Source organism: Tinamus guttatus, unplaced genomic scaffold, assembly GCF_059628265.1.
Source record: "Tinamus guttatus ecotype Peru unplaced genomic scaffold, ASM5962826v1 Tinamus_guttatus_pri_ptg000110l, whole genome shotgun sequence".
Classification (NCBI taxonomy): domain Eukaryota; kingdom Metazoa; phylum Chordata; class Aves; order Tinamiformes; family Tinamidae; genus Tinamus; species Tinamus guttatus.
In genome coordinates, this window is record NW_028288644.1 from 482,502 (window position 1) to 626,680 (window position 144,179).

General features: G+C 40.5%; 5 protein-coding genes across 5 annotated transcripts in view; 3 read left to right on the plus strand and 2 right to left on the minus strand.

Annotated features, from left to right (window-relative positions):
* The first annotated feature begins 10,594 nt into the window (after window positions 1–10,594).
* On the plus strand, window positions 10,595–57,064 carry SLC1A1 (solute carrier family 1 member 1). The gene is made up of 12 exons (XM_088521011.1): window positions 10,595–10,689; window positions 25,092–25,232; window positions 41,686–41,778; window positions 42,466–42,580; window positions 43,581–43,623; window positions 44,878–44,985; window positions 46,269–46,453; window positions 47,500–47,607; window positions 51,813–51,935; window positions 52,501–52,695; window positions 53,259–53,393; window positions 56,560–57,064. Exons 1-12 carry the CDS (start codon window positions 10,599–10,601, stop codon window positions 56,804–56,806), a joined length of 1,584 nt encoding a protein of 527 aa, XP_088377137.1. The 5' UTR covers window positions 10,595–10,598; the 3' UTR covers window positions 56,807–57,064.
* A 19,693-nt stretch (window positions 57,065–76,757) lies between these two features.
* Window positions 76,758–99,206, minus strand: SPATA6L (spermatogenesis associated 6 like). The gene is made up of 13 exons (XM_088521012.1): window positions 99,162–99,206; window positions 98,033–98,170; window positions 96,193–96,241; window positions 95,258–95,299; window positions 92,525–92,649; window positions 90,649–90,726; window positions 90,057–90,326; window positions 86,671–86,779; window positions 85,876–85,919; window positions 83,622–83,815; window positions 80,669–80,762; window positions 79,353–79,468; window positions 76,758–77,101 (listed from the first exon to the last, which is right to left on the minus strand). The coding sequence occupies exons 1-13, from the start codon at window positions 99,198–99,200 to the stop codon at window positions 77,071–77,073; spliced, it is 1,329 nt and encodes a 442-aa protein (XP_088377138.1). The 5' UTR covers window positions 99,201–99,206; the 3' UTR covers window positions 76,758–77,070.
* Window positions 99,207–99,599: 393 nt separating this feature from the next.
* On the plus strand, window positions 99,600–106,914 carry CDC37L1 (cell division cycle 37 like 1, HSP90 cochaperone). Its single transcript, XM_088521009.1, has 7 exons — window positions 99,600–99,692; window positions 100,544–100,825; window positions 101,607–101,697; window positions 103,997–104,112; window positions 104,459–104,581; window positions 105,330–105,485; window positions 106,195–106,914. Exons 1-7 carry the CDS (start codon window positions 99,603–99,605, stop codon window positions 106,294–106,296), a joined length of 960 nt encoding a protein of 319 aa, XP_088377135.1. The 5' UTR covers window positions 99,600–99,602; the 3' UTR covers window positions 106,297–106,914.
* Window positions 106,915–109,212: 2,298 nt separating this feature from the next.
* Window positions 109,213–119,647, minus strand: AK3 (adenylate kinase 3). The gene is made up of 5 exons (XM_088521010.1): window positions 119,489–119,647; window positions 115,473–115,592; window positions 112,391–112,563; window positions 110,383–110,501; window positions 109,213–109,411 (listed from the first exon to the last, which is right to left on the minus strand). Exons 1-5 carry the CDS (start codon window positions 119,634–119,636, stop codon window positions 109,288–109,290), a joined length of 684 nt encoding a protein of 227 aa, XP_088377136.1. The 5' UTR covers window positions 119,637–119,647; the 3' UTR covers window positions 109,213–109,287.
* A 14,608-nt stretch (window positions 119,648–134,255) lies between these two features.
* Window positions 134,256–144,179, plus strand: part of RCL1 (RNA terminal phosphate cyclase like 1) — a 25,647-nt gene continuing 15,723 nt past the window's right edge. The window contains exons 1-5 of the mRNA XM_088521013.1: window positions 134,256–134,391; window positions 136,667–136,738; window positions 137,532–137,707; window positions 142,905–142,979; window positions 143,452–143,576. Of these exons, the coding sequence (XP_088377139.1) occupies window positions 134,256–134,391; window positions 136,667–136,738; window positions 137,532–137,707; window positions 142,905–142,979; window positions 143,452–143,576 (584 nt within the window). The remainder of the gene's footprint in view (window positions 134,392–136,666; window positions 136,739–137,531; window positions 137,708–142,904; window positions 142,980–143,451; window positions 143,577–144,179) is intronic.

Below are 144,179 nucleotides of genomic sequence, written 5' to 3' on the forward strand. Positions count from 1 at the left end.
AGCTATTTTTGTTGCCTACATATTCTTTTGTTTTGCTGGCTTAAATCTGAAATACAAAAACCACTACACTAAGCACAAATTCCTTTAGCAAAATTTCAGTACAGTCTCACTGAAAGCAATGAAATTATCCCTTTGATAGAATATAGGATTGGCTCCCAAGCACACACAAACAGAATGAAAGTAAATAAATTAGAACTAAACAGACAGCAATATATATTCATACAGACCTTGTAAAAACACATAACAATGCATAGGTAATTGATCTTATTAGAAATATTTTATATGTTCGGTAAGTCTGCCCTCTCACTGAAAAAAAAAACAATAGAGGAAAAAGCAGCCCTAGCTTGCCTGCAGCTCAGGAAAAAAAAATCTTCTTTTGTCCTTAGTCTTTCTGTTAAAACACTGGATAATTTTTAAACTTTCTTCTTCCTCAGCAGATTCCCTACTGGCCTTTAGCACCACCTGGTTAAGGACCACATTGCTTCGCTGAAGCCTATTAGATGTGCAGAAGGGGCAAACTTGCAAAAGGCACCGAGATCATGGCACACGTGATGGCAGGATGCCAGCTGAACACAGAGCCTGGAGGCACAGAAGCGCTGCCAAACTCGCCCAGCACCCCATTGACAGCCCTATGCCGTTCCAGCTCTGACATGGACGTGTCAGTCTGCAGCAGAAAAAGTTTAATGATAAGGTGCTCTATAGACCACCCATCTAAGGACTCTTTGTGATGCCAGCACTACTGCTGTTACCCATAACACAACTTCAAACAAAAATTACATACTCAGCTATACACAACAGTTTCACAGATAAAAATAATGACACTGGCATGGTTTTAGATTTTCAATCTGCTGTATTAGCACATCCAAAATGGTTCCTTATTCCACTAGTAGATAACACAGTATCTCAAATAGAGGAAAATCATGCTTTACATATAAATATGAACAACAGACAGTGTCATTTGTCAAGGCCTTTTTAAAGAAGAGATGAGGAGGCCAGGTTGAGGGAGGCTGTCGTTTTTCTAAATAGCATATAGGGGAACTCCTGAGCAGTTATAACCAGCCAGTCTAGGGAAGAGCTCTTCAGAATGAGTCTTCTCGCACTATTATGTCTACGCCAGAATGAGTCCCCAGTCATCAGACATGATCTTCCCAAAATTTTGAGGAAATGATTACTTGACTTCACTTGTCAAGTTTAAGTATCCCTTTCACGCTTCCCCTGTTTCCAGCCATGCACTATGACAAGCATCTGTAGGATGCTGCAATTTTCCTATGGCTTCATCTCCCACCAGAGAAGATCCCATTGTGCATCTTCTTTCTCTCTTGACACATTTCCCACCCAAAACATTTGTCTTGCCTTTTACATGTAGTGAAGGAGTAGAATAGCATAGCTTGACATTGGGCTACCATGGATCAGTCTGCCTGCATGGATGATATATTGACACTGTATGCTCCCAAACCCCAGCTGCTACCACAGCTGTTAGATTTACAGGAATGCATCAGATTGCCCCAGTTTTCTCTATTATATGCTTAGACTCTTTCTCTTCCAGAATCCCAAAAAAAACCTGTAATAACAAACACCCAGAATCATACAGCTAGCACAACCTGTAACAGCAGTCAGAAAAACTCTTCCAACACTGCATTTAAAGCCTTCTTGCCAAGCAATGGCAGCTAATAGATATTTACTGATTCTGTTTTTCAAAATGAGAAAAACACAGGCAACCAAATAAAAAAGTTCTGTTTACTTCATTCATAGAATCATAGAATGCTTAAGGTTGGAAGGGACCTCTCGAGATCATCTAGTCCAACCCCCCTGCACACGCAGGGTCACCTAGAGCACATGGCACAGGACTGCGTCCAAGTGGGTTTTGAAGATCTCCAGAGAAGGAGACTCCACAACCTCTCTGGGCAGCCTGTTCCAGTGCTCTGTCACCCTCACTGCTAAGAATTTTTTCCTTAAGTTCCTGTGGAACTTTTGATGCTTTAGTTTGTGGCCGTTTCCTCTAGTTCTGTCAGTGGCCACCAGTGAAAAGAGGCCAGCACCATCCTCCTCACGGCCTCCCTTGAGGTACTTCTAGACACTGCTCAGGTCCCCTCTCAGCCTTCTCTTCTCCAGGCTGAACAGGCCCAGCTCCCTCAGCCTCTCCTTGTAGGGCAGATGTTCCAGGCCCCTGATCATCCTTGTGGCCCTGCGCTGGACTCTCTCCAGCAGCTCCACATCCCTCTTGTACTGTGGAGCCCAGAACTGGACACAATACTCCAGATGTGGCCTCACCAGGGCTGAGTAGAGGGGCAGGATCACCTCCCTCGACCTGCTGGAGACGCTCTTCTTAATGCACCCCAGGATCCCATTGGCCTTCTTGGCCACGAGGGCACACTGCTGCCTCATGGTCAACTTCTTGTCCACGATTCAAGTTGATGTCAAAATTTCATTAAGAGAAAAGTTCCCTAAAACTGCCAAGATAGGATTATTTCAATAGCAATAAAGACATACAGATCTTCAGAGCCCAATCAATTCTTTCAGCTCAATGTGGTTCACCCTTTCACCATGCAGAAACCCCATATTCTGCATTTTTCTGCTTATTTGTCTCTTCTGTGAACTCTTTGCTGTTTCTCACAGCTTGCAATCTCTTGTAGTGCCTTTGGATCTGTAAACTAAGTGACCAGTGCACTGATGAAAGCATTTTACTCAGAGTCTTTTCCCACAGACATCCGAAAATAGACACACATGTATCCAACTGGATAATATCCAATGTTATTTTCCAGCAAAATACTGAGGTGACATACTAAGCCAGTAAAAGAGAATCAGTCCCAGATTATGCACATATTCGTTCATCACAAAATAAGATGTTAGATGATAATCCTCAATTTACAGCCTTTTTCCTCTTCCAAATAAAGCTATATTGTTGGGATGTGTCACAACTGGCTTGTTTTTGGGATGGTGTCACATCCCAGAGGTGCTAACTCTATTTGAAGACTTTACTGTTGACCTTCACATTCACAAAATCCCCCAACCACTTCAGTGCCCTGATTGTCACCATCTCCAACATTCAAATGTCATTTGCAATGTAAAATATGTTTTTAGTTTCAAGAAACCAAGTGGTCTCAATTTGAAATAAAAACCATTAAGGATAACCAGAATTTCTCCAAACTGATGCAACTTGACTATTCTCCAGAAACATTAGATAGGAAAGATTTCTCACATACCATCTTACCTTTGGGAGCCGTATACAACAATGTCATTCCTGCAGCTTGACCCCTACTTTGACAAAGGACATGTTTTACTCCTTCCTGATGGTGGATCACATGAGAATATGAGAGACTACGGCACTGGTCATATCGTCATTTGGCAGCCAGATCCAGGCAACCACTGTCTGCAAGCTGGATACTCCTTCTTATCTCTATGGGTTTTCCAAAACCCTGATGCAAAGCAAACTCGTTGGCTCAAAACATGATTTTCTACTACATGTTTGCTTCCAGGTCTTCAGTAGCTGACAAAGGAAACACAGGAATGATGTCTTCACAAACCTGGTGGGATATAGAATTCAATCTCCCCTAGGGCCTAAACATTTATATAATTTTCAATATATGTAAAGGTATATTAAGAGACAGCTGGAAACTTAGCAAGAACTGGTTTGTGGGCAATTCCCAACATGCTGCTGTCCCGGGAAAGACCTGCCTCAGCTTCTGAGCTGGCCTCACGGACACTAAGGAGAAGCGCAGGGTCACTTTCACACAGTCCTTCTCCTGGCTCAATACAAAATCAACTGCTCACTTTTTAAAATGCTTTTGCATTTCAGTCAGTTGAAAACCTTACCATGCAAATTTGCTGTACTGAAGCAAGCCCTGATGCATGCAGGGACTTTATGTCCTCTCAGATGACAAAGAACCGCATGCTGCTACTTTTCAGAAATGTCTCTATAAAGGCTATTTTCAGAAAGAATTGTTTGCTCTGAGAGGACAGTTCTGTCAGAACTGTGAAAATATGCTTAACCTGCAGTGAATAAACTTAATTATAAACCTTGCCGAACACACAGGTTGAAGTCCTACTAGTTGCTGGTGAGCACAAGTTTCTGTCTGTCTGCAAAAGTCAGTTGCTTCCAGTCCAGGAGTGTTTCCATGACAACGTGGTGTTATAAAACACATATTTAAAAACCTCAGCAAATGAAAAGGTCATTTTTTTCTCTTTTTTTTCCTGTTTCATATCTTATATTTTAATGATCGCTAGCTAAAGCATTTCCCAGAAGTTAGAAACCAGGTGGACTAAGGCCCTGAAGCAAAGCCTGCAGACTTCTTCTTTGGCCGTAAATACATAACTAATAAACTAGAAATCCTTACCTCCTGTATTGCAGAGCTCCTTTACTGGTCTTTGAGGGACCACTGGTGAGGAGTGAGCACCACCACCCTCCTTTCACAGCGCTAAGAACAGAAGCACTAGAAAGAGCCACAGACAGGACTGCAATAGTCACAAGGTAGAAATGAAGATGATAACAGTCACAGTAAGTCTCACATGTCATGTAAAAGGATAAAAGCAGTAACTTCTACATGCTCTACTGAAATAATGACTATATCATCATGTAAACTCCTTCCATAATTTGCACTAAAATATACTCTTCTGTATGCTAACAGTTGTGTGTAAAATTCACTTACTACATTGACTGAGGATTCACCTGGCTGCTCTGTGTTGTACTGCATTTATTTCTTCAGTTCGCTCCTAACAGACGTTTTTCTGCAGCTGTGTGACAATAGAACTCAGTAGGGGTCAAATCTGTCTTTCATCAGAATTCCTTCATAGCTTGGACAGGGTAGATGGAAAATACTCTCTTACGCCTCAAAAGTCATCACAGGAGGGCAGTCGTCTTTCTCTACGACAGAGAAATTGACTTGTTTCTGCTTTTCATCAGCCTCCCATGTTCTGCTACACGTGGTTCTCCATCACTTCCAGAACCACAGCTTTGCTATGAAGCCCCAGTGCAACTGCATATTGAGTGAATGGCAATCATAAGAAAGTATTTAGTCACAAGAATATTTTTCATCAGGAAGCACCAAAGCAAACAAAACTTGTTTCAGATGCCTGATGCAAGATGCCTTTTATTATTTCTGAATATCAAAAGAAGAGAAAGACAGTTTCTTCTTTTGGTACTCTTACAGTTCTACTATGTAGGGAGGCTGTTTTTATTTTCTCACTGCCCTGAACTCCCAGGCAACATTTTAAACTTTTGCACTGTTTTACTAATTCATCTAGGCATACCATATTTCCCTTTTTCAAAAAGCTAAACAAATATGACTCAAAGGGACAATTTCCATGTAACATTTCATATTCAGCTAATGCTTATGACAAATTTCAGAGATCCGTCACATCTCTTGCACAGCACTGTATGTGCTGCAGAATTTCAGTGTTAGAGCCTAATTGCATTAATATTCCCAAATCTCCTAATTTTATATCGGTTGTGATCAGGCCATTTCAAGTGTGTGGTCACAGACAACAGAAATAAATCTGTGTCCTGCACTGCAATGTGATTTTGCAGTACAGTCTAGAATCTTTGTAATCCCAGATAAATTCAGCATCATTTTTCTTTTTTTTCTGGTCCCCACGTCTTCTCAAAATCCACTTTTATGTTCTGATTTCCTACCTCCGCCATTAGTCAGTGTTTGGTTGTCTCAGTAGCAATACAAGCTGCATACTTTCCTCCAGCACAGCAGTCCAAACTCCCCAACAGAAAATCGAATTATCACCTCCTTCAGAAACCCAACAGCCAGCTTTGGTCAAAGAAAAAAAAAAAAGTTTTGTCTTTGCAACAGCTGCCCATGGGAAACATTAGCAACAAATAAAATAACACCTGCCAAACCATTGCAGCATTTCTTATCCTCCCCTTAAATGTCTTATGCTAGTAACTTTGCATGAAGGATAGGGTACCTGCGGCACAGAGGCCACTGCAGTTTGCCTTCCCATTATTATTGATTAGAGATAGATGTTATCTTTATTATGTAGGTGCTGACAGTGCGCCCAGACGCAGCTGTGTAGCAGGACTATTAGAATAATCAGTATTTATACACTGTGCAAAGTGATGTCGCTATCCCAAGGTCTACTAAATAAGACTGTTAGAAAATAGTATAATTCCCCAGTTGTGTACATAACAGGACTGCCAACCAAAAGCAGCCCTCAGTTGAGATGGAAGCAAATTAAGTTTTTGAAAAGAAAACCTATTCAGCGTTCAACGGCTTTGTACAAGCCATTAAGAAAAATATCTTCACTAGAGTCAAATTCTTCCCTGCTATCATCCCACTGGTTCCAATGAAGTTAAACAAGAAAGAACAAGAAAAGATTCAGCTTTTTTTTCCTTAATTTTTTTTCTTATCTTTTGTTAACATGCCACGAATTTGGCACACAAATTATTAAAAAAAAAATCTCTTATGTTTGTTGACTTTAAGATAGATCTGGACCATATCCCTACAGTGAACATACTTTGACCAATAATTCAGCAATTCTAAAAATTTCTGTGGAAAGTACAGATAGGAAGGACAAAATCAATAAAGTGTCTTCGGTAATACAGTAGAAAAGCTTATGCAAACAGAAGATAAAGTAGATTCTGGCAATCTTACTGTAAGTTTTATGTATATAGAAGCATATAATAGTATATTATATATTTGTGTGTGTGTGAATATATATATACACATTAGTATATACTATTATATATACGTATGTGTACATACAATTGTATATGATAGCATCTAATAAGGGGCCCTCCTTGTATTCACAGGTAGCTTCTGCAATAAACATGAATTTGCCTTTACAAGTCAAAGAATGGATGTAAGGGAACCTGGGAGTGCAACCTGGCGTGTATTGGCTGAAACTGGAACTATGGACTGAACTGTTATTGCCATGAGAACTATCTTGACAAAAACAACAACATCAGTTCTGCCCCAAAGATAGTCAAAACATCTGCCAAAAAGGTATTTTTTTTGTTTGTTTATTTTACAGTAAATTCAGCAGGCTGAATAACAGAACTTATATGGCAGTTCAGTCTTGAGGCCAGGCGCCAGAGGCACAGGTCATAAGATATACGAAAAGATCCTGCAATTTTGGGTGCAGAGTTGCAGGAGAGTATTTTTCACACATGTGCAAGACCATCATGCATTTCCTTAAACAATATTTATTCCTTTCTTGAACTGCATCCTGGATCGAACTTTTCATTTTTATCCCTAATTTCAGCCTTTAAGTATGTCTGAAAAGCTCAAGAGTAGAACGAAAATAAGACAACTTTGCTAATAGCACAATTCTGTAACTTGGAGATAAAAATGTTGTGCCTAATGGCTCATGCTTAGTTAACCCCATAAAGAATACACCCTTCAGCTTATCATATGTCAAAACCAAAAGAATTTCAGTTACTTTAATGATAAAAGTAGCCAGTACAGCAAGCTGGACCAATGCCAGAAGATGACACCTAGGAATGTTTACATTACATACTCTATCATTTTTATTGGATTACTTTCTCTTGAAGATGAGATCTATTTAACAGGAGACAATTACTCTGTATCATCAAACTTTCCACATGTTCTCTGCCTTAATGCTATGAAAAAAAGTACAACTCAAACAAATAAAGGAAAGCATATTTAGTTATTCCCCCTGCATTCTAGGTAGAATATTAGATCTGGGTTTTTTTTTTTGAGAGAGAGAGATTATTGCCGAATTCTTTTGTCATATCAATGCATTTCAAGAAATTTTGTATCCACAGTGAAAGAATTCTCCTTAAATTCAGTACTTCTGTGGGATAAAATTCCGTATCTATAGTGATCAGAAACTAGCAGGGAGAGGAACTTCACTAGCTTTCGGTGGATTGAGTTGGTTATTACCAAGGCTTATGCAGGTGATAATAACTGAGTGACTTATCAGCAAAGGCTGAGGGCCTGAAACTCAGGGGCTGCTTCTCTCTCAACTATAACCTCTGGAGCCATTTTTGAAGAGTAGGAGGAGGCAAGCTTCCACTGTGCTGTATTTGACTGCACTGAACTAATGAGCTTAAAATGTTAAGGCAGTTGTACAGATTGGGAAGAAATGTTGAGATAAAGGGCTAAATGCACTGTAAATCTCCATGTGGTAATAAAATATCAGTATAACCATATGCATGATCCTATGCCTGCACCAGGGTACTCTGGATTAGTTTAGTCTTCAAGAGGTAATCATACAGAGTGTATATAAAAGAACTAAAAAAAAATGCTTGTCACTGTTGTAGGTAAATTTCATGAATTTTGGGAGTGAATTCTCTACACCTTTAATATGCATTACAGGTAATTTTCAGAACTCATCAAAGTGTATCATCATTTACACAACCTGGCCCATGATATTTCTTATAGCTTTACAACAGTGAGCAGTATGGCTAGAGAGCATGCCCCCATCTGCACACTATGGCTAGAGAGTATGTCCCCGTCTGCGCACGTTAAGTGTACTGCCATTTCTTCATAGGTGCATCCTATTCATTTCATCCTGATTCCAGGATGTCTCAAGATCCCACAATACTAAAAAAAAAAAAATGCTGTTTAAACAAAATTCAGACTCTTCTTTGCTCAGCAAGTGTTTTTGGTGCCTCTATTGGCTGCTAGCCTCCTAACGTATTAGTTCTTCTGGTGTTTTTCCATAGCTACGTTCATTTTTAAAATACCTTCAACATCTCAAGAGTGATCCATGGGCTTGAGCTATCTTTCATTCTTTTCCATTTCATCGGGACACTTTTATTACAGGTTTTTTTTTAGCTCCCCATAAAGAAACTGCCAGTTTGAATCTGCTTCCAGGAGCAAAGCCAATGTGTCATTCTGCAATAGGGAGATCAGATTAAAAAGAGCTTGCTCACCAGAACACTTAAAAGACCTCTTGTTTCACCTGCCTAAGACTTTTTTTTTTGTAAATGCCTCTCTAATTTTCTAGGGACACTATTAGTTACCAACTGCACTTTTTCAGGTACATGTCCCTAGAAGTACATTAACTAAGTGGAAAAAAAAAAAAGAAGAAAAACATATTAAGAGTTCAGAATTTTGGCTTTTTTAAAAATAATATTCAAGACAAAACACTAATGGGAAAGAACAGAACACAGTGTACTCTGATCATAAGCTAAAAGGACATACATGTCTTTGACATGAATCATTCTGCTGTCCCAAAACGTGGGAATACGGTGACTGAGAACATGACTTCACTTTTTCTCCTATGTTTGCACAACTCTAAGATGTTGCTACCCCAAAACAGCAAATACCAGCCACAAGCACAATCCCATGTACATGTAGCCGGGAGGCTTTTCATGCTTGAAGTACTGTAGTTAATTCTAGCTCTTGTAAAAATGAAACAAAACTACCATTAAATCCTCAATGTAAAAAGGACTCTTAAAGCATTTAGAGAAACATGCAGACCATCAAAACTTTGTGAGGAAGAAATCAACTCTAAGAAAATTCATCCCATTTTCACAGAGCCTTTGGATTGTGGCTGTTGTTCACACCAGCGTGGCTCCAAGGTTCCTGGTGCACAGAGGAAGTAGGTGTCACCCTGCAGGTTAGCAGGATGGTGCTAGGGTTCCTCTGCCCTTCCAGGCCAGGCTGTGTCCGCTCACCCCAAAACCCCTGGGTCCTTTCCTTCTTCCACCACAAGGCCATTCACATTTTGCTGCATTCCCGTGCCAAGCCATAGAAGGGGCCATGATGTTTCCCAAATGCTTCTTTGCACCTATTTTTGTTTTCTCTTTGGCTCTCTAATAAAAACCGCAAGTTCTCCTTGCAAACAGTCTCCAACCTTTTATGATTTAATTTAACTAAAGTGATACCTACTCATCTACTTGCTTTTCACCACTAGATTTCCCTTATTTAGTTAATTGATTAATTTAATTTGCCTGATGGCAACAGAAACAGGTGCTCAACACATTTGAGAAATACAGCCACTCTTATTTAGGAGCTTCTGTCAATTTAGAGAGTTGATGGCTCTTGCTCCTCACCTGGTGGCCTCAGGGCTGGTCTCCATCCCACCAGGTTGAGGAGCCCACCTGGGAGCCACCAGAACCAAACATTACTACACCAGCCTTGATTTTATTTTTTTTCTGGTTTTGGTGTTGCATTTCCCAGGCTGGCCTTGCCTGAGCACCACTGCCCAGGCAAGCGGTGGATATCCCTCAGGGGTCCAAGGGAAGCCCAAAGACACCAGCGCTCCCTCACGCTTCCCCCATTCAACCCTAATAATAATAATGTTTAAATTTTTAATGAAAAAACAGTGGGGGAACCTGCAGCCTCACACCGACACCAGTGCCCCAGGCCACAGCATGGCAGGGAGGCGGCATGGGGCTGGGGGTCGGGGCAGGGCCCGGACCAGCTCGGCCCGGGGAACCAGGCGGTGGGGGCGGAACCGGGCCGGGGGCGGGGAGGGTTGCGGGGCCGCTGGGGCCCGGGCCGGGCGGGTTCCGCCGCGGGCCGCGCTGCTGCCGCCCGCCCCCGCCCCGCCCCGCCGCCTCCTCCGCCCCTAAGTGAAGGCGCCGCAGCGCGCAGCAACAGAGCCCGCGGCGAGCCGAGCCCAGCCAAACCGAACCGAACGGCGGCGAGCCGAGCCGAGCCGCGCTTGGCGCCGCCGCCATGGCGAAGGTGGGCAGGAAGGGCTGGGTCTGCCCGGCCATGGTGAAGAACAACTGCCTGCTGCTCAGCACGGTCACCTCCATGGTGCTGGGTGAGTGCGGCGCGGACCCCTGCCCTGCTCCCGCCCTCCTCCTTCCCCCGGCGGCCGCCGACGCCCCGGCCTCGCTCCCGCCGCGGAGCCGTTGCGGCCGTTAACGGGCGGCGCGGGCCGCTCCGGGGCGGCGGGAAGCGGCTCTGCGGCAGCGCGGCCCCGTGCGGCGCTTCGGCGGGGGCTCGGGGGCCGCATCGCTGCCGTGGACGTGGCCCCGGGGCCGCGCGTGCCTGGCCGGGGTCTGAGCGGGCCCTCGGGCGCAGCGTTGGCCCCGTCGCGCCTGCTCGTGACCGTTGCGATGCGGGGAGAGCATCCTTGGCGGGGAGATACCTCCGTTGGGTATGCACTCGAACCAGGCCACCAGCAGCCTTTGCTGCTTGGCGCTCTTCTTTCCCAGCAATTTACCCGTCCTGATGCTTTTTGGGTGGGTTGTAGCCATTTCTGTGCATGTCTGTTCCGCTGAGTACGGCTCCTGCTGTGGGGGCTCCCCACAACTGGTTATCAGCTGCGATCGGAGGGGTCCACGAGTGTGCTCCGCACAAGCGTGTGCTGCCTGCCGGGCACTCAGCACCTGAAGGAGCTTCACCCCTTCAATAAGGGGAGAGATTCTTTTGTGATTACAAATCACAGGTGCCAAGGGCTTTCGTTGAAAATCTCCTGTAGCAGCTGGAGGTGCTAAATGCCAGCCTCGTCTGGAAATCTGGTCTTCTGGGATATATGTGGACGTGCACATCTGCACAGTGACTTTTCCAAGTGTTGCCTTTGGGTGCACTTTTATGAGCTGTTGACTTATTTCCCAGTGGCTGAGATGGATAAAGCCTACTTACTTCTCATTGCCTTCAAGCATATGCAGGAAGAACTGCAGTGTGTGACGTGATCCTGCAGGCTGGTAGTTCTGAAATGAGGTTTCCTCAAGTCGCACTGAGCCTGGCAAATTTGTCAAAATGCTGAGACCTAGCTGCCCATGTCCTGGCACCCAAGCATCTCCTGTGTTTTTAGCCTCTCTCCTTGATACACTAGCATTAACAGCGCTCCATGATGCTCCGTGAAATGGCAGAGTAAGTCCTTAGACAGATTCCCTGCATTTTGTAGCAAATTCCTTTTTGCAACAAGCTGTGTGTCTGTCACATTTTCAATATTTTCGGGAGGTGAAAGAACTTATACTAGAACAAAGAAATCCTTGTAAAAATGGCTGTAGTTATGGTGCCTGTCACCGTTAAATGTCATCTCCTTTTTATAGCCTGAGGAATGTTTGCAACAGACCAGCTGTGCTTAAACCCTTTGTAATTAAACTTACATGGTTCTTTTTTCTTAGTGCACCCTAGGTGACGACTTTCTGGTTTATTCCCTCAAACTAAGATAATTAATAATGTGACACTTGCAAGCAGAAGAGAGTATCATCCTTTTGAAGGCAGATATACATTAGGACTTTTCAGAAGAGTATGTGTGAATGGTACTAATTAAGGCAGAAAGTTAGTGAAATATATTGTGAAGGCTATTCCACTTTGCTGGAAAGTGGATTACCAGACCCTATTGAATGGAATCATGTTTATCTGTATTAGACTTTTGTTCAGAAATGTAAGAGGATGAAATGATTATTTTTTCCCTGCTACATTTTCCTTCATCATGATACTAAGTAAATTCAGCCTTGACCTAAAGCCCCTCAGAGCGCATCATTATCAGAGCCATGTTCAGCCTTTTGAAGCAGTATGCTTATCTTTACTAATATCCTGACTCTGCTGAAAATTTTTGGTGGTTACTGGTTGCACCTGTGTCAGAAACTGAAACCTCTCCAGACTTGGAGCACTTTCCCCTTCCAAAGACTTTTCTTATTGGGAGCTTTGCTCTGTTTGTCACTCATATATCCAAAGCATTGGGGTTTCTTTCAAAAGAGTCTGAGGAAAAAAATCTGTTTTAAATATAGCTTAGCAACATCAAATCAGATATGGCTGAATTATTCAAAGAAAATAATGCTTGGAAAAATATTTGACATTCAGTTACTTTCTTGACTTGCCTAACATAGGTTCCAATTAAGAGAGATCTATGAACTCATATTTGGAGCGTGAAAATTGCAGACTCTCAGATTTAGGGCTAATTCTGAGACTTGTTAGTCTCATCTCTGGGTGAGATTTGCCTGAATTCTGGGCCTCAGAAGTTTGTTGTCCCATAGCTCTTAAGGCATTTGAAGAAATAGGAGGCATGATACTTTGTCCTGAAAGTCACCAGAACTGTCTGAAAAGCTTTACTCCAACCGTATGCCAAATGACCTTTGTGCTGTAAGCTGTCAGAGGGAGGCAAAGGGGCAGGAAATATCAATGAACTGTCTGGAAAACATATGGACAGGGGTGGCTGCGTCTTCCCAAGTTAACGTGAGCAGTGGCCTGTTGCTGTGGTATGCCAAGAGCACAGCAGTGATGCTACAGTAGTGCAGGATTGCTGCTCGGTTGTGTTTCCTTTGCACTGCAAGGAAGCAGTGAATGCTCAGGTGACTTCTTCCCTGGACTTGCCTGGGTTGCCTATAGGAGGCAGAGGGAGGTGGGGAGTTAGCCCCAGGTCAGGAGTTTGGGTTGCAAAAGAAGGGATGTCTTACATCCCTCTCCTCTGCTGGCCTTCCTGAGTCCAAAGCAATCGATCTAAACAAAGCAATTTAAGTCATCTTACTTAAAGTGAATCCGCTGCCTTTCATATAGAAGTCAACAGAAACCCAAAATATCCTGGAAATGTACTCACCCTGAAGCAGATGTCTAGCAGAGCTGGTACAAAGCACAGCTGGGAAGGGAGAGCTCGTTCACACTTTGTAAGATTCCTGGCTTCTCCCTTTTACCCGCACATTTTCTGTCAGGGATCACTGCTGCAAGGCCATCAAAGCAGTGATCAAGATAGAAGGCTGAAGAGAAAGGTAAATGATTATTCATTCAGTAAGCTGTGGGACCTAGCCTAATACCACATATTCCAGTATATGGCAGTGTCTAGTGCCATATTCGTCAGAAAGTTGTGAGTTACGATATTTAAATGGAAATAGCCATCCATCAGGAAAGATGGCAATGAGCAGGTTTTCCTTCTTCAGACAGAATGTCTGTAGAAGGGGTTTAAAGTTATTTCTGTGTAGATCAGGTGAAAACACTCTTACATATTGCGCTTTCTCCCTTCTTCCTCTTTCTTCCTCTCTTCATGAATATTCATATATATCAGCCCTCAGGCTTAGGATCTTAAAAGCAGGGCTTTCTTGTGGTAGATCGCCCTGTGACAGGAGGCATGGAGCAATGCTCGGAGAATCAGGAAAGGAAGTTGGAAGAGGCTGAGGCAGGAGCCGGGAGCTGTCCAAGGTGTTCAGACAGCAGGAGCTGATGAAGCACAGGACTGCTGGAGCCCTGACAGGGAGAGGAAGGTGGGGAGCGAGCATCGCACCTCTCTGGCATCTCCAGCATGCCTGAGCACCTGCTTTTGCACCTTGGAAATCAGGAAGTTTTCTTAGCCTCATTGTAAGATCAGACACCCAACTTGTCCCATTCCCTCTCTGGAAGATAGTCACAAGCATCTCGGCTCCCTTTCTGCCTACTCTCTTGATGTAGTGGTTACATTATACATAGTTCTTATCTGTAGCACAAGCATTGCAGAAACTTTGAATCATAGAGCTGTAGTTTCTTTTCAGGGTCACTCCAGTCGTTCCAATAGTCCATCTGTCAAAACTTCATTCTTTGTGATTTTAACAAGAATAGCTGTATTATCTTAGAATACTGAGTAGTAATATCTCAGTATAATAATATGATTACTATGTGAGTGTCTGATTTAGAAGGAAACAAATGATCAGGTGTATTCAAGAGCTGCCAGCTGTAGCTAGGAGGGCTAGGTACCCTCTCTAATCACATACCAGGAGGTTGGACAGCTGCTTTTAAAGGCACGAGCACCTGTCAGTGCAGTGTCCACACATGGTAGCCTTACTGGAAGCCCACCAGTGTGTTCCTGCGAGAATGGATGTTTCACAGGCCGAAGGAGCAGCAGGGCAGTTAACAACATCCCCCGCAATTGATGGCTTCTTGCCACAAGAGAGACCATTCACAAGCCAGGGAGCGCATTGTGGTGCTGAGGCCAGGCAGGCTCACTTGCAAAGGTAGCCTGGAAACGCTGAAACAGAGAGCCCTGTAAGATTGTCCAGGTTTTCGCAATAAGGTGTTCGGATTTCTGGCAGCCATGGTTTAAAAATGAAAAGCTTGCTGTGCAAGCTTCACAGCAAGGATTCAATATTCTTCAGTTCCTTTTCCTCATACTTTTACCAAGAAGTAATCTAGCAGTTTAGATTAAGCTGCTTTCTTCTGGGCCAGTTCGCTTACACAAGGCAATGTGATCATTACACAGAGTGAAGACAATTGGTTGCTCTGGGAAATATATTAGCAAACCAGAGCTGTTTTCTTCCTAGCAGGGAAAAAATGAAGGGAATATAGTAAAGCAAGTAAGTTATTACCCTCTAGGTTTCTGACAAGGGCAGTTGAACAGCAAACATCTGATCTTGTTCATGAGTTCTGAAACGTAATGTTTTAATTACTTGAAATGTATGCTAAATGCAGATGAGACAGCCTGAATTGAATGTAGTCACCTCGAAACATAACAGAAGACTCTGATGTTCCTACTGCAATTTGGATTTTTCATGTATTCCTTATGACTTTTTCGGTCTTCCCAAGCCATTGTGGTACTCTGCCTGTTCTTCTCTATCATGCTCCAGACAATTTGATGCAGGCCAGATTTGGTTCAGAAAGCTGTGTAGCACTGCAATTGTAAAAGAGTCTCTGGTTGTTTCTATAGACAAAAAGTGCAATGCAGATGGCCAATATTGTCTGTTGAGAGTCTCATATCCTGCTGAGGCTCAAAAATGCCCAGCAATCAGAAAACCGCATAACAAATGAAAAGAAAGATAACTGAAGTTAAGCACACTTCCGTATGCTAACAATTCTAAGGCGGTTTTTCAACAAAGGGAAACCAACTTTTATTTGCTCCTCTGACATAAAGGATTTCCCTGTTCTCCATGTAATATGTGTTCTATTTTAACACAAACCTTGGATTTTACTTCATATGCACAGATCACACCAGTATGACTAAAAGCTGAGCACAGAGATCAAGAATACTTTGCAAAGCTTTATCTATAAAAAAAGAAAAAAACACCTTTGGAAGGAATGAACCTCAGGTCAGTTCACACTTTTATAAATTCCCGAAGCTAGAAGAGATACTGAAGTTGGTGAAACATTCTTGAGACTAACATTCATTAGACTAACAAGCCTAATGAAAACACCAGAACATTGTTTCCAATTTCTCAGAATTATTTAAGGGAAAATTGTAAAATATTCTTTAGATCCAAAGACAATTTACAGACCCAGGAATCAGCTAATGCTCAAGTGACAGTTGGGCTATTTGAAAATCTACCTATTCTTTTACAAGAATAATCACAGCAGGATTTGTGAGCATATTTACTAGCCTGCCTGTAATGTTTACACATGCCTCCAAAGATTCCATGTAGCACATGGTGACAGTTTCCATGGATTATAAATGATCTAACCCTAAATATTTTCACAATATCTTGCAAAACAGGCCTTTCTTGTTCTTTGAATGCTTTTGGAACCACGGACAACTTGGCCTTGCTTAATCTGAACCAATTTTCCAGGTCATCTGTCTGGTTTCTCAACACTTTAGTGTGTTCATTAGTTTCAGAAGAATGGGGTTTCTGCAAGTCACTATCAGTCTGTCTTTGCCTTCCACTGAATTGCTTTTCCAGCTGCTTATCTCAATTTATTGCAGTCAGAATCATTTGTCTTACAGCAGAGGGATGGCTAGAACAGTCTGTGCTGCTTACTGTCCATTCCTGTCATGTCCATTTAAGACCGAAGATATGACAGGAGTCACGATTTGGCAAATATAGCCAGTTACTACCCTTTCACCTCTCTCATTTCCTTGCCAACCATTTAGTTTCCTCTATGTTTCTGAGATCTGAAATGAAGATGCGCATTTCTAGAAGCGTGCTGTTGAGCTAAGAAGTTGTCCACTCGGGGCTCTGGGAGAGCAGCAATTGCTATGGAACAGTACATATACGAAGAGGATATTAGTGGGTCTTTAAAAAGAGAAACAAGGAGTGTTAACTTTGTGGCTGGCACTGGAAGGGTGTTATTGGCAGGGTAGTTTGATAGGCCACATGAGCAAAGTGTTTAGATTGTTAGCAAGTGTCCCAGCAATCAGGAACACCAGAACTAGAGACATGGCAGTATCTCAGATACGTGACAGAAGGTGTCCAAGGGAAGTATGCAGCCCATTTAGCTAAAATGGGGTGGATGTGGAGATACGGAGGAAGCAACAAGATGTATACGTGCCTAGCTGACTGCAGAGAAGAGGCTTCCAAATTACCTATGGGTGGGGTGGAGAGTGGCAGTGTTTTTAGAAGTAACAGATAAAAAGGGCCCTGGCAAAAGTTTGCAAATGAAGAAGACCAAATGAGCACTGTCACCTTACATTTCAATTTTATCGTGAACCCCAGGAAGGTGAGATGGAAAGGTACCTGCTGAGTCATCATGTCTGGCTTATTGCTGCTTCAGGCTACACCATGTCATATATGTTTCTGTAATGGATCATCCTCAGCTGCTAGAACCTGGGTGGCTTTCCATGCTGCTGCGTGGCTATACTCACCAGTCAGCCATCTGATACTTGAGAACCTTCTTACAGATTCAAGCCTAAATGTGTTCAGGTTCAGTCTGCGCCAGTTTGTTCTCAGATCATATAATGCTGCTCATTATAGTATTCAGCCATCTGCTATATTTCTAGAGAATCCTCCTGTGTGTTGGACTAAACAAGGTCTAATCTCCTTTCATAAAGCAGACCCTTCACTGCCTTCAACCCCTTCTAGTGCTTCTTTGCATGTGTTCCAATGTGAGGTCGCTCTGAGAAGCCTTGCTGAGTTTCACACAACACAGGACACATCAGAACAGTTGCCTGCATTAAGACACTTCCAAACTCTTGAGGAATATTGGCTGTACAATTACAATTACAATTAGTACAGTTTCTGGGAGGCAATTGTCCTTTTCATAGATTATTTAGTTTATGACATCATCTTTATGATATGGCATTATTTATTGAGGGAATTACATTTTTTTCTGTAATACAGAAATGACTGTAATAAAAGATAAAGCAGCATCATAACTTTTTTTTTCTTTTAGTATACACTGGCTGTCTAGCTTTATTATTTTATCGTGACTTCCTCAGCTAGAAATTACATCTGTATTCTGAAAATATTTGGCAGATGAATGGACATGAAAAACACCTACAGCATATTCACATAAATGGAAGGAAAACTGAGACTGAGGCTACTGGAGGAGATTTAGGGATTATCTTACTGCTTTGTCACTTGGAAACTGCAATTTTGGGATAACAGCATATCTGCAGAGTAATTGTTACTCATAATCATAGGACACTGCCTATTATTTTCCTTTTCCTAGGTGAATGGCATATCGTCTTAACATAGCCATGCTTGGTTTGGCTCAGAGTAGCGTGACTGGTGTGCAGGGCTGTGCTATAGAGAGGGAGTAGTGACTCTGCTACAGGCTCTGGTGGCACAGAAAGCTGTGGGGATAGGGGGCTTTGCCAGTGGCAGAGGCCTGCACGCCTGCTCTGAAAGGCTGGCTTTTTCTGTTTTTGATGGCTTTTGCTCTCTGGCCAGTACTGAACATTTCCTTCATTCCCAAAGGTTCATTTTAGGGAGCCTCTGTGCACTGCACCTTTCCTCATGCTGTAATCAGATGATGGCATCATTTATGTGAAGGAATTTACAACTGCTGCACCCACAGCAGGCTTATCAGAGGAGGGATGCAGAAGGTCTCGCCACAACAAGGGTACTAACACACCTTCCTTAATGCATTCCAGAAGGATGTTTTCCAGAAGACCGGGATGTGACTTTGAGCCTTTCTTCTTCTGCAGTATTTCTCAGAGGACTTTTCTCTACAAATTCTTGTAAACAAACTGTCAGCCTGGAAAACAACAGCATCCAGAGAATTAAGATGTGCTGGTATACGACTGAATGCTAGCAAGTCTGAATCCCAGCTCTGTGGTTGCGTGCAGTTTTCTAACAATCTTGGTTTTCATTCAGTGTAGGTGCTTATTAGAAAGAATGCTAACTTACAAGTTTACATGTTTAACAGCAAATGTATAAAACTAGGAAAGGGTAAAAGTAAAGATAAACATGGCTGAATTAATAAGTGTAATAATTTCTTCTACATCCTCCATTTTAGAATTGTGTAGTTGGCACTCCCTTGTAGTTAAAAGACAGCCAAATATAGTGTAAAACCTCTAGGCAGAGTAGAAACAAAATTGATTTTATACAGTATTGCTAAAGGACTGGAGCTGTATGGTAGACTGAAAAAAAAAAAAAAATCCCTGTCTGTGTCGCAATCTGACATAGTGTACATTTTATACTTCAGAATGAATTCAGTGAACTTTGTCATCCAGCTTTTCAATCCAATTAATCTACTATAAAGATAGTCCAATTAATACCCATCATTTTGATAAAGTAATTACATTGTTTGGTCTGTCGCGTGTATGACATCAGAAACAACAATATGAAAAGATTAATTACTTTATTAATACTATAGTCTTGATTACTATAGTACAATAAAAAATACCAGCCTTGAACCATGAGACATACCCACATTTTTTTTTTCAGTGCTGTATCAAAGAAGAAAATCCCAGAATTTCTCCATTTTTTCCATCAGAATCAGCAAAAATCACCAATTCAACTCTGCAGAAAGAGTGTTTCAATGTTCTAGGATTACATGAAACTAAGAAAAAATCAGTTCCGTATTGTTTTGTTTTTCCACATAGGATGTGATGTATTTTCAAACGCACCATTTTATAAAACTAATAAATTTTTCTCCAGTAATATTCCCTGCATTTCTTTTTTCATGTGAGCAGTTCACTGCCAAGAGTCCTTCCTATTATGAAGTCCTTTCTATAATGAAGATGTTTTGCCTTTTCTACTGTGCTGTGCACATGTATGGAGTCCTTCACAATTAACAGCACAAGGCCCCTTGTTGGTGTTGTCATCCATAAGCACAAATACACAACAGAAAATCCTACCTGTTAGATAGGTATTTTGTCTGAATTAGATTCTCTTTCACTCAGACATAAAACCAGGAATGCCCATATGTGGACCTCAGTTGCTTGCCTCTAACTCTTGCATTGATTTGCTTGTGAAAGAGGGAAGTAAAGAAGGTAAAAACATGATGTGTCATGTCATCTTCTGAAAGATTGAAAGTTCTGAAGAGCATCAAACTCAAGATGTTAAGGATGTAAACAAAGAGAGTCTCTTCACACTGTTGTCCTGGTTAGACGAAGATACCTTGTGTTCTCAGATTTTAAATTCAAAACTGATTTGAGTCGACCCCACATAACTGCATAAAAGTGCCTTCAGGACTTAGCTGTGCCTCCATGCCCATGAAAAAAGTAAACAGTTCTTGCATTTGTTTGCTCGGACTGGTTGATAAGAGGAGTCAGCATCCTGCTCCCAACACATTTTTAGGTTACAATAGCTGTAGTAAAATTTCTGACACTCTCCATGTATGATAATACAAATGAGTTGTGAAATGATGGGAGGTGACCAGGGTGCCTGTTTCTTTTTTCACTTGTTTCTAAATTTGCAGCTCGAACTTTACAATAGTTGAAGGAAGGTGCAGTAGTATCATACCTGTTCCCCTGCAGATAATTTGCCTTTTCCTAAAAGAACCTGCACTCTGGTTATAGGTCAAGTGCTTGTGAACAGGGATTCACCAAGTACTGAAATGTCACAGAGTTAGGAATTTGGCTTGCAAATATGTAGACTTTCCAACTTAGTGGCCTCCAAGGACAAAATCTGCTTAATATATGTGGCTTACAACATACGCACACACAGGGTAGACTGGTTCTGCTACCTTCTTGGTAGCGCTCCCAGGCCCTGCAAAGCCTCAGGCTTTGCACATGTGACGGAGTGAGTGCTATGTGTAGCACAGACCCTTGCAGTCCTTCCCTTTCACCAGGCATCACAACAGAAGAAACAGGTCATCCCGTGGAAGGGAATTACATGTTCTCCCTAGCTTTTTGTGCTGGAACTCTTGGGATTGCCTGAAAGATGGGTGCTAACAGATTTTGCTTCACAACGTTTTTCTTCAACTCTGTTGTTCTCTCTGTTCTTTGGCATATGAGACACCCACCTTAAAAAGTTAAAGACATAGTTGTGCTGGGTTTTCACCTTCATCCTTCCCTCCTGCTCAGTACTGTAGAAGTCTTGACCCTCTGTAGCACATGCCACTGAGAAATAAATAGAAGATTGTTCTCACAGTAAAAACATTAGCTAACTTAACTGTGTGGCAGGAAGGGAAAACAAGCAGAGGAGTTCGGAACGGAAGAAAATGGTTTAGAATGGAGTGATAGGAGGAGTGAGTGAAACTAAGTGAGGAAGAGGGCAAGAAGGAAAAAAAAGCATGCTATGCTGTCTTTTAAAAAGCAAAAGTAAGGTTCTCCATAAATTAAAAAAAAAAAAAAGAGAGGAAGGAAAAACCTTAACAAATAAGAGAGTCCCTGCATCCTCTAGAGAGCTTTGTGATTGTTGGAGGTAATTCTGTGTTAGAGTGAAGCGCACAGATGGTGGAGTATGGTTCACACAGACAAAATGGCATTGTAATAAAATAATTACAAGAGAGTGTAATAAGCTTTCTTCTAAACTTGCTCAGGATTTATTTAACCAAAGTAATGTTAAATATCCCAGCAACTATGTGAAATATGTGCATGCTAAACCGCACTTCTTTCTGTGTGTTAGAATTTCCAGGGACAACATTCCAGTGATTTGGTTATTGAAATTGAGATGAAAAAGTTCTATATGAAGAAGTTCTATATTGGTCCCATTTCAGTATGAAAGTAAATTCATTCTGCGTACTAACCTTTTCTGTTGTTGCTGTTATGCTTATTCTTACATTTCAGAGCCAATTTCTAGCACCAGAGAGCATATGCTAACTCCATTTAAACGGTAGCCATATCTTACTTATTTTTGCATACTGAAAAAGTCAGTATAATGATATAATTACCACATTCTGTTAAAGGAATAGCAGAAATAAGGAAGTGAGAGCGGCAATATCATTTCAAAAGATTGTTTGAATGAGGAAAACTTTTATGGTAGTGCCTTTAGACAAAATAGCATCCTTTCCAAAATGAAACAAATGCACATGTGCGAAAGAAAATGTGTAAACTCTTTAAAATTTTTGAGAGAGCATGGGAAATGTTCATAGTGAAATCCAAGGAAGTGGAAAAGAAAATTCTGAAGAACAAAAATGATGGTGAATCATCTGACCTGCTTGTGATCCTGCTAAATATAAAACAAACAAGAGAAGAAAACTTGCCAGCTGTGCAAACATGAGAGTCATCACCTGGAATGAAGGCATGCACTTAGAAAATGTCCTAGATGTTTAGCAGTTCACACCTTCTGAACGTAGCACCCCTGGATGACAGAAGGAAACAAAATATGCACTGATCTTTTTAACTTCTTTGTGAAGTGCAGTGGATCAGAATTTGTCCTCTTCCTTCTTTGCTGTCTGGAAACCACCTGGGCTCTCCCCTGACCATGCACTACAGTGGGAGTCGTTTCAGTGATCTGTAGTCCTATCCCATGCATGCATCTACAGCTGTGCTGGTCATACTGCACTTGTAGCCTTTCTCTCTAAGTGCCAACACTCCCTTCTAGACCATGGTTCTTCTGACTATCTGGGGCAAGATTGGTGTTTTTCTGGCAGAGATAACACCTATTGGATGTCTGTGCTTGTTAGGATTCTTGAGGCCCTTGAAGAATTGGGGTTCAAGGGCCACTTGAACTGTTATCTTTGCAGGATCAGAATAGGAATGGGTAGGACTCTGATGTGATAAGGAGCTTACTACAGGTATATGGCTGTGATTGTGTCATGTAGGGCTACGGTTAAGTTTGTGCCAAAGCATGCGAAGGGGGAAAATCTCTTCCACTGTATGGTACAATGGGCAGAGAGCTGGGCCTGGGACACCTCACCGCTGTGAATATCTTGCATACTTCAGAAACATGGGCTGATGGCTCTATCTAGTATGTGAAGTTTAATACTATGCACTCTATCATAAAATGGCATTGCACTGCTTGTGGTAAACATACAATCCAGTCTTGCAGCAATTTAAGCATAGGCCTTTCCTTAGGCATGCGAATAAACCAAAGCTAAGACAATACATATATTCTCAAGTTCAGCTCTCCACAGCGGCATTTGCAGGATCTAAACTTTATCAATTTACCTAGATAAATGTAACTATTTTACAAGTAGAGTTTTATCAGTCTTATCTCAAAGTGCAGACTAATTCCTTTCAATCCATTTGGTTCAGCCTCTAGATTAAGAGTAGAGGTCTTTGTGTGTCTTCTTTCTCTGTTTAAGGGTGTTTACATAATGTTTTGAATGTTTTTGAAGCCATTAAGATTCAAGGTATTGCAAGGAGGTTAAACTGTTCACTGGCACAGATGACAAATTTTCAGATATCTTCTTTGTTGCTTAAAACAGTCTATTTGCCTGAAATGTTATCTTGTTTTGTTTTGTTTTTTTCCATCTTACTAACAATAAAGACTAGACAGGAGTTTATAATTTGCCCCTCTATTCCTTCACATTGTTCTTCAACTGTAGGGAGAGTGCAAGAAAAGATGGTTCATTATCTTTTTGTGCTATCAGAGCTGAGAGAGAGATTCTGTTAAAATAGCTTAGTCATTCACATTTCGTTTCATCTAACACCCACATGGCATATAGGCTAGTAGAAACCATGGCACAGATGAATGTTTTGGGAGGACTTTTGCAGAAAATTCTTCCTTTCTAGAATGAAGATATGTGAGTTTCTTCTCTAGGACAGATTTCTGGTGCTGTCTGCCCCCACAATATCAGTCAATTAGAAAAGGGGCTGTCTTGTAAGCCCGTTTAATTAAACAGTGCAGCAGCATCTTGGCCACCATCTTTACTGTAGGTGTTTTCCCTGGATATCCCTTTGCAGAGCCTCACTTATCTGTCCTGTGCACCAACAAAAATAAAACTCAGAGGGAAGAGGAGATTCTGTTGTAAGCTCCATAGTATTCTTGGGAGCTCAAGAGTCTACATGAGCCAATGAGGCTGATAAAGTAGACTAGAAGCACCTTCATGTGCTGTTGTAACAATTCTGCTGCAATACACACTGAAATACAGAGGGATATAAATAATTTCATTAATTTCAGGGAAGCTATTAATGTGAATAAGACCTTTCATCACTCTGTGGCTAATGAAAGACCCAAAATGCTCTTGCCTCTCTTTGAATCCAGTAAGAAATTGGGTCTCTTGGTACTCAGGTAAGTTGGAATTGAAACATTACATAACTATTTCCTCTAAAACAGTGATGTTTGTAGTAGAAATAGGTTATAAGGCACTGAAAAGAAAAACATGCGTAATGCATTTTTCATTTCTGTGAACCCAGAGTAGGAATATGAAAAAAAAGGATAAATAGTAAGCAAACAAAATGCACTTCATTAAATTTCGGTTTGAGAGCTTCATGAATTCAAAAATATGTGCAAATTATGAATCTACAAAATTCTGTAATCACGTAAGGAAACAACAGCCATAATCCCCTCTAAATAATAAGGACCAGATTTCTTGTACCAATGATTTCCATTTCCTCCCTCACATTGAAATAGAAAATAAAGGAATTATCTGTAAGACTAAAGAAGATTATCTTTTGGCCTGGAATTTATTTTCTGATTTGTCTAGGTAGCCAGAACCATTTGCTAATTAAAACCAAAGAGTGCAAATGAAAGTGCAAATGTGCACACTTAGATTGCTTATTATACAGATACCCTGGTAGTCTGTGCATATACTGGAATAATATGAGTGAGAAATATGCAGAAACTTTCTTTTCTTGATGAACTTTCCAGAAATTACTAAATGAATTTAATGATTGACATCAAACTGATTTTTATTTTCTTGTAAGAGTGGCAATTACTGAACATGTTGCTGCTGGTATTATATATATGTATATGTACCTCTATCTGTGTACCAATATGTGTATAGGGACATACATTTTACCGAATACAGATTACTCAAAATACTTGTATCACATTACTTGTTTTTGACTGGATTGATCATCAGAGGATTAAAACAGAATTTTCCCCTAAAGAAGCACCTAAAGAAGTCTTCTCAGTTCAAAAATATATGCATTGTGCATTGTGCTGTTTTTACTACCAACAATGCACAGGAAAGAAAAGACATGCCCAAAGGACAGGAGATTTTTTTTTTTATTGATCTTCTATTTTTCTTAACTCTTCTCCATGTCTCTCTCATAAATTACAGCTGAGAACCTAAATGTATCATGTTTTGTGTGTTTTTCAGGTATTGGAATTGGTATGCTGGTACGGGAATACGGTAGTCTCTCTAACCTGGATAAGTTCTACTTTGCTTTTCCCGGGGAGCTGCTAATGAGAATGCTCAAACTCATCATTCTGCCGTTAATCATATCAAGCATGATCACAGGTATGATTTGGATATGGTGTTTTTCACTGGTAGGGGTAGCACCGGGGTTTGACTTCACATCCTAAAAGAAATAACCTTTAAAAATCTTTTATGGAAATCTGTAATAAAAGGATAAATTGCATACATTTAGGTTTTCTGTGTAAAAAAGGCATCCAAAAAGCTGTAGGATAAAAAAAAAATCCATCTATGAGCCTCTCTTTCTGTTTAGTTCAAAGGACAGTTTTTTGGAAGTGCAAGTGAGTGGGTAGACTGCATAGCCAAGGATGGGGTCATGGAATGATGAGCAAAACTTCCCTCTTTTGGCAAATGTAAGGAAGCCATTGGCTGGACTCCCAGTCTTGACGTACTGGCATTTGCAACCAGTCCCCCCAGTAGGAGAGATCTGAGAAGATTTGCAGGAGCACACCCAAAGTGAAATGAAGGAACTGGCTGTCAAAGAGACTTTCTTAAATAAAGAAAACAGAACAAACTTGTTTTTGTTCAGGGAAGGAGAGTTTATTTGCTTTCTACAGAACGTCACCTGAGCTCCGCTTTCATCTTTACAGAGTTTCTATTTTGCAACAACATTCATGTCAATGTGTTTGTTAATGGTTGGGTGATCATGGAAAAATATCAGACATTAGACTGTGGAAGAGAGCTTTTTGTGATCAGAAACTGAAAGGGGAATTGTGAGTGTGAAAATAGGACACAGAAGATAAATTTTCACACTCCTTGAAATTTCACACTCCTTTATGGCAAAGATACCACTAATGTCAGTAGTGCATCCAAAAATTGGCCTTTAACAGGAAGAGCATCAGTGTGACGGCAATAATGGAAGGTTGGCAAGCAGCTGGTGATAGTATGAAAATGGCAAAATAGTCAGAGACAGAGGTAGAGGAAAACCTGCAAGAGGCAGGGTGAGTAATGGCAAATTAGAAGTAGTCAAGACCTCTGCCCAGAGGACTAGAGGGAGATGACATGGTCTGCTAATTGCTAGTATGTAAAGGAGAGAAGAACAGAGAGAGGAATAAAAGGACTTGATGTTTTACTTAATGGAGAGGGCAAGGTTGTTTTTTCTGTAGAGGAGGAGACCAGACAGACAGCAAAGGAAAACGGAGCTCTATTTTTGTCATATTGAACTTGAGTCTGTGAGAGGAGACCCAGGAAAAGCTGTCAAGAGAAGATGATTCTATTTTTCTTTTCAAACAAGCTTTGATTCGTAGTTTGGGACTGTATCTTTAGAAATAAATGATATAGTCAGGATAGTTATGCAGACCTCCTAAAAGCCAAATGAATTATTTATGAAATATTTCTCTGTCTAGCACTTCAAAAAGGAAAAAAAATAGTGCTGTTAAAAACCTATTGTGATGCTATTTAATATTTCACATTCAAAGTACGAGTAAACTGCATGTGTACCTCGTAACAATAGTTACACATGAGCTTAGAATTAAGAACCAGCAGACTGCAAATGTTAAATTTACTACATAAAGAAATAGTTGTATGAAAAAGAGATACTTTGCTTTTGACCTTGGCATATCCCATTTATATAGAGAAGCTTATTCTTCTTACACTTACATATTAGGTTTTTAGGCAAGAAAAGGAAAAGCAAACAGCTCTTGGTAAAGAGGCTAATTCAATAGCATATGTTGAGCTGTGTTGCTCCTGCAGACAAAAGCATGCTGAACTGTGTGGCATCCAAGTGAACTGGGCATGTCTGTGTATGATGGCTCTGATTATATTGCTTGCAATTTTCCCCCTGCAACCTTTTCTTCAGGACATTGATGATATATTTTGCCTTTTTGTAAAATAAATGTGGAAATAACATGGGAACATGCATGGGAAATGTAAATTTGCGTTGAATCATAATGTGTATAGTCATAAATCACACTAGTCTTTTTTTCTTCTTTGCAACTCTGAATTTAAGCCCAAAGCAAAATTGATACTTTCAAAAATACTGTAAGGGATAGAGCAAAGATGGGAATTAAAAAATTAAAGGATGATCTAGAATGTATCTCAGATATGTGTGTATAAACAAGGCAGACCCTGCACTATCAGTGGCAAGGAATCCTGTTAGTTTTGAACCTTCTCTGGAATGAGACACAAAAATGTTTTCCTCAAAAACAAAAGTATCAGGGACTTCAGAAAAAAAAAAAAGCTAGAAAAAGTAGTGCTCTCCTCTTTTATCCAATAATCTTATCCTCATTGCCTAAATATGGGACACATTAGGACACACCACAATCTGCATTCTGGACATCCTTTGTGGTGCCAGGTGTGTTCTCAGTACATCCACTTCCTTAGGACATTATGGATTAGGATATTAGGTGGATGGAGGATGCCAGTTTTTGAATGCCTGGACAGTTTATATCTGACAGTCAGACCAGACATTTAGGGTCATAACATGTAATCACATTACTGTATGACCATCTCTTGTGCTTGCATTATTGGATTGCAAACTGTGGGTTGCCATGTAGATCCCTGTGAAAGAAGGTTAAACATTAAGTTAATATGCTTTCACTGCAGGGTAAGAGGGTGCTCAGAGACATTGATTGGTAAGTATTTTTAACCAGACCATGTGTCTGGATCCAAAGGCATTTAAAAAGTTTTGATGCCTACAAAACCAGCTTGGAATTTCCTGAATTCAGGTCATGTCACAGTCTTGGATTTACGTGACCAGCAACACTTCCAGATCCCTGTCCATAGGAACATAGTGACATAAATCAAGACTGCGGCAATGCCTATGACAATAGGAATCCCTCCTTCATGAAATTTCAGGCTATTTTGCAAAATTTAAAGTATTAGTAATTCTAACTTGTAGGATTCTTACTAGAGAAAAACTTTTTTTTTTCTTTTAGACTAAGAACACGGTCTATTTTCAACTTAAAGAAGCAATATTCTCCTTCTTGTGGTTCAATAGAGGGTTTTGCAGAACATGATCTTGCTTTGCAAACTCAGTTTTTCAGACAATAAAAAAGGAGGGCAGGATTTGCGTACTTATTTTACATACCACACAGGTGAAAATGTGGAATCTTTCCACTCACCTGCCTGGAAGCTGAAATGGAGCCTAATACAAAAGTAATATAAATACAGAGCTACTGAGGTTTTTTTTTTTTTTTTAGAAAGAATAGAATCATTATTAGATTATTTAACAGAGCACTTGGGGGACAGAATAAACTGAGTAGTGCCATGCTCTTTTAAATTATTCTTTGTCTACCTCAGAGACCTGCTTGTAATTGTAATCTTCTCATAATTATTTTAATGGATGTCTGATATAAATTTAATTTACACCGACCCATGGGCCACTGCTGATAGTTTGTCCCCAAATATCTAGCTCTTTTGAGATTTCCATCTCTCCAACTAATAATTCAATAATGTCTCATTCATGTGAAGAAATTATTTCTATTTTCTTTTTCGTGCTGTAGTGGCATGGGAAAATTGAAAATAAAAATTGAAAACCTCCAGTGTTATTTAAGATGATTCCAGTGCTTCATAGGACTATACCTGAACTGACCGTTATGTTATAAATCCTATATACAGTTCTCGGGAGCACTTTTCCAAAAGAAGATATCATTTGGCAAATATATAAAAAAAAACACTAATTATTTTCGGCTTCCTGATAAGGAAGAAAAATCAGGAGAAAATGTCATGCATACTTACTTAGGAGGCTTAAATTCAGTTGTTCTGGAGTATTTAAAAGTCTGTAAAATGTCTTTGAGAATCTTGGCATCTCTCAGATTGAATTGCAATCAGAAAATGAAATTTTCTGAAATTTTTTTCAGAAAATATAATTTTCCAAAATTGTGCAGGGTGTCTCATCACACATCTGCATGCAGAATAGACTAGTCCCCTTGAATCACTTTTAATCTTCATTCTCTGTAGAGTGAGATTCACTATATGGTAATTCCAGTGTGAAACTACAGTAAAACTATGTGCAGATCTGTTCTTGACTGGATCGCAGCTGGACTTAGGCTGGAAATAGATGTCCAGTTTACTAGACTGTTGTGTGCCTGTGCTTGGACTTCCACTCCCTAGGCTGTGCAAACTTTCCTGCCGAGCCTGGAGCAGAGTCCTGTGTTCTTGCACCTAAGTCCCATGCTGGTAGCCAGAGTTAGGAGATCAGGATTTTAGCCAGCTGCCCCAGCCATGCAGGTAATGCTCAGAAACTGTGGCTCTGCCTCCCACCTCTCTTTCACCATCTTTCTAAGCCAGAGGTTATTTCAGCTTGTCTTTCCCACTGATCTCCAAAGTGTCAGTAGTGCGTCAAGATGTGGAGCTCTTTCTGTAGGGCTGCCCTGTCAAGCAACATCTCCTGTGGGGTGGAATCACTTCTAATCACTTCTGTCTTTGGTGATAAGACAGTTCTGGTGATAATAAGCAATTCTGCTATAAATGCCAGAAATGTCAGCTGTCTAGCAATTGTCTATGTTAGGTTTTGTGCTTCATGCTTTGCTTTAGAAGATGCAACGTATAACTCAGTGGGTACACATCTGAGGTCTTGGTATTGATGAAATGCTTTTATCAGTTATCCAACATCTTCATTTTAATTTCTGGCAATACCTCCTCCCTCATCTTTTGTATTTTTCCCCAGTGAAACATTATCTTAAAAAATAATAAAGTTAAAAGATCTCTCACTCTCCTTGCCCTTCCAGTCTCCATAATCAGCTCCAAAGAGGTTTAAACAGTGAATGGAAGTTTCTTGGCTCACAGACTTGTACAAGGCCACCTATGGAGAGAGGTAAAACTCCTGGAAGCGTGAGGCAATTGATGTCTTATTTATAGGTCACACAGAGATGGCCTCAGAAACAATGAATAAAACAATATCTTTTTACCTCTCAGGACGCCTGTAAGTGACTTATAAATGCAATATCTGCCTTTCAATAGGTCTGGCTAGGCTCATGCTTTCCATGGCTATAGAAATAAACTCCTCTCTGGGAGCTGCTTTGATTGTGGCTACAGCACAGTAAGAAGCATCCCACCCTCCTTTTTTTCCAGTACCAAATGCCCAGTCTCCTGTTGTATCTGTGTTCCTCATTCCTAGTACAAAGATGACATTATTGCTCAGATCTGTCTTAATCTACTTGACAACAACCAGCTGCAGCCGTGTGGGTAAGAAAGGTGGCCTAATGAAGTACCCAGATGTGTTCCCAAAGGCAGAAACCATTTGTAGAGTTTGCTGAACCATTGCTGTCGGGAGGAGATTTTGAACAGATTGTTTGTTCTCGTTCACTGCTCAAAATTGAAGAGTCTGTTTCCTACCTTGGATTCATATTTGTAAAGTTGCTAGTTTGTTTTATCACAATGCCATTGAGTTTGGTGAGGAGAGAGAGAGAGAACTGGAATAGATTAGAAAATTCGTAGTAGAATATCAAACAGACTGCTCTTAGTTCTCATGTTTTAAATTGAAAGTCAACATAGATCAGATTTAAACAACTTCTCTTTTGTTCTCTCTATTAGTAACTGACATTAAGACACATAGTTAATTGAGCTGAGGCCGTAGACCTGCTTGCATTGCTATTGATCAAAAGACAATATCACTGTGTCTCTGGTTAAACCCTGAAGGCAAATGTGCACTGGCCATATTTGCAAATCCAATTTTATCTATCTAATGAGAGTAAATTCTGATCACTCTCACTGAAAAATCCCCATTATCCCTTTAGTTTATACATTAGGGGTCTGTTCTAGTGCATCAGCTGCTATTGCTGTGGAGCTCAAGGCCAGAATGGATGCTATTCTCAGTTACAGATTATGTTCCTAATGGTGGCATGAGCATCTTTTCCTCCCACATCATCTCAATTCTCACTTTTGTGCTCTCTCCATTTCACTGTCTCTTCAGGTAATAACAGTTGTCAGAGCAGAGTTAACATGGATTTCTTGTTGTAAAAATCTGCAGATTTAAAATTTGTGGCTACATACACACGTAAGTGTTCACTACTTCCTCATACACTGTGAGGGATCACAGGAAAGAAAATGGTGGCAGAACAATTGCATTTTTGTTTTCCATAGTGCCAGACTTCCGAATTTCTCTAATTATTTTTGCTTTATGTTTCATGCTTCCCATCCTGAGGGTGCCAACTGCTTCAGCAGTTCCCTTTCCTGAAAGTTTCTTCAACACAGCTGTCAAGAGATGCTCGGTTTTAGAGGCATCATTTCCAGTCTCTGTTCATCAGTAACAGCATAAAAGATTTCAGCCTTGGAGAAGCCCTGATCTAGCTTGAGTGTCCCTAGAGTATCTCCTGAGATATCTGTGTGGTGTCTAGTAGCTTGTCTGTGTCTGGATGAAGTCTGAGAAAGCCAGTCATTGTATTATATTACCAAACTGATTATCTGGGCTCAGGGAATTCACTTTGCCCCTTGGTACTATATACATTGTGCATAGGGCAAAGATATTACGCTGCTGTTGTGAGTTTTTCACAGAGGGGTACTGAAGGATACTGAAGATCCCCTACTCCCAGCCATGTGCAGTACCTGAGACAGGGAGGAGTGCAGAGTCATGGACTATTAACAGGCAAGGTTTTGTGCTTGTCCCCTTCAAATTATACCTGTCTTAATCATCTACTCCTTTCCCATCAATATCAGTTGACCTTATGCAACTGAGACAATCCCTACATTATTTAAGGTTTTAAATTACAGTAATAAAACTTAGAAGTACACTGCTAGTTCATGGAGCGTGATCACCACTAGCCTTCAAGGGCAGTGAGCCCTAGGGCAGAGGACTGATATGTGGCATCAGCAGTCACTGCCTGTGTGAAGTGCAGTAGTAACTATGCCAGCTGCCCAGAGTGCAGCACAGCAGTCTGTTAGCAAACTGACACTTGGGGGTCAGAACATTTTATGGATGTCTTACCTGAACTCCAGCAATTTCATCCCATTAAGTGCCATAGATTGTTCATCTCCCATTTCTTTCTCCATTTCTGTCTCATATTTAGAAAGGGATCGTAATATCTCAACTTTTAGAACCCCTAAATCATACCGGGAAACACCTTTTAGTATTTACGATATTCTTTATAACTGTTTTTGCATTATGTGCTCTCGTCTGTTTCTCTATTTTATCAGTGACTTTCCAAAGCTAGAAAGTGTTAGAATTCTTATTTTGCTAATCCAGTGAATTAAGGAACAGTGAAATTTAAATAGACATGAAAGCTTCTGGCTGACAGATCAGGAATGAAAACATTCTGTAACAAAAATTAAAGATAGAATATGAGGTCCGATAATATCCTATGAGAAACTGCATAGGAGAACGTCTTTGGGGTTTCTGTTTGACTTAGCTGCTTCATTATCTGATCTCCTCAGCCAACATCTGTCTTAATGGGACGTAGCTCTATATGTTATTCAGTTAACTAAAGGAAGGCTTGGTACAAAAGAGAATTCAGAACCCCATGACACAGTAAGCAGGAGAAAAAAAAATTATCGGGTAAAAGTTTGTCAAGAATGATAGACAGGGAATATCAGATACCAGCATCTGAGTCCTGTGTGTCAGCTGAATGCTGAAGCAACAGAGAGAATTGAAGTTTTAAGTCCCTTATAAGAGGCAATGTTTGCGTAGATGTCTATGAACCATTTGTTTGGTCTGCACAGCCTGTAAGCTGGAGGGCACATAGTACCACATTTCCTAAAGAGTCCCACAGGACAGATACAAAGAGCAAAAGATATACTGTACAGTCCTCGGAAGGAAGACATCATCAGTTTTATCCAACCTCATTTATAAATTTATGATTCAGGGACAACATGGAGAAGGTGATCTTTAGATTAAAATGAGAGTATATTTGTACTGCAAGGTTATTCCAACTCAAAGGGTGGAGAAAAAAAATGGCTCAGAGTCAGAAATGGAAAGAGGGAAAAGTGCCACGCAGGTCAACGACAGCTTCAGTGAAATATGTGCTCTGAGTTCACACGGTGAATTACTGTGATTCCCACTGCAACTATTATTATTTTAAGTCTATGTCAGCGTGATATTGCCTAAAAAAAGCATAGCATAGGAAATAATGGCCCAAGGGCAAAAGGAGTGAGGACAGCTGCCTTCGGCATCCCTTTCTTTTGGAAGCTTTGAGGGGGGCATTTTTTTTTCAGAATGGGATAGGTAGTTGATAGGAGTGCACTGGTGAAGCCAGCCAACAAAGTGAATCTAGCGACATCGCCAAGAGTATGGATAGGTGGAAAAAAAATCAGATTAGGCAGCATATTTAACATGTAGTCTGTTCATATCCTTTCTCTGTCTTGTGGCAAGTGATTTCAACATATGTCCTTGTTTAGGAAAAGTTACTATGGATTGCTTATTCACAAAGAATATTGCCATGCAATCTAGACACAGAGATCTCTTGAGACCTGACTTCATCTTTGTGAATTTTCCCAAATTCCTAAAACAACAGAGAAGAACCTTATTTTCTTGCTGTGTGAAGAAACCCTTGTGGTGTGAAAGAACAGTTATCAAATAATAACAAAATTTACATGAAAATAGGATGGAATCTAATGATGCATATAGCTTTCTTTGGTAGCTATCTGCATAGCTATAGTAGCTATAGCATTTTCAAATGCTTTCTTTTAAATTTTCATTTCTTTTTCGTGGAGTGTGAGGTATTTCTTGGTGCTAATTAGAGCTGGTAGTAGCTCATGGAAGAGGAATGCAAATTTGGAGCCTCTTAGCAATGTAGAGGAAAAAGCAAATATGCAATAAGCTTCCTAAAGAAGTCAGTACTGGAGCTAGAATTTGGTATCTAGTTCTTCAAGCAAAATTCTTTCATCATTCCTGAAATATAGGCCAAATATGGTTTATATGAGCAATCTTTCCCACTGTAAGATGAAGAAGAAGAGGACAAGTAATTAGAAATGATCATACAGCTCTAAGAAGGATTACTATTATGACTTGATCACAAGTTCTGTGATGATCACAGAATTAAGTGAGGTAAGGGACAATCTTAAAATGCAGAGCAGGAGCATCCTGCAATAGTCCGTTGAAATTTTGATGCTAATCATGTCTTAAATGAGAAATATTCTGAGCTCCATCTTTCAAAGCCAAGCAATATTATGCATTTCAGACATTTATTTGGCTGCCCAGTTATCAAGAAGTAACTGCTTTGTGCTTTTTTCTTCTTTTCTTATTCTTTTTCCTGTATTTTTTAGGAGTAAGTTTTATATTTGTACAACAGCATATAATTTAGCACAGATCTATCAATAAAACACTACCGCTCTTTTCATATAGAACCCCATGGTTCCTTTAGAAGGATTGCCTACTGACTTGCTCAGCATGCATTTTAAGATTCTCCTGTTTTTCTCCTTTCATGCGTCTGTTGCAATGTTCTTTAAACAATTTTAAATGAGTTTGATGATGGTGAATGTTACACTGTCTTTTCTGTGACCTAGTGCATATACCAAAATGCCAAAGCTTGGGAAGGGCAAAAGAAAGGAGAAGGGAGAGGGATGGTGTTAAAAACTTGAAAACATGAGAGGATGGAAGTTGTGTAATGATTCGTGATTCCTCTAGCTGCTGCAGAAATTTCGCAGATAAAGCAGTAAGACTGAACCAATTTGGAGCAGTTTTTGAAATGCATTTTATTCTTAGTCAGCAACTTAATCACAGATGAATAGGTATGAAAGCCACACTGTTCTACTCTTCAGGAACTATATGATATTGTTACAACAGTGGAACAGATATTAGAACTCCTGAGAGAGTTCTCCTAAGACAACTGTGCACGGTTGATGTGTGCCTGGAAATGTATATACCGTGGTGTGGTTTGCAGTCGCCTGTACAGGGGTGGCCCCTTAGCCTGATGATTTCACCTGGCTCTGTGTCACATTTAAAGAGAAGAGCCTGATAGCTGTGCTGGGAGCTGGCCAGGCAACCTTCTTTGTGCAGAAGGAGTTTATGTCTTGATCATCAAGAGTAGCACTGTTGGCAAAAGGAGTTAAACAGCTCAGCCTTTTGTTGATTATGTTTAATAATCAACTTGCTGTTCAGATTAGGTGAGGTGGTGTAAGGAATGGATCCTGTCAGCTTCCACTGATGCTGATTTCTTCTGGCCTTGTTAGAAACTCAGAGGACAGCTGAGAATTACTGCAGAGATGCATTGGTGATGACTTCAAGCATTTGTGGAGCAGCCATTAAATATGCTAAAATATGGTTATTGCTGCTGGATAGGGACTATCACAGCGCCAGATTATACATGTAAATTCTTAAAATCCTTGGTGGAGAGGAAAAAAAAAAGGAAACTTGAATTCTTGTGCTAGATTATGACAAGTGTAATGACAACTCCCAGGGGCTATACCTTAGGGAACTGATAGATAAAATGATAATCACTGGAAGTGAGAAGAGCCCTGTCATTGTTTCCAGTTCTTAATTCTAATTCACTCCAAGATCTCTCAGGACCACAGGATGAACAGAGCAAAGTGAACAATTCTGGAATGGCAGTGTTATGCCTAGTGCCAAAACTGTACGGACATTTGTGCATTTCACACAGCCATCCAAAGTGAACACAGAACACTGTAACATCATCCTGTGCAGACAGCAGTTGTGTGTGCTTGACCTGTAAGCATGTCAGGCACTGATTTTCCTGTTTCTGTTTAAAGTAGTTATTCCAACTCCACACATTTTGGAGAGAAAAAAAAAATCTGTAGTTCATGGGTTCCACAGTTATACTTTTTCACCCTTGCTGGTATATCTGTTACAAAGCAAATGCTCTGCCCCAGCCTGTGTAGATCTCTCAAACCTTAGCAATTTTTCTGTGATGATAGCAATGGCAGTCAGTAACTTGGCTGTCACATCTACATATACCTCTACACTCTACAAATGTGTAGTTTTACAACAGATTTTACTATGAATTTTCAAATGTTGATGTCAGCATAAGATTTCTGTTCTATGTGGGAAATGTAGGTCACTTCAACAAGCAGGAAGCAGATAGGAGGAGGTGTAGGAGGAAGGGATAGCAACTTTTCAACATCTTTGAAGATCTTCTTAATGCATTGTATGAGGTTTCCTCTCCTGTACTACGTTTTTCTTCCAAACAAACAAATAAAATGAAAAGAGGAATTATTAATGACTTCTTGGTGCATTTGCCTGCCTACGTAGGTTGCTACTGAGCAAACATTTTCAGGTCTTAAACAGGACCGAAGGAGGGTACCAGATTCAGAGGAGGATAAAAGTGCTTTAGAATATCCAAAAATGCTTTAGAATATCCAGATGCAGAATAACTTCACCTCACAAGAGTTTCAGTTTTGTCCAATGGTTAAATATTACTAAGCTGAAGGAACTAGCTTCTGTATCTTTCACACTATATTAACTGCTAAGATTTTTGACATTTTTATAACCTCTGAAGAGATATGCAGGTTCAATATCTCTGGCACTTCTTAGCTCTCAGCCTCAGCTGTGCTGACAACCCATGCCACATTTAATTACAGGAGCAATGAAATGTATGTGCTTTATCGAGTTTGTAATTGACACACACAAGTTCTGTGGAACATTCCCCTTTTCTAGAGTCGGGTAAGAAAGAGGACAGGAATTCACAGTCTTCCCATAGAAAGGATGTGACTAAAAGACGTTATTGAGGTGATCAGTCTCAGATATTTGGCTTTCACTCCATGTGAGAGGTTCTCCATGTCTCATCTCATGTTGACCAGCTTGCCCTGGAGTCTCATAATTCTGAAATAGCTTCCTGGAGGTGCTTTACCTAGAATATTCTACCTGTTTAAACAAATAAAGCAAACAAAAACATTACTGTAATTTCAAAAAGCCTAGGTACACAAATAGTCAAATTTCAGGGAGCATTTGGGAGTTACAGAGAACACTACTTTGTCTTTCAACAGTGACTACTTGATCTTGAATAATCTCCTTGCTTCTGACACCTGCAAAGCTTTTGGTTGGTTAGTTTCTATTATTTGTAACATTAAGCTTTATTTTTAAAACATTAAGCCTCAGTTTTAAAGCGTTTAAGTAAAGCAAAGCAACTTTTTGAAAGGGAAATATAGAAATTATTGAGACTCTTGTTATATTCACTAGCAAACCTTGCTATAGACTGATCTAGGTGTAGCAAGACATTGATTCTGTCAATAGTTAAAAGGAGGCATTCCAGTATTTAGCAAGGGGCAGAGGTTTGTTGTCAGTAGCAGAAAGGAGAAGAGAGCAAAATAAAAACTAAAAAAAAAATGTTTTGCATTTCGAACATTCCAAACAACTTTTTAAAGCAGCATGAAAGATTTCTTTTTTATTATCTGTTTTTAATGATAGAAAGCATTAAAAAAAATCAAACTCATTCTGAAGGAGTCTTTGAGCACTGTCACCAGTATTTGATGACATACATTTTAGTGATGTTTTAAAACTTCCTTATAGCCTTTCCAGCAGCCTCTGAACTTTAGCTTCATTCAGGAATACTCTCTGTTCCTCTGTGATACCAAAAATAATGAAATCAAATAACTGAGATTTTGTCAGGGAGAAAACAGCTATGTAAATATTTACTGCCAAAGAAGCAGCAATCTTACATTATACTAGCAGGCCACTTTCCCTAAGTCTCTTAGGACCTGGAAGAATGATGCATACGTGAGTCAGTGTCTAGTAATGAAAATTTCAGGAATGACTATTTCATATTTTTGTCCAGTTTTGTTTAAATCAGAATATTTATATAGCTAAGCAGGTCTAAATAGATGAAAGAAAACAAGATTGCGACGGAAATTTTAGAGATTCCAAATTATCTACATTATCATCCAATCTTACTAGGATTCTTTCAACCAAGGAAACGGAGTTTCTAAAGTAAGAGTCATGGAAGCAATGTGTCTTTTCTTTTACTTTAGCAACACAACATGTTCCAAAATGTAAAAGTCAGTAGTTGAATGCAACACAGGAAAAAAAGGCCCTGGGAATCCTCTAGTTGTAATGCCAAAATGTCGACTATGAAAATAAAGGAAAATTAAATCAACAATAAGATTTAAAAGGTTCAAATAAAAAAAAAAAATCACAAACATATATAAAAAAAAAAGAAAAAGAAAAAAAAGGTCCTGTCTTGTAATGTGAGTAATGGTTGACTTTTCCTTTCTTCCTAAAACTTGAAATGGGAGGTCCACATATCTTACCCATACATATGTGTCTTTTCAGTTCTGTTGAGATACCTATATCATTTTCTTTCCTGTTTTGTTTTGGTGCCTTTTGATAGTCATGATTAACATTATTAAATTAGAAAATTGTCCCATCCTTTCCATAAGAAAATGAGCATATGCAGTGCAGAAGTGCAGAATATCATGGTAGTTGGGTTTAAGGTCCTGCGACAAGAAAGAGAAGACGGGAAAGATTTCATTGCACTGTTTCCTTGTTTTATTCTTTAACAAGTGCGTATTTTGTAAGGTGGAGAAGATAGGGCAAAAAGAGAAAAACTATACAAAGTACACTGCATGGGAGATTGCAACAAAAAATCGTGGAGGTCAAGTTGCAGAAAACTAACAATTTATTCAGAAATTTGTCCCCAGATGTTGAAAGCTTGAGACTCTCTTCCGGTAAAATATCATAAATAAAGAGGTGGGTATATTTATAGATTTTAAGACCAATTTGTGATCTTTATGGTACTCTCCCCAAAGCCTTGTTAAATACACAAAATTACTTTCCTGTTCCAGTGGGTATGGATGAATCGGAACATTGCTCATGGGAAAACTTAAAGAACTAATCCAAAATGTTAAAATGCCTAGGGGTGGAAGAGAAACCATCATGCCTCTTTAGATTTTCTACAATAAAAGTCCATTTAGACTTAATCTGCTCACAAATATTTTTAAAATACTGTTAAAAAATTGTGCATTAAGAAGTGAGAGAAAGACCAAACAAAATAAACATAAAAGTTTAGTGGCAATTCAGATTAGATGCACAGGATTTGTTATACAGTTTTGTGATTTTGTATTTTATTTAAAACAGTGCACACTTTCAGTGTTGAGCAGCATGCATACCATCTTAATTTGAGAAACGTTTGCTAATGAACTTATATCATTCAGTATTAGTTTTATATTTTGTTTCATAAAGCCTCCATGAACTCTTCGAGTTATTCCCACAGGAGCAGTAATACCGTGGTATTATGTCAAAGGAAATTTTATTTCCAGTTGGTTTGGAGAAGAAGCCCAGCAGCTATCAGAATAACCTATTATCATGTGCTCACTAATGACAGTTGTTATATCTGGGACGAAATCTATTTTTTGGCATTGTTTTCCTATAAATAACAAGTTAACATTAAAAAAAAACAATCAGCAGAATAAAGTACCCAGTGCATACCTGTGTAGAAGTTATGATGAATGTGACTTCATTCTTTAAACAGAAGTATAATTCTGAATGCAGTTTTGTTTCCTGAGTACAGCTGTTTTCTAAAAAGAACATACCTGGGAGAGATGTTCCTCTTAGTTATCCAGTCATGCCAGCCTGACTGATTTTGTGCTTCCAGAAGAACATGAATAACATGGCAGCAAAAACACAAGCTAGACTCTGTCATGGCTCACCCTCTAACAGCATCCCTATCTGATTTAAAAATGCAGGGTAAACACTGTCCTTAATTATCCCTTTGTAACTGCATCAGCTGTTGTAGTTTGCAAAGGGATTAGTTTGTAGCAAGCTATCGCTATCACAGGAGTTTTGTGCCATATTAATCGTAAAGTCTTTGTAACTGACTATCCTGGGGAAATAATCTTGTATAATTATTACACTAAATTGAGTCAGCTGGACTGTCAGGCAAAAAAGTTTTAAAATGAGCTTTGTGGAAACTCCATTCTTTGATAAGATGACCGCCTTATCTCTGCTGACCACTTAACTGCTGTTGACAGCCTATGTAATAAGTATTAGTATAAAATTAAGACATTTCTAATCTTCATGGACTTTTCTAATAAAGACATAGAACATTTACCTGTTTTCAGGTGCAAAAGCTGCAATATTGCCTGCCTTTGAAACCATCTCTTCTGTTAACCACAGAACAAACATAATGCCCATTACAGGTTATTAGCTATTTCCAAGAGGAATGTGTCTTCCTTCCACCCGGTTTTACCCCAATTCCCAGGTGAAAAATGAAAATGATAGCTCAGCTTCTGTGTCCGTTCTGTTTTTTGTCCTCCAACAAGACTGAGAGTGCTGACAGCCTCCTGTAATAGCTGTGGCACTGTTTTTTGTTTGTTGTTGTTTTGGTTTTGTTTTTCTGTGCGCTAGTCTGTACTCCATTGCCATACAAATACATTTTTATTATCACTATTTGCTTTACATGTTAGATGGTCTCTAAAGAGACTCCCTAAAGAGTGATTCAGAGATGTAGTTTTTCATACTCAGCCAGATGATAGGCTGACCCATGGAAGACCCCAAAGTAATCAAATAGATGATGGAATAAAATAGCCTTCATTCTCCTCCCTCACTGCTCCTTGCAGTTTGAATAACAGCAGAACAGGTAAAGCATTATAGAAGCCTCTAGACTCATGCTGTTACTGTTAATGAACCTTCTGTGAGAGCTACCAACACATGATTGAAATACAGTTCCTGAGATCCCTTCTACCTCAAAGATCAATAAGCCACATTAGTGTCAGAAGTATCTTTGACTTGTCTTAGTTTGTGAAATATCATTGTCCTTACAAATCATGCTTCTATGAGATTAAGTATCATCCTGGTATTTCTTCTGTCCTATGCACAGCAATCTGGCCAGTGTTTGAGAAAAGGACTCAATAAACATAAAAATATAATGGATCACAAATCAATAGATATCTGTGAATAAATAACTTGTGTGATTATAGACTGTCAAGTTTTATGGTCACAATGCTCATTTTACCCTGGTTACTGAATTATAATCGTGGAGCACCTTCAGTGCAATGCCTACATTGGCACTCCTGCACCTACACTAACAAAAGCTGCCCTCAGGTGCTGGCAGTGGCATGTTCAGGCAGAGGACTGGGAACAGCTGAGTCTTGAGAAAAGTTAAAGCTTTAGTTAAGAAAGGAAATGAGAAAAGAAACAAAATGAAACGAGAAACGAGAAAAAAGGAAAGGGAAAGGGAAAGACATCTGTTAAAATAAGCCACCTGCCATGAATGAAATAGTTCCTTACCTCCTGGGTGTGCCTTTGAGCAGCCTGGATAGCTGCCCCGAGCAGTACAGATGCTGCTTGCCCCAGTCCCTATTTTTAAGGTCAAAATGCTATACATTTGAAGAAAAGGGCTAAGTGAGCGTGGTAACAGATAGGAACATACTATCATTAGACCCAGGAAATTTAATTCATGATCAACCTCAGGATGTCAGCAGTGCTTAATTAGCTTTTCCCTAGTTAAAATCCAGGGAAAACAGTGAAAAAAAGCAGTGTCAGCTGCAAATATGTTGGTCTCCGACAGAACTTTCTCAGACCTGCAATGAGCAATTGGAAATATTTGTAGAGTAAGGAAGTATTTACTGTATAGATATAAGCCATAAGCCATTCTGCCAAAAGGGGAAAAAAAAAAAAAAAAAGACTTCTTCTCTAAGACTGTTTACTAGTGTTTTGTTTGTGGTTCCTTTGCAGGTGTTGCTGCTTTGGATTCCAGCATTTCTGGGAAGATTGGTTTGCGGGCAATTATATATTATTTTTGCACTACTGCCCTTGCCGTAATTCTAGGTACTGTAATACTGTAATTGTTAACCTCCTTGGCACTGCCTAATTACAAATGTACACAGTGCAACAGTACTCATTTTCCAAAACTGCGTGGGGAGGGGAGGCAAGAATCATATGAAACATCATAACATGTTGATAGCAAAGAGAAGATGTCTTGCTGTTCACATTGGGCTCAGTTCATTTTCCCTATAAAGCTGCTATGGCTTTATAGGGAACTATGACATAAATTTCAGCTCAAAACAGATGTCTGCTGTCTAAGTTTTAGATACAAAGTGAATTTCCTCCAAATGAGATGTTGTAGCTGGTTCTCAGATACAAGACTGTATAATATAGTACTGAGAAACATTGTGTGAAGTAAAAGGCAAAAGGCAATTCAAAATATCACTGTGAAAAATTTGCAAAACACTTCATCTGAAGTCCAGCTGAAGTAATTTGCCCTTCTTAGTGAGCAGTGACTTAGTAGCACAGAAGTAAAAATAAAGCTAGAATGGCCAAACCCAGTGGCAATGCCGCAAGTTGCTCTTGTTTTGGAAGAAGCCACCCATTTAAGGATGCTAGCTGGGGACTTCTCTTTCTGAACAGCCCTGTGGGTGTCCCTGGGAGTATCACTGGGTGGTCAGACTTCAGCCACACAAGATACGCTAAGACTTTCCAGAGTTTGCACTGCAATCTTTTTTTTTCATTCTACAGGGATTGTGTTAGTTGTGATCTTTAAACCTGGAACATCTCAAAGAGCAGAAGAGATAGTGAGAGTGGGCAGTACCCCTGAGGTCACTACTGTTGACACTTTGTTGGATCTGATCAGGTGATAATTTTTTTTTTTTTTAGTCATTTCCATACCCATATTGCAGAGGCCCAAGAAATAAATGCATACACATTTGCAAGTGTAATATGATATAAATGCTTTCCAATATTGTTTGGAGAAGGCGCTGTTGGAGACAGCATCATAACAACCGATATTATGTTTTTCTATATATTTATATTCAACATATGTAAGAGCCAAATACAGATGATCTTGTAAAGATAAAGCTAAATCATATGTTTGTACAAGCTACTGTAGCCTTCAAAGGACTTTAGCATAAAAACTTAAAAAGTTGGGATATTTTGAGAGATCTGGAATGGAGATAAAGACTCCTGCTTCAGTATGTAAATTGTCGTCTTCTGCACTGGGCCATAGATTCCATAATTACCCACATACTTCTGCTTTCTGCAGTCTTCCTTTGCATTTGAATTGGCCATTGGAAAGGAGGAGGCAAGCAGTTGGATTTCAGTATTTCTGCACTAATTTTCTAAGTTTTCAGTGCATTAAATGGTTTTTGATCCTTGAAAAAACACACAGGAATCATCCGTCATCCAAGATGAATTCAAACTGCAGTATAGGACAACAAAAATCTATTCTTCTATAGCTAAATCTATTTCAGCACAATGTTATAAGGGCTGTTCTTCTTCTTTCTAAGTTATACATGATAAATCCTATAAAATTTACTTTAGATAGTCTCTTGTATTTTTTGTGTAATTAATCAGTGGAGAAGAAGCTATGAGTTCAGGAGCTGGTCAAGGAAATATCATATATTGAAAAATGAGCCTAAAAATTCTACAACAGGAAAACAATCTCCTGGTCTTTCAAAGTCCTGAAACCCTGTTTCTGCTAGACTTCAGATCTGACAGCACTAACTACACTGCTTTCTGGATAAGGCAACATTCTCTAATCTGTCTTTCAACACTAGATCGTATCATTTTTTTTAAAAAAAACTCCTTGTTCATAGTATTCTCCAATGTTGAAATGTCTGTAATTTCTTTAACAGGAATATGTTTCCAGAAAACCTCGTCCAAGCTTGTTTTCAACAGGTAAGTTTGAACATCCCTGTTTGTTACTGTACTTTTCATTGCTAACTTAATTCTTCATAATTAATGTCCCCCCAAAAACACACCAAGTTTTTCTATGCAAAAGTCTGTATGAATTATTTATGAGAAGCCCAGGAGACTCTTGAGTTCACGCAGAACGACTTTTCTTAGGCATCTTCATTTCCTTTCCATTTTGATTATACTCTGTTCTCAATTCATCAACCCTTAATCATCTCTTGCAAAAAGACAGCACTGAGAAGCTGGATGCCAAAACTTAGCAGTGTATTAGTACACAGGTTTTTCCCCTTAAGAACAGGCAAAGCTATAAGAAGCATGTTGTTATGATCTGCAGACGTGTTCATAAAAACCCTCAGTGTCTGGTGAAATTTAGATAACTCAACCCTCACTCTGATGTGTCTTTCATCTAATGTCCATTGTTAGACCTGGTGATTCATCTTGAAGAAGAGATAGCCAGATGTTAGAATCTGTTCGAGACATCTCTGAGATTTGGAAAATGAAAAAGGAAACTGCTGCCCATATAGCAGTCCTGTTTCAGATTCAATCACGTTTATCCATAAATAAATCAGTTTTTGAGATGCTCTCTGCTTCCCTTTTTTTCCCTTCTGCAACAGTTGCCTACCAGTTGCACTGAGGTTTGTATGGGAGATAGCTAACCTATCACAGGAAATGGTGTTAACTGTCTTCTGCACACAGCACTGAGTATATTTTTGGTTTTAGTTTAGTAAAGTTAACAAAACCTTCTACACATTTTTTGCATGTTAATTACTTTAAGAACAAATCTTCTGCCTTGCTGAGGTACAGAATCCTGTCCTAAATTTCTCTGAAAGACCAGAGAAAAGACTCTCTTTTTAGAGGCTACGTTATAACACGGTTGCTGTAATTATCTTCCAAGCAGGATGCTAGAGCATTTGCCTGGAGGCAATGAGGCCTGTAACACTTTCACTGTTTACCTGTGCAAGAACCATGTCCTCCAACTGCTTGTTCCAGCAGAAAATGGCCTTGTCATTATCAGAAGCTTTATCTCATCCCCCCAAAAACTGTCAGACATCCAGGACCCTCAAGAGCCTGATTTATAGTGTATTTTCTTTGCTTTGCTTCATTTAGTATCTTAACTAGAGAACCATGATGATTCACATTCATCTTTCCCTTAGTGTCTTTCTAACAGTGCTTTTGTCCACTCTTCAGTTTCCTCATATTTCTAAATAACTCTTCTGTTTTTTGAAAAAAATCTTTCAGTATAAAACCAAACGTGAAAAAGTGGATGTTATGAGTGGTGTGGAAAAAAATGGCTCTGTTCCTAGAGAAGATATTGTGGCAATTGTCATGACGTCACAGGTTTCAGAGGTGAGAACTTTATAGATTGTTATATTTCTGTAAAATCTACATAGGTAGAATTAGACTGACATTTGGTTTAGCTGATAGGTTAGTGTCTCAGAAAATGAAGGAAATGCCACATAGATAAGCTTTATCAAGGAGATAAAACTTGCTAAGTAAATGCTGAAGGTGATTTCGAGGACCTTCAGTTAGATTTCAGGAAAGCAGATGACTCCACATCAATTAAACAAGTCAAAGATAATAGGAGATGTGGAGAAATAATTCATATATACATCCGTTATGGTATAAGCTCATGCGCTATAAAGTTACTGAACACAGTCTTTTGGAGAAGCTGGGTATATATTCACAGTTGTTTAACTCGCAGTTTATATTATCAGAAGATGTTTAAGCAGCAGGCATTGCAGAAAGAAAAGAACAAAAAATAATACAAAAATATTTGAAATGGAAAACAAAACAATGGAAAGTATGTTATTAATTAATAGCGTGATTGTTGCTCTGCAAAAAAAAAAAAAGCCTAGGAAGGGAAGTAAGAAGAAATTCAATAGCATTATGAATATAGAACGATGAACAATACAAATTTCATCTCATCATAATGAGAGCATGGGAACGCGAGCTAAATGAAAGGATGTTAGTTAAATCCCAAAGCAGGATGCAGTAGAGAATCACACACTCAGTGAATAATTCTCCTTCATCTATTCATTTTGCATTCACACAGAGAACTGTGTATTTTGTAGGATTTTTATGTGATATGCTTCATATTCTGCTGTTAATTATGCAATATTGTTGATTTCAGCTGAACAATAGATTTTTTACTGGGGGCAAAATTGGACACTCTTGTCCTAGTTCTCAGACAGTGGACAATTTTTCTTAAGTCCAACCACAAAAGCTTGTGTTGCACAGAAATGACTACAAGGGTTCTACATCCATGTTTTATTCTCCACAGTAGGGAGTAGCTATTTTATATGCTGAAGTTATGACTCAGGATGCCTAGGTTTTGCCATTCTCTCTGTGAGAAATCATTTGAAAGGGCAGCATAAATTAAGCATGCTTTATCCAGTGCTAGGATTTTGCCAGGTTCTTGCATAATTTAAAATACAGAGATTGTAAAGGCAATTTAACTACCTTCATGTGACCACTCAACGCTGTAAGAATTAGAATAGATTGCCTGGGGAGAAGATGTCTGTATCCTTTCATGGGGAAACCTAAATGTATTTTTATTTTAGCTCTCTAAAGTAAATTCAGTGTTTTCAGATGGCAACTTTTTTTCTCTCTCTCTTTGATCCAATCTACAGAACAAAACCCAAGAATACAAAGTTGTGGGCATATATTCAGATGGCATCAATGTACTGGGCTTGATCATCTTTTGTCTTGTTTTTGGAGTTGTTATTGGGAAAATGGGAGAGAAAGGACGAGTGCTGGTGGATTTTTTCAATGCACTGAATGAAGCTACCATGAGAATAGTTCAGATAATCATGTGGTAAGTCCAAGGACATACTAGCATTTTCTAATGCCTCTTTAAGTGGATTTTGTCATCGAAATTGTCAGAGCAGACTCCTTTACATTTTCTTTTGTATAATGCTTTGCAGAGAGAAACTTTGAAAGGAAAGGTGGTAAACAGTTTTGTCTGTACAAAAATTGGATCCTTTTGAGGAAAGCGGAGATAAAGCTCCTACTTACTGTATTAAAGATAACGGTCCCACTTGGACACAGGAAACTTCAGTTGTTCAAACATTCTCCCTCAGGTTTTACAGCAAGCCAGTACGTCTGAATGTAGTTTGAGGACTATAGAAGCATCACTGTCTATATTCCCTTCTCAATTTTGAACACAATTCAATGAAACAACAACTTCTAACTTCTAACAAATAGCCATTAAACTCACATATTAGCTGTCCTTGAAGCTGAGTTGTTTTAGAAACAGAAGTAGCACAAGCCACAGCACAGACCCTGAGATCCTGTAAAACAGTGTAGCTGTGCAGGGCTAGCTGCAGGCTTTTGCAGCGTTTGGAGAGATATAAATTAGTCCGTGCAACTTGTCTAGTGCTGGCCAGTGGTCCTGTCCTCAGCTAAACTACAGCTCTATAAAGCAAACTGCCTCACAGTGCACCAAATCAGCCCCAGCAGCATCCCAGCCTGCTCCCCTGCCCTGAGCGCGAGGATCCCACACATAAGCTGACTGCAGCACGTGCAGATTTAGCTCTCAGCCCCACAAATACTTTCACATCCAAGTATGGCCTAGACATGCATAACATTTTCTGCAGTTAGACAAACCATGCACAGTCTCTCCCAAATTGTCTGAGTTCTGTGACTCCAAGTCACACAGAATAAATAAGTTTTGGTTTTCTAATCTCTTTTCATCACCACTGTTGTAATCTTGCTGCAAGTGAATAAATTCAATTGTGTAATAGAATATCAGAGAAAATTGTTACCCCTTTTAATAATTTTTACTCTGCAAGTTGTTGTATACTGATGAGCACACAGCATTTCTAAGAATGTGTTTTTAATTGCTTTACTTTTGTTTTCTAGGTATATGCCACTTGGTATCATGTTTTTAATTGCCGGGAAGATAATAGAAGTTGATGACTGGGAGATCTTTCGTAAACTGGGTCTTTATATGGCTACAGTATTAAGTGGGTATGTCATTTCCTAAAGATGAAATTAAATGTAGGTCATTTTTGCAGCTCAACTGTTTGTGATTTAATTATCCACAACGACCAGACTTTTCCACTTCAGAGACAAAAATTGCCGCCGATGAACGTTATGTGAGGCTGTTTTGCATTTTTTGTTTTAGAAAGTCACTTGCATTCTAAAAAAAAAGTCTGTTCTTGTTCTCATTATTTCATCTTCCTCTCAGCTTGATGCTGAAACAGATAAGATTATTGTATTTTTCAGAATGTAGCGTTTCTTTTAGATTCTAGAAGTTGAAAATGGTGAGGAGCTCGGTTATAGCCCACTGAAACCCAGCCAATTGAAACCATTTAATCATAGAATCACAGAATTGTTATGGTTGGAAAACACCTGTAATGAATGGTTATATCAGAATCTCCTGGGAATCTGTGAGCCAAAAATGTACCAGCATAGACTCAGATTCACTGCAGAGCACAGATACGCTGCAAAGGCACTGAACTTTAAATTATAGTTGTAAAAGAAAATGACCCTCGCTCCCCTCAACAAAGAGTAGCTAAAACCCAAGGAGCCCCTCAGAACTGCTCTGTAGTCATCCTCCTTCTAGTCAAAGATACCTGGTGAAGCTCCATAAGCAGCGTGTGCTTCCAGCATAGCACAGCCAAGCATCAAAGCAGATGTTATATCCTGAGTCTAGGCCCATGAGTGTAGAACAGTCAGGAGTGGCTGGGAGGACCGTGCTGTTACACCTACACAAACCCTTTCACGCATGTGGACCTTATGGATAAGAAAGGGCAAATTAACTGCTCCAGGTGATACAGTTTGTAATGCTCGATCATTATACAGCTGTGGATAAATATCCTACAAATGACCCTTTGGAAAGATAAATTGATATTACAGGCTCAATAAGTTAAATGCATTTACATTTCTATTTCCAATTCAGTGAAGCATAGCTTCTGGCTGTTTTGGTTCATTGCCTCAGCATCCACTCCTGTAATTCTTTCAGCATACTTAGGATTTATTCATATTTTGTGTACGGGCTAGATCCAAAGTTGTTCAAGACCTTCTTCGCTCACCACCAATACTTAATACATATGTATGTTATCTTTCAAAAATAATTCACAGTTTTTTTGACAATCAAGAAAATAATGATATGATTGTTTTAATTGCAAACTTCCCTATAAATAGTCAAGAAAGATGTGTTTTTGCTTGTTTGTTTGTTTTTTCTTTGTTTTATATACATATATACTGATATGTTTGGACTAGTTGTTCAAAACTCATTTGAGAAGTAATGATTTTCTAAGCAGATACTACAGCTTCAGAAATAGCACTGAATCATGATTCTTTCAAAATACTACAAGTTGAGGTTTTCTGTTTTAGATCTGACAAGGTTTATGGTTTTTCAGCTAATAACAGTTACTATTTGTCCTGTGACAGGACATGTATGAAGACACAGTCACTTCTCCAGAGTACTTTGCAAAGTGAAGTCCCAGCACATATGCTCTGTCATTTAGCTGATACCTGTGTGCAGGTGCAGGTAGGACAGATACAGTGACTTTTGAGTGGGTGTCCAGCTTTGCATCCTGAGAGTGAAGCAGCCACTGTTCAACAGAACCCGATTACATATTCCACAGTTTTCCCAAAACGCTGCTTGGACAGAGGTCTGCAGCCTTTCCATCTCTTACACAGTGCTTCACATGCCACAGAGAAGGGCAAACAGCAGCACTTTTCCTTCAAGGCTGCCCTGCAGGGAGGGCATGTTGTACTCGACTCACTGTAGAGAAGACCATGAGACTACAAAGAGGTGCCTGTTCTGCATTCCCAGCCTGCAGGAATGCCCTTTCTCCTGCCTCTTGGTGTGTGAAAGATGTGTCCCCTCTGCTGTGTTGCGTTCCTGCCCTCACCTGTTTCCACACTTTGCATGCTCTTCTTCATCCTTAGCCACCTCTGCTGCAGTGCTGATTTTTATTGGCATCTTCTGCAGCTGTCTCTCTCTTTACCACCACCTTTAAGCATGGTCCTGAGAAGTACATGTCATCTTACATATTTTTCTGGTATTCCCCGTGGAAAAAGGATATTTGGGAGTTTAGGGGTGCCTCATCCTCCATTTCACTTCCCTGCCTTCTCTTTCCATCTCATCTACTAACCTACCTTCTTCCCAACTTCAATTATTCCTATCTGCAGCCCATCTAGCTCTCACCCAAGTGTCCACAAAATGTCTCAGCCCTTGGGTCTCATTAGGTCACCAAGAGGTAACAGTCACTCCCCCTCCAGGCCCCCTCACCCTGCCTTTCCTCTGCTTGGCCACTAAATATCCTAAGCCTCTTGTTTCGCTGATGGCAGCACCAGGACAGGGACGTGACAGCAGTCAAGGAGGAGAGATCAGGAGGCCTAGAACGAATATGAGAGGAACCTCAGCCTGAGGAGAAAAAGGGAAGCTGCGCTGAGGAGGTGCCTCTGATCTTCTCCCTTGCCTCTTTTGAAAGCAGCACAGAAACTGAATATCCAGGTGCTATATAAACAGCCAGGTTGGGATTCTGAAGGATGATATCCTTCCTATTTTAGAGGGAATGATCTGAGAATTTCTGTTTTCAGTTGCAGATTAGAATATTTGCTATAAAAATTTCTGCTGCTTTCTGGGAGTTGTATTTCATGCATGTAGATTAATATTATAATTCATTTTGTGAAAAATAATATATGTACAACTATATTTATTTTGTGTAATACTGAATTCTTGCTGATGGTAATAAAGTGCAGAACTAAGATTTTAAAAATAACTTCATTTGAAAGTCCTTAGGCTCCTAAATCATACAGATGTACCTTAAAATTTTAGCCTATACATTTTGTTAAGAGATATATATATCATCATATAAATATATATATATCAACAACACATATATCATTACTAATATTTTCTTGTATTTGTTCTTGTGAATTCAGTTTGGTCCCATGTAGTACTGTGTGAAAATGTTAGGTTTATTTTTAGATTTTTTTACAGAATTTCATTGATAAATGGTGCAAGCTTTCATTTACAGTCCACTATAACCACTATTTTTGTTCACATAATGAATGAAACTGTTAAGACTTACTGTTTTTTAAAAAATATTTTTCTTTCCAAGGAAACAACTATCTATTTGGGTTTTTTTTAGAGGGAGAGGTTGTTCTCTTGTGAATTTCTGTAATGTACTGGCTACTGCTGTCTCAGTGTCTGGATTTGGCAGAACAAATGGTACCATGATTTATCAATATCCTTATCAGTTGCTTTGAAATCATAAAGCCCTATTACGACATAGTAATGTTCCCAAGAACATCTTGTTAAGACACAATAAAAATTCAAAGGTTGTGTATGTCGCAGTTCTGGACTTGGTGTTTCCAAGCTGTGACAATTTATTTTCTGAAGAAGCTATGTTAACAGACTTAATTCAAATGAAAGGTAATATTTTAAAATACTATTTTGGCATCTTACAATATGAAAGATGGTAAGGCTACATATTTGTATGTTTGTGCAGTCTGAAATACTTCGATGTTTTTTAATGAAAAAAAAAAAAGAATTGTATTTGAATCGCAAAATCACACAGAATCACAGAATGGTTGAGGTTGGAAGGGACCTCTAGCGATGATCTAGTCCAATTCTGCTGCTCAAGCCGGAACACCTAGAGAACACATATACCTAAGCTTACACAATATTCCACAACATAAAAGCATGTGTGTGGGAGTTATCATTTTCTTTCAAGCTTCTATAGAAGGATTCATCTGTCCCTAACTGGACACTGTATTTACCTTTAATTCCCAATAGGCAGATAAACTTCAACAATGATTTGGCTTGTTTCACTGATTTGTTTCTAGTCTGAATTGTAAGGACTTGACAAGAGAGTGGGGTGTTGAAACATGTGTCCTCTGCATAATTTTCTCTACTTTTCTCATTTTTATCAGTGTATTTCCAATATATCAATTAATCACATCTGCTGCTTTAGAAGCAGAGGCAAGTAACAATCTCTCCCTGTCCTCTGATAGAATAAATAGAAAAGCTGTTGCCTGCAATTTATTTAGACAGGATATTCTCTGTAGTTTGAACATAACTCTGTAGATTGAACATAACGATCTTTAAAGTCACAAGAAATTTCACACCTGGATCTGATGGCATCTCTCACCATCTTATTAAAGCTATGCAGTGAAATAGATCCAATGTTTAAATAGTCCATTTTCTTTTGCAGACTTGCAATCCATTCCACTGTAATTCTGCCATTGATCTACTTAATAATAGTAAGGAAAAATCCTTTTCGGTTTGCTATGGGGATGGCTCAAGCACTTCTGACAGCCCTCATGGTTTCTTCCAGGTAAGCAGGAAAAAAAATGTATTTTATGTAATGTTATTAGTAGTAATTGCATGTTTGTTTGTTTTTTTTTTCTCTGATTTTACTGCTATTTTGTTACCTACTATAATTTCACCCGGACAATTATAAGTCCCTGAAAGCTAAAAGCTAAAATACTACTTTCCTCATTAGTTCTGGAGGACCAAAAAAGGAACTATGGATTGCAGTGGAATCACAGTTGCCTTGCACCAGACTTGTGACTTTCCTTCCTAGTATAAATTCAGGACATAATTCTTTGGCCGTTTATTTCATTACTCACAATTTAAGCTCTCATGGTGTTTCTGTGATTACACACATCATGAAGATTTTGCTATGTAGGCGATAACTCCATCTTTGTTCTTCCTTCCCTTAGTTAGAAGAGGTAGTGAATGTTTCTTAGCTTTAAGAGCAAACTTCATAATCAAGACCTCATACTGCAGCCTTTCTGGTTGCCTTAGATCTCCATTTGAGCATTAGAATAGATCTTTCTTATAAAGAGAATGGGGCACACTTTTTCTGGGCTTATTTTATCTATTTATCTGTATTTCAGTTCAGCAACTTTGCCTGTCACTTTTCGCTGTGCAGAAGAAAAGAACTTTGTTGACAAAAGAATAACCAGGTTCGTCCTTCCGGTTGGAGCTACCATCAACATGGATGGCACAGCTCTCTATGAAGCAGTGGCAGCTATATTTATTGCACAGCTGAATGACTTAGAACTGGATATTGGCCAAATAATTACCATAAGGTGAGACTAAAGCCATCACAGAAATTTTCCTTGTGTTTTTTTTTTTAATGAATGGCACATTTGCTTTGGATACGTCTTCAGGAAGTTGAAACTATCATTCGCAGCACAGAAAATAACAGACACATTCCCACTTCTTGTTCCAAGGCCGTGCCTGTGCGACCTGATGAGGAGCTGGCCAGGGCCGGCAGCTGGTATATAACACACTGCTCTGGATATTGACCTCATTCTCTTAGAGCAAACACTTGCAAGCCCAAGTTTGTACAACAAAAGTACTTTTTCCTACTTATTCCACAGTGATAGCTCTCTTTCCCTGGCCAGGGAGCAACAGAATCCACTCTAGATATTATAAATTACTGTATCTGTAGAGACACTGATTAAAAGTATCTTTACATGACTTGTCCCATAAATTTGTCTCCAGACTGTGTAGATACTATTCAGTAGGAAAACTGGTATGTTTTTTTTTGCTTTGAGAATAAGTCTAAGTGTGTGAGAATGCGCAGCTGCTGCTGCAGGGTGTTTTCTGAAGGCCTTCCCCTTCTGAAGGCCGTTGTTTGGGTTTTCAGCGTCACGGCGACGGCGGCCAGCATTGGAGCTGCGGGCGTGCCGCAGGCGGGCCTGGTCACCATGGTCATCGTGCTGAGCGCCGTCGGCCTCCCCGCCGAAGACGTGACCCTCATCATCGCTGTGGACTGGCTCCTGTAAGTCTGGGGCACTTGGTATTTAATCCTTTTGTTTGTTTGTTCGTTTGCAATGTTTCCAAAACTTTATTTGGGAATAGCTGGGTCTGTGAAGCAGCCTGGGGATGTTCCTCACTGAGATACTCCTTTGAGGACCCAGCCCCATGACCAACAAGCACAAACACATGCAAACTTAAAAAGCTGCTCAGGTCCCTGATCCCAACCACTTCACCTCAGAGCACATCCTCAGTCCCATGAACACAGCTGTTTCCCAGAGAGAAGCATTGATCTCCTGGTACAGCCACATTTAAAATTTAATTATTTTTTTAATTTAAAATTATTTTTAAATTTAAATTTTACTTACCTTTAGTGATCAGCCTACCTTCTTCTTCTTGGATAAAGGCCTCAGAAGCTCTTGTTTTGTCCACGTGGATATTTTAGGGTTTCTCTGTTGACTCCAAATGGTAAACAGAATAAGACGAAAGTACCTTATGTGATATGATAAACCCAAGGCCCTCAGCAGAGGGCTGTAATGTGGTGCCATCAGTGTAGTAGTCCTCAATCTGGGTCAAGTTTATCGCTACATGAAGGACATGTTTTCTTACTTTCCTGGAGCGCTTTGTCTCTTTCCAGCCTGAATGTTTCTCTCTGTTCCACGGGGAAGAGAATACTATCCCTCCTCCACCTCTTCCTTCCTTTCCCCTAGCTACTCACATTGTGGAGGGTGCTGAAACTGAATTGCAGGGGGTTTTGCCAAGCTGTCCAGCTCAGGGAACTGATGCAGGCATAGGAAAGAGTTTGGTTGTAAATTCACATCAGTTTGATCTGTGATTTCTATGTCCTATGCATACAGACTATGTATGTATCTACTGGTCACAATGAATGTTCCTGATTTCTCGGAACAATTAGGAAAAACTTTTCTAGACCCCACTGCTACATGAACTTTTCCCTAGACCAAGTGCTGTTTCATTATCTGGGATGAGCTGATAAATGGGAAACAATATCAACCTTTCTCTTACAGTGGTAGCATTTTTCACACAGTTCCTCATGTCATCTCTATCTGTCTCTCAGAACATCCTGATCTAACCAATCAGTTGGATCAGTTTTCACAAATATTTTCTGTTCCGCTTCTACTGAGATTTCTTTCCACAGCTTGTCTCTCACTTTTGTCCCATGACTCACTGTGAAAGAGTAGGATTCCATAATTAAAGAATATATGTTATAATGCAGTTTTTACCTGTCTTCTAAACTGCGAAAAATATAGTGCCCAGACCAAGGTCCTAGTAACCTCATAGTTACTGCATTACATTTTCTTAGGCTGCTTTTTGCACTCTAGATAGATCCATTCCTTTTCCTCCCACCTATGTAATCATTTTCATGAAGGATTTCTTGGCAGCACCCGCTGTATTTCACAGATATATTTAATTTATTTGATTCTATAACTCCATTTTGCAAACTGTTTTGAAACGCTGTTGGTTTCCAGAAAATCAAGGCTGTGAATGGATTCAAAAATGAATTCACTTTCTGTATAAAAGCATAATTGTTCCAAACAAAACAGCTCCAACCGGAAGTACATTCTCCCCATCCGCTGTCTGCAATGGCAGCACATGGATCTGTCTGTTTTGCTCCACAATCAGTTTTCCTCAGTCCTCTTTGATTCGGGGAAGGCATTAGGTTTTATTACAGATGATGGAGATCATCACAACCCACTAGTTCATAGTAGGGGTCTAAAACAAACAGTGACACTTTTCTCAAAATATTTTCCTAGAACATTGGAAAATCCAGAATTTGTGCTGTTCTTACGTATAACAGGAAAATGTAGAAGCTATCCATTCCATCATGCAAAAGATAAAAAATTCAAGCTATGTCCGGTTCTGATTGTGATATTTTTTCAGATGAAGGTGTCTTGCTGTGTAAAGCAAATTAAAGATTAATTTCACGTACCAGGGGTCATTGCCAGGGTATTTTGCACCTCAGCAGATAGAATGCACACCATGATGGCACGTAGATTATTAACACTTTTGCCTTTTGTACTTATTGCCTAAAATGTATTATTTTACAACCTCAGTGTCTCATTAACAATCCTTAGTTAATTCTGAACTTACCAAGATTTTATTACATAGGCTTGTGGAGTTCTTCCATGTTCAAAATGAAAAAAAAAAAAAAAAAAAAAAAAACCACCTGTTCATGAAAGACAAGTTTCCACTACCATGGATTGCCTCACTTGTCTGATTCTACCAGAATTTTACTTCAGTTTTTCTTTCTTCCCTCCTTCCAGCTTGGGGAATACACAGGCAGTTTTTAGCATAGCAACTCAACAACCATAGTGCAATAATATGCACCTAGCAGTGTGAATTGTTTGTGCAGTACCTGCTACTTGTCACATGTCTGGCACCCATGTCTCTGTGTATCCACCAAAGCTCTTTCAGCATTCCAAGCTGTGTCAAGGGAAGGAAGAACAAGGAAGCATGAGCTTCCACAGTCCTTACCTTATTTCCATGTCAACTTTCAACTTTGCTACACTGCGTAGTTATGTTGCTCCTATGGCAAGCAGCAGCAGATTTTTAGTGGCTGCATTTCTGTTCGCAGAAAGATCAACAGTATAGAAGTGTCTTATTCCTTAATATGATTTTTTAAATACAGCTTTGTACTCCCTTTAAGCAGGAGAGCCAAACACCACACACGCACTTTTCCATTGCAGGGTCTTGGGCTAGAAAACTGGAGATCCAGGGCTAAGCACTGGTTGAGGAAATGACTGTTAAAGAGACAAAGGCATAAATCAAACTCTGCTGCTGCTTTCAGCAGCAAGCTTACCACAAAGAGACCAGCTGTGCAGTGTACATCAAGGCCTGAGAAGTGCTCCCACAAGATTTCGTAAGGCTGAACGCAGTAGTGACATTACCTGTGTAACAGAACAGTGATGTGACTTGCAGTTTTATGTATCCTTTGCAAAGTCATTTATCACAGCAGTTGTTCTAGGGTTCTTTTTCAAATACATGCAAGGAAACTTCTGTTCTTCACTCACTCTACAACTTTTTTTTTTTTTTTTTTGTAATACCAGAATTACACAGGATCTGCACTTGGAAAAGGCCGCTGCTGTGCATTTCCTACAGTAGCTTACTTTTACTAAAATGATTTTCTAAGTAACATGCAGAACGACTTGTCTGATACCATTTTTATTCCATAGGGATCGATTCAGAACGATGGTGAATGTCTTGGGAGATGCCTTTGGTGCAGGTGTAGTGGAGAAACTCTCCAAAAAGGAGCTGGAGCAGATGGATGTCACCTCAGAAGTCAACATAGTCAATCCTTTCGCCTTGGAAACAACTACGCTCGATAATGATGAAACGGAGACCAAGAAATCCTACGTCAATGGGGGCTTTGCCGTGGATAAGTCTGACACCATATCGTTTACGCAGACATCTCAGTTCTAAATCCAGAAGCTTCAGGTGAAGCAGGTGCACTAAAGGACATGACTATATGCATGATCTCAAAAAGTTTAGGGGATAATTGAGAATGAATTACATCTCAACTGTATTTGATTTACTGCACAGACTCTGATTCCTTTCACCCAATCACCTCTCTTCCCATCAACTCTCCTAGCAATCTGAACTCACCACTTTTGGTCTTTGCTGATAAGTTGAAGAAAAGAAAAGCTGTAAAATACGTTATTTTTTAAAGAATATATACTATTGCTGAGGCTACGCCTCTTTGGAATGAGCATGTTCATAGATGGATATTGTAGCTGGGGCAGCCAAATGTGTTTTTCTCAGGAGTAGCACAGCATTCTACATCTTACCTACATTACAACACACTTCTGTGTGGTCACTTTTAACATCCTTGCCTTCTAAACAGACAGATTGCACTGTACCAAACACCTACTGTAACTTAATCATGTGCCAAAATGTTCATTTCTGCAGCTGATAGGACACCACATGGGCAGAGTTATTCAGAAAAGGACAGAACAGAAAGGAATTGTAATAAATATTTTAGGATCTAGGGTTTCAATTTTCTTTAATCATTGTAAATATTGGAAATAATTGGACATGGCAGAGCTGCCAAAGTTTATGTAGTTAGGTTTCCCCATGCCCTTCATCTGAACACCAGCTGTCGGGACCGGCCTTCAGTTGTAAAACAAATTGCTCTTCTCTACAAAAACTTGAAGAGTTTTTGTAAAGTGAAACATCACCGGTTTAGGTCCACTTTCTTGGCCTTCTGGTACATTTCCATCAGAAGCAGGAAAAAAAGTTCGCTTATTATTGTCCACCTTTGACTCTAGCCAAATATTAATCCACTCGAAAGTAGGCAGAGGTCATGAAGATGAAAATAGACTGTACAGTTACTCATAGTGCAACTTGTAAACCTTTTGTCATTCTGGATAATGACAACAAGTTAATATAAGGAATATAGGAGGCATGCCTTTTTTTAGAAAAAAAAAGCCAGTGTCTGAGCTTTTTACACAGTCTGTTTTTTTGTTCCTTAGTTTTAACTCCCCAGATGAACATGCAAGTTGGTAGCTGCAACACTACTCCAGTGCCAATATACCAGCTAAATTGTATCTCACTAACCATTCTGGACCTAGAAGTCATGAGTTCTGGTGGCTTATTATAGGGGATCCACCAAGAACTTCCTCATAAGCAAACTCCATTTCTGAAGCATTTTATACAAGATTTCCATGGTGCAAAAATCACTCTCTCTGCAGAGGAGTTGCTGTAATGAACTAGTTTTTTGCCTTGCACATTAAAATCTGTTAGCCATTTTACTTGTAAAGTAACTGAAATTCATAGAAAGCTATTTCTTTGTAAATAAACTCACATTAAACCTAAACCTGCACTCACAAGCTAACAACAAAAAAGCAAGTTCCTGCAGTGTTATATAATCACTTCCACCCTACTCTTTTGTATTTAAATAAGCCAGGAAATGTGCCAAAGAGAACAGATGAAGAAAATAAGAAAATAGTAAAATAGTTAACTGTGGGTTTTGATAATTTGCACCTTAAGTGAAGAAGTCAGTAAGAAATAATGCTGTATTTAAACATTGTAAACTATATAGAAGTATTAATTAAGTATTGGTATGTTTATACAAAATAAATATGTACAGACTGAGTAAACCAAGAGTAAACCAAACTTCTGGCTGTGCAGTAATATGAAAAACTTATTTGTACAGCTTTGCTTATGAAAGGAAAAAAAAAGCACCAGCTTCCACAACTAGCGTGTAATCTATGCTTTGTCCTTTCTTTGCTTTTTTTTAATCACCCTTTTATGATCACTTTGTTATGTAATCACCCTGCTATGATGTTCTGTGAAGTGTTCCTAGTGTGATCAAAATAAATAATTTCTCTTTCATTCTTGTTTCACCCTGCCATCATCTCCTCACCTGTAGAATTTTGAGTCTGTCTAGCTATCGCAAGAAAAACAGAAACAGGTGAACTGATGATTTATGTTATCTTTAATAGTGACTCAGCTGCAGTTTTGGCAGGAATTAAATCTCTTGTTCCGGTAAGATAAATACATAATCTCTCAGCAGCACAGTGCTGACATTGCAAGAAAACCTTTTCAATTTGGAGGATTCAGAGGAGATATTTTTTATAACATATGTGAAGCGAAGTATTATTCAGCATTTTTAAGGATCACCTGCAACTAACCAGAGGTTGATGGTGCTGTGGTTCCATCTGCTTAGTACCAAAGGAACTGACTGGAGATATTGCTAAGTCCAAGAACGTTTTCCCTGACACAACAGGCACAGCATGTATCTTCTGCATACTTGAAAAAACCTTGCGTGGGCGAAGCAGCCTTTTCTACTCCACAGTTTCCTGGCGTGGAAGCCTTATAGATCGGCAGAGAGGCTTCCAGCAGAAAAGCCTCTGCATCTTTTGGCCCTTTACCTCATATTATTATGTTGCTGTAGTATTTTCTGAGGCTGCAGAAGCTGTCTTGGATTGGACCCTGTGTTTTGGATAGAAGAGTGGCTGTAAGGTATCTGCTCAGACATCTGCTCACACATCCCCTGCAAAACTAGGGAAGTCGCAGGTGGTTTGTTAGCGTGGGGAAAGCAAACACCTGGATGTAGCATGCAGAGATCCATCAATATGCTTGGGTCATCCAGGCCACCTCCACAGGAGTTTAAATTGCATAAACGTAATCATGATACAGGCAGTTTGGTTATCCTTGTGTCCTTCTCCTTGATCCTGCCCGTGAGGAGGAAGGATGAGAGGAGGAGCAGATGGACTTTCCTGGTTAACAAGTGGCTGTGCCACTTGGTGACAGGATTTTGGTTTCTATGACCATGGGACCCTGTTTGAAGATGGACAACTGATGGGAAGAGTTGGGAGCCACCTCACTAGGCAGGGCACGTGTGTCTTAGCCAACAAGTTGGCCAGCCTGGTTAGGAGGGTTTTACACTAGGAAAGATGAGGAAGGGGAGAGTCAAAGTGACAAGACAGTCAGTGTAACACGGCTCAAATCAGGATGCTCCCAGTAGACTCATGCAGACAGGGAAAAGCCAACGAAACACAACTATGGAGGATCCTCTTGCACTCCTGTTGGGAAACCTGCATGCTTGATTCCCATTACCTCCCTGCAATGCCTGTAACACGAATGCACACCAATACACACAGCACGAATTGGAGATCTGTGCGGTCTCAGGGCCGTGAGGTCGCTGCAGTTGCAGATAATTGAGACATGGTGGGAGATATGGTGGGAGAGCACACATGACCAGAGTGCTGTCATGGATGGCTATGTGCTTTTTGAAAAAGTCAGGCCAGGAAGTTGAAGTGGGAGAGTTGTTATTTATGTGAGAGAGCAACTGGAATGTACCCTTGCCTAGGGGTGGTTGGGGAGTTAAGTCCACAGTTTATGGGTGAGGGTTAAAGGACAGGCCAATATGGGCAACACTGTTGTGGGTGCTTACTACAGGCCACTCTTCCTGACCAGGAAGAGAAAGTCAATGAGGCCTTCTACAGGCAGCTGGAAGTGGCCTCATGGTCACAAAAGTTCTTGTTTCTACCATCCTGGTATCTGCTGGAAAGACAACACAGCTAGACACAACATTCCTGCAGAGCATTCATGATAAATTCTTGACACAGGTGGTGGAGGAGTCAATGAGGAGAGGTGTGCTGCTGAACCTCATACTAACAAATAAAGAAGGCCTGTTTGAAAATGTGAAAGCCGGGGGTAGCCTTGATTGCAGTGATCATGGCTTGCTTCAGGATCCAGTGAGGGGGAAGGCATTGTAACAAGTTGAATCACAACCCTGGAGCACAAGCTTTTGACTTCTTCCAGGATCTACTTGAAGGAATCCCATGGGTGAGGCACTAAAAGGAAGGTGGGGTAATTCAGGAGAGCAGGTTAATATTCAAACATCTCTTTCTCCAAGTTCGAGATTGGTGCATCCCTATGCATAAGAAGTGAGGCAAAGAAAGCAGGAGACCTCCATGGATGAGCAAGGAGTTCCTGGCAAAACTCAAAACAAAAGAAGGAAGTATAGAGAATGTGGAAAGGGGACAGTCACCTGGAAGGACTACGGGAGTTCCACACATCTTTTGCCATGATGAGATGTATCCAAAAGTGCTGCAGGAGCAGATGGATGTTATTGCTAAGCCACTCTCCATCAACTTTGGAGGGTCATGGAGAACAGCAGAGGTATCTGAAGACTGGAAGACAGCCAGTGTCACTCCAGTCATCAAAAAGGTCAAGACCCAGGAGGACCCAGGAAACTGCAGTCCTCTCAGCTTCACCTCCATCACTGGAAAGGTGATGGAGTAGCTCATCTTGGATGTCATCGCTAAGCATGTGGAGAAAAAGAAGGTGATTAGGAGTAGTCATCACGTGTTCACTAAGGGGAAATAATGCTTAAGCAATCTGATGGCCTTCTATGGGATGACAGCCTGGGTAGGTGAGGGGAGAGAAGTGGCTGTTGTCTCCCTTGACTTCAGCAAGGCTTTCAACACCGTCTCCCATAACATCCTCATGGGGAAGCTCAGGAAGGGTGGGTTACATGAGTGGCCTTTGGGGTGGACTGAGGAGTGGCTGGATGGAAGAGCTCAGAAGGTTGTGATAAATGGGACTGAGTCTAGTTGGAGTCCTGTGGCCAGTGGCATTCCCAGGGGTCAGTACTGGCTCCAGTGTTGTTCAACAATAGCAGAGAAGCCCTGGGCAAAACAGAGTTATATCCTGGAAGCAGGACAAGTGTAATGGGGAAAGGCCATGACTTGTCTTTTACACTCCCTGGAAGCAACTTCTATGGGCCATTGGCAAAGGCAAGATGTTGAACTAGGTGTGCTTCGCTTCTGACCCAGGGTAGCAGCAAAATATCACACATTATTACATATTAGGATTATGATTTTTTTGATGTTCTTATTAGGAAAATCTGCCTTTCTATACAAATTTGAGTCTCAACTGGCCCAAAACTGTAAGTAACGAGTACTGATCAGAAAAAAAAAAAAAAAAAAAAAAAAAAAAAAGATCTTCTCTGGTAAACCAGAGGGATGCTATTTTTCAGATAGCAGTAACTTTAGGATGTTTATCCTGATACGACTCCATCATCTTCAGTGGGACTGTTACATGTGTTTTAGAGACTGTATGAACCAGGGCAGGAGCAAAAAAAAATATTCAGAACCTCCCCAGTATAGACACTGGAGACGCTCTTTCTGTCCCAGAATGCCAAATCCATAGAAAAGGCTACTAAATTACTAAAAACAAATAAGCAAACAAGAAAAACATAATTTTCTGATAGAACCACCTTTGCAATCTCAAGACAAAAGCATCAGCTTCTGGAGAAGGATCCCCATGCTACATGTATGGTTTGCCAACAAAAAGCTTTATTTTAAATTATTTATTGTAAAACAACAAATTAAACCATGGAGTCTAAGAAACACCATCTTTATCTTCTTGTTTTTAAAGCATTATTTCTAAGTTCTTTCTGCACAATAAGCCTTCGCAGAAGAATAAAATTCAGGTTTTACATGGCTGATGTCACACCCTGGAGTTCCAACATTTGGCCTGGCCATCATGCGGTTCATACAGAGACTTCTTTCGCCAGCCACCCGCAGACCCTGATGATGGTGACGGTACCAGCACATCTTTAGACCTGTCACACCTGAGTTTCATGGGCAGCCTCAGTCCTCCACTCCCTCTCCCCCCAACCTCCCGCATAATTGCCTTGGGAAAACACTCTTTCCTACCAAGGCTTTTTCAGAGCAACACAATTCCTGAGGCTTCTCTGCTTGACGGGCTATGACGGATGGATATGCTCCTTCCCCACCTCAGCCTGACTTCTCACATGTAGCCCTGTTCAGGTGTTAACTACCACATTATCTGATCCTGGTAGTTGCCTGCTGATTTCTTTCCCCACTCAGACATTAACCATTAATAACAGTCCTGATGGCTGCATCATGATGGGGAGATAAAGCTAACTGTGAGTACAACAGCCAACAGTCATTTCTGAATTGAAAGAATGACTATCAGTCAATCATCTTATCCCATAAACATGGGGACAGCCCAAGACCCCGTTGAGCTCTCCTTGCAGGGCAGCGGGCTGCACGCTGGGATCTCCCCTTGAGCAGGGACGCCTCTCAAGGATACTCCTCGAGGTTAAGAGATCCTTCCCACAACAGATTCGTGGTAAGCGACTATAGCGCGCCTTTCTCTTTTTGAACTTGTAAACTTTACCTTGTAACTGTGCGCAAAATCTCTTGGTCATAAATCGTTGACCAGGTCTGGGCCTAGGACTGGATCAGCCGCACCCGGACTCCTCTCAGAAGGAGTCTGGAAAGCAAGGGGGTCCAATCTGAACCTCGTGACTCAATGGGAGGGTCTCCTCGACAATTCTGTGTGTATTTTGAACCTCCATACAGTAAATAATAAGTGACCTTGCCACAAAACCACTGCCATTATCAATAAAACCTGTTGTTATTTCTTTCCCACAAGTGAAGTGATTTGTGTCACCCATCCCAACCACCACCCATTCCATGACACAAGAGGAGGAAATCATCATCGCTGACAAACACAAAGACCAGATTCCATGCAAGGAGATCAAAGGGGTCGCAGGTGTTGGTTGACAAGGTTAGCAAGGGCAGATTTTGCCTATTTTCATGACTTGCTGTTGGAACTCTCTTCTGTGTGACTGACTTACTGGACTGTGTGACAGGAGATCCAGACACACATAGCATTACACACTAGTCAAGACCAGACATCCTAAGCATCTTAGGGAGGATTACAGGCTTATCCCCAATCAGTAAATGTTTTCATAGCTCAAGAAAAAAAGGTTTCCTGGGAAAATGGATCCAATTTTCACATAGGATCAACAACATAAAAAGTGATATATGTAACTAGCCCAAAGTTCTTCAGATTTTCACTGGCCTAAAGTCTTTGTTGCAGCACCACATAAAGTATCTTTACAGATACTTCTGTCTGCAGGAACTACTTTACACTATGTTAAGTGTCACTTAAAGCTTCCCAAGATTATGTTTTGTTTTATACCATAGGTTATTAGTTCATCTCACTAGTAGAAGTGCATTTGCATTGAATAGACATTTGGAATCTTTAAATTGCCCAAATAGCCTTTTGGAAAACTCTCTTACCCAGTCAAAAAAGAAGAATGCTAAGAAATAACTGATAGGCCTTGTTTTTATAGTCATCTCCATAGCTGGAGTTGATCAGACTCTTAATAGGCCGTTTAAATCCATATTCAAGTCAATTAGTCATCTTTAGAAGCAACATCTCTGAGGGTCCACAGATCTGCAACATGTCAAAAGATGACCAAGCCCTGCTGCAGGAAGGGATTAGGCGTTTCGTACAAAAATGGATGCCAGCAGCAAAGTCCAATAATTTTGCTTATTGCTTTGTCTTATCACAGAAAAATCAATTTGGCACTAGAGCAGCGGACAGCTCCCATTTCTCCCTTTACTCCACCTTGGGGGTAATCAGAGCTTCCACCTGGAGAACAGAAATTAGAAGAGCAGAATTCAGTTGCAGAGGCTGCATTGCTAAACCACCAGAGGAACCTGCTGAAGTAGCACCAACAGGCAAACAGACTGAGAAAAGTCCATTCGCCATCCATTTAATCACTGCCATTTAAATTCCCCAGAGCAGACCCACGTGAAGTTTCCAGTAAGTCCCCTCAATCAGGTTGTGCTGATAATAGCAGTGTGAGCACCTCTGAAAAGGAAGGTAAGTGACAGTGTACCTAAGACTGGTGTTACATGGGCTAAGTCCACAGCCTGGGTCCGTATTTAAAGCAGCATAACAGAATCTGGCTTATCATATCTGCAAGTAAGAGAGGAAAAAAAAAGAGATTTTGGGGCATAGTACACAGAGAAATCTGAGCAGTCATAGCAAAAAAAATGAAATGTTTTTAAGACAGAATAGTACTGGTACATCTTATTGCCAACCCTCCCTGCTAAACCACAGGCAGGGGCAGCAAACAGGTGTGATGGACAAACAGCAGCCCTGTCTGAATAAAGAGCAGCTGAAGCAGCTCTGAAACCGGCAGATGCCACTTCTCTCAGAACGTTTTTCTAAATGCAGACCAAGTTTTATTAGGCAGCCGAAGAAAGCAATACTCTGCATTGTAAACATGCATTGAAGGGATATAGAGCGGAAAACACACAGGATCTGAACTGGTGGAGAAACTATGGTACTAGAAAAAAAACAGATAGTACAAATGTAGTCAAAGAGAATGTGCAGTTACCACGGACCATTTCTGGAGCGTTACCCGTCCCGCAGCTGCTGGCAGGGGACCATTTTGCCATCCAGGAAGGCAAGTCATAATTGCTGCATCCCAGAGACCAGCATTCAAGTCTGGAGTGTCATTGATATTAAAAACAGGTAGCACACACAGAAAGCAAAAGAGAGTGAAACAGAAATGTCCTGCTGGGTGAGGAAGCTGTGTCTGGCCTGCACCCCACATCCCCTCCCATTGGGACCCATTACTCTAAAAACACATGAGCTTTCTGGGACTGCTGCTGGTCTTTTATGAGCATCCGCATCCACGTTGCTTCTCCATCTTGCACTCAGTCGTATGAAACAGACCCACACAAAGCCTGGTCCCAAACCTGACGGCTCAGCCTTTGCACACACTGTCCTCATTCTCTCTTAGATAACAGGATATTTGCTGTCCCTCCTCTTTCACAACCCTACATTTTTTTCTCTTAACCGTCATCTCCCAGGAAGTGGCTCATTCTTGCCAAAGCAGCAAATTATTCTCTTGTATCAAGTTTTTTGCAAGGTGATGTGTTTTCTTTCCCTGTTCTCAGAAATGCTATTCGGGTTCTGGTGGGATCTTTTTGTTTGTTTTCAACCAAACAAGTGCTGTACAAAGAGCTTCTTTTTGCTTAATGCATTTGTCCTGCTAATTACAGTGAAACATAACCAGCCTTGCAAGGTAATTGTTTTCTTTCATTGCCAAAGTCACAAGCAGTATATCCCAGAGATCCATAGTACAGTATATATAGCACAATAGTACATTTATAGAGAGAGTATTAGGCAGAAATACCACTCTTTTTCTCTTTAGAAAGCTCAAGGTAAGAACTTCACTGCACATGAGCAGGAAGGGCAATGACCTTCATTTTCCCAGAATATAAGCAAATCCTTTAATTTAAAATGTGTTCTCTTCTGGAGAAATACAGGCTTAAATATAATAACGTGTCCAAAGAACATCATTAGAAACGGTCCTTGGTGACAAAGGCAAACGTGTGATGAATGTCTTCTATTTATGCCCTGACATTACTACTGGGGATCAATAAACCATGAAGCCGTATCATGACCTGCCAAAACACTCAGGGACAAATCAAGAAAACAGGTCAGCAAGCTAATTCAGATCAGGACAGCTCTCACCATACTGCTGCGATAGGAGTGAGAATTACAAAAGTAACAGAGTTTTGTCCCATGAACATACTGTCTTTCAGGGGCAGCTTGAGTTTGTATTTATCACGCCAGGCACACCAGCATACCTGGAATGGTAATTTCCTTCCACACTCTTCATGCACCTACCTGCCAGCGCTCACGTAGGCCCACAAGGACGGTGTATTTTGCCTTTCCTTCCACCTGCTGTTTATCACGACTCCTTTGGCCTCCTCAGCCCAGCATTGAAATGCAGGTCAGGGCAATCTCCTTCTGGGGTAGGAACAAGGACATATGAGTGATATGGGAGGAATGGATTGTGCCTGGCCACCCTGTGTTGGGCTCATATCTCCTTTCCACATGGTCTGTGGAGCCCCTTGGTCATACATCTTCTCACTTCCCATTGTAGCGTTATATAAGAGATATTGAAATATATGTATCTCCCCACCTCAGGAAAGGAGGAACACGGATTTTCCTTGAGTTTGTATATTTGACCCTCAGTTTCAAGTTGTGTGAAAATGATGCTGTTGTGAATCATTTTCTCTGTAAAGGAAAGTAAAAGAAACACAGGAAAGGCTTCCTAGCCTGGTAATGCATCTCCTACATGAAGCCAATTATATTGCTAAATGTTGCAGAAGGCTGTTTTATTTACACTGATAGATTTATAAATAAGCTATTAAAGAGCCATTTTTTTTTCTGACCAGGCAAACACTTCTTTAATCTTTAGCTATATAATCCAGTGATTATATATATGTTATATATTAGATTATTTATATTAGGTAATACCTATACAGGACAGTGAGAACAGACTGTAAGGGTCTCTTATGTGTATTCTAGCATCCTTCCTTTCAGTATAATCACCTACTGTTCTCTTCATTGTTTTCTAACGGTTTTCTTGCATGGCAGCATTTCAGTGTGGCCCCTGTCCCTGGGGTTTTTGTTGCACAGTTACTCCATCAAGGCACTTGCTGGCGCCTGTCAGATGTTAGGGTTGATTTTGAATGAAGATAGCAATGATAAAATCTCTCAAATGGAGAAGCCCCCCCACAAAACGTGTAGCTGTTCCTCTACATTTTTGAATAAACGTCAGCATAGCTGTTAGCTGATGCCAGTTCCATAAACATTAAGAGAAAGTTTCCATTAACCAATAATGCTTTTGCAGAGAAGTCATGAAAGCTGGGTGTTTTTTTTTTTTTTTTTTTTGGTAAAGGGCTTCTCTGTTTTGAAAATGTGGTGCCTCTTCTTCAAATGTATGAGCACTTCTGCTGCTTGCACGTATTTTGTCTGGATAGATTTTATCTGGAAACAGGTTTTCTTGTATCTTTGACCAAATGAATTAGTTTTCAAAAATGGCTTTTTAAGAGCTTTCCTTTTACTGTTGTTGCAAAGTCTTTTCTTCTTGGAAGCTTACGGAAGCAGACATCAGCTCAAAGGGGCAAACTGGTGATGAAGGACTCTACTACAGGACTGCCACAAGGTGCGCTAGATGGTCAGGCTGGTGCTGGAAAAAACACCTTAAGAGACACCTTAAGGACCTTGTGAGGTTTTATTTTCTGGAGTCCTGCATTTAATCTGTTGGTCTGGGACTTTGCAGACTAGCTTTGTAAGATCATTTTCTCTTGTTGGGAGCTCGAAAGCACTGATTTGTTGCTCATAATGGGCACAGAGGTGCTGACTGCAGCACTTCTCTGCACTTGAATGCTGTTTCTGTCAGCATACAGGTCTGGACTTTTGATTTTTCACTTGCTCGTTCTTTCACTTGACTAAACTCCATAGTATTTCCCTGAGTTGATTGCAGGAAGAACCAATGGCTGCCTTAGAAATCACAGAAGAGTTGAAGCTGGAAAGAACCTCTGAAGATCATCTAGTCCAACACCATTGCACAAGCAGGGTCACCTATAGCACATCACATAGGATTGTGTCCAGGCAGTTTTTGAACATCTGCAGAGAAGGAGACTCCACAATCTCTCTGGGAAACGTTTTCCAGTGCTGTGACCCTCACAGTCCATTTTTTTTTTCTCAAACACTAACAGACCTTTGCGTGCTTCAGTTTGTGGCCATTGCCTCTTGTCCTGTTGCTGGGCATCATTGCAAACAGCCTGGACCCATCCTCTGTACGCTCTCTCTTCAGATATTGGTACACACTGATAAGACCTCCCCCCTTGCCTTCTCTTCTGCAGGCTGAATAGGCCCTGCTCCCTCAGCATCTCCTCACAGGAGGGATGCTCCAGGCCCCTCATCATCTTCTCCATGATGCACTCTCTCCAGTAGCTCCATGTCCCATTGCTGTCCCGAGAGCCCAACAATGCACCCAGCATTCCAGGTGTGACTTCACCAGGGCTGAGCAGAGGGGCAGGATCACTCCCTTCTACCTGATGGCAAAACTCTACCCAATGCATCCCAGGATCCCATTGGTCTTCTTGGCCACAAGGCCACATTGCTCGCTCATGGTCACCTTGTTGTCCACTAGGACCCCCAGGCCCCTCTCTGCAGAGCTGCTCTGCAGCAGGTCACCCCCTGCCCCTCCTGGTGCCTGAGGTTGCTCCTGCCCAGAGGCAGGACCTTGCACTTGTCCTTGTTGCACTCCATGAGGTTCCTCTGTGCCCAGATCTCCAGCCTCTCCAGGTCTCTCTGGGTGGCAGCACAGCCTTCCAATGCATCAGCTACTCCTGCCAGTTCTGTATCATCTGCGAACTTGCTGAGAGGGCACTTTATAAATTCATGACCTTTGTCACAACTGGAAATTAAGGGAATGCCAGAGTTCATGGGAATTCAGGCAAGGGATTCAGGTCAAAGTCCTGGAGCATGATGCCCTTTGAGATGCCCTGAGTTGCTCTGTGTGGTGGCTTGCTGATCCCTCAGGAGGGCATGATTCTCCTGTGCATGTCACATCTGCCTCCTTTGCCTAGGACTCTGGTTGCTCTGTGGTACTGAAAAGGTCAGCAGCTGCTTGTGCTTAGACCCAGCATCTTCAGTCCTGCTGCTGTCCTCCGGTGGTCCTACAAGTATTCTTTTCTTGCCCCGTTTCAAATCAGTGCTGATTGTGCAGACAGTGAAATGCTAACATGGCAGAGTGTCCAAATGGCATGTAAGTTCTGGGGACAGCATTAACTTTGCTTTGAGCAGCCTGGCAGAGTCCTCTGTCTTGAGCCCTTTCAAAGGTGTAGCTGCAGGAGGGCAGTGCTGCTGGAATGGAAACAGAAGCTGTGAGTGTTGTCTACAGAACTATTGCTTTGGGCAGCGGCAGCAACCAGGAGAAGAGATAGGATGAAAGATATGGACAAAAGAAAGACAGAGGTGTGGGGAAAGACACGTGGATGATGAGAGGTAGAGAGGAGTCAAGGACAGGAAGAGGTAGGGAGCAAGGATAGAGAGGGCAGAGCGTGTTTAATGAGAGGGATGAGAGGGAGGGATGGAGGCACTAGTCTGGTGAAGCCTAAAAAAATAAGAAGTAGCTGAAGCCTAAAAAATAAGAAATAAGTAGCTGAAGGAGGAGAGGGACAAAAGCAAATGTGTTTGTGGGTTTCCCTATTGAGTGTTGAGTGTCCTTGTTGATGTGAGGGGATGAAGGGAGCAGTGTGATTTGGTATGGAAAGGGTAGGACAAATGAGGCATCAGCTAGAGTGCACATGAAAAGGAGACATTTGCACTCCAGAGGGGAATGGGGTGTGACTGCTTGCTCTCCTCCAGCAGGTTGTCTCCCGGTGCGGATTCCAGCTGGGAGAAAATCAACGAGCGGGTGCGGAGCCTCCTCACCTCCACACAGGCCAAGCAGCGGCTCTCCGCGGTGAGTGTCAGGGTGGCAGTGCAAGAGGCACCAGGGGTGACGTGACAGCGTCTCCGGGTTCCAGTACATCAGGCTCGTGGGCCCTGCCCCCACGAGTCCACCCTGGGCCCGTGAAGGGGCCCGTTTAGTTGTGTGCACCTCACACGGTGCAGCCGGTCTGGACTAGGCCGTGTTTCCTCGCTTCCCTGCTTCCCAGTGCCATGGACAGGAGGTCAGCAGGAGAGTCTCAATTTCCGCTCGTGAATGAGCACAGCACAGTGCCAGTGGCACGGGAAGGAAAAGGATGGTGCACGTGAACACCATGTAGAGTGAAAAGCAGAATATCCAAACAGGTTCTCAGATTGCTGTGCTGGAGGGATTGGACGGAGGAACTACCAGTTGCAAAGGGCTTCTGAAACAAGGAAGGCAGTCAGGGAAACACAAAAGCTTCCTGGGCTGGTCCCATTGCTGTAGCTAATTTTGAACAGCCTTTGGAACCTCAGGAAGGAAGAACTCAGCAGCTGTTTCTGCACCAGAAAGAGAACCAGTCACTGAGAGCCATTGCGCTCTTCTTGCACTCTTTTCCCCGCTCAAGTAATAATAGTGGGTCCATCAAGACGTTTCCTTTCCGTACCAACCATGTGTCTCTCTTGCCCCCAGCTTCCAAAATGGCTACTCAAACACTCTGCTGCTCCCACAGGGACATGTGCCACGCTTTCTCACTCCCCCATTGATTTCTGAATCTGTGACAAGCTAAGACCAGACCAAGCTACCCATCTCACACACAGGCGAATGTGGAAAATGAAGGAAGCCTGGGATCCAAGGAAATCTGAACCACTGATGCTCCCTGCTTCTCCTACCAAACACACATATGGGAATGGCCTGGGCCAAGCTACAGAGGGGCCTTCCAGATTGCCAAACAAAACAACTGGTAGTGGTTGGGAGTTAGAAGACGGGGGATCTGGCATGCATCAGGCTTTCAGGATACGGCCCTCCATTTCCCTGAGCTAATTTGCAATTGTTTTGCTAATTGCTAATTTGCAATTGTTTTGCTAATTGCATCTGCCCACAGTCTGTAATGAAGCAGACATCTGCAATCTCCATTAGCTGTGCCCTAACCTGACAGGAGCCACCCTCGAAGAAAGGAAGAAGGGGGAGCACATGGAAGAGGATGAACTGGCCGGCGTTGCCAGCCCACTGGAACACTCAGAAAGGACATTAGCTTTTCCTTTGGCTCTATACGTCCACACACTCTTTATTTAGTGTATCTGGCAATTGCCGCAGAGGCCTGTAGCTCCCAGCAACCTCCTGGGCTCCACGTGTTTGAAGAAACAGGGTCAGATTCTCCCCGTGGAGGAAAGCTGTATGTCCAAGATGCAGCTCCCAGGGGATTTTCCACACAGCTTCCCGTTTCAGTCCCTGGAGCAGCACTTGTTAATCCGTTACCTCTTCAGGTAGAGCAGGGGGAAAATTCCATATCCGCTCTTGAGCTCGTTTAGCAAGGAGCTGAGGCTGAGCGGAGCTGGGACGCTGCACAGCGGCCGCGTTGGCCGCAGCAGCAGGAAGGCTCTTCCTGCAACGCGCTGCACTTGCGCATGTCAGGCATTTATCGTCCATCCTTGACCACAAGCCCTAGTTCTCCTCTTAGCAGCACCGTGTGCCAGTCCTCCCAGGAAAGTGAGTGCATTTTCACTCTCAACTGTGAAAAAGCTCAGCCAACTTGCTATTAGAAAAGGTGCCTACAAAAGACAATAACTCTTCTTTATACCTGAAGTGAATTTTTCTTGAACAGTAACAGTATTGTCACTTTACTTCACTAGTAAAACAATAATTTCAAGTTCTTTGTTTATTTGTATGTTTATTTTCATCTTCTCAAAGCAAGGGAGAACTGTTGATCATTGTACTTCAGTGTTTGTGCATAACAAGGATCTGGGTTTGCTCACTGCTGCAGAGAGATGCAAATTCTTTTCCCTTCATGTGTTGCTTGCCTCAGATTTTAAGTGCAAGGATGACTGTCATGTTTAAGATTCAAAAGCTACGAAACCAAAGCTAAACTATTTTAAATGCTTTTGTGTATCTGCACAAAAAAAATCTGTGAATAGAGAGAAAAAGCTATTTCACTGTTTGCATATAAGACGTTTCACCCCTTCCAAGGTCAAGTAACACTGTTGATTGAAATGAACTGAAGGCCACAGCCCAGTAGCTGTGCACTGTAGAGTATCGAAGTGGAAATAAAGAATTCTACTATTATTTTTCATTTCTATAAATCACTTCCCACAACGTGCTGAGATGGACAGTCATTTAAAATAGCAATTTTCAAAGACTATTATTTGTTACAAGTGTCCAGACGTAACTTTTATAAATTAAAATATTAGGCTGTTCCAAGGTGATTGCAAGCGTTCCGAAAGGCCAGCGCCAAGGTTAATTGGATTCCGTCATTTAAAATAGCTCTGCCTCCTCCCTTCCCACCAGCCAAGTCCTACACCAGCAGTGAATCAACCAAGGCTCAGCAACTGCCAGCAAAATTTACCCAGGAAACAAGTCTACCTGTTATTTTCTCAGGGCCATTTTAGTTTTGAAAGAACAGGCACTTAATGACAAAAAGGAGAAGGGCTTTGCATGTAAGGCTACCATACTGTTAATGACCCATGCAAGAGGACCAACAGACCCTCTGGCAGGCTCAAATGACAACCAAGACATTGTTAATACTATATGAGCTGAAAGTAAATCAAACCAGCATTATAGAACAAAGGGAAAAAAATCCCTCAAACCAATTAATTATATTGATATATAAATATACTAATATTATACTGAAGATTCAGCAAAGTCCTATATCTACTGTCAGATATTAACCCTTCAAAATTACACAGTGAGTAAGCAGATTTTTTCTACTTCGTGTCAGCCTTAGCCAGTGTTTAATGCTGTCCTGCACTTCTGGAGCACTACTTTTTACTTCAAAGTGTATTTTTTTGCAATTGGTGGAAACTTACTAGAAGTTTCTGAGAATTCAAGCCCTTTGCCCAAAGGAGGAGGGGATGCTCTAAGGTTTTTAAGACAAAATTCTCATAAAGTAACTTAACAAAAACAGAACTTAAAACTTCACTCTTGCCAGAGCAGTGATAATGCCAGAGCAGTCTGCAAATGTGAATACACTTGGCCCAAGATAGAAGTAAAGTTCAAGAACATTTTGCTTCCAAAATTAGGGAAGTGATTAACTGACAAACTTGATCTTAAGATACTGGAACAACTGGGCTATGAAGCTAGAGGGTCAGCTGCAAACAAAACTTGGAGAAAAACACATCAGGAATGCTGTATAGAATTGCAAACTCAGCAACTATATGATAGAATTGGAAAAATCTTGGACAATACCAAGCTCCTCAGTCTGATCATAACTGGATTCAAGTTTTAGAAAAGAAATATCAGAGGCACAGAGATAAATGAAAAATGGAAATAAAATGCATCATTATGCAAATTAGCTTTATTTTTAGATGCAAAATTGTGATGGATGAAATCTGCTTGGCCTCAGACTGAAGCAGGAGTGTATAGCAGGATTACGTGAATGATCAGAGAACAAAGAACTCTTCAGGGGAAAAAAGCATGAAAGAGATGAATGACAGGCTGTTTATTCCACAAAAAAACAAAGGAAATAAAATAACTTTCTATATGTACATCTGGGAGAAATAACACAAAAATCACAGGGCAATGTTGGAGTAAAAATGTAGGAAAATCAGTCATCCAAACGCAATCTGAAAATTTGAAGAAAAGTTTCTCAGCAATAAGTGTAGCTTGTAGATCTTGTAGCTCTGTAATTCCAAGAGGGACCTTGACTTCTCTGTGTATGGGTTTTTCAGCTTGCACAATGGGTGCTGAAATCAGTGCATCAGAGAATCTCTTCCCACATAGAAGAGAGTGCTCTGGAGTGATAAAAGGAGTGCACGGACCTACTTGAGTGGGCTCCAGATGGTATCTCAGTCACAATGAATGCTAACAGATGCACTAACGTCAATAAGGGTCCATGCTCTTCTCCTTACTCAGTCCTCCATGGCCTGTGTGAGCAAAGCAGTTTTGTCAGCCAGAGCAGAGCTGTCAAGTGTGCAGGAGAAATGCAAAGTTCAGACATCCCTTTGCAAAGCCTGTCACTAGCAAGAGACATGTTGTGAGTGCATTTGAACTTTTAACTTGAGTGTCAGTCTTTCGTTACTTCTGCACCAAGGTATGAACTATACGTTTTGCAATGCAGAGACATACATGATTTAAGATCAATGGATTTTGAAGTTATTTTTCTTGGCTCCCAAACACAGACAAAGATGAAGTGGAAATGAGTGGCCTTTGAAGTTGGTTTTAACAAAGAAAAATGAAAATGTCCTCAAGAGAGGAGAAAAGATACTTAGGCCAATTGGATTTTCATTACAGTGAAAATAAATGTATAAAAAACTTATGCATAATTTCAGTTTCACAAGGCATGTAGAAGCCAAATGCTAACTTTCCCAAATGGAACTAGTAACAAATTAGAAGCCTGTGGGAATGCAGTAATTTGATTATTATTTTGAGTTTCCCCATCACTAAAATCTTCTGAAGAGTGATGTGTGACTGCATATTACATTCAAGCTTGTTTTGAGTCAGCACATCAAACAACTTGAGTCAATGAGAAGCTCCAGTGTCCAGAGTAGGGAGCCATCCTTCAGCAGAAAAGTGCTGAACTATACCTTTCATTTAAGCACTATTTTGAAGGCAAACTGTCATCTTTTTCAGACTGTCCTGAAAAGAATATCTCTGCAACACTATGTCAGGCAACCTTTCAAATACAGAACACAGTGGCTAAAATATTCTCCCCATCTGTGTCATCAGTCCAGGCTAGAGTACCATAATCACATCAAAAATAAAAAGAAAAAACAGAGAAATATCAAAAAATGGAGATACAGATACTGTATCAACTTGTAGCAAACCACACCAACAAACAAAGCATTAACTAAAAACAGTCAAAGTGCATATTTATACATGACACCCCTTTTATGCTAAGGAATCTCGGTACAATGGCCTAAAGAAACATTAACATATTTCTCTAATGCAGTTAGAAATAAGTACTGTGCTAATTGGTACATGGTAAGTTTGATTTCAGGCGTTCAGGTGTTACTGGAATCTTCTCAGCCCACTAGTATTACAAACCTGTTCAGATTACTGGTACTTTCTTAAAATACCATTTGGCTTAACTTGAAGCAGTCTCCCACAACTTGTTTCTGTTCTTTCTCCACTCTCCACTAGTAACCTGAAAGGTCCATATACGGCAGGTATGTGTTGTTAAACTTATACAACGTGTTTTAAGGTTTAGCAGCATGAGACAGCAGCACACACACTTGCTGAAAGTATTTCACCAAAATTTCATTCTTGGAAACACAGAGACCTCATTTCTCCCTATTACATGCACATTACTAAGAAAATCCAGAGTATAAACGTTACTGAGAGAGTAATGAAATAGTTATTGCTAAATTAACACAGTACAAAACTAATCTCAGAAAAAATCTAATCTTAGGAAAAAAAAACCTAATCATTTAAAAGTAAATCATTTTTGCAACCTGTAAGATTTCCCATGTCAGGGCCATGTGAATCTTATGGAATCTTTTCAATTAATTTAAAATCCCCCAAGCAACCTGTTTGCTTAAAGGTATATCTTAAAGCAATTCTATATAAACAGCATTAAGAAGATTCCAAATTCCACAGCTTGGAATTCGCAGTTTTCTAGACGATCATCTTCTCCCATTTACCAACCCCTCAATGCTGTGTGTGACCAGCAAGTCAAATTTCAGGAATGCACAGATTACTTATCTGTGACACTTTTCCAGAGAGTTTTGTGCCTCATCATTTGTGTATATTTTATAATCCATTACCCACATATATTTTGCAGAGAAATAAGGGAAAGTATACTTATACTTCATATGTGGAATAATAAACACTTGCTGTTACATGGGAAATTGAAAACAACCAAACTGTCTTGTCCATTACTGCATACACTAACAAGACGTGGAGGTATGAAGAGAGGTGTATCTTTTTACCCTGCAAAAGGCACCTATGATCTGCTCGAAGACTAGAAATAACGTTGAAATCATTGGAATCAAACTATGTATCACAGACCACACATTGGACAGGATTTCAGTTGTCATATACTTGAAAGCATGTTTTCTTGCAAAATTTGTGCAAAACTCAAACAAGAGCAATTAGGATTTCTCCGTCTTTTCCAGAGGAGATGTTCAGCAACATTCAAAGCACCAGTCTGCACTCTCCTCACACCTTATCAAACCCATATTTAAATTTGGCAGGTTTGGGAACTGAAGAGACAAGATGCAAACAACTGAGAACACTGGCTCTCAAATCAAGTGGGCAGTTTAGCTCAGAAGAAAGTTATGAGGCAAAATAGAACTTATTTTACATTGTAATATTTTCTATAAATCTCTTTTTAATAACAACAAAAAATTAAAAAGCTGATCAGACAAAGAGCAGAGTTTTCGCTCCAAATATTTCTTTCCAATGTCTACATAGGGCATATGTTGTGTATATTTTCTTTGTGTTAATCCAAAAAATCATTCTTATATGACAAGCATAACTTGTGTTTTCACAGAAAAAATACATTTAATTAAGTTAGAAAGCTGCAAGATTTCACTAAAGCATTCAAAATATATTCCTGTGCATTTCTCAGTTCCTCAAACTATTTTCTTAAAGAGGCTATGTCAAGTATATGTATTAAAGATCCATTTCAGCTACCTTTCTTCAAGAAGGACGAGAATGTATGATAGTAATTATGCAAGTAAAGGGCCTTTTCTATTTTTATGGACATACATTGAGAAGTCTAACCCTTTTAGATCATCAGCTCCAGGACTGTAATTTTTTAATGGTGATTCTAAGTGCAAAACCTAGGGAAAGTAGAGACCAGAGACAAGACTCAGAAACTTGCCTTTGCACTAGTAATAAGCTAGTAAATTCACACCTCTGTGACAGTAATATTTGAACCCACTGGTAATCATTTAATCAGACATTCTTATGCAGTGGCAGATAACAGTGCTCAGCCAGAAGAGAAGCATCTCTCAGTGTGTTGTTCAGATCAGTTTCCAGGAGTCACTGTGCCGTCCCACCTACAGTAACAAGAATAACTTTACTGCCCAAGAGCCAGAGTATCTACATGAGTGTTTCATTAGCATTCATTCAACATTTCTCAACTATGGTCTCCAAGAAAACTATGTTTAAGAACAATCGTTGAGAAACTATTTTAATTAAGATCTAGGACTTCAGCATATATCATCTGAATGTGCTTTTGTAGACTAACCAGAGACTATGCCACAAAAAAAAAAAAAAAAAAAAATTGTGGACACAGTAAAATGACATTCCCACTGAGTTTTAAGTGAGGTGCATTCAAGTGAGGATGCTATGATATAGCTCACTGTTTCTTCATACTGTGTGTCACCTCATGCAGGCCATCTCAACCTGATCATGCTGAAAGGATCCAGCAAGCTCAGGACACATTCCAGACTCTTTGTTTCCAAAAGAAGCCATGTGAGGAATTGGCTACGTGGCAAGGATGTTATGCCTATCATCATGCTATTCAGGACACCACTTAAGCTATTTTGAAAGCAAATGGCCAAGACTTTACGATCTTTCTGCAGATCCTCTTTGTACCTTGGACCACAGAGCCTTGTAAGTGCAATTCAAAAGGTGACAGCTGGTGGAAAAGTACTGGTCAGCTTTCACTGGGGTGAGGTAGGGTAAAGAGGGCTTTAAAGCTACTAGCTTTTAGGTGTTTCATCAGCTATTCACATGAAACTCACATGAAACCAGGATCATACAGTTTTAGCCCTCTAGATGCTCCGGTTTATTTCCATAAACATGACTACCAGTTCTGCTGAAGTCCTATATTATTTTTGAATTATAATGGAAAGCAAACCAGTAAAAAACTGTGTTATACACAGACTAGATATATGTCCTAACTCTATGGCACTATCAGATGAAGATAAAAGAGGAATTCCCTTCACCTGCAATTTGTCTGGCCTACAAACGAATGAGGAGAGATAACATGAACAGCTGAGAAGAGTAGTGAAAAACCTGGAGACATAGAAACTTCTGGGCAATACTGTATGAAACACACAACATTCCTTCCTCTCCTTCTTTCTTTCCTGCCATTTAACTATGTTAAAGCTGGCCAACTCAACCCTCGTTTGCAATTTTCACTGTCTGACTTCCTGAATTAATCCACGCCACACTTGGAAAAGTTCCCAGTACTCACCAGTAATTTCCCCTGCATTTCCACTTATTAAAGCAATTGCTTCTTTATTGGGAAGTTTCCATGGGAATATTAAACATCCACCTCAAGAGTGGCAGCCCATAAATAAGAGGTAAATATTAAATAATATTGAGAATATAAAAAGAAGAAAATCTGCCCTCAGTGTATTTTTAAACATTTAATGGGAATCACAAAATACCACTCTGAAAGAAGAGTTTGGAATGGAGGTCTTAAAAGGATCAGGCACAAAACATTATCATAGAAAAGTAAGATTATGTTATTTAGAGACAGCAGCTACCTGGTGGCTTTAAAAATTTTAAAATATTCCAGTAGCTGTTGGCTGTCTTGGTTGTTTATTCAAGTTCCTCAGAACTTGATAAATACTTTCAAATGTTGCCATTATCAGATAACATTGATGTGAGGATCTAAGCTAGATCATTTCATCGGTGTAAAGCAATCTGGGGCTGTCAGCCACTCTGCTGTTCATTCCTATTGGATTATACAGCCTTTAAATAACTTTATGAACATAAAATACTACCTAATGCTGCTTCTAAAGATTTATTACCTTACCTTACTCCTAAAGACTCAACTATCTTACTGTTTATCAAGCTGTTGACGGGAAATGTTTACCATACTGTACAATTACTGTACAATTTTATTTTTAGTTCTGCTTCACAAGGAATTTTCCACTGAAGCTCTTTTAGAGTTTCTGGCCGAGATTTTCAAAGTAGACCAAGAAAGAGGATGGAAACAGCCCCTTTTCAGTAGTGCTCAGTGATAAGATGAGGCAGCAGGCACAAACTGAAACACTGAAAGGTTTCAGCTTGAACATCTGAACATAATGAAAAACTTAGTTATTGTGAGGATAATGCAACACAGGACCAAATTGCCAAGAAAGGTTGCAGAGTTTCTATCCCTGGACCTATTCAAAAGCCATTGCACACAATCCTGGGCAATGAGTTGTAGGTGACCCTGCCTGAACAGAGTCAGTTTGACTATACGATCTACAGAGGTCCCTCCCAACTTCAACCATTCTGTAATTCTGTAATCTTTGGTCTGGAATAAATCCAGAATATGAAAAAAAAAAAAAAAAGATCTACGCTGCTTACCTTTCTGATAATAGCTTCTTAGCAGTAGCTTCATTCCCTGAGTCATTAGACTGGGAATTCCTCAAACAGACAGATCTTCTTTCAAGGACATCATCAATTTCATTCTCAGTAACTCCCTAAAAAAAGCACCTTAAGTCAACTTCACTACCTGAGAAGAACAGACAAAAGTATCTAGTTCAAGGTAAACCTTTTAATTCCTTCCAAAAGTGTCAGACTAACTCAGGGCCACAGACATGGTCCTCTGTCCCTTATAATCTTCTCAATAATTTATATTAAAACTAATTTAAGAAGAATTTAATTCATTTAAGAATGGTAAGAAATACAAAGGAAAGATATTCACTGGAATTCTGCCTCCACCTAGAGGTTGTGACAAAAACTATCTAATATGCAATGAACAAGATGAATAAACTAGCTAAAAATGGGACTCCTTGTTATAACAAACTTCTAGTGATCAGACAGGTACATGCTCTAGGTACACAAGTAAATTAAAATCAACATTCCGATGCAAGCTGAGATCAGAAGACAGAGGACAAGCTAGAAATATATTCCTGTGTGCTTTTCATAAATGAAAGGCTAGTTTCAGCTTCAAATAAATTCCTATATAAAATCCACTGACGGGAACAAGAAGAAAGTATTGATCTGCTTAAAGCAAATGTGAAATATATATAAATATACTTACATATATATATGTATATTTGATTTTATGAAGGACATTGACATTCAGTGTTCGTGGTAAGACACATTAGGCAGTCAAGAAAATTGCAACTGCTGTCACTGCTGAGGACTGGACAAAAAATTGCTTCATTTTGTGCAAAGCAGAGGGGACAACTTTTTCCAATAGCAGGTGGGCAGGGGTTTTGTTCATTTCGTAGTTGAGAGTGAAAATACACTCACTTTCTTAAGAGGACTGGCAAATGGTGTTGCTAAGTGGAAAACTTTGGCTGTGGCCAAAGTGATGCTGTGCACTGTTCCTTCACTCACTCCAGCACAGCAATCTGAGAACCTGTTTGGATATTCTGCTTTTCACTCTACATGGTGTTCACGTGCACCATCCTTTTCCTTCCCGTGCCACTGGCACTGTGCTGTGCTCATTCACGAGCGGAAATTGAGACTCTCCTGCTGACCTCCTGTCCATGGCACTGGGAAGCAGGGAAGCGAGGAAACACGGCCTAGTCCAGACCGGCTGCACCGTGTGAGGTGCACACAACTAAACGGGCCCCTTCACGGGCCCAGGGCCCACGAGCCTGATGTACTGGAACCCGGAGACGCTGTCACGTCACCCCTGGTGCCTCTTGCACTGCCACCCTGACACTCACCGCGGAGAGCCGCTGCTTGGCCTGTGTGGAGGTGAGGAGGCTCCGCACCCGCTCGTTGATTTTCTCCCAGCTGGAATCCGCACCGGGAGACAACCTGCTGGAGCAGATCAAACAGTCACACCCCATTCCCCTCTGGAGTGCAAATGTCTCCTTTTCATGTGCACTCTAGCTGATGCCTCATTTGTCCTACCCTTTCCATACCAAATCACACTGCTCCCTTCATCCCCTCACATCAACAAGGGCACTCAACACTCCATAGGGAAACCCACAAACACATTTGCTTTTGTCCCTGTCCTCCTTCAGCTACTTATTTCTTCCCAACAATTTTTTTAGGCTTCATCAGACTAGTTCCTCCATCCCTCCCTCTCATCCCTCTCATTAAACATGCTCTGCCCTCTCTATCCTTGCTCCCTACCTCTTTCTGTCCTCGACTCCTCTCTGCTTCTCATCATCATTCGCAGTGTCTCTTCTCTCACACCTGTCAATAAAGAGAGGCATAGTTGTCTTTGATCACACTGAAAAGGGGAAGGCCACAATACACATAAGAAGCACTTAAAGTCTATTCTCACTCTCTTAGTATCAGGAAGATTATACAGTTAATGGTTTAAAAAGAATCTTTTGCATTTGCCTGGTAGGAAAATATTGTCCCTTTAACAGCATATTTACAACTCTGTTAGCCAGCGTAATTAACAGCCTTCTGCAACATTTAGCAATAAAATTTGAACCATGCAGATTGACAACCACATCGGAGATGCATTAACTGGGCTAGGAAGTTGTTCCATGTTTCTTTTAATCCACTTTACAGAGAAAATGATTCACTACAGTGTCATTTTTATATGTCTAGAAACTGAGTCAAATTACCAAAAAAAAAAAAAAAAATCAGTGTTCCTCCTTTCCCAGGATGGAGAAATATATATATATATCAATATTTATTACACAACCCTACAATTACAAGTGAGAAAATGTATGACGAAGTGGCTCCACAGCCCACATGGAAAGCAGACACCAGCCCAGTACAAGATGGTCAGACAGAAACCATTCCTCTCAAAGGGACTGCTCCAGCAAAGCACACGAGCACTTCTTTAAATCACTCATATGTCCTTGTTCTTTCCCCAGAAGGAGATTGTCGTGACCTGCATTTCAATGCTGGGCTGAGGAGGCCAAAGGAGTTGTGATACACATCAGCTTGGAAGGAAAGGCAAAATAAACTGTCCTTGTGGGCCTACGTGAGCATGGCAGGTAGGTGTGCGATGAGTATGGAAAGAAATTAGCATTCCGGGTATGCTGGTGTGCCTGACCTATTAGATCAACTCAAGCTGCCCCTGAAAAACAGTAGGTATATGAGGCAAATCTCTACTGAGAGCGCAGCATAATCCAGCTTCACTGCCATCAATAGTTACAGAACTCTTTTCAGTTGCATTAAGAAAAAAGAAACTGCTGTGTCTGTGTAAGCTGGAGACATCACTCATGTCTTGCATAAACACCTGAGTTAGAGCACACCTGAAAATCTCCAATGCAAATCATGGCAACCAACAAACTGATCCAACATCCAACCTGCTTGTTCTGCAATGCAGGGCCAGGAGACACTAGAAAAATCATTTGTCTTGGGATTTTGGATAACAGGTTTCCCCATCTGAAGATCTGCCAAAAGGAAGGCACAGTAAAACTTTCTCTTGGACACAGCAACGACACCACAACAGCTTTCAATAGCTGCATTTCTTGAAGCCCTTTGTCAACTGTGTGCCTCAGGGAAAAGTGACTCTCAATAGTGTTTCTGGGGCCTGCCTCAACCTTGACCATGGCTGCTTTTTCCAGCTTGGGAGGGGAACTAATTTCACATCGAACAAACTTCATTTGATTCATGAAAGTTTCATGGAGGTAGAGGCAGGTGCTGACTTGGAAGCAACAGGACACTGCTACATACAGGCAGCAAGACCATACCTCTCTGTGCAACAGTGACAACCTTGGGCTCACTAACACCCTTAGAGGACAGAAACTTCCCAGCCTAAGGCCCTGCTCTGAGGAACTGCTGCAAACTTGCATCCCACCACGCACTCAATTACAAATACTTAGTAAATAGATAGAAAGACTAAGTTGCCCTAAGCACATGGGAGGAAGGAGATACTACCCAGAAGAGGAAGCCTACCTACTTTTCCTCTCCAAAGCTGAAGGCCGGTTGTGTCTTTTACTTGATTGCTCAGAGTGACTTTGTGTCCAGCTAGAGAGCTTAGGCCGAAGCAGAGCACAGGATACACACCACATGTTCCTCCATTTGGAGTTGAGGAATCCCCCTGCAAGCATCTAGCATGTTCTTGCTAGGGAACTAATCTTGATCCTGTTGGCTCAGTCCACAAAAATGTCATCTGAACTAGCACTCATGACCAGAAGCACTGGCTGCCATCTACACAAATGGACAGAAAGGGTTGTCCACCTCTGCCAGAGGTACACAAACCAAAGCATGCTAAAGGGAGGGGAAACTGCATCTAAATTCCAGGTAAGGATCATGAGAGCGCTCTGCAAGCTTTAGAAACAATAATGTGCATACAATCAAAAAGAATACATTACTTGTATTTTTCTACCTGACATGTCCCTAATTCTTGAAACTCACCATAAAATGCAGAAAACTTTTCTGTGATAACAAAAATTTCTTTTTATAATTATGAAAACAATACAGATGGAACAGAAATCTCACACTTCTGGACATAAAGTCAACTATCAACTAACTAGTTTTTCACACTTTCTGAAGAGTCCAAGACAATGAAGGAAAATTAACAGAAGGAACCATATACCCATACTAGGTTATCACTTCCTGATTAATTGCCACAATTTTTCTACTCTTTTTTTTTCTGTGAATCATGAATTCAATTTTTCCAAGAAGACAGAATGTGAATTCTTGTCATCATTCAACTTATAGTCTCACAGCACAATGTTGCTCTGACTATGAATCTAGAACCTGTTTTGAAGAGGAGAGGGACTTTGAGCAGGATTTGGTGTCTTTAGCTGTTGGGAGATAGCAGATGGAGCTGCACAGTGAAAAGCTAAATGCTTCTGACTGGGAGAATGCTGTTGGTAGCTGAAAAGTTCATCTGTTTCAAAAGATGATGAATCATGTTCAGAAGTAGCCTGTTCTGCTGGCTCCTTGACAATCTACAAATAAGGAAAAAAAATAAGTAGCTAGAATTGACATTTAAAAGGGGGAAAAGATAAGGGGGGAAGAAAGGGACTGGGGAGAGAAAGGAAGGTAGAAGTCATCATCCATTTTACTACAATAAAGAATAAGGGAAATATTAGCATTAAATAAATTCATATTGCCAAACTTAAAAACTGTAGGCAGACCTACTGTTAGGTACATGAAATGAAAGCCCTTAAAAGTGTGACCATAATTAAAAAAAACAATCAGAGTCCTTCATGCTGATGAGTGGCTCACAAAAGCTAACCAAACTCATTATTCTTGCCTGGAATCATCTCATTAGTAAAGACATAAGACACTATAGGACAGATAAACAAGCTGCCTCTGGCATCATCTATGAAAGCTTTATTTTGCTGCATTAGCCTAATAAGCATCCCTCTCAAATAATCACGCTGGCCCTGGAAATGAGAGGAAATCTGAAAAGATGTATCACACAGAAGGGCTTTGAGTCTTTACATAACTTGCACTTTTGCATTTGTCAAGAAGGAGTTCAAGAGGATTTTAACTACTCAGTAAAAAAGAAACATACTAGCAGCTCACTCTGTGATGGAAACAGTTTGGACTCCCACAACCGCATCACCCTTGTTGGGCTGTCCTTTAATCCTCAGTCCCCCAGGCTCTCGACTCGCACTTCATCCTCCCCTATGCTGAACTCCATACATTCCAGTTGCTCTCTCACGTAAGGAGCAACTCTACCACCTCACCTTCCAGGCCTGTCCTTCCTGAAAAGCCTAAAGCCATCCATGGCCATGTTCCAGTCATGAGACCCGTCCCACCATGTCTCAGTAATTGTGATGAGATTGTGGCCCTGTAATCACACACACATCTCCACTTCCCCTTGTTTATTCCCCATGCTGCATGTGTTTATGTAGAGGCATACCATAGAGGTATGTTGGGCTCCCAGTGTGCCTCTCTTTCTAGCTGGGGCAGCTGGAACTTGACCATGTGGGCCTTCAGAAGTTCTCTTATTTTCCCATTTAGCCTCTTCAGGTTTAGAGCGCCCTACACAGGCTACAGAGTCAGCCTGCTGCGAGTAGCAGGACAGGCCATCGCCTACCCCATAACCTGCTTCCCCGATGATACCCCCCTCCCACCTCAAATCTAGTTTAAAGCCATGCTTTAAATGAGCCATGCTAGCTCATGTCCCAGAGCTCTCTTCCCCCTTGGTCAATTAAGGGAAGCAAAAGTGATGAGGTGTGAAACATCTTAGCTGCCTTAGATGACCATTTTATGAAAGAATGAATCATCATCTTTCCATTGCAAAATGAAAGACCTCGGATGACTATCTTATACTAGATGTCAAACCTTCTTTTGTTTAGTTAGCTTAGATGATTCCTAATTCCTGGGTATAGTTGTAGTTTAATCAGATATATTAATACAGCACACAACAAAATGCTGAACTGTCTTTAAGCCAGTTAGGTTTTAGTTTGCTAGCAGTGATGTTCCTTAGACTAGAAGACTAGACTCTTCTCCTAGACTAGAGATTCCATTTGCATAACTAACTCCCTCCCATAATGGTGATACTGCATTAGTTTTGCTGCTCTTCATAGTCAAACAAGTTAAACTAGCGCTATCACAGATATAACTTTACTTCACATGCCTCCAAACGAAATGCAGGCATTGGAAAGAGCGTTCTGGTCTACTCTATCTTTTACTTAGTCCTAGAACACTAATAAGTTAGATTTTTTACTAAAGTATGGTCTCTAGAAGTCCAGCACAGTTGGGCTGGGAAAGTTTCATATAGATTAGCCCTAAAATTTTTGCAACATAAAGGATTTTCAGTGAAAATAATGTGACACGATTTTCTAAATATAATATTGATTAATGCTGCAGGGCTTTCATTTTCCTGGAGACAAATTATTATGTTTCTCACATTTCCCCATAATTATTTAATTAGCTTTATCCATTACCGTTTTCCAAACCATCAAATTTCCTCATGAAATTCTTTCTGTAGAATATATAGGCTAGACTAGTAACAGAAAAGATGGAATCCTTCACTTGTTACTTTTTAAATTACCTTAACTGAAGTTTTTGATGCTTCACGGTTATCAAAAGTTAAAGCTTTAAAAAAAAAAAAAAAAGAGCATTTCAGTGACATTATTAGCGATTAACTTTACATTGGTACTTTCACTTTTAATATATTAGCACTGAAGTAAAAATGGATTCTCACAAAATGTTCCTTACAGGGAATGCTCTTTATAAATTTCAGTTACATTATGTACCTGTATTACAGTACTTTGATTACATCTCTATCAGTAATAAGATACTTTTCAAACAGAAATATACTTCTTTTTTGATTGTGTAGCTTTAGTGCCATTTCCCACATGCAAATTAGTTTATGAATATTTTGCATATGACAAAGGGCAGAACAGATGATGCGTAAGACTGATAACTTCACACTGACTATTGATCTAAAATTGCTTGTTTCTATTCACGTGAATGGACACTGGATGAGGACCTTTAAAGGACTGTTTAATGAAAAAAAACACACGGCTGGGGAAAGAAAAACATTAGTCAATGAAGAACAAAAGAATCAAGCTCTCTTTCCTTGAACTGTCTTCAAGACTGTTTTCTTCAGAGAGATATGCAACTCAACAAAGGAGAAATCACTTTTTAGAGCTTCTGCAGCCACTGTTTTCCAGGTACTGCTACCTGCTTATCCTAGGCAGCACTCTCTTTTTTGACCAGTTCTTCTGCAAATAGCAAAATCTGACATATGTTTTTTACATGTATAGGTTTCTTTGAGATACTTGGTAATATCATTGCTGGTATTAGCAATATTTCTTCACGGCTAAGCTCAAATTATAAGTACCTTGTTTCATATGAAATTTGGAAGAATCTCTTGCTGATTTCAAACTTTTCTTCACATTGCAGAAAGACAATGGTGAGGTTATTTCACCGAATGATTTGGACCTGTCCACCTAAATATGAAGAAAGAAAAGTAAGATGCACTTCTTAATCTACAAATCTAGGTCTAAAGACACATATTTCCAGCCTTTACCAAAAATAATAATTCTTCCTCCCTTTCTTACTCTTTTTTTTAATCCTCAAAAAGGGAAAAAATACACAGCCAGGAGGAAAAACATGAAAGGTACAATGCAGACATTTTGGCAAAATAACATCTTCTGAAAACAGTTTGGTCTTTTTTTAAATTTAATTTTAAAACAGAAAGTTTCTGGACAAAGTGTAGAAAATCTACAGCAAAAAAAATTACACAAAAATTTGCCATAGAATGGCAAATTAATTCTGGAAATTAGAAATTTTCTACCCTTGGTTTCCTGTGCTGGTCCCCATCTATCTGCAGTGAAAATAACTCTTTTTTTTTTTTTTTTTTGAAGTTAGAGATGCTACTTATTGTGAAAGAGAGATTATTTTTTCTTCAAAAAAACAAAAAAGCACCCTAGGCTCACAAATCCTGCTGACTTCATTCCTACCTGTAAGGGTCTTTCATTTCCCCACTCCAAGCACTGGTTAGATCAATTGACAGACAGCACTGTAACGCTGCACTGATGGATCTGGCAGCAACTCACTGCATTTTTTCTGTTTCCCATGCTAAAATGTAAACTCTCCTGCTGGCAGTGTGCTCTTGACTGAACAGCAATCTAATAACAGATGTGGGCTGGAGCTTTTGGAGTTCAGAATGAGAACTGTATATAACAAAATGTTATATAAAAATCTGCGTAGAAGGAACATGCATTTATCAGCATGGATGGCTAGGAAACTCCTGACTGAGCATAAACATGAAAACTAAGCATGCAGACAGAGAAAATAAGGTTGGGAGGAATACAAGAGTCATTGCCTGAGCCTGCAAGGATGGCATTGAAAATGCCAAAGCAAAGCTGGAGCTATAAATAATAAAAAAAAAAAGTCATAAAGGGCAAGGGATTCTGTGAATACAGCACCAGCAAACTGGGAAACCTGAGGAAAATATGGACCTTATCAGCAGGCAGGGGTAAGCATGTTGGCATGCTGCATATCTAGTAGGCTGTGTCTGGATGGCATGCATCTAAGAGCACTGATGAGAGCAGAGCTGGTTGATGTCATTTGCACTGCAGTTCCTCATTATCTTTGAAAGACCAAAACAAGAGTCCTACAGGAAAAATGCAAACTTACCTTCAAGAAGAACAAAAAGGGGACCCAGGAAATTACAGACCAGTCACCTACCTCCAGTCTCTGGAAAATTTGTGGAGCAAATCTTCCTAAAAACCTTGTCCAGACATACAGAGAACTAGGAGGCAGTTAGGAGGAGTAAACATGGAACTGCCAAGAGTAGATCATGTTTTATTGTCCTTCTATGATGAGAGGACTGCATGGATAATTGAAGGAACAGTAGGTGACACTGACTTTAGCAAGCCTCTATCAAGGTCTGTAGTATCCTTATGGCCAAACTGGTGAGATAAGGACAGGAAAAACGGACTATAAATTCTGTGGAATGTTTGCCTGGCAACTGTGATCAAACACTTGTGATCAGTGGTTCAAGTCCAACTGGTGACCAGTTACTGCAGGTGTCAGAATAAACAATGTCTAAACAATCTTTTCAAATGACCTAGATGAGGCTGCAAAGAGTACTTCCATCAAGTTCCCAGACTACACAGAATTGGGCAGAGTACTTGATATGCCAGAAGGCAGGGCTTCTATTGAAAGATACCTTAAAATGCCAGATAAATGGACCAGCAGAAACACTATGGAGTTCAACAAAGGTAAAACACAAAGTCCTGCATTGGGAATGGAACAAAGCCATGGAGCTCTAGAGGCTAGGAGTCAACTGGCTCAAAAACAACATTGTGGAAAAAAAAAAAAAACTGTGGGATCCTGGTGGACAACAGGGCCAGCAATGTACAAAACTGTGCAGCAAAAAAAGCCCAGCTATGTTCTGGGCTGTATTAGTAAGACTGGGCCAGTAGGTCAAGGGTGGTGATCTTTGCCCTCTATTCAGCATTTATGAGACCACATCCTGCTTCAGGGTCTCCAGTATAAGACAGACCTAAGAATACTACATAGTCCAGCAGAAATACACCAGAATGGTCAGGATGCTGAAACATGTGATATGATAAAGAGACATTGAGAAGGCTGGGTTAATTTAGCCTTAAAGGGGAAGGTTAAAAGGAGATCCTGTTGCTGTCTACAACAAGGATGTAGAGAAGAAAGAGCCAGGCTCTTCTCAGAGAAGCACAGAGGAACAAGAAAAATCAACAGTTCAAGTTCCAATTAGATAGGACTTTTATTTTTTACCATAAGGATTTTCAAACAGCTGCTCAGAGAGGCTATAAAATCTCCATCCACATAAATATTCAAAAACACAACTGTGCAATGTCCTGAGCAACTTAATCAAACCAGAACTCCTTTGAGGCGAGGTGGGACTAGATGATCTCCGGGGATCCATTTCAGGGTAAATGACTTTACGATTCCCATGCAAAGCCAGATTTAAGAAATATACCCTGCTACAGATTAAAATAACTGTGGAAAGTTATAAAACTAATACAATTTTTTAAAAGCTGGACTGCTAAATGTATGCACAATGAAATAAGATTGTGGAATGCAAGACCAGGACCTAAGCAAACACAAGGTTCTCCAGATACCTATCTCTTTAGCTTGCTAGTACTGATCATGTGAGAAACTCTCTCCCTCTTTTCCATTCAGACAAATCCTGCAACAACATATTGACAACAAAATAATCAGATGGGACACCCAAGCGGCCCAATGCAAAGCTGGATGAAATCTAGAAACACTTCCACTGATTTAAGTGACTAATGGAGAAATTCGACAGGTCAAAGTAGAATCAAGGGGACTGATGATCCCTGTCACAGACTGACTGGTCTGTCTGTGAGTCTAGTTGGGTTAATTCCAGTGCTTCAGAAGGCACAAAGAATATGAAATTATCTGCTCATAAATACCTTACTAACCACAAAAAAAATGCTCTGATCTGTTTGGTCCTAAAGCAAAGAGAAGAGGGAGAAATTTTTCTGTCTTTATCTTATCTAAATATATCTTTGAAACTTTCACTGTCAATACTGCTTTCTTTTCCTGACTGTAGCTAACTCACTGTCCTATTTCCCGCTATTAAATTTCTTCAGTCTTCCCTTAATCTAAACAGCCCAAGATGAGACAAGGAAAAATGGGATAGAAAAAGATAGAATAGACAAAAATTAATGTTATTTTTATCCTAACAAAAATTTCCCAGAATTTTTAAAGACTTACATGTCTGACTACCAGTGGTGGCCTGTTCTCACTGTCCGGATGGCACTCAGCAGACCGCAAACTCGGTCTGCACAGCTGCTGTGGGTTCTCTGTGGGAAGATCACGGAAGTGGTCTCTAACATTTGAAGAAGGAGCCTGTGATTTTAATGACCTTTTATGCCTTTTGTGGATCTTATCCCTTTTCACCGATGTCTTGCATTGTGTTAATGACTTGCTCCTTTGTTTGGGGGACGCAGATGCAGATCTTTGATTCCTTGCTCTGTTTGGGGCCTGGCAAAGAAATTAACGGCTGCACAATTATCTGAATGAAAACAGGTACAAGGTATTTGCAACCTTCTCACGAAAAGAATGGCAAGCTCTAAGCAGAACTTAATTAAATGACCTACTGACCACATGAAAGCAGAATTTAGATCTTTGTATGTACAAACTAAATTTGAGGAATCTGTGATTCTCTGATGGAGTACATCCTGTTACCCTTGCTGTGTGGGATATCTAGATATAAAGGCGAAAAAGGCTACAATGTGCAACATGTGGACTCTATCAGAGGTTAGTCCATTTTAACCAGGTCTGAATCCTAACTATAATTACTTACATAATTCTTCCCTTTGCAGTGAAGTGGAAGATCTGTGATGGTTGTTCTTGTGGAGAATTCTATTTTTGGTGCTATTCCCTTAAAAATATAACAAGGAAAATGTTTTAAAACATTATGACTGTGTATACATCTTCCCCCATTCAACATTCAGACGGAATATTTCAAGTTCTTAGTTGCAACTGCATAATCAAAATGAGAGAGGCACTGCCACTAGAAAAGACGTGTGGCAAACTCACCAGCAAGGAACAGTTTGCAAAGTAGTATGGCTAAGAAAACCAGCAATTTGATCTTAATCTGCTGAGCAGGGATATAGGAGTCACTTTTAATAGGCATAAACCTTTCAAGAGGGGAAGCATAATGCACAGGGCAGCAAGATCAAAATACACACTTGAGACACCAGCACAGTACCGGCGCATTCTTCATAAAGGCAGGTCTGTGAGGAAAGGTGAGCAGAATGCTCTGGACTACATAAAAGATGTGTAGCTCTTCATCATTTGATTAGCAGGTGTATTTACACGCTAGCCTTCTTGATGAATCAGGTGTTTGATACTTCCAAATGTGTGAAACTGAATGCCACAGAGGTACCACCCAAGTTCTCTTTAACAGAACCTGCTGACTGAAGCCAAATAGTGAAACAAATTCCTCGAGAGGTTTTGGAATCTCTATCTTTAGAGGTATTCAAGACTCATCTTGACATCTAATTAGATCTTCTTTGATCAGAGGTTGGATTTGCTGGCCTCTGGAGGTCTGCAACCTGAATTTTTCTATGGTTGTCCTACGAACATGAAATTATTCTCCTCTTCTACTGTGACAATTTGATAAAGCAGTTAGGTTTTCAACAGTATGTCAAACTGCTTAACCTGATCAACTCAAAACAATTTCATCTCTAAATAACATTATAAATAACTAAATAACATAAAAAATGTGCTTCCCCTTAATAATATTCACATTGCATCAAAGGAAATCAGGTTAGTTACATATCTGTCTCATAATTTACTGTCACTTTTATGTCTCCTAAGAACGAAGTTAAAATTCATACAACAACATTTGGCTAACTAGAACATGTAGTTCTACATTTCTGTTCCAGAAGTATGGTGAGAATTATTGTAGTAGGCAGAAGTTTCTAATAGTTACTTGTTGTAGAAGTCTCAGACCTTTTTTCATTAGCAACTAATGCAAAAAAACAGTTTTTCTTTTGAAATAAATACATTCTAATCTGTATAGAAATCACAAAAAATCTGCCTATGAATCCATGCAAATTTGAGTCTGCAGGAAGGATGCTCCTCTCTGCTTTTTCTCACATCTATTATGTGAGAAATCACTACAATTCAAGCCAAATTTATTGCTTCTTTTAAAATCCTTAATTTAGTGACAGGGATTAAATGCATTTTTTGGGCTGCTATTACTGCTTCAAGAACCCACAAACCCTGTAAAGGAAAGGCACTTGCAGGATTCACAATGGAAAAAAAAGTGTAAGACTCTCAAGAGATGAGTGAAAACAAGAGCAGAGTTGATAGAATGAGACTGTATAGGGAAGAAAGAAAATGGATGGAAAGCTGGCACCCTTTTATGCACTCAGTGCAAAGAAACATAAAAATATGATAATTACTTAGTCCCTTCACAGATTCTGAGAATAGAGGTATGTCTTCTGCCTACACAGAGATTTTTCTTACTATCTGTGACTAAGATGTAATTGTGAAGCTTGTACCTATCTGATATATCCTCTGAGACACATCCATAAGAAAGTGGGCACCCAAGCACCTCCCTCTGCTCAAGAAGACCAAAGTTCATTCAATATATTCCAATCCCCGCAAATTACTCCTAGGTAGCTGGCCTCCCTACTTCTCCATACATGGTAAATAGGCAGGTGGCTTACTGGGAAATGAGAAAATGTTTTCATCAATAATTCTCTGTCCACACCAGGATATGCAGGAGTCAGCTTAGGCTCTGGGAACAGAAAATCTCGAGTATTTTCTTCATAAAATGCAAGGCCATCTCCTGCTGAAAGAATACAAAAAAAAGAAAAATAAATAAATACAAAAGTAAAAACAGTTTCCAGGGTTGTTGTTCTGGAATTTTCATGAAAAACAGATGTCAGTACAAATTCAGGAATGTGTGAACGTCTTTGACAGAATGCTGCTCCTCTTGTGCTGTCAGAGATAGCTAGAAGCAAAATGCAGACAAACCATTTATGCTTTCAATATTTATGGAAGACTTTGGTTTAGCATAGCAACAGTGAGTTTTGACACTATTCTTAATATTCCTTGTCAGGACTTCCCCAAACCATTCTGGGGAGGTGAATGGCTGAAGGTAGACTGGGTAGTTATACCGTGTAGAATGTCCAAAGCTGTGACCCCAAATTTAAATCTGCTCCTTGTTTTACCTACATGGCACCCCAACTACATAAGAAATGAACACCAGCATCTCTTGATGAGGTTAGAAGACAAATTCCCTCTTCTACACAATTTCTACAGAGTATAATGTATGGGTCTACACTCAGCGTGCTAAATGTTAGTCCAGTTGGTTTAAGTGGAGGTCTTCACGGTGCTCTCAGTATGACCAGGATTTTACAAACTGAACAAACAACTAACTGATATCAGCTGCCCACAGGAATAATGTAAAAAGATTGACATGAGATTACAACATTCCAACATATGTTCAAAATAAGTGTCATCTTAAAAATGGTAATCAAAGGCAGCCACTATTGCCTTAAATTGTATTCCCTCCAAAGAGCTAGCTATGCCGTCAGCATCACATAAATGGCTACCCAGTCACAAAACATGAGACTTACGGCCCACTAACTAAGGGCGAAAGTATCCACATACCACACTCGGCTACAGACCTTCTCTGCCTTCAAAACTGCACTTCCTGAGCTCAATGTGAATGGAGAAGAGGAGGGTCAGTTTTGCTCTGTTTGTGTGGCACAGGCAGAGACAGAAGATGCTCTTATAACATCCTCTGCAGCAGGAAAATTGTCAGGTACACTGTCAACTGCCCTGCTTAGAAGCTTTTGCTTCACTGAAATGACCAGTTAGGGTGGCCCCAATGTTACACTGCAATGTCATGAGGTGAAAGCTACCACTGCCTTGGATGTATTCAGTATTCTTGCTCCCTTCTAATGATCACTAAACACAACCCTTTCAATTTGGTGATATCTAGATAAAGCAATACTAATAAGGGAAGAAAGACAGTAACACTTTTGACCCTATTCACAGTTCAATCTTTTCTAGTCAATTTCGTTGTAAGAATTGCCTTTTCTAACTGATCCCTGGTTGTCAATGACCAGAAAGAAATTTTAATAAGAAAAACAAGCAAACAGTCAATTTTGTTGTATGCAGACTATCTTGAGATACAGGAAGGACAGAAGCTGACATTCATTCCTCTTACAAGGAACATGTTTAGGCTTTTTTTTTTTTTGAGTGATCTTTGAAATAATTAAATTTTAAAAAAGAAAACATTCCCTCTGAAAAAAGTACAACTTTCAACTGCCTATTTTTTCAGAGGAAAAAAAAAAACAAAAGACACAAAGAGAAAGAAAATACCTGAAGTTTGATTAATGAAAGACATGAAAGACTTTGTAGGTACTATCCAGAACAAAGCCCAGGTGTTCTGCAAGACTAGAATATTCTGAGGAGATCAATAAATCCGCAACCACTTTTTAGTACAGTCTCATCCTTTTAAGAAGAGTGAGAATACTGAGTAATCTTTCAGTCCTATCGAACACAGAGAAAATGTGAAAAGCTCAGAGAACAAAACCATTATACACTGCATGTAGCTACATGAGATTCTGATACCTATAAAGCTTGAATGGAAGTAACTCTGTGAAAAGACAACGTTCACAGTCTGTGGACTAAGACAGACAAAAAGTTTTTGGCCTTGCTTAGGATTTTAAATAGACATAATAAAAAATCTCTCCTTTGAATGAATATTTCTCTAAGCTGAAATCACAAATTACCCTTTATTATATTAGCAACTTTTGAAAATAAAAAAGCAAAGCTGAAAGGGAGAAATGAACATCTGAAGCAAAGCATTTTGAAAAACAAATACAAAATGTACAGCTGATATTGACTACATATGAAATATAATGTATAGTTTAAATTTGGCTTGATAGAGCAATAACGAATAATTTTCAAAGTAAATGCAACCTACAGTTTTAGAATATATACAACTGCTTTGTAATTACTGACCTTCACAACAGCGCTTATCTGCCACTCAGGGTCATTTGCTTTTTTTCCTGCCTTATGAAAAATAGAATATAAAGTCTGCAAAAAAACAAACACTATTACCTACTAAGATGAACTATATTCATGTTCTGATTAATTATTGCTGGCAAATTAAAACACGCAACAAAGGAAACTAAAGAATATGAGTGACCCTAACACAGCATTCAATAAGCTTAGTCAGAAGAGAGATTATTTTTTTCACCTCAAGTGCATTCCCAAGAATATATATGATGAAGTGAGGAAGGGAGAATAAAATGGAGTTGGAGGAGCCAGCGTAATCTTTGAGTAGAAAAAGTTGGAAGGCATGGTATAAAATTAGCATCCACTGATATTATTTTCATTGTAAAATTACCTAATATGTGGAAAAACATTTACTTGCCTATTACCTGGAGATGTGAGCTGAATTAATTCAAACTTCGTTACGAGACCTGAAAAACAAATTATAACACCCTAGCTAAGTAATTAGAATAGATTTACTGTTTACTCCTGTGGTACACAAAATGGAAACTAACCTAATAGTAAAGGATGAAGGACAGGAAAATAGAGAAAGGACAGGAGGGTAAGAGAGAAGAGAGAGACAGATTTAAGGCTAGTCCTTCTTTCAGTGAGTTCCTGGAGTATTTATTGTAAGGCTACTATTAATAATTTAAAAGAAGCAAGCAGGAAAGAAGTATCAGCACAAAATAACCCCTTGTTGTTGACACCTGGTGGGATTAGATGATAATGAGACAGTCACTGCGTCAATGGCTTCTGGCTTGACGTTCTGCTGAGCTTACTTGGTCCAGAGCACGAAAACCTGAGATCCAGTAAGAGCAAATGGGTGCTAACTAGATTAAGATTAAGGGATAACAACTGTTTAAACTAACGACAGCATCTCCTTCTGTCAGTATGACTGAAGAAGTCTGCCTGCATGGGGCAGGTGACTTGAAGTGATGAAACGGAATGTAAGAAGTACTGATTTTTCTAATTTGAAAAAGAACTATCCAGTCACTGAATTCATGACACATTACAAACTTCAAGAGAAAGATTTAGAGAGGAAAAAAAAAATAAATAAAAGCAGCCTTGTCAGGTCTGCCTAGCACAAGCTAGGTACACAAAAGTAAAGGAAAAAATCCTGGCCTGAGAATGGAAGAATGCCATTCACCGTACAGGAGGTACAGACTAGCACTCAAATGGGTAAATCCAGAACAACATGTAAGAGGCACAACGTTTAGCTAAGACAGACAAACAAGCAGAGAGACAGACTGTGTACATATAGGTACCTACTTTGTCATTTTTTAGCTGTTCATCTATTCCAAACATTTTTTTAAATTATACTTACTTTCAAGTATTTCAGTTACAGCAGCAGGATCTACAGCATGTTCAAAGACCTTCAAGATAATAACAGTGAGTGAAAAAAGTCATTATAGTATAAATTAATTTAATAATCCAGCATTCATAGAAACAGTTTACTACTTGTTGCCTATTTTGATCATGCTGCCACTAAGCAAAATCAAACTAAACTAATAATATATATCTATTTATGACAATGGTAAATATTTTTATGCTGTTTACATTTATATTTTTTAAAGTATGTGACATTTTTGGGGAAAAGAAAAGTACCTTTTACTATTAGTTCTACTGCAAATTTAGTTTTACAGCAAATTATGTCCTGTTCAGATATATTCTTCTTATTGCTTGGAATGAAATTGCAAACGTTTTGCAATACATGGGAATTTTAACACAAACTCCAGTCAGTATTTCATGATGAATTTTCTGTCTATCTAAAGAAGTTTCTCTTTCCTATATCTTACTCACTCGATCATTTTGGGTAGCTTTTCTATGCCCCATGAAACTTATCAACATCCTTCTTACAATATTATCAGTGCTTTCAAAAAGTATTTTAGTGAGAACTTTTTTGGGTGGGGCTGAGCAAGATAAATGTCTTCCCTGAGAAATAAAATGTGTTGCTTCATATTAGGTAATACCTACAAATGAAAAATACCAGTTCATAAACACATGAAAAACACCATTTCACAAACACATTAGTATGAGATAAAATAGGCTATGAACTTATCAAGCGTCACCTGCTTTGTGATAATTACCCTGATCCTCCTCTTCTCACTAGATAAATGTAAGAGAACCCGCTCTCCTATAAAAGTGGGATACATTATCTCATTTTTAACTTCGTGTCAGAACGACGCAATGGACATGTATTACAGAGGATCCAAAAGGCTACAGGCTCAGAGCTATGTTCACCCTAAGATTCAGTAAAGTCCCAGCAGAAATTACTTTGTAGTTTTCACATGTGCTGACCATAGCTTTTCACTTGTGTCAGCAATAACCCCAAGGGACAAAGGAAAGTAACCACCTTCTCTCTTCCTCAGAGAAAGAAATGTTGACAGCGATGTAAAAAGAGTATTAGAGCAGCTGAAACACTCAGAGAGTGCAATGAAGAAGGAAGGGTTTCTCAGAATGCAGAACAGTCAGAAAGCAACACATAAAAACATAATTCTAAAATTTTTCAGTTTCTGTTTTGTGCTGGTATCAGCATGGTTCTGCTTATCAACAGGCACAGCCATTTTGCCCCAGCCCACATTTCCAAAAAAAAAAAAAAAAAAAAAAAAAAAAAGCAGAACCAGAACTAGTGAGCAGTGCAGTAAAATCAAGCTGAAAACTTGATTTCAGAGGTTAACATGGCATGTAAAAGGCTGACAAAAGCATTTGCCTGTCATTCATTTGGATCTTCATTCACACCATATGTCTCTTGCTATAATAAAAATCTTGAATAGGTGAGAGCCACAGTAGAATATACAGTAGATACTGTTTTGCTTCCCCAAAAAAATCTGAAACAGCATAATTCAGAGCAATTATCATTATATGCTATTGTCATTTCTGAAATTATACAAGAATTTTCTGCAGGAAATGCCATCCCATAACCAATTGAGCAGAGAGCAGAGAGCAATTATTGCTCTCAATAAAACCTCAAACTGCGAAATCTTAGGGCATGTTAAAATGTATTCCTTTTTAGTAGTGGGTCTAATACTTCATCACATTGTGTCAAGATACATACAATCAATATCAATAATAATTACCTACCAGTCATACAAAAGTTAGGTTGTACAGGAATTGTACAAGGCACTGGACGATCTAGTCTAAAGCATGTAACAAGTGAAACTCACCTTTTCAAACAACATCTTCTCATGGAATAAGAGGGGGAAAACGGGAGGAAGGCATTCCGTCTCCTTGTGTTGACCCAAGATGCACACGCTGAGATAAACGTCATGTTTCTCTGGCAGGAACACACCAGGACATGTGATCTAATGAGAGAAAAAAAATTGTGTTCACATGGTATTCTCAAATCCAGTCTTGCACATATGCACCAGACACACATGTACTCAGTCAGCGGGACTACCACCGCCCAGCTCAGACGGGATTCAATGGGATTCAACGCCTGGGAACAGAAAAACACGAATCCCTGAAATATATGCACATCAGTGCCTGCCTAGGAAGCATATAAACGTATTTGAAAACTTCATCCTGGCATTTATTTCAGCCAAAATATTTTACATTGTTTTTAAAAAAATCATTTCACTATAGTATGTCATTTTATATTATTTTAATGGTAATTTTTCAGTGTTGATATTCCAAAATTTTGTCATGACATATACATATCAGCGCATGTATATACAGACCTGTAAGCTCTATTCTCAAACCAGTGTCTACAGATTCATGGTAAACACATTTGGCATACATACATACTCAAATTAGTGGTATAGCTCTTTAATATCTGTCTTGAAACAATGAGAAATTTAATTTCTAAGCACACAGTTCCAAACATAGCCTTTTTTTTTGTCATCTCTGTACTGTTCTCATCCCCCTCCCCCATCACTTATTGTGATGAAAAAAGGTACAATTCCCACGTAGGGTATGATTCAGCTTTACAATTGTCTCACAACACCCAAAACTTCTCCGCTACGATATAAGCACTCTTCAAGACACCAGGTCTCCACTATATTTATGCATTTAGCACTCAAAGTTTTATAGCACGGGGCATTTTCGCATTTTATAGTGGGGTCTTTTCTTTTTTCTTTTTAACAGACCTTTTTAGCACACTCTTTTTGCGTTTTTACCAAACCAATCTCCTAGACACCGGTAAGTGACGTTCTACACACCGGTGGATATCTAAGGACACCCAAAAGAGATCGAACGATTAAAAAGCATGAGGTTTTTTGCCCTCGTTCGTTTATTTATTTATTTTATTTTCGCCTCAGGAGCAGCCCTGCCGGGACCACGGCCGCCCGCGCTCACCGCCTGCACCTGCAGCTCCACCGCCACCCGCAGCGGCATCGCGCCCGCCGGCGCCCGCCACGCCGCGCGTCGCCATGGCGACCGGCCGCGTCCCCCAACGGCCGCCGCGGGCCGGACACGCCCCTAACGGGCGGCGCCCAAGGGACGCGCCGCGCACGCGCGCGCCGCATACATCTATACCCGTATACATATATATATATATATACATATTTGCATATATATATATATATATATATATGCATACATAAAGCACCAGGTGGCGGCTCTCAGGGCAGTCCGCGGGGTTAAGGGCAGCCGAAAAGACCGCGCGGCGGCAGTGACTGCAGCTCCTCGTGCGACTCTCCCCAGCCCCGCACAGCGCCGGGGGCGGCGCGGCGGCCGGCCGGTATTGCCGGAAGTGCCGCGCGGCCCCGCTTCCGGCGAGGCGCGCGGGCGGCGGGGATGGCGCTGTGGGCGCCGCGCTGCCGGGACTCCCCGCCGGAGGAAGGCGAGGCGCCCCCCGCGCCCCGACACCGCCCGCCCGAAGTGCAGGTACGGCCCGTCCGCGCGCTCGGCGGCGGGGCCCGGCGGCCGCTGCCATCTCGAGCGGCGAGTTCCGCGCGTGGCGCGGGCCGGGCGGCGGCTCCCGCGGCCCCGCTGTGGGCCCCGCGGCGGAGCCTCGCGGCAGGGGCTGCCCTGCGCTTGCCTGGGGCGCGAACGCTGCCGGTGGTTGTTTTCTCCCCAACAACTGCTGCGGATTCCTCGCAGGCGTGTGCTGACAGTGCAGCACTCATGGCCTAAGCTGGGAGATCGCAGCTGTTGGGGCTGACCTCCTCAAAAAGACAAGGCAGGGAAGAAGAAAGAGCAGGAAGGACTGTGTGTTTGTGCTGGGCCTCAGCCTCGCCAGAGCTTGAATTCCACTTGCGCTGTCCTTTGGAGGCGGTGGCCGTGCACTGGGAGAGGATTAATCTGTTCTGGGGTGCAGGCAGTAGTAGCTGCTGCACAGAGTGATATGGAGTCATGAAACCTTCGTCACAGTGTGAGGAAATGGATTCTTGAATGTATATGTCTTGTATATGTGTTCAGGAGTGCCCTTGCTGGTGGCGGCTGTTATCGCCCAAAAGAGAGCCAGGTGTGAGCTGAGGGTCATTAGAGGGTCATCTGCATCAAAAATATCTCTACCATGTAGAGACGGTCACTTTTTAACTTTGTAAAAGTATTTCTGCGGTAGTATAATTTCCCTTTTTAAAGCTGTACAATGCTGTGCTTAATCACTGTGGTGAATCAACTTCTAAAGTGCCTTCTGTATCAACACTATCTTTGGGAGTTAAAACTGTTTGCTCCTATACAATTTGAAAACTGCTGTTTTTCCTTCCCTGAATAATGTTTTGTTTCCCTTATAGACATACAGCCAAGGTATTGAACTAGCCTGCCAAAAAGAAAAGGAGTTTGTGAAGCACTCTGTGGAATGCACCTGGAATCTAGCAGAAGCCCAGCAGAAACTCGGTAGTTTAGTACTGCATAGTTCGGAATCTGTGGACCAGGAATTTGCCCAAGCAAAGACTGAAGTTTCTGAGTTGAGACGGAGGGAGGAAGAGTGGAGAAGAAAAGAAGAAGCACTAAACCAGAGGGAAGGACAAAATCTATGGAATACAGATTCTGTTAGCAAGGAGGTATTTAATAAGGTATGACCTGTATCCAGAGGCGAGACAACAAGTATTAGCCTAATTTCTCATTTCACTTGTTTAATTCGAGACTTGTTCACTGGTTTGAGACAATAGTGTCTCAATTATCTTCATGTCTAGTGCAGTGCTTAATCAGAGCTGTGTTATGTGGGTATTTTTCTTCTTTTTGCCCAAGAATGGGAGCAAGCTGCACTATTATTACAAATCTGGATGACTTTCTTAAGCGAGGATCAGAACTTGCATTGGTTCTGAATAGCAACAGTTGCCCAGGGGAGGCTGAACAATAGTTTCTTCACATAACCAGACTGCTCCTCAGCTGTGCCAAACTCTCAAACATGAAAGAGGAGTACAGTTTGCTTCCAGTAACCTGACTGCTGCAGTGCAGCTTATTTAGCACAAATGCTGTCTTGAGTACAACCTGAGCTTTGTTGTCGGATTAATTTGAGTCTGAGCAATTAGTACGTCTTTTATCATATGTCCTTGACACAGCTGCACCAAGGCTACCATGTAGAGGGTATTCATAGTTCACAGATCAGTAAGTTGCTACCTGAAAGCAGAATTCTGCCAGTTTCTTGATCACCATAATATAATAAGAATTTGAAACTCTATCAGCCAATGTACTTTTAAAAACAAACAAAAAAAACCCCACTTGGCAGGTATATGACTTGACTGTAAACTTAGAACACTACTATTTAATAGCAATGTAATAAAACAGAATATTCCTTTCTAGCAAAAAAGTATGTCTGGAGATCCTGTGATAGTTAATTTTTGTCTTTCTTAGAGTTTTATTAATCAAAAAAGGAAAGAAATTGAAGATGAAGATGCACCTGAATCATTTATGCAGAAACATGAACAAAAGATTAAACACTTCGGTGAGTGCACTTTTCCCAATGCTTTACAGTTTAACCTTATGCAGTTTTGTGTAGGTTTGATCCATATTATTATATAAAATGAATGATAGCAAATTAAACTAGTTGCCTGTCATGATGTGATAAAATAGAAGCTAGACTGTCTGATAGCCTGTTTAAAGTGAAACAAAGTATAAACTACAGAAACCTGTTAGCTCCTGTGACCTGTAAGAACTTAACTATTTTTTTTAATAAGAATATTTAAAAGAGCTGAACTACTGAAAACTGAAGTTTAGCTTTTTTTTTTTTTTTGCTGTTCAGTGGGAAAGGGCAGAGACATCCATGGAAACAGAAGAGCTGTGTAAAAGTGCTTTGGGTTGTCTGTAGCCATCATCTCTAAATACACACCTTTTTCTGGTAGATAATTAAGCTCTAAGGAGAATGACCAATGAGAGGAGATTTGATCAACATGTTTAAGTAGCTGAGGGGTGATTGTAGGGAGGATGGGGCCACGCTCTTCTCCGTGGTGGCCGGTGACAGGATAAGGGGTAATGTGTACAAGTTGAAACACAGGGAGTTCCATCTCCATATGAGGAAGAACTTCTTTCCTGTGAGGGTGCCAGAGCCCTGGCACAGGCTGCCCAGAGAGGCTGTGGAGTCTCCTTCTCTGGAGATCTTCCAAACCCACCTGGATGCCACCCTGTGCCACGTGCTCTGGGTGTCCCTGCTGGAGCAGGGGGGTTGGACTAGATGATCTCTGGAGGTCTCTTCCAACCTGAACCATTCTGGGAGTCTATAAATCCTGACTTATAAAAGTTTGTAAGCTGCTATTAAAGAGTATGCATGGATGAAACTTTCTTGAAGTTCTAGTTAACTCTCCACTAGGTGTCACTTTATCATTATTTAAACAAGTTGAGCAGAACTCAGACCTTGTAAAGGAATCTGAAATTTTGATGGTTCTGTTAAGTGCTTTCCATTCCTGATTAGAGGGTAGAAATGTTGCTAATGTTGAAGCATAGCCGTGTTAGGAATTCCAGGGTACTCAAGAACAGGACTGACCTAACAAAAGCTCCTTGCACAACCGCTTTTAATTCACTACTTCTCTTTACGGATATTAAACTTTTTTATTAAAGAAAGGGTTTTTGGCCCTGGGGGTTAAAGGCAAGCCTTGCAAATATTAAGTGAGACACAGCATTGGCAGAGCATACAGCAGCAGTGACAGGCACAGAAATGTACTGACAGTATAATTGGAAGGCTTCTATGGTGTTGTACATTTCAGCAGAAAAATTTGCCCCTGCCCCCCCCCCCCCAATCTCTGAAATTCAAAGACACGTTGGTTTGTTCTTTTTACGATGGAGGTAAAACAACACTAATGATCTTACTGTGTTCCGCCAAAGGCTGGCATAGACTCTGCTCGCTGTAGAGCCTGAACTTCATTTCTCAATCCTACTCTGGCATTCAAGCAGTAAAGAATCTGACTAAACAGCCAAAAGAAGTATTAGCCAGTGCTTTCTCTTTAGGTATTTGTTTGCTAGAATTAAAATTAGCTTAGGTCACTGCCACTGAATTATCTTTATCCCTGTTATATTTATATGCTGGTAGAAGGGTAAAGCTCTATATTTGGTACTTGCTGACAGTAAATGAATCAACTGTTCTAATATACATACAAACATTAGTGATATATGAAGGATAATTTTAAAAGCTGTCTATCTGAATATTGCAGTGTGGTTTTTAACCTTCAGCCCTTTACATGAAGGTAGTAATGTGCTATCTCAATTCAGTCTTCTGTTTAAGTTTCAAATACTGACATGGCTTAGCTCTTTTGGCTTTAAATTAATTCTCTAACTACATTCTAATTTCCTAAAAATGTATCAAGCCATTTATGTTTAGAAGCTCTTTCATTTCCAACTAATTACATTCTTTTTTTAATTGCTCTTAGTGCTTTTATTTTTGTCAGAATTAATGTAAATTCATATCCCTGAACTTTGTGAATAATTTAGTATAACTAATAAATACCTATAACACTTTTTATGTGAGAGTGGTTTAAAAATAAGTTATTTCCAACACTGCTAGAGATGTATTAAAATAAATCTTAACAGTAATGGTTAACTATATCTTTAACATCTGTAAAATCCAGTTATGCCTTTGGAAATGTTCTTTCAGTGTTAGTTGGATGTCTAAATAAAAACTAAAATTATTTGCATGCTGTTACATTCAGGTTAGTGAATCTGGAAAATGGCAGTGTACCAGTGCAAATGACTTTTTTGCTGCATTAAATCATTTTTTTCATACTGCATATCTTACTCTGTGTTTTTCTTATTAGGTATGCTGAGCAGATGGGATGATAGTCAAAGATTTTTATCTGACCACCCGTATCTTGTATGTGAAGAAACGTCCAAATATCTCCTGTTATGGTGTTTTCATCTAGAAGCCGAACAGGTGCGAAGATGATTGAAAATACACAGGAAGCATATTGACTGAAATACAGTGATTTTTCTATCACTGTAAACTTGCACTGCAGAAAACACACAGTAAACGTGAACTACAGAAAAGCTGATTAGATATTTAATTGTTCTTTTTGTCCTTTCACTAGCTTATTACCTTAGCAAAGAAAACCTCCACACTGTGTTGCTGCTAGTCCTAGCTAGCAACTGTCCTTTTAGTTCTGTGACCATCAGTGCTTAGGTCTATAGGAACCAAACAAAACTGAAGTTACACTGAATTTTAGATACATAATTACTGGAGATAACTTTAATCTCTCTAATGCCTTTTTTTTCCTTTCCAGAAAAGAGCTCTGATGGAACAAGTAGCACACCAAGCAGTTGTAATGCAATTTATTATAGAAATTGCCAAAAGTTGTAATGTAGATCCAAGAGGCTGTTTTCGCCTTTTTTTCCAAAAAGCCAAAGTAAGTAAGTTTATGCACTTGTATGAGGTATTTTATAATTTCTTTAGCAGTTCTTTCTCTAGAAATAGTATTTTTATATAACTCCTGTCTGGAAAATGAGTATTTAGTGTGTTTTGTTTGTCCCAGTAGTAAAGCAAAAGACAGCGTGCTGGTGACAGGTATACTACAGAGATGTAATTTCTTGAACAGCAGCAAAAACTGTGGATTATTTTAAGAACTGTTTTGGTTAATTAGCCACTCTGTTTTCAAAATTGACCTGTGTGTTTCATCTGCATTTCACAGCTGGTCCCAAAACCATCCTCCCTTTCTTGATAATCAGCAGGGCAGTTTTGCTGTAAACTGCAGTCAATTATTCAAGACTCTGATAAGCCTTAATACAGCCTAAAGGAGTTCAGTTAAAGTGGGAATCAAGTTGTACTTTGCCTTTGATTGGGTTTTTACAGTGATCACCTGTTCTTCTATGGGAACTGACCTTTGAGTTGAAAAAAGGAATAGCTAAAATTAGTTGTTTTAACATGTCCTCACGTGAGTGAATGACTTTGCTTCTAAACACAGATGCTATAAATGATCTTCAAAATATTTATTTCCATATAAACTGATTAACATGATTGCTGAATTTTTTACAGTATTATCTCCTATAGAGTATGACATGCATCACTAAATGATATTTTTTTTGCAGTGTGCATACTTGCAGCTCAAAAGTCCATGTGGCTTAAGTGATTCTTTTTCTTTTTTCTTCTCTTGGCAGACAGGGGAAGGCTATTTTCAGGCCTTCAAAAATGAACTTGAAGCATTCAAAACAAGAGTGAGAATCTGGTCACAGTCACATGGTTTTCAAAATATGTTACTACAGGATCCTAGTGTCTGTCCTGGTTTTATAGGAGAAATCACATCTTTGTCACAGGTAGACTTACTTTTTCCAGAAATTATTATAAATTAGAATTAGATTCTGCTTTGGAAGTCTTCTAGAACTGCTACTATTCAGAGTATACTATGTGGTATTTTCAGTATGCAAGGATGCAGAAAATGCAGAAAACATCAGTATAAGGTCAAAAGCATATATTGGTTCAGTGTCCTTGAATGTTTTGTAAAAAAATCACTGCATTCTAAAGCTGATCAGGTGCTATACACTTTTTATCACAAGCAATGTGAGTTTGTAGTCTAAAATAATCCTATTGATGGAATCCTACAGGTACGTTGAGTCCAAGGATAAAATTAGATATATATATTTAATGATAAAGGGAATTGGGGGTACTTGGATTTCTTGCTTTAGTATTAGTGATGGTCACATCTTTTACTGAAGGAACAAGTTTCAAGACTTTTTAAAATTGGCCGTTAAGTAGTTTCAATTGTGACTACTTCCTTATTTGAAATAATTTGGTTAAGTAAGTGAAGAGTAGAGCAATGCAAATGAAATATCAAGTAAAAGCTCTGCCAGATTAAATTTAAGGAGCCTCTTGACAGCTCTAATACTGGATGGTGAATTTTCAAGAACTTATTTATCTCCTCTTAAAATGGATAGGAGAAAAGTCTGACTTAAATTTTTTCTCTCTCTCTCTCTCTCTCTCTCCATATATGCAGTTATATAATCTGTCACTTTTCATCTGTTGCAGAATGCTGGTAGTCTACAAGATTCCATAAATACAAATATCTGCAGTTTAAACTCTGTGATACAAAGAGATGACGAGGAATCCAAAATGATGGACACAGTATAGTACTGTTAAGACTGAGGCCAAGTATTTTTTTCTAAAAAAAAAAAAAAACAAAGGAAAACATGGCTATTTTCTTGACGTTATTTTTCTGGGTACTGCACTTTATTTTTAGTCTGATTTTTTTTGTTGTTGTTTGTTTGTTGGGGGGAGAGAAGGGGACTTTGAAGAGTGGGTAATCCAGAAACACTTGTAATATTGTTTGAAAATGTGCTGCTAGGTTTTTGGTTGTCCTTGAAGAGCAGGGTTCTCATATATTGCCGAATGTGAAACTGGATGTGTTTTCTGCTACTAACCTTGCCTTTCATGACTTTAGAAATCAAAGTACGATAAAGGAAAAAAAATTCTGCACAAATACAATGTTTACAAGAAGTGGTAGATTCTTGCTAGAATCTGCTATTGTCTTATTACAGATGTGGACATGTCTTTATGAATATTGGAGATCACAATTGTATTCATGCTACCTTGCTGACATTATAAGCTCTCAAATCTGGTTATCACTTATAGCAATAAATCAGTATCTGGTATCAGTATTTCAGACTTGGATGGATTAGATTAAAACACTGGCTTTCTACCTCTTCTAAGGGGATTTAAATGTTACATTGTGCTTTCATTAAAAAAGAAGTCCTAAAATTCAAGTAACGCTTGTCTGTTTGAGCAGTGGGTTTTATAATCTTTGAGAGTCCAACTCCCCTTTTAATTCTAAAAGGAACTTCAGATTTTTTTTAACCAAATCCCATTATAGGGAGAAGTATTTGAAGAGGATCAAGGGGACTTAAGGTGCTAGGTTTAAGAAAGCTCTTCGTTTGCAACAAAAAGCTTTATGGCAGTTCACCTAGGGGTGTCTTACCGAATTTGAAAGTTATTTCATCTTCTTCTAAAGCTGGTTTCTGTAACTGCCAGCTCAAGCATTGGGAAAGAGAAATATTTTTAAAGCTTGCTGTTTTAGGAGTCGGAAGAATAAACCATGTTTCCAGAGGAGGCCTTCCAGGAACCTCTGCAATGCAAAATGCTACCATGCTTTTTCTACCTTGCTACAGCATTTTTTTTGTCTACAAAATGTATATTGCGGCTGGAATACTCCAGTGGACAGAGCTTCTAGCTCAAATAGTGGGATGGATCCTTTATTGCTATGACTGTGGTAAGGTGTACAATGTATCCAATGTAGATACCCAGTGTATCTTTTGGCCAATTTTGAAAATAGCTCCTGCTATTTCAGCTGTGCACTATAGCGGTGATATAATGAAGTCTTTAGTCTGTAGTGCATGCTGCAGAAAGTATTAATACATATGCAGCAGCAAAAATGGGGGCTGCTTATCCACTGGTAGAAATGCCTCTTTTTAAGGCAGTCTTTCCTGGTGCTTTTGTTCTCTAGCAGTTCTGATGCACACTGAGGATAAAGGAAAGGCAGCAGCTCTATTAGCTGCAAACTGCAGGTAAGTGGCTTCAGTAAAGTGTATTTAGTTATGTCTGACAGGCACTCCAGAGAAAAGTAAAAACTGCACTCTCCATAATAATTAACTTAATTACAGGGAACTAATAACCTAAGGTGATTTGTTAAGTGCATCTCTCCCCTAAGTACAAGGGTAACGAGGCCTCTGTAGCACAGTGACTCACAATTATCAACACAGTTACTGATACAGTTGTTTTGATCTAGCAGTTCCTGGTCTGTTAAAAGTTATTTTCATATTTCTAGGGGCTAATGCTTAATGATTTGTGTGGAAATAAGTCTCAAATCATACAATTTTCCCCCAGCCTAGATTAACCTCCATGGGCTGTTAACAAAACACAGCCGTTTCTATGGAAATCAAAAGGCATAAATAGAAGGAAGCGGTAGATCAGGGTATTATGCTGGAATGTGGCTGCCAATCATTTCTAACCTTGATTTTTTTAAAGTTATTTCTAAACTCAGTCTGCAGCTATGATGTAGACATTATTGAAGATGAAAAATAGCAGCTGAATTGGTAAGTATGGCTATGGAGATACGTGATTCCAATTATCCAGTGACTATATAGACATAGGTATGAGAGCTGGTCAAAAAGACATGAACCAGTACTATGAACTCACATAAACCATATGAACTAAGTGCTACTTAATGAAACTTAATACTCTAAGCAGTCTTATGACACTAATTTGACTGCTGGACATCCTGACACGATTATCAATCAGCAGTAAGGGAAAAGACACTGATTTGTATCCCTGTCTATTGGTAACCTACTTGTATTGCATTGGTTGTACCAGGCAAGATTGATTAGTTGCACACTTCACAGATGATAGTTAATCTCTTCAAATTTTATTCTCTTTCTACTAATAATCCTATGCAATGGCACAAATACAGAGGATTTACCAAATATGCTACTTTGAATCTTCTGTTTCTCACACCTGCAAAATAGCTATACTGAGGGCACAAAGATGAATGTAACAAGGATAAAGGCAGTCATAAGGATAAGGTGTCACAGATAATTTACACAAACATCAGTTGATCCTGCTCAGCGTAAGCAAAGCTAAAGAAAGTGAGTTTTTTCATGGTGTCACCCTATCTCTATGCCAGTTCCTGTCTTGAACTGCTTTTTGCAGAATAGTGTTTCCCATAGGTTCTGGCTGACCCCAGGTAATCAAGTAATTGAGAAACTTGATTTCCAGTCCTTATCTTTACTTTGCATGATAGTTCATGAAGGAGTGTTTCGTAGGTAGGCTGTTTTCAGAAATATTTCCTATATGACTCAAAATGTCTAGCCATGAGCATTTTCTGATTGAGGGAGACATGAGTAGTTTTTTTGGTAAGTGTATTATAAAAATTAGACATTTTTATATAAAACGTATAGAATTAAAGTGGGGATCACAGGAGACTTAAAGCATTACCACCACATGAGCTGAGGATGATATTAGATTTTAATTATTGATCAGTATGGCACGCTAGTAAGTGAAATCCTTGATTGCCGAATCTCATGTAATCAATTCTGTGCTATGACAGATGGGCAGAAGTTAGCCCTCATTTCACATGGGGGCAGCAGCATCTTTCTGGCTCACATCTGGCAACTTGGTTTGGAGGAAAGCATAGATATGTGGCCAGATCTTATTGGTCTCTGTTCCAGAGAAGGATTTCAACAACCCTTTTGCCCTAAGGAAGAAAAAAAAAAATACAAAAGTCAAATTTTCTATTCCTTCCAGGATCTCTACCTCATTTTTAAGGGTACTCTAGCAGAAGTGTGTCAGTACAAAATTGATTTAGATCTAAGAGCAGCTAGAACACTGGGAACTAGGTATGTATTACTGTTTCTCATATGGTGAGACACTGATTCACACTGCCACACTGATTCAGGAAACTGGCAGCTGTACCTAGAGCACTTATTTTTACCCTTCATAGTTGTTAATAATGATGCAATCCAGTTGTAGAAGACACATAGAGGACACGCTCAAATAACTGAATAAGCCAGCTATTATAAAGTTGTTATACCCCAGAGCTCAGGGAAATACAAAGGTACATCAAAACAAACATGTGAGACCCAATCAAGTTGTTCTGAATTATTTCTAGTAGCTTAAAATTTTGTAAAACCTGCTGTTGTCAGTAAGAATAGTTTAGACCTGCCTCTTGCTTTGAGGCTTAGAGGCACTTTCACTTCACAGTTACTGAAATCAGGAAAATCACTGACAACCCAGAATAGTCTTTCTCCAAAACTTAACCACTTCAAAGACAGAGCATTTAATCTTCTACTTGATCAACATGTTAAACAGATCAGGAAGAGAATATAACATTGCAGTTTCCAAAAAAGGTACTGTGACTCTCACCTTACTAACAGAGGTTTGTTGCTCAAATCATACATAATGTATTGAATAATGTGCAGGACTCTTTGTAAAGCTTCATAGGGCTGCAACAAAGAGCTTGTTTGCTTAGCTGACTCCCTGAAGAGGTTTCATGCAACTAAAAGTGGGGAGCTTATTTGTTTTGCAGTTTACATTTCTTACTGAATTGATGGTATATATGTATGGCTACTTATATCATGGTCACATTTGTAATACTTCTGCAATGGAAAAAAAGATTTGCTCCTTGCTCTGCTAACACAGAAGGAAGTATAGTGTTTTACTACTTACCGGTAATACTCCAGAACAGGTTTGGTTTGTGCGTCGTAGGCCTGCAGTCTCCTGGTAACCGTCTCTGGTTTGTCATCATCACGCTGAACAAGTGGCTCTCCAGTGATGTCATCAGTGCCCTAATCGCAGTTAAAATCAAACACTGATTTTTTTTTCTATTTACACTTTTTTTTTACATCCTCTTTAAATCATCATCACTTTCCAATTAGTCAAGGAATAGATTTCTGTTTAGGAAGACTACCATCCATATCTTATCTGACATTAGAGGTCAGTTTTAAAGTTTCTCAGTTAGAAATATTTTCTCAGTTTTGGCTATGAACATCACATTGTAGAAATATGTTAATTTCATTGCATTGTGCACCATAACATTTGTTGAATATTTGTTGAATGTAAATGTTTAGACAAAACACACAGAAATAAGGGATGACTGTTGGGAATTGTTCCAGAGGAAGTTTCTTGCAAGCACAAAACCAAATAAAACATAAAAATATTCTCCTGCCCTGCCTGCATTCTGGCAGTCAGTTTCAGAAAATCAATTACTATTGTTATTAATAAACTTACCTACTTGGGAAGGTGTGAAGAATATTTATTGCAGAACATATATATTAGATATGCATTTGTATTATCACTCTTGCCTTGTTTACATAATAGAGTGATTTAAAATGATGAGTTTAATTTTCTTATATTAAATTTCTTTTGAGTTTCTTTCTGGTGTTTGCATACTCAGTCAATAGGTACAAGGAAAGCAATAGTTTAAGTATTGAGCATTGCATAAATTCTAAAACCATGATCTTTAATCTTTTTGGCTTCACTGAGAAAGTCAACATTTAAGGGTTTTGAAGATATTAAGAGGTCTTACTATATAGTAAATGCAACTGTATTTCAGCTGTTCAGCTCCAATTCATAGTTTTACTTGAATACTTCAAATTGCTTTACTGTGTTGTGGAATGCATACAAAATAATGAAAGGTAAAGTGAAGTGCCCCTAACAGGAAAGCTGCTACAGCTGAATCCCACTCTCTGCGGTACTGGTTGATTCTCTGTTGCTGCTTGCCTTGTTCCTTCTCAATTAAGAATAGCCATGAATCAAATGCCATGTTTTAAGCTATACATAAGCTCTATGGATAGTGTGCTTCCAGTTGCTCACTTCTAGTGCTTACCTATTATTTTAGCTGGCCTTTTATCCTGCAACATTGAAATCACAAAACTTTTTTCAGGTAACTGCTCAAAACTTCTTCAGCTAAAAGAGCCTCCTATGCTTCTGATGTAGCATAACAGAGCTTCCAGGAGAGAATGTGATGCAACAGTTAAGTTACTTATAGTTAAGGATAAAATTCAACTTAAGCTCATTTTCATTATGGCTAGTCTAAGTAAAAAATTTAAGGTAGCTATGTATACCTGTTATCTCTTGAAGATATCTAAAGCCCAAACTGTTGTTGTTGTTGTTTTTACTTGTTTTCTGAGAAGTTTCTCTAATTTCTACATCTAATTTTGCAGTATGACAACCTGCCCTGGTAAGTATTAATATAGGGAAAACATTAAGTGGATTCTTCTGCTGTATATATACCCAGGAAATATACTGAGTTGTGAGCTACTAAACAATGAGTCCTGTGAAGGAAGGAAGAGGAAACTACATTTTGGACTGTACAGGCTTTGGGGCTGCAGTAATAGACCAGGCTAAGAACTGGCCTAGCTAATACGCCAGTGTACAATGCTGGGAAAGGAAAATCTCCCAGACCAGTTAACCATATTAACTAGAGCCTAGAAGGCAGTTGTTGCAGTTGGCACCACAGTATTTCATTCTGCAGGGGAGAAGCAAGTTGCCCTCCAGCTGATGGGCGCTATGATAACAGGAGAGAAGGCCTGTTATCGAGGGAGCTTCTGCACACTTAAGAGATAACATGAGCCCCCTTCTTCTGAGCTATCATTTCTTGCAGCAAACAATGTTTTACTTAATTAACTAGATGCATTCTTTTTAAGCACCAATACTAACAATGTGCATTGCTTACCAGTACTTTGGGAGGGCTGAATTCAAGATTGTAGACTCTGCCACTAGCAGGGTGGATCCAGCGTGCAGTGAGACGGTACTTTATGGTCTCAAATGGCACATCTAGGTCAATCACAGTGTCTATTTGACACTGTTTATCCAGGGCTTCTGCCTGGGCAACCGTTCTAGGGAAACCTTTAAAGAAAACATAAGCCAATAAAAAATGAAAGGTAGAGTTACAATAAGAATTAACTGGACTCGATTTATTAGAGGAAAGGTGGTCAGGCACTCAAAAGCAAAAACTTGATGTGTGTAAAGGTTGAAGAAAAATCACATTTTCAGGATATTTTTTGGTACATCACTGTACTCTAATTTGTTAATCTCCCAGCTTCCACCTCCTTATTTCACTTAATCACCCCCTCAAAAGTAAATACAAGCAAAAAGGCCCCACAATTGAAAGTGTTCCATATCAATTTGCTGTGCTGAATAAGAATACTGAATACACATTTTATGCATCCAATTAATTAATCCAGTTGTTACTGTGGAACAATAACAGCTAGTATTTTAAGGCACTTCATGGTGAGAGATCTCGAACAATCTGGAAAGTTGTGACAACTCTTTCTTCCATTCATCATGTAAAAGTCTGAATTAAGTAGTTGACCATAATAAACCTGTTTTATTCAGGCATAGTAAACCCAGTGTATCTATCAGAGGCAGTCCACGATTAATTTTGCATCAAACAGAAGCACTAGGAAGATTTTAGAATATCTAGTGTCTCAGTCAATCTTGTAGGACAGTGAGAAAACTCAGGCTGCAAAGAAAACTTTTTCTGAACACACAAGGCAAGACATGTTGCCCTATGAACTCTGTGGCTCTACTGGAGTGCTCCTAAGGGCACATACTGTTAGCAGATAAACCTAATGCAACTTAAGAAGCAATTAAAAAAGAATAGGAATAAGAAAATGAAGCTCTTCATACAGACTATGATAATAATCAACCAAAGCAACTGTAATGGTGAAAGTTTCTCCAGCACATGCTGCTGCACAGTAAGTTAACTGGAAGAATTTTTCTGTGCACAGACCTTTTGCGTAAAGCCTTAGCTCTTTAAAATGTTGAGATTTTTATTGTACTATGCAAGTAAACATCCCCCTAAAGACAAGTTCTGATAGGTAAAAATAGGTTAAAAGGTAAAGAAAAAAATGAGGAAAGTCTTACTTGATACTTATATCAAGTAATACCATCAATATTTATTGATAATTCTGCATAAGGAATTAGCCAAAAGAGTCTTACAACAGAAAAAAACAGAGAAGGATAATTTAACATCTTAAGGGTACTATGTCTTGCTTAGCACATCCCACAGAGCAATTAAGTGTGTTACTTTTCATGGATCTGGTTTGCATCACAGTCATCAATTGCCCTCACTCTACTTCTCTCAGGTTCATATAATCTTGTAGAAGTGCTTCTAAATGTCAGAAGAGGGTGAGCCAAGACTTAAGCACTGCTGGATTTTCTTGCTAGACAGGCTATTTGATCACCATGGACCTTATTTATGCAGTTGGAAAATGGGCCTGTTTTGAGACTTAATGAAGAGGAAATTTATCTACAAAAGAAAGGGTCTTTAGAGAAGTAAGTCTTTGAAAGTTATGGCAGAGGTTGTTGCTTACAGTGTTTCCTTAATACACAGAAAGCTGTTCACAAAACTTGATCAATTATTAGGAACCTAAACACTCTAGAAAAAAATGCCCTAGTAATATAGCAAATAAATTTAAACAGCACGTCTGTATGCACATGACTCAGATTCCAATACTCACTATGACTCTACAGGACACACAGCAGTGTCCTACATGCACATTTCTGCAGAAATTACAGAGCATTTCCTCTAAGCAGTGGAAATGTGTATTTTGCTAAGTAAGCATACAAGCAGCTTAGTAGCTCCACTTAGTCTGACCTAGGTTTTTGTGCAGCTGTGGTTATCAAACTAAAGATTTTCTGGTTAACTTCAGAACAATACTCTTTCTGTAGAGCTGATTATGCTCTGAGTCTCTGTGAATGTTGGCTCAGAAGATTTCTCTTCCAAAAGTGCAGATTAGGAGGCACACTAGCATGCAGGAGAAATGGATTTCTTCTCTTGCATTCTCCACACCATCCTCCTGTTCAGAGAGCTGTCAGTGTGCTCAGCTGTGATGCAGCACAACCATATCCAAAGTTAGAGCTATAAGTACTTGGGAGCCAAAAGTGAGGGAAAATATCTGCAGCTTTTTGGTTTATTGAGTAAGTTTCACTGTGCTGTGCACTAAAGGGATAAACCCTTTGTCCTCACTATTTTAGAACATAACTGGAAAAAAAAGCAAAGGCAACAGATCACTACACTAGAAGCAAATATAATAAAGGAAAAGGGGACAAGGAACACTGTGGATTTTTTTCTTACTTTAAATAAAAAGCTACACCGTTGACTTTCAAGTTTTATCTAGTAAGACAGATTGTCACTAGGATCTGAAAAAAATTCTCATCCAGCCCAGACATTATCTTTGTGTCACACATCCAACTGTGCTTCCCCATGGCCTGGCATAGTGGGGGCCACTCATGCCTCTTACAACTATGGCAAAGGCATTTTCTCTCTCGTTTATTGTGCGCTCCACTGTTGCAGGACTCCCTTTCCATACTTACCTTGTCACCACATACCTGCCTTCCTCCTTACATGATTCAGCTCTTTTCTCTTACAATGTCCCTTTCTTTGACAAGAAAAGCCTTTGGAAAGAAAAGGCTTTAAAAAGGAAACTTCCCTATGATTATTTTGAAGGAAGTCTTTGTTCTTAAGGTGAGAATAAAGTTAAGAGTTATCAGACTTGCCAGTTTCAAAACTCTCCTGTAGTGCTCAACTGTGGGGTTTTTCAACGTGAATTAAACTGTATCACTCCAAAGACAGGACACACGCCATGCCTTTGGCAGCCAAGGGGGCAGACTGAATACCAAATGTTTCACATGCTGCCAACAAATACTGCCCAGTTCCCAGGGCTCCGGGACAGCTACTGGAGTGTGACAACCGCTGAGCAGCCAAAGCAGCCCGAGCTCTGCAGTGCAGGTTTCCAGCCCCTCTAGCTTACCGTCCAACAGCCAGTCGTATCGCTCTAGGCCCTTGAGCTCGCTCAGCACCATCCGCGTCATAACGTCATCCGGAATCAGCCGCCCTTGATCAATGTAGGACTTGGCAAGGATTCCAACTTCTGTGAAAGCAGAAGAGGTCATGTTACAGTACCTGTGACCTCCAGCAAGACAAAAATAAAAATAAAAAAAGGCACAATGCTTCAATTTGTTTTGATCGACACGACACAAAATGGTGTCAGTCTAGACAGACAAGGCAGACAGAACAATATTCGCTGCAATTCAAAAAGAGGTGATTGGTCAGAACCTGATCTTACGAATATCTATCATATTAATTTAATTCTGCTAAGGGCAACAATATCCCACACGCCCTTCAAATAATTTTACTTTTAAGTATTTGAAATATGAGATTCCAAAACCAATAATGGGAGACACCATTAGGTAAGACTTTAAAACATGAAACAGAGTGATTCAAGTGCTTTAAGATATCAGCCTGAGACTTCCTGCAGGGAAAGTTTATATGTTGTCAGTAAAGCACAGTGGCTGGATATGATCCTAAGACTTTAGGAGGAAGTGAAACCCACTTGGCATTTAGGAGAGCAATACACAGTGGGATATGCTTGGCAGAGAAGTATTTTCACAATTACTGAAATTGCAAGAGGATGTTTATAAGTGTTGTGAACTGTTTATGGGAGCGTGCAGACACTTGTATTTTCCTGTGGAACTGACTACCTCTTAGTAGCAGTCATTTAGCCCCCCGGCCAGCCAAAATGCCATGCAGGCATCTCCCTCCCTGGTACCACACTGTGTCCCTGCACGACAGCACCAGTGTGCTGTAGTTCACACAAGCTGAGGTGTGAGTTCACACATCTGTGAAGGGATTCATCTGCCTGGGTTGTCTTCTGGGCTCACAGCACCCATAGCCTTGATCTACACAGCTGCACCTAATTCCCTAAGTCACACAGAATAGCAGCTAGATTGGTTTTCATTACGGATATGCAACAGTTTGCTTTTGGCTAATTCAGATCTAGTTCCAATACATCAAACAGGAGAGAGAATGGGATGGACCCACATTACCAATCAACAGAACTGCTTTTAGCAGAAGACAACAACTGTCCCACTTGAGGCACTACTGGAAAACGCAGTAGTAGAACGGCCCATCTTTAGACATGGCAAGTGGAAGCCAGTAGATGCACACAATACAGAAAGCTGCTCTGCTGTTTAAAACAAACAAACAAATAAATAAAAATAGTAACTTGACTGGTGCTCACATCCAAAGATGGACTCTGAAAAATCCTGAAAAACAGTTTAGAAACAGACCAGGCATGCAGCAGCATGGCCTCAAAAAACTGACACAACATGGGGGAGAAGCAGTCTTCAATGCTAAAAGTTGCAGAATATCACAAACTGGAAAGAGGATGACAGTGCGGTCTGTACAAAGGAATTTTCTTTTTTTTTTTTTCTTTACCTCATTTCTTTGATGTTATCAGGTCGAACCTCTTTTACTACTCCAGTGCCCTTAGAACTATGTACCTCCAAAAGCAGCTAGGAAGAAGAAGAAATTACTCCTAGGCAGCTAAATGTGCCCTTGTTACTCAAATCTGTTACTGATTTACACTGCAGTATTGCCATAGCCATGTTGACCTAAGAACACTTGCAAGGCAAGTTTCATAGAAAAATGTCATGCTTCACACTTTGGAAAGACAGATGAGCTTAGGAGCAAGAGGAGGACTACAACATAGCAATACCTAAGGCACACAGGTCCTATCACCGGGCTAACACCATGTGCAAGCCCTACAAGCCTCAGGCCTCTCACAGAGTCAACTATTACAACAGGAAAAAAAAACAGTCACGACTCTTCCTAAAATAGTTACAATGCAACAAAAAAGTTTGTTCACCAGACATTTTTTTTCTCCTATGTGTGGAAGCAGGAGAGGGGGATCTCCTGGAGTTTTGATCTGTTCTGTTTTGCTGTTGTGCAGGTGGGTCTGAGGCCAGTACAGGCCTTGACATGGCAATCTTTGTACTTGAAGGCGACACAGTTCTCCTTCCTGCCCAGGTGATAAAAGGTATCTCTATTTGCAGCACTTGCAGAAGATTAACATGAGCAAACAGGCCCTGCTGAGCCAAGAGCCTGGGCAGCGCGAGGAGAGCTGGTGGCAGCGCGTCCTCGCGCCCTGCAGCGCAGCCCGGCGCGGAGGGGAAACCGCCGAGGTCTCGCGCGTGCGCAGTGGGACTTTTCAAAGTCCCTGCTCACAAGGAGGCAAAGGGCATCTAAGTGCCCAATACATCTAAGTGCTCAATTCAGCCCAGCAGTTGCTGAAGTACTGGGAACTCCCCTACCCTTAGTGGAGGATATTCTCTCCTATCCTTACCATGACCCGTACCCTCCTTCCCTGGACGAGGACAGAGCTCTTCTGCAGGCCCTCACTGCCCCTTCCTCCTTCAGAGCATCCACCTGCTCCCACCACCAGCATTCACCTCAGCCCCCTGGAGACCGCTCGTGCCAACAGTGACACCTCCAGCCACGCCAGGGCAGCGAGCAGCAGGCGCAGCCACCTCCAGCACCCTCCACTGGCTTCTCTCCCCACAGACGGGTTTTTACTACACCAATATCATTTTGTGAACAAATAACATCGTCCATCTCCTCAGATGTCTTCCTGTCTCACTAGGTCTTATTTATGTTGTATTTCTTGAATCTTTTTTGTCTCTATACAACCTACACTAACACAAACACACAAGAAAGGAAGAAGTGTGAACATATGTCAGCCAAGCTGGTGCCCTTAGCCAATATTTAACCCGTAGGTAACCAGCTATAGCAAAGTCAATCTGCTAAACCAGTGTCACTGTTCTTAAAGAGCAAACACACTTTGTGTGAAAAGAGATGTGGAAATCAAAAGCAACATTTCACAATACAGATAAACTTTCACCTTCAAACAAGTTTTAGGCTTTCAATCCACGACTATCAGTAACCTAGCTGTGATAGCGCAGTAATAGCCACAAATGAACACAGCTGTTCACAGTTTTAAAGCACTGGAAATGAACATGTTCAGTCTGTGATGAAGTACGTTCTTACACCCTGTCATAAGGAAAAGCAGAGGAGCAAGCCAGAAGCAGGCCTTGGCACAACGCAAAATAAAACAGAATACATAAAATAAAACCAAAAAAAAGCACAAAAAATAAAAACACAAAAAATAAAACACAATAATAAACACAATAGCAATAATAATAATAAACACAAATAATAATAAACACAACAATAAACACAAATAATAAAAATAAAAACACAAATAGATACAAATGAAAAATACAAACAAGCAGGGAGGGTATTCTGGAGTGTCTCAGAAAGCTGCTGGTGGTTACAAATGACATCACTCCTCGCTAACTGCAAGGCTGTATGCAAGCGGAAACCACACCGAAACCAAAGCACAGCAGGAACTTGTTTATTATGATAATTGAAAAAAAAATAAAAATAAGAAGGCAAGTTTGACTTTGAAGACTCTGCCTGCCGAACACACGCACATTCGGTGAGTTTGCTGCCTGCGCGCGCTGCCAGGCCAGGCCAGCAGCCCCCGGGACCCCCGCGCAGCGCAGCGCGGGGCCGGGTGGCACTGGGAGAAGCGTTGGGACAGCGTTTGGAGCAGCGCTGGGGGCGGCGTTGGGGCTGTGCTGGCGTTGCGTTGGGAGCAGCGTTAGGGCAGTGTTGGGGGCTGCGTTGGGGGCGGCGCTGGGAGCAGCGTTAGGGAAGCACTGGGAGCGGCGTTGGGAGCAGCGGTCGGAGCAGCGTTAGGGCAGTGTTGGGGGCAGCGTTAGGGCAGCGTTGGGAGCAGCGTTGGGGGCAGCGTTAGGGCAGTGTTGGGGGCGCCGCTGGGAGCAGCGCTGGGAGCAGCGTTAGGGCAGGGTTGGGAGCAGCGCTGGGGGCAGCGTCGTGGGCAGCGTCGGGAGCGGCGCTGGGGGCGGCGGGGCAGCGCGGGCGGCGCGGCCGAGCGCGGCGCGGCCCGCGGCCCGTGCCCGTCACCTGTGCGGCGCTGCGTGTGCTCGCGCAGCAGGTCCCCGCTGGAGAGGTGCTTGAGCGCGAAGTGCTTCACGATGCGCGCGGACACGGTGCCCTTGCCGGAGCCCGGCGGGCCCATGATGACGGCGCGCAGGAGCGGCCGCGCCGCCATGCTGCGCCGCGCCGCCCCGCGCCGCCCCGCGGCCGAGGCGCCGTAACGGCCGCGCGGGCGGCTCCGTGCGCGCGGGGACGGCGGCAGCGAGGGCGCGGGGACGGCGGCAGCGAGGGCGCGGGGACGGCGGCAGCGAGGGCGCGGGGACGGCGGCAGCGAGGGCGCGGGGACGGCGGCAGCGAGGGCGCGGGGACAGCGGCAGCCGGGTGCAGCCACCGCGGCCTGGCGGAGGCGTGGGCAGGGTGCTCCGCGGGAACCACAGGCAGCGCGTGAAACTCCGCACAGGGCAGCTGAAGTAATCGCGGCCTCGGCCTCGGCTTAGAAACCTGTTCGGGCGGCAGCGGGTAGCGAGCACGCGCGCGGCCTCCGCAGCACAGAACGTCTTACTGACCTGGTGAAAACTACATGGCTCGCTTGCTCCGTGATGGTCTTTTCCGTCTTCCAGCCCTCATCCCAGTGTTTTCACATGGCAGTTGTCACAGCTCCAGGAGCAGGAAAGGGGGAGGGCAGGAGGATCTGTAGCAGTGAAATAGATCATTACTTGTTCTTAACAGTGTTTTACACAGCCATGCCATATTTTACAATGAGCATTTGATGTTTACATTAGACAGCAGTTTAATGCTTGGAAGATGAAATTTGATTGTCTTCATTGCAATTTAATTACTCATAACTTAGCACACTTACACCAATTACAAACTAATACAATTTGGACTACATTCTGAATTTACCTTCCTGTTTATGGCCCCGATTCTCCTGTGTAGCATGTCAGCTAAAATCCCAGCTCCTGCTCAGTGAGTTCATTGAAGTAGCTCTTTGAATTTAGAGTGTTTAAGAGTTGAAATCTTGTTTCACACGGGTCTAGATACTCTTTCCCACAGAGTCTTTCGGATTTCTCAGTAACCTTGCAATCATACATAATTCTGTGAAGAATTTTGTTGAGATATGAATAGTCAAAAGAGTCCTTGAATTGCCTTCTTAGAGGTATCATTTGCGTTTGATAAATACTTAAGTTCTGTCAAGTACCAGTTCCTAGCTGTTCTATTTTACAGTATTTTTATTTAACACATAAGGAACAAGTTACAGCCTAATTCTGACCTTAACAAGGCTTCTGACATACTCTCCCAAATCATTTTAATCTCCGAGCTGGAACATTACGATCTAAACTGAGGGACTATTAGAAGGGTTAAAAGCTGTCTGGAACGGAGTTCAAAGGGCAGTGGTTAATGTTTTTACCCTCTCTGGAGGCTAACAGGTATAGTTTGTCAGGGTTACTATGTCAGTAAGGATCAGGAGGAGACTGAGTGCACCATCATCAATTTGGCAGATGCCACCACACCAAGAGATGTTGAATCAAGAGAGCAGACACATTCACGAGCAGGGCTGCAGCTCCAGATGGGTTGTGAAAAGGGCCAGCAGGAACCCCATTAAATTAAACAAGGACAGATGCAAAGTCCTGTGCCTATGATGTGCAAACTACCTGCAACAGTCCAGGGGGGACTGACCAGCTAGGCAGCAGCCCTGCCAAAAAGCCTGGGGGCAGTGGTGGACATCCAGCAAAGGCCAACAGCGCCTGTGTTATACCGACAGCAGCACAACTGTAGATTGAGAGAAGTCATTGTCCCCCCTCCACTGTGCACTTCTTAGACCACAGCTGGATGCTGGTGCTAATCTCCTCCCAGGCCTCCCAGTACAAGGAAAACATTGAGTAGCTGGGCCAAGTTTGGTGAGACCCACCAAGACGGATGGGCGCAGGCACACTGTCCCTATTAAAGTCTGCGGAGATCTCCTGCCAGGAGGGAGAAGTGGTCCTACACCAGCCTTCTAATACTTGTGAAGAGGTTACTGAGAAGGCGGAGCGGGGCTCTTCACTAAAGGCCACATCAGCAGATCAAGAGACAACGGACATAAATAGAATTGGAAGGTTCACACTGGAAATATACCAAGAGCAGAATCAGGCAGAGTGGAGCCAGGGCCCAGAGACACTGCGCTGTCCCCAACCTTGGAGGTTTTTAAGACTCGGCTGGATAAAACTAAGAGCAAGCCAGCCTGACTCTGATTTGGTCAAGAGGTGTCTCTAGGGATAATTCCAAACTGAATTAGTCTGTGATGTCATACTTTCCAATAAGACATCTTATTAATCACACAAAAAGTCATAGAGGGATTATAATACAAAGTCTAGCATATATATACACAATATATTTGAAAATTCTCAAAAATGTATATAATCATGAGTATTCAAAGAATGTTTTTTTTTTCCTCTTCAGTTAGGCATGGGCTGGAATTAGTATCTGTTCTGAATCACTGTTAGCTGTTCTGGTCCATCTTGTCAGCAAAGACAAGACTTACTACCAAGGAAAACTTCCAGCTGTGATTCATTACTTAGGTTTAAATAAGATTTTATGCTTTGCAAAGTTGAAGGATAAAACAATATCATATCTTGGCATCACTGCTAGCTTTATTAAACAGTCTAATACATTTTCCTCCCTGATTCTGAGTGTGGAGTATCTTAACACTTATTCATAGAATGGTCTTTTCCAAAATGCCGAGCATTGGGAAATGTATCTTTCTGAGCCAGAAATTTACTGTCTACACACCAACTTGTTAGGCTCAAAGTGTTGTTTATCAGTAAAGAGGAAACATACTATATATATATTAGGCCACATATTATTTGTATACCTGAAATCCTACAAACATAATCCAGAAATCATTATTAATCCAGAGTTATTAGAGAAAGAATACGCATATGCAGAAAAAGCTTGAATCATAATAGTAATAATGGAATTAAAATTGTTATACCAGACTTCCTAGTTTCTCTCTCTCTCTTCCGATGTTATGCTCACACTTCCTTTGGTCCTTGGTTGTCTTGTTCCCTGGGGAACCAACAGATAATGTGCAAAACAGAGATAGACACTTAGAGGCCCCTTAGATTAACGGAAAGCAAAGTTCCCTTAGAAATTTTTGTAATGACCTTCTATATGTCATTTCTCTGCCTAAGCAATTAACAGTCATGCTTTCCAACCATACTTTCAGGAAAATAATTGTGTTTCATAATTACTAAAGTCAGATGGGTTATAACCTTACCTGAAGTGATCAAACTGTAATGTTTGTGTGGACTGCGGGATTTTTATTAGTAAGTCACCTACTGCCCTCCATGAGCAGTTAATAAAAAAATGTTGATCCTGACTCCAGAAATCCTTGAACTCTTGTGACAGCAAGCAACTGGCATTTACCGAGGGAAGAAATCTCCTCTTCTATTGCTAACATGAGCATAGTTTTCAATACATATTTGCATTGTACATTCTGTTTGTATATATATACCTGACCAGATGATCAATGTTTCTCAGTCTATTTGTCAGTGATTATTTTCAGAAGAAGTTTACTGCAGTCACCTGGGGACATTTTGGCTACCAAAGGAGTGCATAATTTTTGGGAGGGCTGTTTTCCCGTTTTTGTTTACATGGGCCTTAACATAAAGTGAATACTTGCAAATTGTTAACAGATGATAGGAAGTCATCAGGAGTTGTGGTAAAGGGATGATAGGGAAAGAACTAAAAATACGTGTACAGAAGTACAGAATACAAATCAAAAGAAGTGAAATGAACAAGGGAGACAAACTAGCAAGATGCTGTACAAATCAAAGGTTTCAGATACAGTGGAAAACATCTATAACTCCAACAGCAATTTCTGGAAACATTTCAAACAGATCTTTTCAGAAAATAAGATCCTTTTGATTTTAATGAGCATGTTATTAAGTGTCATATGTATCACATTGTAATAAACTATTATTTAACTAGTATCCTGTGATTACAATAAAACCTAATAAACAGTTCCCCGAAAATAGGAAGCAGTAAATGTCAGACTTCCTTTCCCTTAAATATTATCATGAATTTGGCAATGTTTCATTGGGCTTCCAAAAAATCATCCACATTCTGAAATGTGATGTAGCTGTGCAGAGAATTCCCTGAATATAACTGTTTGCAAGCAGGAAACCCAACCACTGCTTTATAAAGAATCTTTTAAACACTTTTTGTGTAGAGGAATTTGGAAACAGATTTACAAGTGTGTGTGAAGGGTATATGATAAGAATGTCCTTTACCTTCCTACCCTCACAGTTTTCCCTTAGTATGTGCATCACAGAAACAGATTTACCACATTTTATTTTTACAAATTTACAGATTTATACACAAGAACCTCTCTTTTCTCTCATATTCCAGATAAGAGTTGCAACAGACAATGAATTTTCAACACACATAAAAGTACATTCTTTGATTCCTCAAAAGCATGACAAGAAAATGCTTCATGAAATGCTGTTGTTTTTGCATGAATTGCTCTACTAATTTCTCCTACATCTCACGCATGTTGGACATTGCACTTCTTAGTGAGGTGTTCCAAATTTCATTTTTCCCTGATACCCATTTTTCCCATGGATTTTCCAGTATTTTTCTTCTACTTCTTCAAAATAAAAACATGCTTTGCTTCAGCCCATGTGTTTTGATTTGGATGTGTAGTTTTTTTTTTTAATTGCAAAACCATTCAGACTCTTTGATTTATATGGTGCATAAAAATATACCTCTGTCACGCTTTCATGAATTTCCTGAGTAACAAAACAAGATCAAAAGCAGGAAAAAGGGGGAGGGCAGGAGACCAACTAATGCAGAACTTAAGAAAATCAGTGTTTCCAATATGTTTGTTTTTTGAGCTTTTGTTTGTTGTTTTGTTTTGTTTTGTTTCTCCCATACAAGCCCTTTACTAACATATTACTCCTATTTTAGACACTTTGTTGAAGTAAAATTGTTTAAGTGAGAAACCATGTGTAAACCAGGTGTCATACCGTACAGGTGAACTCTACAGGGCTCTTCACGTGAATAAATTTAAACTTGGCTTCAGAGTCTTTAGTTAAGAAGTATAAATATTATACACTGATTTTTTTTCTATCTTCAGGGAATAAAAAGTTAATGTAAAAATGAAATAATGAACATTGAAGATTCTTCTTAAACTGCAGTTTTAAATACGTGATGAAATACTGGCAAATAAGGGGTAATTATACTGAGATCAGTTATCTGCTCACAAAACATACTGTATTCAGGTCAAATAGAAGTACAGAGCTTTCTTTAGTAGTGACACGCTGAAATTCATGGGTGCATATGAACTAGAAAGTAAGTGTTTACATGGATATAGAAGTATCCTCTACATCATTATAGTGACATGCTCTCGCAATCCTAATGAACTGTCAGGAATAAAAAAAATATTCAGAGAATACTGGAGCTGGAACTCTGAATTTATACTGTTTACTCTGGCATGTATCCAATCCCTGCACTATATCCGTGTTCAGCAGAACACGTATTATTAAACCATGAAATGGAAATTTAAAATGTACAATAATACTTTCAATCAGTAGGTGGCATTAAACCGATGTCAACCACTTGCAGCGTGGGCACCAAATACTTTCAGAATTTCACAGTGCTCCATTTATTTGAGGTCTTCTTCCCTTTGCTTTCTATTCTGTTTCCTTGTATGTGAGTTATGGTGTGATAAGTGCTAACGAATACACTTAAAAATATCTAGAATTGTCCGATATCTGATAAAATGAGGGAAAATCCAACTTGTCTTCCAGATTATATCGCATTTTGTTTTTCATCTCCACCTCCAAATGAGTCATAAATAAACAGGAGGATCAGTGTCATATTGTCATTTTGAAAAAAAAAACAAACAAACAACAACAAAAAAAAAAACGTTAGGGCATTTGTTTTGATCCAACCCAATCTACGGCTAATAATATAAGTTCTCATTCACTTTTTAATCACAGCAGATAGATCTGGATCATTCTAGCTTGTTGACAGCTAACCCTGACCAAAGTTCTTCCCATGTTGCGTATATAAAGCTTTGAGGCATATAATGTTTTTAAGTTCCTTCTCTTGTCCGCAGAAAAGAATATTTGGGAAATGCATGTCCTTCTACCACAGTTGTTTTGACTACAACAACTCAATAGATTCACACTGTAGATTATACATTATTTGGAAAAGAAGAACCTGACATAAAAATGGAGGGAGATCCCTCTTGAGTTCTAGTAAGAAATGACAGAACTACAAAATGGTTGAGGTTGGAAGAGACCTCCAGAGATCATCTAGTCCAACCCCCCTGTTCCAGCAGTTACCTACAGCACATTGCTAGGACCCTGTCCACATGGCTTTGGAATAGCTCCAAGGATGGAGACTCCACAGCCTCTCTAGGCAACCTGGTCCAGTGCAACCTGGTCCTTCACACAGTCAGAAGTTTCTTCTCATGTTCAGAGAGAACTGCCTGTGTTTTAGTTTTATGGAACCAGCTGGAAATTGTACTCATTGAACAGTTATCCACCAACCTCTGCCAGAATAGGACATATTAAATCGGGTTCAACAAGAATCTGCCCTTTGCTTTTTTTTTTTTTTTTTTAAAAAAAAAAAGATAAAAAGATGATGCAAGTGAAGAACTTGTTTCCCACTGCATTATGAAAATAACCATGATCAAAGCAACTCAACAAGCAGTGCGCCTTTATGAACTCTAGATATATACAGCAAATCTTTGCAGAGTTTTTAAAAAGCCAGGAAAGCAGATTTAAGATTTTACATTGTTACCCAGAATGACTAATGGTCAGATCTGAATGTAAATTCAATCTTTCTTCTTTCAAATGCTGAAAATAATCTTTTGTTGTTCCAAGCCTTAGTTTCTTTCTTTTTCTTCTAGTTCTTGAAGTTACTTCTAAATATTTGAAATCATAATCTAAATCAAGAAAGCACGTTTTCCATTTAGTCTTCTTTGAACCGCTCAATTCCAAATATCCCCAAGAGTAATGTAAGGAGTGCACCTTTTTTACTGGTTCTTTAAGTTCTCCCAGAAACAGTTTATTTGACCTGCTCTAGGCACAGTATACCCAGAAAGTACTCCCATCTAGTCTAAATATGAAATTTTTGTATCATATGTCATTTTCACCAGAATTTGGTATTCATCTCCATGCCTAATCAGTCTTTTATAGGGATAAGAATTAGACCCAAATCTGTTTCCCTCAGGAATTCATATGATAAAATTTTAACTGGTTCCTTCCTTGTTTAATAGCAACTTAAAATAAAATATTCTTCATTGCTACTAATACCTGATAACCTATCAGTGTGACTGGGCACTGCATCACATAGAAGCTTCATCCATCCACAGAACATCTCTTGAACAGAGATCAATTATGTATTTCCTTCACATCCATTCCCTGTCCTCCAGGTAAAGTAAGTGATAATTTCCAAACTGTACTCTTGGGCTTAGAAGTATCCTTTTAGCTACTTTGATCTCAGTTCTTTAGACTAAACCCTTAGGTGTGGTTCCATAGACATTTTATACCACTAAATCCCATCCATTCCTAAACCCAACCACACATAGAACCTCATCTGAAGTACATGGGAACCTAGTTCAGGGAGCAGACCGAGCTGGAAACAAATTCTTCTGAAAAACAGCATTCAGCAATGGCAGCTCCCTGAACCAGTCCTCTATTCTTCTGCTAAAGTAAGCACAAGGAGGGGTCTGTGGCAGCAAGACTCAAATCAGCTCAAGAATACTGTTCTATCATATCTTATGAGCCCATGTGAAAAAGCTGGTTCAGGAAATGTACTGAATGCCAAAAGCAACTTGTATGTAGTAGCTTCTCCCTAAATGTGGTAATGCTGCATACAGTATTATTGTTTAAGCATAGTTTACACAGGTATAGAAGTCATATAAATAAACTGGCAAAGACTTTCTGCATTGGAGACTACGTGATGCGTGTTTGGAGCTACACTGATACAGAAAACTGGTCCAGCTGTAGGAAGGCATTTTGGACATATGTAATTAAACTTCACATGTGTAATTATCTCTACAAGGAGAGTAGAGGTGACATGTTCACAAACACAGATTCCCTGCACGTATGTGGCAGTTTGTCTCAGCCTTTGTGTTGTTGTACTTCTGGCATTTCCAGACACCCGGGCTGAGGGACGCCTGCAGTCTTCATAGAGAGAAACAATCGAAATGTAAAGCAAAATCTACTGCCGAAGTCAGTAATGTTGAAAGGCCTGTGCTCCTTTCTACAGAGCAAACTTGGTCTGGAGCCCAGAGCGCTCTCTGAATAACTGGACCTGTTTCTTTACAGGTTATGTGCTATTCCCCTAGACAATGTTACCACTAATGTTTGGACTTTGGGTTCTCACTATCACCAGCAAAGGCTCACGCAACTCTGACCGCAGAAATAACTTTCTTGACAGTGAAGTCAGAGACAGTGGTAACTCATGGAACTTTGCAGCCCCTTCTGTTCTCAAGGGTTGCTACAGAAGCACAAAAATGCCTGTAGAAAACTTCCATCATTTCAATATGCTTTACAATTAGCATCATCTACTACCTATTTCAAAAGACACTACTATCCAGATATTTAAATTTTAAATCAGCTGTTTAACTATCACATCAGTCAAATTATAATGTACCAAACTTAAGGGAGAATATCTGCATCAAACTTAACTTCCTCTGATAGTTTTTGTATTATATAACAACAGGCCTTTTCCTTTCCATTATAATTCCATTTAAAGAAGCTGCAATTTATCCATGGAAGACTGAACTGTTTTTGCACAGCATTGTGAGATGCCAATCATTCTTCACTGCTTGTAGACAATTTAGGGACAGCAGGAATACATATTGCAGAGGTCAGCAATACTTCAACACACATTGAGATGAGAACACAGTTTCTGAGGAGTCTAAGATTATTATAAAAAGTGGGTGATCATCTAGTTAATAGAAACACATTTGAAACAGATTTCATCTTCATAAAAAGCAATGTTTCATTGTAAGCTCTCCAGATCTGTTTACCTGACTAACGACATCAAAAAGAGGTTAAAAGAAGAAAAACTGAAGAAGTTCAAAATAATGTAGTAGTACTGTAGTTGTATAATGATATCAAAGTTATTTCTATTTTAGGCTTACAGCAAAATGAGATGTCTTGAAGCTACAATAAATTGATTTCTTCAGTAGCCTCCTCAGAATGACAAATGCACCTGAAGTTTATGTTTAACTATTGCTCTAGCTTTGAACAACTTGCATAAGCCAAAGATTTTACAACTGTCAGAATTACTACTTTTTTCCTGCGAAACCCCAAACCTCACTACACTGATCTCAAATTAAGTACAAAGAAATTTCAGAATTCTATAAAATAAATTAAAACCGCATACAGGCTTCGGTAAATCAGTGCTTGAATTTAACGGCAATTTGAAGTGCCATCACTATGCTTCCTTTTTGGGAGACTGGACTTGTTTAAGAGCAGAAAGTGCCATGATTTCACATACAGCAGAACTACAGCTCTAGAAAATATGAATAAAGACAAGCTGTTCTTAAGCGTCTCATTGTGATTACCTAGTTGTCTTCTCATACACCACAAATACACTGAGATACACTGTGACTTTCAATGCTAGCTATCCCAAAGAAGTTCCTTTTAATTTTAACTATACAACACAATTTAGTGGTATGGCAAAAGAATATGCTATAAGCCAAGAAGAATAAAACCCATAGTAGTTTTAGTATTCATTTATAAAGTAAATAACAGCACAATTTCAAGAAACTTTAAGAAAAAAACATGCCTGAACCTTTGCTGGAGAGAAAATAAATACCCCGTAACTCTTTCAGTCCCTAGTTGCTACCAATGGAACTCTCAGCAGCAAAGTCACTTTTCCTCTTGACAGTCACTCTCACCAGCATGACAGCAAACTGAAAAAACAAAACAAACCTTAGATGCAAGAAGTTACCTGCTCCTAGTACTTCTCGCACCTGCATTTCCTATATAAGAAACTAAGATAAACCTAAAGTTCTCTTAATAACATAGCTATTTCACAGTAACTCCTAGAAACGTCCCGTCTCAGGTACAGGACAGAAAATATTTCTTCTTGCATTGCAGAGATAAGTGTTTAGAGTTACTGGGAAGGATCCTGACTTTTCTCCAAGCAGAAGGGAATTTCACAGGCACTGCAGAGCACAGAAGCCAGAGGAAGGAAAGGAAAATAAATACAGGAGTATAATTACATAGACTTTGTTTTGGAAAGTGTAAAGGAGACAAACCACCGCAGTAATTTTGTGTTTTTTAGAAAAGATTATGCATCCCTGAGTTTCAGATTCCCTCATATACATACAAGAAAAACAAAACAAACAAAAAATCACGACAAGATGACTTGTCAGGTCATTTGAATCATTAAATTTGATCAATTATCATCCTTCTGCCAGAAGAAACATTTACACATGAACAATGGGATGCCCCACTAGCTTTCATGGTTATGTCATGAATTGTCCAGCCGCCAATCAGAATGCAGCCACATACTTAAAAGAATTACCTATCTCACTACAGTTTGGCTTATAGCATGGTTCCAGGTATTAAAAAACCTCAAACGGCAGTATTCCAAACCTTGCTCTGTCAGTTCCCAAATGGCCCAAAAGATTGCACTCTACATAATCTAGGCTGACTGACATAATCTAGTTTACTGAAAGAAGGTATATCCCCTTGTATCTTCAACCAAAAAGAACATTTATTGCAGAAACAAGCACACATTGCAAAACTAGTGTTACATTTCAGCTGTAACAAAAGCTGTTTTCTCCTTTCAGCTAATTGCTTTTGTGTGCTTTATATCACCATCCCTGTAGAAGCTGTAATGCAGCCAGATGAAGGTTTTGGGTATTGCCCTTGTTTATGATATTACCACCCCCTTGGAAAAGAATTGCGTAACAGTGTGCACACAGGGCACAAAACCTGGGACAGGTGCGTGGTCAAAAAGAGACAAAGTTCGTACTTATGAGTATTCCTGTTGGTAGTTTGCAAAACATTTACCCCGAGAGTCTTGTAATTAAACTAATCAGCAGTGAATAGAGTGATTTCAGTTACTTTAAATAGGAACTCATCAGAGGCAAACGATTTTGGAGAAGAGAAAAACCGAGCAGACGGTATATTGTTCCTGAGAAATCAGGAATCTTGATATAAGATATCTTGAATATATCTTGATATAAGGAATCTTGAAGTGTCTTTACATCACCAGTTGGTACATTCCAATTTTTATGCTAAATCACTATTATTAACAAAGTTCATTGGCAAAGACCTCTTCAGTTCAGAACGGCTGTATCATTTTTGGGGGTAGGGGGTGGGGTAGGGTGGTGAGAGGAAGGGTAGTGGGGAAGAGAATTACAGGAGACATGCAAAGATCAACTTTGCTTCAAGGCTTGATTTGACTCCCCACAAGCATTCCCATTCCACATCAATATACATATTTGATTCAAACAAGCAGCATGTCTAACACTCAGAAAACTGAGCTCTTGAACACAGTTGCCCACTAACATTGCACACAAGAACTGCCCTGTCCAGCCATGGTCAGGCCTATGAAATAGATCTTGCATTACAGCACACATTTCATGTTTACTAAATGGCTTATCAGTTACATAAACACCATCACCTCATGTTTGCAACAACTCATACTCACTTCCCTGGGGTAAATGGTAAAGTAAGAAGGTTTTCAGATGTTAGGTCAAGTCATTCCTACATAGATTGAGGGATGGGGGGAAAGCCCTTTACCAGTCCCTCAGAGTATAGGCAAAATGTGTCTACATTGCATTATTACCTAGCACCTAGGCTTCTAACAGCACTTTTAGCCTTCCACAGCCTTACAGTACACTGAGAAAATATACACCTTGATACACCTTGAATCTCTTGCCCGACAGGCTTTCCCATTAGGAGCTTTCTGTTCTCCTTTCTCTGCTCCCAGCTAGGGAGTTGCCTTTTTTTTTTTTTCCCGAAAAAGGATTCCATTCCCTCCATTGGTTACGCTTGGCTCCCAAATCAGGGAGACCTGATCAGGGAGACCATCATCTCATAGGAACTTCAAAAAGTTAGGCAACCAGTTCAAGTAATGATCATCCGACACCCCTACTACATTCTCCAATCTGCATCCTGCCTCATCCTATTCTGCTAAACACCTTCCACATTGCTCTTGCTCTCCTACATAAACCTTGAAAGAGCTACCCACTCTCCTATATTGTGCCTCTTTCTTTACTTATCCCCACAACACTCGCATATTACCTCATCTTTCAAATAGATTCATCCCCCTTTTGGATTCTCCTTGTTTGACTGGAAATGTTTTACTGACTCACCGCATACCAGGCAGTGACCTGTCAGCTGTGAGATGTGACTTCTGTAGCTCTGGTGCTGACGTTGGTTAAGTGTTTCCCTATTTCTTCTTTCATCATGTCGCTGTTGGAATTTCAGAAGACAACAGCTATTGCACTCAGCACAGTTAAGACTAGATCTTGGTTAAGACATTAAAAGTGACAGTATCAGAAATATTATGACAAACGACTCAATGCTGATGTTGTATTGCATTATTACTCTTGCTCAGCCAAGGAATTTCAGTTTGTTGCTTCCTTGCCCCAAGTTACCAAGGAAGAGCTACTGCAAAACAGGAATCCAGTTCTAAACTGACATTTGACATCGTTCATTTCACAACATTAAACGCTGCAGACAGATAACTCTATTTACACTGTTTCCACAAAAGTTATAGTGCAGTTTCCATAGCTGTTGGTAAAGACAAAGATTCTCTTACGAGGATCACGGTAGCCAGACTGCAACAGACATCACCAGAGGTAGCTTGGAGGCTGTTTTATCAAATATACAAATGGTTTCTACACACACAAATTAGGAAAGCTCTGCCAGCAAGCAGCTAACACGAGGAGGTCTAATCACAGTTGCTGCAGAAAGTTTCTGTCTTGGAAAAAAAAAAAAACCTCTCTGAAAAACAGCCTTTTCAGAAAGAGTGTTACCAGGTTTGTGGAAAAATATCAGTCCTTTCTGCTCCTGTGTGCTCTCGCAACACATAGTCCCTTCACAACAAGAGCACCAGGAGAAGGATGAGCTCCTCTTTTGTTCTGTGCTGCACGGACGCCGAGCACACAGAGCTCCTTCAGCTCAGCAGCTATTTGAGGGGTAGCTACTGTATACTCCTAGACGATGTTCAGGCACAGACATAACATGATTTATCCATAACACGTCTACATTCTACAGAAGTGTTTCTTGCATTAGAGATGACACACCAGAGATCACTGTCGGGGCACTAAGTGCACCAGCAGGCCTGCGTGCCCCTCACTACCCTTCCTGGGATTTTTGCCCGTGTCCCTTGTCCATGGGCCAAGGAGCTCTGTTTAAGATCGGCTCAGGGCCTCAGTCCTTGCCCAAACTATGTGACAGGTACAAATATCTGCAGTGCCACCTCCTGAGAGGAACTCAGACTTAGGTCTTAAGTTACAGACACACGTGTTCCCAGTCCTGTCCCTTGGAGGAGAGACCTCTTGTTATAGGTAGCTTCTCTCTTGTACTGTCTCCTGGATGGACACCTTGGACTTGTATCATAGCCTTGTCTCCAGCTCCACTTCCCAGGGTGCCAGACTGGACATGCTGGATGCATCCTGGACCCAGCAGATTATTCTCCCTTGCATGGGACTGTCACTAGAGCCTAGCACAAGCGCCCTGCTCTGTTCACCATGTTCAGATGATGTCATGTGTCCTTGTCCACAGCAGCATGCAAATGGTGTTTAGCCAGGGATGAGACATGATGCAAGACACCCAATGGTCCACTTACAATGAAAAGATACCAAGAGAAACAAATCAGAGTGTATTTGTAGAAAAAAAATAAATGAAGATCACTCTTAACCCTTTTTTTCCTCTTGCATAACATACACAAAAATTATTTCCTTTTACACATAAGGTCGCCTAGTAATTAACCCTGTTACCTCTACTGTAATTAATTTGCATAACCCCCAAAACACAGATCAGCAGCTTTCCTTGGCCTCTTACAGAAGGGCTGTTGGGCTCTGACAGTGTAGTTAATGGAACAGCTTGGACAGAAAATCAGTAATCAGACACAGTTCCAGTTCTTCCAAGCACACATAGCTGGCATCTCTGCTTAATTTTTCTTTAATCAGCATAATATTTTATCTGAACACAGCAACCAGGGATAAATTACTTAAAAAAAAAAGTTTAAGATATCCCAAAAAACTAATTTAGCCCCATCTAAAGAGAGTACCATGATCTTGTACCATGTTTCACTCACAGATTTAACTATTCACCTGCCAATAAACTGAGAACTGAAATGTCTCAGGTAAGTTAAACTGTTTGGAAATAAAACACTACATAACAGCCCAGGCAAAGAACAGAACAACACTTTGACAAATGCCAAGCTTCAATTAAACAGATATGTATAGAAAGAGAGAAGGAAAGCAGAAGGTAAAAGACGCAACAACTACTATTAAATAGCACTTAAGCGCGCCTCTGGCACCAGCCTCTTGGCGCACACTCCCCCGCGGCGGCTGCGGCGGCTGCGGCGGCTGCTGCTGCTGCTGTTGCTGCCGCCGCACCAGCAGCCCCAGGCAGCCCCGCACAGGCGCCCAGAGCGCCGAAGAGGACCCCGCGACCCGGACCCACCGCCCCTCAACGGCCGCCGCCGCCCAACGGCCGCGGCGGCCCCGCCCCTTGCCCTGTGACCCCCGCGCGGCGGCGCGCGGCGCTTCCTGTTCGCAACCACGTGGGCGCGCCGGGCGGGCGGCGGCGGCACCGGCATGTCGGGGCACTCGCAGTGCCTGAGCTACGCGGGCTGCAACTTCCTGCGGCAGCGCCTGGTGCTGTCCACGCTGAGCGGGCGCCCGCTCAAGATCCGCAAGATCCGCGCCAGGGAGGAGGACCCCGGGCTCCGCGGTGAGCAGCTCGTGCCGGCACCGGCACCGCGGCGGGGCGGGGGGCGGCAGCGGGCGGGAAAACGCCCGTGGTGCAACCGCCGCTCCTTCAAAACACCCCCAGCCCCTGAGGGAGCGGGGGAAATAAAGGAAAATCTGGGAGAATAACCGGGATAGCTAGGATATCCCGGTGCTGAAGAACAGAGTTATCAGCATATCCAGGGTCTAAGAATAACCCGAGCATCCTGAGGTCTGAGATGAGCCAGGCTATGCAGGGGGCTGGGGTTACGGAGCGGCTATCCAGGGTTGGGGCTCACGAGGCTCCTCAGGGAAGCGGGGCTCACACGCAGGCCCAGGGTCTGCCCCGCTGGTCCCCGCAGCAGCGGCCGGGGCCTCTTCCTGGGCAGGAGCGAGGGGAGCGGGAGGCCGCGGCAGCTGCCGTCCCGCACGGTCACCCCACGGCCTTGCCGACATCTCGTCCGCAGAGACGCGGCTCCAGCAGTGTCACGGGATCAGGCCTCACGCTGTGATTTGTGTCTGGTTCGTGCCCAGGTGGGAGGAAGGAGAGCACCCTCGGCACTCGCGCTGCTGGTCGTGAGCCGCACCTGGTGGTTCCCAAGGCCGCGAGCGTGGCAGGAGGGGCTGCTGTCCCAAAACCTCCTTTCCTTCCCTTCGGACAAGGTGCAAGGCTGGGAACGGTGCCCGCGCCATCACAGACCCTCTGCCGCCTCCACAGAAGGCTTTGGTTTATAGCAAGAAACTCTCCTGCTAAACTTCCAAAACACTCTTCTGCACTTGGCTTAACGCTTACCAAGACCCCAAGTATTTATTACTGCTGGTTTAGAGAGAGTTTGGTTGTGATGAAGGTAGGGTTTTTTTGCCATTTTTTTTCTAATAGGTATTTGAGCTGTCTTTTCCAAGTATGGGTTAGAATGCAAACTGTGACAGTTTGTTAAAGCACAATAACAAACTCAACGTGCTCTGCTTTTTGTGACTGGAGCCTTCACACACAAAACTTCAGTGCAGGTTTGTCCTCCCAGAGGGTGGCAGCTGTTCACGAGGATGCCCCTTCCCACTGGAAGTACTTCCAGGATTATCATGTAAAGCTGAGTATGGAAATGATCACTGCAGAGGGCAGGAGCAGCTCTGTGTGTCTGGGTTGTCAAGCACGCTGTGCCAGTGTTGTTTAGGAAGCTGCAATTTCTCAAAATAGCACATTGGTTTAAATGCTTGTTGCATCCTCAAAGTGTCTATAGGAATAAAAATCCGACTACTGTTCAAAAACTAATATAGCATTACGAATAACGAAGTTGTACTACCACCTGATAATTTTGCAGGTCTTGTTGGTTCTTGAAAAGGAATCTTAGTATCCTTGTATTTACGTATCCCAAACTGGCCAACACTCAGTATCAAGAAAAATATTGTTCAAATATAATTCAAAAATCAGTCAATTTTAAGAACCAACAGGACTGGCAAAATTATCAGGTGGTAGCTCAACTTCGTTATTCGTAATGCTATATTAGTTTTTGAACAGTAGTCAGATTTTTATTTATTGTTTCATATTCTTTACTTCCTGTGGCTCTGAGAACGGATCTGCAAAAACAGGAGAAGCTGAGTAATTAATTTCACACAAGCTGCTGCAGTCTGAACAGAAGCACATTCTAAGCAGAAAGAGGTGATGGGAAGACCTCTCTTTTTCTCTAGCTTTTATTATGTCGCTGGTGGTTTTGGAAAATTTTGAAGTCTGCAAATAGATATATCACTGTGGTGTTTTTGGAACACAGTACACTTCACATCTGAATGTCAGATTTTTTTAAAAGAAAACCTCTACAGAAAATAAAGGGAAGCTGCAGTTCGCTTTGTAAGCCTAAATAAACAGGGTCCTGTTTGCTGGGATTTGTGCCTATGTGCTGCAAAAATGACCTTTGCACTGACGAAAAAGCGACCGCTCGGCTGTGATCAGACGAGCCAGTCCCGGACCTCACTGCATGCAGGCAAGAGCCACGTGGCTCATAGGTGGTCACATCTGCATGCACCAGGCTCGAACTGAGGCCTCTGGGTGGGTAGTGAATTGCTTTTTTTCTCCATGTGGTGAAATTGTCCTACAACAAACTGACAAGCGGAGGTAGCCTTACTGGCTTCTAGAGAGTGCTGTTGGGAACGGCCAGAAAGGGAAGACGTATAGGTATCATATGCTGTGCGTAGAAGTTTCTTGCTTTTCAGAAGCTGCCTTCAGAAAAATACGTAAAGATATTTAACCCTCCCCCCCCTCCTGCCCTTTTTGTTTTCCTCATCAGATTTCGAAGCAAGTTTTATTCGCCTCATTGACAAGGTGACCAATGGCTCTAGGATTGAAATAAACCAAACAGGTGAGATCTTCCTTTTCCTCTTCCCCTGTGCCAGGCTATATCACTAGCTGCAGTGAAGGGAAAATTTTGGCTCATCAGGGGTAAGTTTCTAGATAGCTTGGTGCCGAAGGCCAAGCAGATCAGAAATCATCAAACTGAGAAGTTCTGTAGTGATAGATTACAAGTGAGAAGAGCAATGTGCCACTGTAATGCAGTGAGCCGAAGAAAATGCATTCCTCGTGATCTGAGGTGTCGTTGTTTGCTTGGTGTCCAGGATTTCATAGTGGGGTAGATCCCTCTGAGCTAGAAGGGGGTTTTGTGGAAGGCAAGATTTATGCCTGCCCAGTCATGCTCAGAGGAGGAGTTGTTCGGCAGCAAATCTCCCATGGAGATGCATCAACAGGCTCTTGTTCTGTACGTGTTGATGGCTGAGGGTTTGCAGGGTCAGTAAAGCTGGTATCTGTCACTAGACATGCTGGGGCAGCAATGGCCTATTGGTGTGGTAAAGATTTGGCAGCTGTGAAAGGATCGCAATTGCTTCCCTATGCCCTTTGGGGGATAATTAAAGGATTCTGGATTTACTGGGAAGGAAGGAGAAGAAGAAGTGGTGTGCAAGACAGACAGACATGCATCTGTCTTAGCCCATTCATGCATGGTAGACAGGGAAGAAGTGTGCTACAAGTACAGCCTGCCTCATACTGTGTTTTTTCAACAATTTGTTGGTACATGTCACTGCAAAGTGTCTTTACACTGTGATCATGGCTAGCACACTCATAATGCTCTGATATGATTTTCTCCCCTCGCTTTCCCGCAGGTACTACCTTGTATTATCAGCCTGGTCTTTTGTATGGAGGTTCACTGGAGCATGACTGCAGTCCCAGTCGTGGTATTGGCTATTATTTGGAAAGTCTGCTCTGCCTGGCACCTTTCATGAAGCACCCATTAAAAATTGTCCTGCGAGGAGTAACAAATGATCAAGTAGATCCTTCAGTAAGTAATGAAACTTTATTAAGTATCCAAGAAGATTTTTTTCCTTCTTCATCTCTATTTAAAAAAAGAAAACCTCCAAAGCCTTGACTTTTTTGTAGTTTCTGATAACAAGAAGTATCTAGTATTACTGCATGAACCAACAAACTCTTGGAATCAAACAAGCATCTTCTGATCTGTTCACTTTCTTCTTTTTACGCCAGACTCTTTGTAATCGATCTTTTGACCATTCAGTTCTAGGCAGCTTCTCCTTCACTGGAAACTCCCTCTAAAGGTGCTTGGAAGCCTTGGCATTGTTTCTCCTGTTCTCTTAAATTTTAGATATGCTATTCCCCTGTCTCACATGTTTATTTACTCTAAAGAAAAGAAATTGTCTATAAAATTTAGTGCAATAGGGAAGGAATGCGAGTTATGCCAATGTCTCTATGAAGGCTTTTTGTTAGAAATAAAAGTCACATGACAATAACAAAATTACATTAGCAGATTTGCACCTGCATGTAATTTACTTAGCTGCTTTCTGGTTGCAAACAGCTTGCAGAAAGAGGATTGTCTCTTCAGAAGGACGCTGAAAGGCATCACAGGTCAAATGACTTCATGAAATTAGCCATGTTTTCCTGGGACTATTTTAATGATGATTTAAAATCTTTAATGTTTTTGTAATAGTCTTGTTACAAAAATGAGCTGTGGGTAACACAGGGTTAAAATTCTGGTGTAATGGATAGGGCTTGATTGCTTTTTTTCCTTTAAAGTAATGGTGCTTGAACAGCACTGCTGTTTACCTTATAAATGGTGATTGGAGACTGTGTATTTTCTTGTGAGTAGATTAGAGGAACACTGTCACCTGAAAGTTTACCCAATTTAAAATGAAAACAAATACTATTAAGTGTAATAGCAGGTATTAGACCAACCTCTGAGTCCTGCTGGTATTTATGGCTTTTCAACTACTCTGTCTTGTCATTTTAAAAAATATGTTCTCTCCCCTGTGGCAGTGCAAAACACCCACATGAGCCAAAGAGTAACTGAAGTGAGTTTATAAGCCGTGCTTTCAAAAAAAAAAGAAATTGTAAATGAAAAACCTGTGTTTCTCTAATCTTTCAGTCACCATGATTAAAGTTATATGATAGAAAATGGTAAATAGTAAGAAGCAGAGTAGTCTCTTTGGGCTGACTGCATCTCTTAACCGCAGTAGAGAGAGACTTCCTTGAAGAATGCAGAGAGGAAGAGCAGTCCAACTTGAACATTGCTTTCAAGTAAGTTTGGACACACATCTAAGCAGCTTAGTCTTGAGTCTGGAAATTATTCCTTCTCAGACATTACTGACTTGGGCCAACAGAGATTAAGTAATCCCAGGTGAGATGGGCACAAGAGTCCGAGCCAGTTCTCCCTTGAAGGGAGTTTGCACTGGATGAAGCTCAGACATAGGAAGGTGTTGTCAGATTCGTACAGACCGAGTGCACTCACATGCTGACAGATGTCTGTGCCAGAGAGTTGTATCTTAATGCTAACGGTGCTGTGGGAACACAGTGGTAGTAGAATACTGATTCCTCAAGCTAGTATGAACTCGACTAATGTTTCTGTAACTGGCATAAATAAACATTAAACCCAATGCACTCCGATAAACTAATTTGAAGGAATTTTGTGCAAGGTAGTAGCTCAGCTATGATAATGAGGAGGAAAGAAAGAAAAAATGGGAAAAACAGAAGAAAGCCCTCAAACTCCCTATAATGAAATCTGCAGTACTCTGCAAGTTGTTGAGAGCACAAGCACAAGTTTGAATGCTGTCCTGAATGTTGTCCCGAAAGGAGAAGGTGCCCAGTCCTGCCCAGTCCCCTCCTTTCAGCCCCACAATCCTGCTTCTTCCCCTTTCAGCCCCACAATCCTGCTTCTTCCCATACTCTGCACTTTTCTGAGACTCTTCTAAGCCAGTTTCTGTAACTGGCAGGATGGCAGGGAGCTGTCCCTCACATTTGCTCATGGAAGTATCCACAGGGGAAGCAGCAGGAATGTGGCCTGATAACTGGGCTTTCTGAAATCTGCTCTCACTCTCTTCCTCTGAAGAGAGCCTTAAAAATGTCTGTTGGCTGTGATTGCTGCATTGCTGGGCTTGAGGCAGCTCCTCCACAGCAACCCCTTGTCAGGACAGAGGGGTCATGATGCATTTGTTGCTGCAGTGACACTAGACGTGGTCAAGGAGAGAGGAAAGCTCTTTCCAACCCGGAGGCAGAAGAGACTTTGGCTGGTTTCAGCGAGGAAGATTAGAGTATGTGTTTATGCTTGCATTTGAGTGTATACATCCCTGCCCGCTGATGGGGTGCAATGGAAATGTTTGACAGCTGGCGCCGCTGGAGATGGCTGAGAAGAGCAGCTGGAGAGCGCGGGGGCCGTCGAGCGCAGGGGCGCGTGCGCTGGCTGCGCGCCGCAGCACCAGTGCTGTGCCTTAACGACCCACAGGGATGGTGCTTAGCCCTTGTGTTCCTCAGGACGAGGTCTCCCCCCGACTTGGAGCCCAAACCACGCACTGGCAACTTGTGTTTACATCACGTTTTCCTGTGCAACCGCTAGAGTCCCTGTGTATGTGGAGCAGCTGTTCTGCAGTGGCAGAACTGACGTGGTTTCAGGCTTCTCTGCACTGAGAGTGTGCTTGGTGGGGAATGTCTTTATAAAGCACGTTTTTGAAGTGCTTTGGGTTTCTCTAGTTTTTCTTTCCTTCTTTTCATGTTGTTATTCTGACCAGCTGCAGATATGTGGTACTGTAATAATCTGATTTTAGAATAATCCGTACTGTTGTTTGGGTTTGTGAATATTAAAGCTTTTTTACAACTTTGCCTTGGGACTTTCAACTGAAATGACTTTTCTTGCTGGCATGAGACTAGCATATGAAGTTTTGGCTTGGGAACAGCAGTTGTCTGTAATCCCAGGAAAACAAAAGTTTTCCTTACTGAGTTTTCTGGATTTTTTTTTTCTCTCCCTGTTGCTAGACTGTATGTTTTCACATCTGTGCAATGTACAAAAAAAAAAATCCTTCTACCTTTCTGCCATGAAAACATAATGCTGTATGTATGGCATGATGGTGAATGCTTTCCTGAGCAGTGTTGATGACCTATGTACATTGATTAATGGCTACCTAGGAAAGGGATAATCAGCTGCTGTTGGGCCTGGGCTTTTTGTTTGTTTGTTTTGTTTTGATTCATATGCTTTTAGATTTTTATTTATTGTGGAATTCTTTAAAAAAAATACCAAATTTTGGTTTTTGAATAAATAATGTCTATGGTACTTGGCAAATTCTTCGTTTCTGTTGTGCCAAAGCACAGAAAAACAAACGTACAAGTTGGTGTTGTGTTGTCAGCTTTGAAGATGGAACAACTGCCCACCAAGGAGAGCTGAAGCCTGTTTTTGAGTGGTAGGCAAGGACCTAGGAATACAGTCATGCCTCTCAGTTTGGCTGCAGTCCTGTGGTTTTGGATGAAGTCAACCCTCCCACATGAGCTCCCACATGTCTGTTGAGCAGGGCAGCCTTCTCCCATTCTTAAAATACTGCTAGTTACCTTCTCTGCTAGGGCTATGAACTTGGAACAGGAACAGTCTCTTGCTGTGCGTCTGTCTGGTGTCTGGTGAGCATTTTGTCTGCCACTCATCAAAGGACTACAAAGGCTATGATAAGTTTTGGAATTTTTGGAAATAGACAAACCAGACTCAAAGTTGACCCAGTTTTCTAATGTGGTCATAACATGCTTTTCCATAGATACAAACTTCAGTCCAGAGATTACAAAAGTGGAAATGCAGAAGGGGAAAGAAGTTTGTAAGCTGCTTAGTGAAACTGTGCTTTTAGCTGGTATATATTTTTTTTCATTACAAAGAGGGATAAATGCTCTGCAGTTCTTATGCAAAACAGATTAACTTGTCAGAATTTCAGAACTTCTGCCAGTGGTACTCACCTGTGTCTGTGTTTGTCTGTGTTTGTCTGCTTACATGTTAAATCTTTGTGCTCTAAAGATCAAATCTGACTCTGGTTAATGAATACTATTGGAGGGGTGAAATAAGGCAGCATGGACATACCTGGCATTAAAAATAAATAAATAATCCTCGACATAGGATTTGTTAATGACATTAACACATTGATACTAGTTCCTGCCATTTAAAAATACCCATATCTGCCCTACAGTCAGGGAAGAAAAGAAAGCATGTTAGCCAGCAGGAGTTGAAGCAGAACTGCAGTCTAGGCTTGTAGCAAGTTGCTCTAACAGCTTGTTCACAGCTTTGTACGTGAGGTATAAGCTAGTACTTTGTCGGTGGCTTGCATCATTTTACAGAGAGCAGACAGAATAACATTGTGTCTTGATTGAAGCTGTGGAAAGAAGGATACTCTATTTTTTTTTCTGTGCCACCATCTATTAAATATCCATTTCCTTTTCCATCTGAATTTTAGCTTCTCTTTGGTCATGCTCTCCTGGTCCTATCTCTGCCCAGCTGCTTATTTCTGTTAATTCCCTGCGTCTATTGCAAAGATCATTCCTGTCCCTTTCAGTAATGCTGAAGTGGCAGCAGAAGAAAGAAGGCAGTCAAAGGACAGTCGCTGTCTTAGTTCAGCAACCAGGAATAGCAATTGCAAGGAAAGCCCTGCTTAGACCTGGATTTGGCAAGCACCCATCTCAGAGGGAATACGTGGATGATTTGCCATGCACTTAACCAGGTTCTTCTGTCAACAGAAATTACCTGGAGACTCGTCTTTCTTAGAGAGTGCTGAGGAGTTCTTGATACAAGGTTGAGATTCCTCCTGCCAAGTCAAGGACCAAAATGTTGAGGTTTCTTAACTCCTCTGAGATTGGGTTTGATCAAGAATTTTTTAACAAGTACAAAAGAATAATTTTTTTCAATTACTGTATTCAGAGAAACAAATGAACTGTCTTAGCTGAAACATAACAAACATAAGAATCAGGCTGCAGAAGAAATCCAGAGTAGGAAATTTCATGTCCCAGTAGTTTATTTTGGCAACATTTGTGAGTAATGAGAGCCTATGGTAATCTAAGAGTAGTTGGAGCTTTTCATGCTGCACTCCCTTGTCTGCTGATAGAATACCAAGCCTGAGAAAGCCTGATGCCTATTATACACTTCATAATTCAAGGGCTTTTAAATTATTAACTTACGTAACTTGCAATAGAGTGTGCTTTTTTTCCCTTTTTTTTAATTATGTGTTCTGTAGGTTGATATCCTTAAGGCAACAGCTCTACCTCTGCTGAAAAGATTTGGAATTGATGGTGAAAGTCTGGAAATCAAGGTAAAAAAAACCCTTATTTCTCTAAAGTCTCTTTGTGGACTATACTCTTTATGGAGCTAACAGACATGGATGTAGAATAGACATCTAGGCTGAGGGGGAAATAAAAACTAGAAAGAAGAAAACAAATAAACAGTAATAACAAAAATAATGAACATGGAAATAATAATATGATGACCTGCCAGGGTACCACTTGGCCCGTCTTTCCCTGCCCAGGGCTCCCCCTGCAGAGCCTGGCCCCGTCTGAGCCCAGTCCAGGCCACCAATCTCAGCCCTGCGACATCTCAGCAGTGCTGGTAGCTTTGGTGTAAAATCCATTTCTCTCTTTAGGATTTTTTTTCTTCACTTGTACTCACCTAATATCGCTACCACTAAGATCTTATTATACATGTAATATGATTTATCACTTTTGAATGTGTAGGTACATTCTTTCTGCTCTTTACTAAACCTTTTTCTCCTTTGTTACTGTTCCCAGATCAACCGCAGAGGAATGCCTCCCAAAGGTGGTGGAGAGATAGTGTTTGCCTGCCCAGTGAAGAAGGTCCTGCAGCCCCTTCAGCTCACAGACCCTGGCAAAATCAAGCGCATCAGGGGAACAGCGTATCTTTTTTAAACCTTGCAGATGTGGTGTGGAAGGATCATGCAAACAGCTAGTCAGCATTGAGTCTCAAAGACGCTATGTGCAGAGCAGTGTTGTGCTCCACACTGAATAGGGGCATCGTGGCTGTTAATGGTCATGGCTGCGTGTCGGATGGGTGCTTTAATTTAAGTTCTGTTTGCACCTCGCTGCACAAGTGAATGGAATTATTTGTTGTGTTGCAAAAAGCAGTTTTCTATTCCTTTAGCCTTCAAGTACCAGTGGAGATGGAAGTAGGGGAAGATGTATTTCCCTTAAAAAGAGAAGAGCACATAGTACTATTGCAGAGTGATGGCTCTTGCAAAGCAAATTCCACATATCGTTATTTTATTTCTTTTTATTTCCTTCTCTGTTGTTGTTTCTGTGCTGTATCTTTCATGAATCTTCTGTCCCCATAGGAATAAGGCAGAAACCCCTTACAGGCAGGAACGCTAAAGCTTTTATTTCATGAGGCCCTGTTCTATCTTGGGCATTGGCCATCTTGTAGCTCAGCTCATAATTGTGAGAGATCTGGCTTCGATCAGCTTGAGGGGAAAGCAGGAATGGGGCAGGTTGCCTGCCAGAGG

Bases quoted from the DNA above. Each gene is read 5' to 3' on its own strand.
- SPATA6L (XM_088521012.1), bottom strand. From the start codon at position 99,200: ATGCCGCTGCGGGTGGCGGTGGAGCTGCAGGTGCAGGCG. The intron at 86,780-90,056 runs GTAAGTCTTTAA...CTTCATATTTAG, and splicing joins CACCACTGGTAGTCAGACAT to GTGGACAGGTCCAAATCATT. The intron at 77,102-79,352 runs GTAAGCAGCGTA...TTGTTACTGTAG, and splicing joins AAGAAGCTATTATCAGAAAG to GTGGGACGGCACAGTGACTC.
- AK3 (XM_088521010.1), bottom strand. From the start codon at position 119,636: ATGGCGGCGCGGCCGCTCCTGCGCGCCGTCATCATGGGCCCGCCGGGC. The intron at 115,593-119,488 runs GTGACGGGCACG...CTGCTTTCACAG, and splicing joins GCACACGCAGCGCCGCACAG to AAGTTGGAATCCTTGCCAAG. The intron at 112,564-115,472 runs GTAAGCTAGAGG...TTTTCTTTAAAG, and splicing joins ATACGACTGGCTGTTGGACG to GTTTCCCTAGAACGGTTGCC.
- SLC1A1 (XM_088521011.1), top strand. From the start codon at position 10,599: ATGGCGAAGGTGGGCAGGAAGGGCTGGGTCTGCCCGGCCATGGTGAAG. The intron at 25,233-41,685 runs GTATGATTTGGA...GTTCCTTTGCAG, and splicing joins CATATCAAGCATGATCACAG to GTGTTGCTGCTTTGGATTCC. The intron at 44,986-46,268 runs GTGAGAACTTTA...TCCAATCTACAG, and splicing joins TGACGTCACAGGTTTCAGAG to AACAAAACCCAAGAATACAA.
- CDC37L1 (XM_088521009.1), top strand. From the start codon at position 99,603: ATGGCGCTGTGGGCGCCGCGCTGCCGGGACTCCCCGCCGGAGGAAGGC. The intron at 100,826-101,606 runs GTATGACCTGTA...TGTCTTTCTTAG, and splicing joins GCAAGGAGGTATTTAATAAG to AGTTTTATTAATCAAAAAAG. The intron at 105,486-106,194 runs GTAGACTTACTT...CATCTGTTGCAG, and splicing joins AAATCACATCTTTGTCACAG to AATGCTGGTAGTCTACAAGA.